Genomic DNA, 144,179 nt, shown 5'->3' with positions numbered 1-144,179 from the left:
AAAATAGAACTACTATATGATCCAGAAATGCCACTTTTGGGTATACCCAAAAGAACTGAAAGCAGAAACTCAGAGATGTGTACACCCACGTTCACAGCAGCATTACCCACACAGCCAGAAGATGGAAACAACACAAATGTCCATTGACAGAAAAATGGATAAGCAAAATGTGGTGTATTCATACAACAGAATATTATTCAGCCTTTTAAAATTTTTATTTAATTATTTATTTTAGAGACAGAGAAAGAGAGTAAGCAGGGAGAGTAGGGAGGCAGAGAAGGGGAGGGGCAGAGGGAAAGAATCTCGAGGAGACACCCTGCTAAGCAGGGAGCCTGGAGAGAGGCTCAATCTTAGGACCCTGAGATCATGACCTTAACTGACTGAGCCACCCAGGTGCCCCCAGAATATAATTCAGCTTTTAAAAGGAAAGAAATTCTGACACAGGCTACCACACGATGAGCCTTGAGGATATTATGCTGGGTGAAGTAACCAGTCACAAAAAAAAAAAACAAAAAACAAAAAACACAAATACTGTACAATTCCACTTAGGTGAAGTACCTAGAGTAGCCAATAATCAAATTCACAGAGAGAAAGTAGAATGATGGTTGCCAGGAGCTGGGGAGTATCTAATGGGTACAGAGTTTCAGTGTGGGAAGATGAAAACAATTCTGGAGCTGGATGGTGGGAACAGTGTCACAACAATGTAGGTATACTTCATGCTCCTAAACCACACTTAAAAGTGGTTAAAATACTAAGTTTTGTGTTATTTGAATTTTAGCACCAAAAAACCCCCACCCGCGAACACAGAAAAGCAAAGAAAGTTATAGCCCTACACAGTATCTCCCTGTTCCTACCAAGTATAATACTCCGGAGTAGTAAATGGGAGAATACAAGATGTAATTCAATTTGTGCTTGAGGCAGTATAGAAAGAAGGATGGATTTCAGCAGGACAAAATCAAAGGCAGCTCCCTGGTTAGGCGGTGATAGCAAAAAGCCAAAAGATGAGATAAGCTTAGACTAGGGCAGTGCTAGTTCATTGCTAAAAAGAACATACACATTAGAAATATATTTAGGACCTAAAATGAGCAAGACTTGGTGAGTGACCAATGGTGAGGATGGAAGAAATGAACCCAGGTACCCAGCTTTAGAAGTCCAGTGAGTAGTGCACCATTACTTGAGACTAGATACATTGGAGATGCACAGAGAGACAGAAAACATAAATTGGAAATTTTAAGTAATTTAATCAAAATTTAAAATCATTCAATTAAAAAGTTAATAGTTGGGAATGTGATTGCGGTGGTTTCTTAATGTGTTGATTTGGTTAAAATGACTATTTCCCAGAACCCTCCTCTTCGTATGTTTCTGGTTAGGGTGGACCAAAGAGACATTTTATGTGAGCTTCGGAAAGTGGAAGGGAAGAAGCAACCATGTTTTCACGCGCATAAAGTTGGTGCAGAAGCAGGAGGCATGGATGGACCTCATGCTCATCATCAATGATCTACCGGCTCATCTCCTTGGTGTGGGGCCGCAGCCCATCCTGCAGCTGCTCCACGTCCTCCTGGGTCTTCCTTCAACTTTTCTGACTCCTGGGACAAGTGAGTATTTAGCTCCATAGCAAAGTAGGTCAGCTCCTCCTGTCGAAGCTGGAGGTGATGAGAAACCAATGCAGGCTCCAGTCCTTCTTCATGGGCCTCCAGCTCAAGGCTCTGGGTTCCAGCCGGTTCCTGCTCTTCCTCCCCCACTTTACCTCCTCCTTCTCTTCCTGACTTTCCGCCCTGCAAACTTCGCGCTCTGCACCAGGCACAGAGAACACGACCTCACGGAGATCATGTAACCACATCTCACAATGGTGTGAGGTCTAATCTCAAGGGGTTTTGCTTCTCGGATTGAAAATTCTCTGACAGAGAATTTAGTGCTGGACAGGATTCTAGGGTCTAGGGCCCAAAGGATGAGTTCTCTGAATAGGTTCTGGGTTATATGGAATTCATTGTCTGATTTTGTTAGACTTAAAGGTGGTACTAATGGCCCCGGTTTCCAGTGGTAAAGAAGACACTAGTACTATGTGGCATGAAGTGACAAAAACAGTTACACAAATTGTCATACCTTGCCACCTTTAATCAAATGCTTATAGAACAGGGTTGGCAAACTTTTTCTGGAAAGGGACTGATAGTAAATATTTTAGGCTTTGTGAGCCACAGCCACTCAACTCTGTGGTTGTAGCTCAAAAGCAGCCATTAGACCATAAGTATATGAATGGGCGTGGCTGTGTTCTGATCAAACTTTATTTACAAAAACAGAGAGCAAGCCAGATTTTGGTCCGGGAAGCTACTTTGCCAACTTCTGCCATAAAAGGTAAAGCTTTGGGTGAACAAGTGTCTGCTGCAATAGGATATTTTAGTGACAATACGAGCTATAATAGGATTGATTGGTTGCTTCTAAGTGTGCTGAAGAACTTAGAGAAGGAAATGATGAACTCAGAGCTTTCCATTCTTATTCTTAGCTCAAGGTCCATATAGGGGATCTGAAATCATCTATGAGCACCCTAACAGAATCCTGACTGGTACAGTGATGAGAAAACTGAAATCAGTAGGTAAGTTGCGGGGAAACTGAAAAAGGAGGGATAAATGTGTAGGCAAGGCAATTTGGGACATGCCAAGTTTGGGGTGCCTATGGGATCTCCAAGTAGTGATGCTTAGCAGGCATCCACATGTACATGATGGTTATAATCACATAAAGAAATGAGATAACCAGGAGGGGGAAACAGAGAGAAAAGCAAGGAGCTAAGGCAGAACCCTGAGGGACCCAACCTCAAGGGACGGGCAGGGGAAGAGGGACCCGTAAAAGAGTCTGAGAATCTAAGACCCCTTGAAGAGAGGAGCCTCACGGAAGCCACAGAAGTGGAGAGTCTCAAGAAGCTGTGAGGGACAGCAATAAAACTGGGTCTGGTTGAGGCTGAGAAATTTGGTGAGTCAAGATTGAAAGAGACAGGAAAATGGCTCCTGCCTTCAGAAGAAACAACTGGAGAGGAGAAGCAAGAGGCGAATTTTAATGTAAGAGGTTTATGTTCCCGCTAGCATCTCCTTCTTTAAATAGCCATTGAACTGGGGGATGATGCACAGAGGTCAGACAAAGGAGAAGTGGCTGTGTGGCTCCCTTCCACGTGGGCAGAAGGACTGTAGGAGCTGCAGGAAGCTGCCTGGCGGCCTCCATTCTTTTGATGCAGTAGCAGGCGCCATTCGAGAGACAAGTGGAGGGCTATGTGGAGAGTTTGAAGAGAGAAGTGAAGTTTAGGAACAGTCACCTAAGGGTGGGGAAATCTGATTTACAGCAGTGCAGACATCATACCACACAGCCACACAGATGCCCTTGGTCTTCAACGTAGGCCGTGAAGGGAGCATTTCTCTTACGCACGTACTTATAATACCAGACGTGTTTGTCCTAGACCAGACCAGTTCTTAGACTTGAAATTTGTAATGTGTATTTCTATTGGTAACCATGGAGAGATGAAAATATAAAATAAAAATTTTTCTGGTTTTTAGCAGCTCCAAGAGCATCCTTTTAAATTCTTAATTCTCTAGGGAAATTGTCTGACCACTCATACAGATGAGCTAACCAACCTGCATAAATACAACAGTATTGACTCCCACAATATCTTACCAAAGTATTACTTGCAGATTTCTGTTTATTTCACCATGAAACTTCTTGGGATTTGTTCTTGGAGAACTGCAACCAGCCTTCTGAAATGCCAGGTGAGTAACTGTGTAGCTGTATGTCTACCCCTTCACAAACTCAGTTTTCTCCTGATAAAAGAAAACATAAAAACCAGAATTTGGAATGCAATGGGAAACTGAAATCAAAAGTCTATTGGTAGGTTCCCCCACGAGGTTATAATATCTAGAACGGCTCTAAAGAAATTTTACTAACCATACGCATAGCAGAGGTATAAGTTATTTGGTAACCCAACTGTTAAGTGCAGTTTTTAATGGGTACTTTTTACTGATGAACAAGAAAGAAAGAGAGAGAGAGAAGAGAAGAGAAGAGAAGAGAAGAGAAGAGAAGAGAAGAGAAGAGAAGAGGAAGAGAAGAGAAGAGAAGAGAAAGAGAAAGAGAGAGAGAAAGAAAGAAACTAAAGTTCTGTGTGAACTCAGGTGTACATACATTATTTGGGGAAGGGGGAGGGGCAGAGGGAGAGGGAGAGAGAGAATCTTAAGCAGGCTCCACATTCAGCACAGAGCCCAACTTGGGGCTCAATCTCACAACCTTGAGATCATGACCTGAGCTGGAATCAGGAGCTGGATGCTTAACCAACTGAGCCACCCAGGCACCCCTGTACCAGTTTTAAATTATACAATGTAGTAACTTTCTGTATATGCCCCATGTTGTACAACCATCACCACTATCTCATTCCAGAACATTTCTATCTACCTAAAAAGAAACCCCGTACTTCTCAATTCCCTCCTCCCCCCATTCCCTAGCAACTATTAATCTACATTCTGATTCTATGGATTTGACTATTTCTATAAATGGAATAATAGAATATGTGACCTTTTGTATCTGAATTCTTTCACTTAACACAATGTTTTTAAGATTCATCCATATTATAGCATGTATCAGTACTTCCTTTTTATGGCTGAATAATAGTCCATTATATGGCTATATCACATTTGGTTGTTCACACTGTTTACAACCATTTTCACTATCCATCTCCAGAATTATTTTCATCTTCTAAAACTGAAACTCATAACCACTGAACAATAACTCCTTTCCTCTCTATGAACAGCCCTGGCAACCACCATGCTACTTTCTGTGTCCATGAATTTGACTACCCTAGGTACCTCATGTAAGTGGAATCATAGAGATTTGTCCTTCTGTAGCCAGCTTATTTCATTCAGCACAATGTTCCAAAAGTTCATCCATGTTGTAAGTTGTGTTGGAATTCCCTTCCTTTTTAAGACTGAAAAATATTCCATTGCATGTATATACCACATCTCTCTTATCCACCCGGTGATGGACACCTGAGTTGCTTTGGGTTATTGTAAATGGTGCTGTTGTGAACATGTGTGTACAAATGTCTGTTTTGAGTTCCTACTTTCAGTTCTTTGGGGTATATATCCAGAAGTGAAATTGCTAGATCATATGGTAATTCTGTTTTTAATTTTTAAAGAGTCACTATACTGTTTTCCACAGCCTGCACCATTTTACGTTCCCACCAATGGTGCACAAGTGTTTCAATGTCTCCACATCCTCACCAACACTTGTTATTTTGTGTTGTTTTCCTGGGCTTTGGCTTTCTTTTTGGTACTAGCCATACTAGTGGGTTTGAAGTGGAATAATGCCTTCTTAACAATAATCTATCCTTAAGTATTTCATTCTTTTTGATGGTATTGTAAATGGAATTTTTTTTTATTTCAGTTTTGGATTGCTCATTGCTAGTGTACAGAAATACAACTGATTTTTTATATATTGATCTTGTATCCTTCAACTTTGCTGAACTGAACTGTTCTACGTATGTGTCTATGTGTATCCCATTAATAAAAGTACCTATTGCTATGAGGATTAAATATGTTAACTAACGCTTGTCAAGTGATAAGTACTGGGCCTGGCACATAATAAACACTAAAAAATTGTTAGACACTAAATATTTATTAGACAGTAAATATTTATTAAAGGCCTATTACACACTTATCTGTAGGACCTGTACAGTGAACAAGACTGACAACAGGTGTCTTGGTCAATGTGGACTGCTTTAACAAATTACCACAGACTGGGTGGCTTAAATAACAAACATTTATCTCTCACAGTTCTGAAGGCTGGGAAGCCCAAGATCAAGGTGCCAGCAGATCCAGTGTCCGTTGAGGACTATCTTCTTGCTTTGCACATGTCCTCCTTCTGTATCCTCACACGGCAGAGAGATATCATCATCATCTTAGAAGTTCACGAATTCCATCAGTGAGGGCTCTACCTTTATGACCTAATTACCTCCCAAAGGCCCTTCCTCCAAATACCATCCCACTGGGGATTAGAGCTTCAACATAGGATTTTGGGGGGAGGGGACACTAACATTCAGCCAATAGCAACAGGTAAGATCTCAGATTTCATAGAGCTTACATGAAATATCCCAAAGACTTCATACTTGAATTGTTATTTTTCAGATTACTTCTGCTGGGAAACTATTTTTCATGGGTTTCTCATGTTGCTTCCCCTGTTGCAAGCAGAGGCACAGATGGCTCTATTTTCAGACTGTCTCCCTCTAGAGCAGAGAATACGTTTGTGTACTGTCTAGTTTAATACAGATAATATTCCCCTCCAGGCAAAAGTCAGGCAGAGGTTCTTGCAGACCACTACAAAAGATTTGAGTTTCTCAGGCCTGGGGTTCCTCAGCTGTGATAGTAAACCAGGGAGTATACAGCATTCACTCTGCATCTCCTCTGTGGGACCCAAGGAGCAAGGAGAATGGATGCGAAACTGAAACTCACACTGCTTGTTGTACCACAAATAATAAAGTCCTTTGTCTCTGACTCAGGAGTCTTGCATCTTCTGCCAACATCCTCGCAAGGGGCTAACTTTGTTGATTGCGGGCAGGGTAAAATGTCAGACCCTTCACAGTTTTTGATAACTTCCATCCAGTATGCTGTTACAAAGGTATCTTCCTGAAACCTAATTTCTACCTAGTACATCTAAATTTCTTTATCTGGCTTTTAGGCTCCTCCATACCTCTCCAACTGAATTGTCCATCTCTTCCTGAAGAAGACCTACTTTATGGGCCAGGATTTTCAAACGTATAGTATCATGCTCATTTCTACTTCTTACATTGGGTTCCTATCTCCCTCACTTTGGAATTTCTCTGTCATTCCCTTTTCTCTTACTTAGTCAGTTCAAATCCATTTCTCAAGACCTGTTTCAAGTCTAAAACCATCAGGAAAAGTCCTTGTTGATCATCCTTTCTGTGAACATCTATAGTACTTAAAAATGTGCACATGTAACATAGAGTTTGAGTACATATTATTGTCTAATATTATTTTCTAGAGGTTCCATGTGGGTATGCATTGTCTCCTCATTCTGATTGTAGGCAGGAAGCTGGGCACAAAGCAGAAACTGAATGTGATTGATTGAAGTGGGTAAATCAATGTGCACTGAAGCCAGAGATCCTAGAGGCAAATATCTACTACTTAATGGCTTTGCGACATTGGGCATATTATTTAACTTTTTTATGCCTCTGTTTCTTCATCTTTAAAGTGGCAATAATGATTGGGGCACCTGGGTGGCTCAGTCATTGGGTGTCTACTCTTGATTTCAGCTCAGGTCCTAGTCTCAGGGTCGTGGGATGGAGCCCTGTGTCAGGCTCCAAGCTGGGTGTGGAGCCTGCTTGAGATTCTCTCTCTCCCTTTTCCTCTGCTCCTCCTCCCCACTCTTTCTCTCAAAAAAAAAAGGGGGGCGAGGGAACAATGACCATGATAATACCTATCTCAAAGATTTGAGAATTAGCATAATATACATAAAACATAAATCAAAGATCAAGTTAGAAACATCACAGAATTTAGTGCTGTGGAAACCCATGGAAGTATATAGTGTTACAGAGGATTTCACATCTGAGCAACCGTTCTGCTATAAACCACCAGGTAAAATTTAACAAGCCTTCTGTTTCACAAGAAAATGAAGAAGATTTTCAAAGGTCAAAGATGAAACCATAGCCCAAACTCAAAGAGGAGGGTGAATGTTAAAGCAAGGGGCTGTTCTAGAGCATTTGCTGATACACAGTAATCTAGAGCATTTGTTTTAATGGCCACTTGGAGGAAGCACAAAAAGTCTGGAGTCCAAGTGAGCTCAAGAGTAAGATTAGAGACCCTAACATTTCTCTGAGAGTTGCAAAGGATTACACATTCAGTGAATAGTTAAAGAGACACACACATACCTCCCAAAAGAATATAGTAAATAATAATAATATCCATTGAGGTATTTCATGAATTTTTAACCACGCGTGAGACCCCAGATAAGTTTGGGGCCTGAGTTCAAATTTCCTCCATGTTCCAAAAACAAACAAGTCAAAAATTTAGTCAAAGTGGTCCAAGATTGGTAGTACCCAAGCATCTGGCGAAAGCAACCACAAATTCTCTCCACTCAGGCCTCTAAGAACTCCCACAAAGTTCCAAAGAATGTTAGCTCACAATCACAAATCACAAAATACATGAGGACACCAAATCCCCTGAGAGACACAGAAACAACATATAGGGGGAAAATTACCTTCCAAGACTTTAAGTATAGGTAGCAATGGTTATAGAATATTAAGTAAGTTTGTATAGTATGTTTACAAAATAGGAGAATTAACTAAAAGTATAAGAATAAGAGACTAAAAAATGACCAGACATGTGTAGAAAAGAACTAAATAGATCTTCCAAAATGAAACAAATGTAATAATTGAATTTAAAACTCAGTGGACAGATTAAATAGTAGACTGATCCAGAAGAAGAATTTGTAAATTGAAAAACAAAGCTGAAGATAGTATACAGAATTAATGTCACAAAGATAATGGAGACAAAGAAAGATTAAGGAACATGAAGGACAAAAGAAACAAACCAAAAAAACCCCATAAAGGACAAAGTAAGAAAGCCAAATCTGTGTCTACTCAGTTTTCCAAAAGAGAGACTAGAAAGGAAGGAGAAGAGGCAATATTTCATGAAATAATGATCTTTTCAACAAATGGTGTTGGGCAAACTGGATTATTTCACATGCAAAAAAATGAAGTTGGGCTCTTACCTTATACCCATACACAAAAATTAGCTCAGAGTGGATCAAATCTCTAAATGGAAGAGCTAAAAGTATAAAACTCTTAGAAGAAAACATAAGGGAAAAACATTCAATTTGGCAGTGATATCTTGGATATAACACCAAAAGCAGGCAACAAAAGAAAAAACAAATAAATTGGACTATATCAAAACTTTAAACTTTCCTGTATCAAAGGATACCATCAACAGAGTAAAAAGGCAACACATGGAATGGGCTATCCCATTCCTAATCCTGTATTTATATCCTATATCAAATAGGAATTAATATCTAGAATAGATAAGGAAGTCCTACTCAGCAACAAAAAAACAACCCACTATTAAAAAATGGACAAAGAACTTGAATAGACATTTGTCCAAAGATACACAAATTGCCAATAAGCATATGAAAAGATGGTCAATATCATTAATCCTTTGGAAAACGCAAATCAAAACCATAATGAGATACCACATCATACCCATTAGGATGGCTATTTTCAAAAAAAGAAAACCAAACCAACCAATCACAAGTGTTGATGAGGATGTGGAAAAATTGGATTCTTCGTTCATTGCTGGTAGGAATGTAATATGGGGCAGCCAATATGGGAAATAGTATAGTAGTTCCTCAAAAAATTAAAAACGGAGGAGCGCCTGGGTGACTTATTCGGTTAAGCATCTGCCTTCGGCTCAGGTCATGATCCCAGGGTCCTGAGATGGAGTCCTGCATCAGGCTCCTCCCTGCTCAGCAAGGAGTCTGCTTCTCCCTCTCCCTCTGCCCTTTGCTTGCTCTCTCTCTCTCTCTCAAATAATTAATAAAAATCTTTTTTAAAAAAATCAAAAACAGAATTATATGATCCAGCAATTCCATTTCTGGGTCTATACCCAAAAGAATTGAAAGCAGGGACTCAAATAGATGTTTGTACACCCATGTTCATAGAGGCTTTATTCACAGTAGCCCAAAGACGGAAATACAATCCAAGTACCCATCAATGGATGGATGGATAAACAAAATGTGGTATATACAGACAATGGAGTATTGTATTATTCAGCCTTACAAATGAAGGAAATTCTGACACCTGCTATAATATGAAGGAAACTTGAGGACATTATGCTAAGTGAAATAAGGCAGTCCTAAAAGGACAAATACTGTATGAGTCCACTTCTGTGAGGTACCTAGAGTAGTCACATTTAAAGGGACAGAAAATAGAATTGTGATTGTCAGGGGCTGGGGGAAGGAAGAGTGAGGGTTAAATGGGTACAGAATTTCAGTTTTAGAAGATAAAAAACATTCTGGAGCTGGATGGTGGTGATGGTTGCACAACGATGGGAATATACTTAGTGCTGCTGAATTACACACTTAAAAATGGTTAAAATGGTAAATTTTGTTAGGTATATTTTACCACAATTTTTTTAAACTTGAAAAAATGATAAGGGTAGATCATTTTACAGAACTTATAAAGACACAAATGTTCAACTTAAGGGATCGCAATGAATCCCTTATAAAACCGCAGATTAACAGAGAGAAAATAGTAAGACTAGTCAAAGCGAAGAGGTATCACCTCCAGAGGAATGATATTTACACTGATGACTGATTTCTCAACACCATGATGAAAGGCAAAATAGAGAAGCTCCAAAGACTGACAGGAAAACTAATTCTGCCTAATGTATGCCTTATTTAAAAAATCTTACAAAGATAGGAAAAATATTCCCCATGTCATTCTGAACGTAACTGCAAAAATATCACATTTAGCATTTCAGTATAGTTGGTTATGTATATGACTCCTGCACCAGAACGTAAGGTCAAGAATAGTATCTCAGGGGCGCCTGGGTGGCTCAGTTGGTTGAGCATCCAACTCTTGATTTTGGTTCACGTCATGATCTCAGGATCGTTAGATCAAGCCCCAGGTCAGTCTCTGTGCTCAGCAAGGAGTCTGCTTAAGATTCTCTCCCTCTCCCTCTGCACCTCTCTACCCCTTCCCCACGCTTGCACACACTCTCTCACTCAAAAAAAAAAAAAAAAAAGAACCGTGTCTCATCCTTGATTTGTACAATGTGGCACAGAGCTCAGTAGTTTAAGAACTGTTGCTTGTGTGCATAAATTAAGCAAATAAGAAAAAAATAAAATGCTAATCATTTTCGGTGATGTACCATAAGACATCTGCCTTTATGTGCATTAAATTCTTTGAACAAAATCAAGACACATGGTCTGAAAATGCGGCAGAGGCTTTTAAATTGCGGAATAGCCTCAAAACTATGCTGCCTCAGGATGCCTGGGTGGCTTAGTCGGTTAAATGGCTGACTCTTGGTTTCAGCTCAGATCATGATCTTGGGGTCCTGGGATTGAACACACAGATGGGCTCCACACTCAGCAGGGAGACTGCTTTAGGATTCGCTCTCTCCTCCTGCCCCTCCCCCTGCACTCTCTCTCTCTCTAAATAAATCTAAAAAATATATTAACAAATAAAATTTAAAAAACTACGTTGCCTCATGTTCATGTTCCACAACCATCCCACCAGCCAAACCTGTCAGGACTAATATCACCAATCTCCCCTTCCTCTACCCAAACCTACTGCCATATTTCAAGTGAAATTTATCAGTTGACAACCCAAGAAAAGAAATTGCTTTTATATTACCGTGTAAGTTTCTGCCTGGGTCAGGAAGCCATACCCTTTCTGTTCCTATTGATAGGCTGGGAATTTACAGCCAAAAGTAGCCTTGAGTTACTGTTTGCTTCCTTTGCTTTACTTCCAGTTCTCAATCAAGCATTTTGCCAAAACCCATTCTAGCACCTAGTGTTGAGCTAGCAGCTATTGTTCAGAAGGTACAATTGATTGGTCCCTTACCGTGTACTAGGTACTGGGTTAGGAACTTTAGATGCATATGTCTTAATTCTCACTACACTTCACAAATGACATCGCAATGTCAATATCCTGGATGAGAAGATTAATGCTTAAAGAGATTGCATAATCTACCCAAAGCCCTACACAGCAAGTAAGTAGCAAAGCCAAGATTTAAACCCAGGACTGAATGACTCTGAAGTCTATGCTCTTAATAACAAGCAGCTTACAGTATATCTGGGGAGATAACAAATTCACATATGAAACCATTGGAAAACAGTATTTGTTGAAAGGCCAAATACAGCTCCTTAAGTCACAGATTATGGTGGTTCTTCAAGGCTAGATCAAATTTGCTTTTCTGAACCGTGAGGGACATTCAAGAGGAAAGGCTCTGAGTTTGATAACAAAATAAAAGTTTATGAGACCCCTGAGCTGTATACAATCAATAAACTCAATCATTGCATGTGTAGGGTGGACAGACAAGAGAACCCATGGGAAAATGCCCATGGTGCTAATAACTGGTATTTCTCAGAGATGTAAACAGCTTACAGAGCACTTTCGCAGATATCATGGCACATCATCTTCACAACAACCCTGGGAGATGCAAATTACCTCCATTGCACAAATGAGGACAAAGTGCTGAGTGAGTGGCCTATCCCACGTCACTGTGTCATGTTCCAGAGTGTTCTCTATGCAGACCGAGACCTAGATCTTTGCCTCCAGCCCTTACATTTTCTGCTTGGCCTCACTGCCACTCAGGACAGGGCAGCACAACATCCAGTCTGAATGCTTTTCCCAGAAGCTTCCCTACCTGTCTTTCTATGCTGTGCATCCTGCTGGATCCCTTCCATCAGTCCAACTGGTGGTCTCCTTTACCAACTGCCGTGGAAGATTCCAACAACCACATTCCACCCATCTAACCCTTCTGCCTTTGGAGGATCAGGGGTCCCTCGGTTCTGGGGGCAGAGAATCAAACATACTCATGAAGCCTCAATCTCCTAAAACTGATGATTATCCTTTATCTCCTACAGCAACTTTGACACCCCATAAACCAAGGAAAAGCTGGTTGTTGCTAAACTTTCCAAGGGACCTTTTGAAACTTGAAGTGGGAGAAATACTGAAATTTCTGGAACTCTGCTTCTGAGTGCCTTGTTATCTTTTCTCTTTGCCTAAGTTCCCCCGTGATCGACAGTCTAACCTTCTTGCAGGCCATGAGTATTTATTGAGCTCCTGTGGGATGCCAGGGACTGTTCTAGGTTCTGGAAATACATCACTGAGCAATATAGGAAAGTACATGCTCTCATGAAACTTGCACTCTAGTCAACAGCATGTCAGGTGGTGATGGGCACTGTCATGAACAGCAAAGTTCGGGGGTTAGGAAATGACTGGCAGAATGGGGCCTATTTTTGAAAGTATGGCCAGAAAAAGCAGCTTCAATGAGGTGTTTGAATGCTCCGAGGTAGCAAGTGAAGTTCATTGGCTCTACGGGGGAAAGGCTGTCCAGGCTCAGGGACCATAGCACTGAGGGCCTGAGGTTAGCACATCTGCAGGGCCTCCAGGAATGGCAAAGAGCCGGGGTGATTGCAGTGGAGTGAACAAGGGGAGGGTGGTAGGAGGTGAGGCCCAAGAGCAGGTCACTGACCAGATTTTATAGAGCTTTGAAGGCCCAGAGAAGGTTGTGGCCGTTCAGGCATCCAATCTCGTTCGAACAAACACACTGAGCAGCTATTTGAGGCCAGGGGTGCTGGGTGCTGAAAATACAAAGATGAATAAGACAAAGTCCCAACTGTCAAGAGGTGTAGAGTCTAAAGGAAAACAGAGACAAGTAAGCAGGCAATTCTATCACAGTGCAATAGGTACTATGATGGGGTTAAGCACAAAATCCTGTAGCAACATGGGGAGGGCACCCAGCGCAAGCTGGTCATGCCAGAGAAACTGACGTCCACATTGCACTAACACACTGGCCACTCACCACACGAGATTATGAAGCTCTTGAAGTGTGACCAGCATGACTGAGGAAATGGACTTTTAACTTTATTTAATTTAACTAATTTTCATGAACTTAAATGTAAAAACTGAAGCAATGTGAAATGTTTTCCCATTAAACACAACTCTACTGTGTTAACAGGACCACATTCTACATTTGCTGTTATGTCATGTACGCTATTACCAGGCTGTAGTGCTCGCATACTTTCAGTGTTTTAAAGATGTGGCTACTTGAAAATGTACAATTCAGTAAACATGTGGCTCATGTAGTATTTGTATTGGAGAGCACAAATCTAAACTGAAAGAGGGAGAGATGAGTCAGGGCAAAGCAGAAGCGGAAGCCTCCAGGCAGAGGGCTAATGTGTGCCAAAGCCCAGATGGTAGGGAGAGTTGGGCACCTTCAAGGAATTACGAGTAACTCATTGTGATGAGCCCTGAGATGCCAGCGAAAAGTGGGGGTGACAGGAAGGGAAGGTGAACAGCAGTCAGGTCCCAAGGGCTTGGGATACAGGACCACAGAATCTGGGCTTCATCTTGAGGGTCGCAGGGAGCTACCGAGGGATTTGGGCATGGGAGCTACACGACCAGCTTGGAACTGTGGAAAAGGTCCCTCTGGCTACCATGGGAGGGATGAATTGAAGGGGACAAGAACGGAAGGAGGAAGAGCAGTTAGCGCCAGTCGCAATAATCAGGCAGGAGACCCAGACAGTAGAGGCAAAGACAGAAGTGGACTAATGTGGGACACTAATGAGAGGTCAGGCTGGCTAGCCTCTCAATTGAGCACGCATGGGGAGCAAATGACTACTGCCCTCAAAGCTGAGTGTCCAGGCAAATGACTGAGCCTCTCAAGGAACGCCAGGTGTGAACCATCTGGCAGTGCTGCCCCTCTCGACCACGATGATGAGTAATAGTTGGTGGGAAGAAAACTCTCTGGAATTGCACTCAGGGTGTCTGATTTTGCCTTTAATTAATAGGATTTTTGGAAGTCCGTGTATTTCATGCTTCCAGCCACACAGTTCAAGTATTTTCATTTGATCAAAAGATGGCTGAGTGACAAGACTCTATTTCTCAAAAATAGTCTTGGAAAGAGACCCGTATTGTGAGGTACGTCCCTCCCTTCCAGTGGCCAACAGGGAAGGGAAAAAATATTCAATATAGCAGAGAGCCAAACCTCACCTTAGCAACCCAGGGACACACCCAGGTTTTGGGGAGCCCAAAATTCATGTAGATTTTCTTTTCTTTAAAGAAAAGAATACTCGGGCACCTGGGTGGCTCAGTTGTTTAAGCGACTGCCTTCGGCTCAGGTCATGATCCTGGAGTCCCGGGATCGAGTCCCGCATCGGGCTCCCTACTCAGCGGGGAGTCTGCTTCTCCCTCTGACTCTCCCCCTCTCATGTGCTCTCTCTATCACTCTCTCTCTCAATAAATAAAGAAAAATATTTAAAAAAAAAGATTTAAAGAAAATACTCAATTGTGACTTCAAAACTGCCAGGTAGGTCCTCCTGCAACTGAGGGGCCCTGATGCTTAAGCTTCCTTAGCTCCATGGTATATCTGCCTCAGTATCAACAGCTTTCGGATGCCATTTTGTTCACCCATCAGTCGTTTATCAAATAACTAATGTGTTATGGGCATTGAGTAGGGCACTGGGAATATAAACAGAATGAGACACAGGCCCTGCCCTCAAGAAATCCGCCCTTTGGTGGGGGAGAAAGTTAAACAAGTCATCAGAGCAGTGTATCAGGAACACAAGGATAGAAAGTCTATCCACTGGGTAGCATGGGTACAGAGAAAAGAGGCCCCTGACTCACCTGAGGGAAGGGTGGTCTGGGTTTCTTCCTGAGGGGTGAGATTTTGTGTTTCATGAAGCTGCAAAATTCGTCATCCAAAAGTAGAAGGGTCTCGAACGGCAAACTCAGTTCTTGCTAAAAGACTCATCACTGCCAAGATGAATGGTTTACTAAGAACTTGAGATCCTTCCCCCAGGATAAAATAATAACCCTGTTATGAACTAAACTGGGTCCGCCTGAAATTCATGTATGAAGCCCTAAGCCTCAATTGTGACTACACTTGGAGATAGGGCCTTTAAGGAGGTAATTAAGGTTTCATGAGGTCAAAAGCCACGGGGCCTTGATGTGCTAGGACTGATATTCTTATAAGGAAGAGACACTATCAAAAGGAAAAAAGAGAAATAAAGAAATTGTTTAAAAAAGAAAAAGAACAGCAAAAAAAGTAAAAATTAAAAAAAGAAAGATTAAAATTAATTCATTTTAAAAGTTTTAAAAACAGAGATCCCAGATCCATGTCTCTCTGTCTCTCTCTGTCTCTTCCCCCACTACCTCGTTTCTTCTTTCTTTCCTTCCTTCCCTGGCAAGCCAGGAAGAGAGGCCTCATCAGAATCTGAATTTTCCTGTACCTTGTTCTTGGACATGTGGCCTCCATACCTGGGAGAAGATAAGTTTCTGGGGTTAAAGCCGCCCGGTCTGTGGTACTTTTGTGGCAGCCTGAGCAGAGAAGACAGACCTCTAGAGCCATGTGGTCAGTTTCTCACTACGCCAGGTCCCTGGACAAGAGAACCAGGAGCAGCTAGCCTTGCTATGCCTCCCTCCATATTCCCAGGGGAAATGCAAGAACTGTGGCTCGTGTCCCCTCACCCCCATGGGCTCTACTCCTTCTTCCTGACACCTTAACCCCTCTAGGGTTTTAGGATCATCCCCCAAGGGTCATGTTCATAGCTAGCAAATTATTCTCTGCTCACGGATTAAATGAGGTAGCCTAATATTGCCTAGTGTTACTTAGCAATAGGCCACGTTGGCCGCTGTCTAGGGTATGGGACCCCAGGCAAATGAAGTTTTGACTCTGAACTGTAAAATGAGGGGTGGGCTAAGTCATCCCTAAGCTCCCAGATTTTAGGCTGTATTTTTCTAGGTTTCACTTCCAAGGGACTCTGTCACCTGAAATGTCTCCAGGTCCCACAGAAAGGAAGCATGCTCTAAGATAGGGAGGTACTTCTGGCCAAGAGGCAGTCTTCAAATCAGCCTTGGATGCAGAGGTGACAGTACTACCTACTCAAAAGTCTTGGAGTCCACTGCTTTTTGTCACTTTTGGAGCCATGAATGTATTTTGGGAGGTGGGAATTCTGAGGTCTCTCTGGAAGTTTCTGATTAATGAGAAATACTGGAGTCTTTTCCCAGTTAGAGAAGGAGCCTCTGTGATGTTCCTTCCACTTGGAAAAAAAAATAAAAACCAAGAATAAAATGTCAGGGAGGAAACTGCTGAGTGCTGTGTCCTGAGCTTGTGATGTGGGGAAACGTCTTAATTTCCCAGAGGACACGCAAATGTTTGCCAACCTCACCTTCATTTTGGCACAGAGACCCAAATGCTCTATGAGCAAACAATGGCTAGCCCCCAGCTCTTGCACCATTGCAGTGTTGTGGCTGTTCAGTGCGGCAGGCTCTTTGGAGGCAGGGCTGCAAAACCAAGGGCCGTGTGGAGGGAGGAGCCATCTCTTGCCCCTTGCTCTTCTCTTCTACACCTATAGTCATGCACCTTAGAATATACATAAATTGAAACCCTATTGAAGTTAAAAGGGACTCCAAGGTCAAATGAAGACCCGATGAGTTACAGCAGTTTACTCATTGAGCACTTATCCAAATGGTTTTGAATTGCACATTTTTTCATGTGCACCTGAACCCCAAATTGATTGTGAACTTGAATGACCACCTATTACTTTTGTGTCTCCTTTGTGCTTTAGTATGTTCATTGCTGAGTAATGTTTCCTGGCACCAAATCAAATGTGTGGGAGTTTTCCCATAATGCTCCATTTCTTCAGCACCATCCAACTGGGTGTCCATCGATTCAGTTCTGACACTCACTGCTGGAGTTAGCATCAGACCCCCTAGATTAAGGGTACAGCTGCCTCCACTTCAGAGGCCAACCACAAACGGGGTGCTCAGGCTACCCACACTTGTGCTTAGTGAGCTACAAGTTCAGGGGTTCCCATACCACCCCCCGCACTGGTTCCATAATTGGCTAGAACAACTCATAGAGTTCAGGAAAGCACTCTGCTTAGATACATCAGTTTATTATGAAAGATATGACTCAGGAACAGCCAAATGGAAGAGACACATATGGCAACGTATGAGGGAGTGGGGGTGGGGGTGAACTTCCTGCCCTCTCTGGGCACACCACCCTCCCAACACATCAGCGTGTCCACCAACCTGGAAGACCCTGGATCCTTGTCTCCAGCCCTGTTCTCTCTCTGGTGGTCAGGAAGTAGGGCATAAAATTTGGTGTTCCTGGGGACCAACCTTTACCCCAAAGCTACCTAGAGGTCCCACCATGCATAGACTCATTAGCGAAATCACAGGTATGGTCCAAAGGCGTTCTTTAGGAATAACAAAAGACATTCCTATCCCTCAGGAAATTCCAAAGGTTTTAGGAATCTGGGACAAAGACTAAACATATTTTTTATTATACCACAATTGCACTTAGTAGGCTCTTAGTTAAACATGTATCAATTAATTCCTTGACTAACGTGGAACACAAGGAACATAATTAGGGACTAAACATGGCTAAGGAATCCCCTTTCCCTGAAATCAGAAAGATAATAGGAGACCCTTGTTTTTGTGACAGTCCCAATTTTTTCTGCCAATCCCAATTCCATTTATAACCTTGAGTTTGGTGAGAGAATAGATAAAAATAGCATTCATTTTGGCGATTTTTTTGTTGTTATTTAGGGGTTTCCATACATGTAACTAATTATGAGGCTCCCCGAACTAGTCCTTACTCCCTGACGCCTTCAGTGAAGACTTGAGCACGAACAGAATGACAAAAAGCAGAGGCCGGAGTACCGAGCACTCAGCACCCCTGCAACAGAGAGGCCTGCGGGTGCCATTTTGCAGGAGCTTGCCAGATGTCACATCTAAATGAGCCGCAAAGAGACAGTGATCCAGAGAGGCACCAGCACCAGGGAAATAGCAGAGCAAGTCAGCAGGGCTGTGCTGAGGCAATCGATTATGCAGTAGGGTTTGGCTGCCTTTCAGAAGCTCCTTCCCCCACATTCCAAGGGCTCCCGCGTTTAGACAGGGCAGTGCTCCCCATTCTCCCCAAGAAGGCCGACTCAAGAGAGGGTGTCCTGGGCAACCGCAGCTCCCCACTGGTAGATTTGCACATGTGCTGTTAACCGAAACGCCAAGGAGGAGCAGCGGGATACTTGGAACTTGGGGATTCGTAAGTCCTCCGCTGAGGAATCTCAAGAAATTATTTTGTTAATTCACAGAGCTCCTGCTTACGTCGAGAATAGCCATGCTGAGATGTTCCCTGTATCCCCTGGGTCAGTCTCCATCAGAGGAGGCAGGAGGCTGCCCCAGATTATCTCTACTTCAGCAGTAGGGAGCCGTCCCGGGTGAAGCTGAAGCTTCATTGGCCCATCGGTCCTTCTTGATTTGGAAATTGGGTTCCATCATGTGATGTCTCCTCCTTCCTCATCCTCTGTCCCAGCAGGGCACAAGTCGGGGAATAGTAGGGTGACCAATGATAATGGTTTTCCCGAGACGGAAGAGGTTCCCAGGGAGGGACACTAACTAAGATGAGCTGGTCATCGTAGGAAATGGCCAGGACTGACCTGAAACAATTATAGTCCCAGATAGGTGATGATGAGGCTAGATTCAGAGCCCAATTTTGTTTGGAAGGTTGCTGTATTATTCACTTGAATTTGATGATAAATAATGGTGTGAAGCTACACAAAAATGGATCTCTACGGTAGCAGAAGGGAGAAGTACATAAACTCTAGAATAGAAAATAATCCACAAAAATGTAGTTTATGAGACCAAAACCCATGATTTCTGTATCCTTATCACATACTACATTGCATGGCACATAGTAGATATCTAGTAAATATTTGCTAAACAAATGAGTAAACAAACTCATGAGTAAACAAACAATTTCCTTTCTGGATCTATCATTACTGTGTGACATCTATCAGTTAATGAACTGTTTAAGCCTCTGTTTCTTCATCAGTAAAATGGGGATGATGATAATTAGCCACTTTATAGTCATTATGATCTGAACTGTGTCCTGCCAAAACTTATACGAAGTCCTAAACCCTAGTACCTCAGACTGTAACCATATTTGGAGATAAGCCCTTTAAAGAGGTAATTAAGTTAAAATGAAGCCATCGGGGATGCCTGGGTGGCTCAGTTGGTTAAGCGCCTGCCTTCTGCTCGGGTCATGATCCCAGGGTCCTGGGATCAAGCCCCACATCAGGCTCCCTGCTCAGCAAGGGAGCCTGCTTCTCCCTCTGCCTGCCGCTCCGCCTGCTTGTGCTCTCTCTCTCTCTCTCACACAAATAAATAAATAAAATCTCAAGAAAAAAAAAATGAAGCCATCAGGATGGACCCTAATCTAATCTGAATTCTAAGAAGAGGAAATTCGAACACACAGAGAGAGACACGGGACATGGGCACACACAGAGGAAAGACCACATGAAGACACAATAAATCTCTACAAGCCAAGGAGAGAAGTCTCAGAAGAAACAAAATCTGCTGACCCCTACATCTTGGACTTCTAGCTTCCAGAACTGTGAGAAAATAAATTTCTGTTTTACCAGCCACCCAGTCTGTGGGACTTTGTTACGGCAGCCTGATCAAACTAATACAATCATAATTAAACGCAATAGCACATGTAGATCACCTAGCACATGAATGCTCAGTAAATAGTTCTTGTTCTTATTGCTGTTTACTACTAATAAAAATATCTGTGCAGGGCTCTGGAGAAGTATATAATAAGTGCAAAAATATTAAAAAAAGGATAAGTAGAGTTATTGTCCACGTAAGGGGATCTTGGGGGGACAGAGAAAACGGACCCGGTCCTGTATACTGACTGACCACCAAGCTGGGACCATGGGAGGGTCTGTGTCTGTAAGCAACACAGTAGCCCAGAGCTTCTCAAACCTTAAGGTGCTCATGAATCACCTGAGATCTTGTCAAAATGCAGATTCTGATGGTGGGTCTGGGTGGGACCCACGAGTGTGCGTTTCTAACAAGCTCCAAGCTAATTCTCACGCTCCTGATCAGAGGACCCCACCAAGCAACACTGAAGAAATACATTGCTTGGTCCCAAGGGGAGCTATAAACTATTCAGATGCACAAGACGCAAAACAAAATGTATCAAGTGGCTAGAAAACCCTCGCTCAACTGTATCCTGTATCTATATCTGATGCTTAGAATTCACAGTACCATTTAAGGAGACGTGTAATTCAGGGCCATAGGGGTAAGGTGCTCAAGCAGGGGATGTTATTTGGAGAATTCCCAGAGGGAGACAAGAAGGCACTTGATTCAGCAGGGGAAATGAAAGCCTTCTCTGTAGGAGAACCTCTCTGGGCTAAAGCAACCTTTACTAGTCCAAGGGAGGTTGTCTTCAGGTCTTTATTTCCCCCATCCAAATAAGGACAGAAGTGGCATTTTGCGTCTTCTTTGAAGGGGTGAGGAGAGGAAGGCGTGGGTGTGTTTATGGCACTGTTTGCTACCAACCAGCTAATGTTTGGTTTCCTTATCTTTGGAGAGTATAATGGAAGCTGGTGCCGGCTTGGAGGGCACCTGATCTCAATCAGACACTACAGTCATTAACAAAGCGACCAGGAGGTAGGCTTCCCCATGGACCGGCAGCCAGAACTCTGGAAAGAGGGCGTGTGTAGGGGGGAGAGCAGACTAGGCTTGGGTGGCTAGGTAACCTGAGAGGAACCTCTCCGATAGATAGATGCCCATCAGGACCTGCTGGTCCCATTATGCCCCAAGCACTCCCTTCCAGGTAACTACCACACCCAGGGCAGATTCTCCTTGTCTCTGGAGTTCCACAGGTTTCCCTGGGGCAAGTAGATGTGGAGCCAGCAACTCAGGGAAGCTTGTGTTTTAGTGCTTTTCTAGAGTTGGCTGTGCGAAGGTGAGTTGAGGAGTAGCAGAAAACTCAGCCCGTGAAAATTTGGAGTGACCAGGTAACATCAGGGTGTGTTTCTGCAGGAATCCAGGTTTGCGGCAAGGTTAAGTGGTCGAGATGACCCCAATGGAAATTTCTCCCTGAAGAGATTTTGGAGGACTTCATTCAACCATAGGATCAAATACGTTACCGTGTTTAGATTAGGAGCTTGGATTTTGGAAGCTTACTAGCTGTTTGGTCAGGTCACTTGACCTCATTAAAGTCTCAATTTGTCCTAATTGCGACATAATGGTACATATTTCCAAGTAAATCATGCATTAAGTGAGAGATAAAGCATATACGGTGTTTAGCTGTTATAATTTCTTCTTTGCTCACCGCACTTGATGACGCTCATCTCCATGATACAATTGCAAGCCTCATACCCCCCTCCCTCCCCTCATCCTAAAGTTCACTGCAGCACTTCTCAGATAAAACTGAAATGAGCTTCTCCTGTTTGCCAAATAAAAGACACAGTGCTTGCCCTTAAGGAATACACAGTCCCTTAGAAGGGGACAGATGAACCAAAAAAAGAAGTATAATCAAATATCTGAGCTGCCCTAACAAATGTCTAAAATGGGCAAAGAGTGACAAAGCAGAGCATGTTTACTTGTTTGGAAGAGCTAAGAAAGAGTTTGGGAGCTTCTGGGTTGATGAACACAAAATTTGGGGTGAGTGGTGCCTATGCATCTCTTCCATCGGGCTGCTAATAAACCAGTAGTCTACATTACTGGTTCTCTATCCTCTACAAGGGCCCTACCAGCCCCCAAAGTCTTGCCCGTGCATGAGGCCGGGCTCCAGTGGAAGCCAGACCCAGACCAACTGATCTGGGCCAAATAAATAATGTATGTTCACTGCATAAACCACCACAACCACACTGCGTCTGTGGATCCATTGTACTTTTTGTCATCAACCTGCACCGAAATCAAACTGGTCTGGCCTCTCGGGGACAAGCTCGTGCACCAGTATTTACTGTAGCCCTATGGATAGGAGGCTCTGAAGGCCAATCCTCTCTTTAACAATGGTAAAGGAAGGTATTGGAGTGTCCAACCGGCACGTCAGAACTCCTAGAGAGGTTGACTGAGTGGAACTCAACAAGCATTCATTTGAACTACAATCACAGGCCAGAAGGCACAGAACCACTGTTAAAGTTAAAAACTAGAAACAATCCCATCTAGTAGGCAAAATGATTCCAGTACACAGATAAAATAAAGCTAAGAAGGGTGCATGCTTTAAAAATAAATAAATAAAAACGTTCAGAGTGGATGTGTTTGAACTGCGCTTTGAGAAACAAGAATTGTCCAGGTGTCCCAGAGTGTGCGTCTGACTGTGGACTTGAATATCGAGACAGGATGGGAAGGAAGGGTGCAGGGCATGAGTCAGTCACCAAGCAGAGGGAGAATCCTATGCAGAGACAGGTAACAGCCTGGCTGGTTCAGGGATCTGGAAGAGGTTTGGAGTGGCCCGCGTGTGTCGTGTTGGGGGAGGTGGTAGATGCTGAGATAAGGTTACATAACTAGATCAAGGCTAAATCACAGAGGACCTTGTAAGCCATGCTAAGAGGTTTGGACCCGACCATGAGGGCAACAAACAGCCAGTAGAGAGGAGTAGGTATGATCAGGTATGCCTGTAAGAGTGTTTAAGGAAGACTTTTTTCTTTAGTTGCAAAAATAATTTCAACGGGGAAAAAAAAATTAGAGAACACAAGAAAAAAATCACCTATAATCTCACTATGCATACCCAACTCTTAATGATCTGGAGTGTGTCTTCTAGAAGAACATATCAGGAAAAGGGAACTAAGATGTACTGAGCACCTATGACACGCAAGGTGCTCTATGGAGGTTCTGTCATTTAATGTAATACTAAGTGTGATTGTTCCACGTGGGCAGCAGCCGGAAGGTTCTGGAAAGGGCCTGGGCGGGACAGGAACTGACTCAGCCTTGCATGACTGGGTCACCTAAGAGGAACATCTTTACAACAGGGCCCAGCATCTGCATCACCAGGGCCTAACGCTCACACTGTGCTCCACGGGGCAGATGAGATGGGGCATGGGAAGACAGGAAAAGAAGCAACTCTGGGATGAGGAGATGAAGATACCAAGTTCTCTTTGAGATCTTTATGAGACACACAAGTGGGTATATAGGTTTGGGACTCAGGAGAGAGAGCTGACCTGAAACTAAACACTTCGGAGTCAGTGTTCTATCTTAAAACGAAAGCCTTTTTTTTCTTTAAGATTTTATTTATTTGAGAGAGAGATAGTGAGAGAGAACACGGGGTGGTGGGGGGATGGGGAGAGGAAGAAGCAGGCTCCGCGCTGAGCAGGGAGCCCAACATGGTGCTCGATCCCAGGACCCTGAGATCATGACCTGAGCCGAAGGCAGATGCTTAACCGATTGAGACATCCAGAAATCCTTAAAAGGAAAGCCTTAAGAGAGAAGAGAGAAGACCAAGAACAGAGTCCTGGGGAATGACAGACCTTAAGGGGCAGAGCAAGGGAGACCCCACTAGGGTTAATGACAGAGAGTCAAAAAAGAAGCAGGAAAGAAAGACCTGCTGAAATGTATGGAGTGTCAGACATCAAAGAGGCCAAGCAAGATGAGAGCCGTGGAAAGAGAACGCAGGGTTAGCCTTCTCTCAGCGGAAGCACGGCCAGAGCTGTTCATGAAGTGAGGTGAGGGGAGCTTGGGTGCAGCAGGTGGAAGATCACAGGCAAAGGGACAATGAAAGCAGGCTCTGCTTTTGGAGAGTTTGACTGTGAAAGGAAAGCGTTTGGGGCTGGATTCATTTGTTTTGTTTTGGGAGACTGGAGAAAATACATTTTTATGAGAAAAAGGTGCCAGGAGAGGCTGAATACAGAGCCAAGAGAGGGGGAAATCAGCAAGAAAGCAGAGCTCTAGAGCAGTTCTTCTCAACCAAGGGCAGTCAGTGTCTGGAGACATCGTGGGTTGTCACATCTGGGTTGGGGGAGTTGTTAGCAGCTTGTAGTGGGTCGGGGCCGGGGATGCTTCTCAACACCCTCCGATGCACGGGGTGCCCCCCACTTGCCGCAACAAAGAATGATGGGCCCAATGTCGATAGTGTCAAAGAAACACTATTCTAAAGGAAAAGAAAACATATCAAGAACACAAGTGAGGGGCGCCTGGGTGGCTCAATCGGTTAAGCGTCTGCCTTCAGCTCAGGTCATGATCCCAGGGTCCTGAGATCGAGTCCCACATCGGGCTCCCTGCTCAGCAGGAAGCCTGCTTCTCCCTCTCCCCCTGCTCATGCTGTCTCTCTCTCAAATAAATAAAATCTTAAAAAAAAACCACACAAGTGATAGGATTAGCTGCCATCTGATACCATTAAATAAATACTGGTTGAATAAATAAATGAATTAAAACTCCATCTGGGAACCCTATAATTTAAGCATGTCATGAAGAATTTGAATACTATGTAGATGCTACAGACTGAGAGATAAGACACGGACATAATCTTAGTTTTTGAATAAAATGATGCTACCTGGAGAATTAAGGAATGCATGGCAAGTGGGCATGGCAGAAGGAAATTGATATTTATTGAGTGTCTACTGTATGCCAAGCACTGTCTATAGTTGTGTGAATTAATATTCACTACAGTCCAGTGAGCAAGGTATTAGCTCCATTAACTGTAGAGGAAAGAGACTCACAAAGGTAAAGTCAACTTGTCTAAGGTCACCCATCTAGTGAAAAAAATGGTACTAAGATTTAAACCCAGATACATCTTACTCTGAAGTCCGAGTTCTCTCCACTATGCTATGCTGTCTACCCGCTGTGACCAAACTGAGTGATGTCTTGGCCTTGAAGGATGAGCAATAATTTGCCAAAGAGGGGAGAGGAGGGGAATAGGGCCATTCTAGGTATCACAGAGCACGTATAAAGGCCCTGTGGTGTGTAACAGTCTAGTTGGTGACGCTGTGTGCGAAACAAATGGGATGCAGCCAGGGCAGTGGCGGGGGGGTGGGACCTGGCTAGCACAAGGGGTAGATGAGTAGTGTGGCCGCCATATAGCTAGGTCTTTTCTAGAAGTCAGCAGTTCTTAATTTTAGCCTTTCCTGAAGCTAGTCAGCCAACTAGAGCCACCTCATCCTCTGTTCCACATGGTTTGCCTTTTACCCAGTGTTAAAATTTCCATATTCCAGGCACAGAGGTATCTAAACATTGGTTTAGGGTTTAGTAAATCTTTTCCTCTTCTAGGACAGCAAACATGAGCTATGTAACTTACAACTCCCTTGACCGAGCGAGACACTCGTTTTACAAGGCAAGATGAGTTATGGATGAATTTGGGAATATTTAAGCACCTGTTAAACAGCAGTGGGCACACAATTGCCCAGAACATAAAACTGTCGGGGAGCAGCATTAGCTTGTTAACTGTAATGCCAGTTAAATGTCATCCTTTGCTCAGGCTTTTTAATAGTTTCTTAAAAAATAAAAATAAGAAGTACTCAGTTGTACTTCCTAAGGCATTTCCTGTTTACAGGGTGTGTATTCTGACAGCTATGTTAGAAAGTGTGACCTAAGGACTTTTGGATCAAACTGTCCTTTGAAGCTACTGGGTGCCAAGCGAGGGGATTACTCCCACCCAGGCCAGAGCTGGGTCTCCTGGCCCTGATCCTGGCTGTTCTGGGTTCCCAACTCCTACATCCCTATGGTCCCGTCATGACTACAAGGGGAGGAAGGGTGCATGGAGTTCTGGCGTCCACTCTGCTTCCATGGAATGGATCATTTCATTGGAAAAGCAGGACAGAATGATTTTCACAAAGGATTTTGCAGAGATTCCTGTTCTTCTTGGTCACAGAACAGAGGTTGCCAGGCCCAGATCACTGCTGATTTTCTCCACTCTCCCCTCCAACCTACCCCCAACGTATTTCCCTGTTCTGGAAAAGTGCAAAAGGGCAGAACATGTTCCAGGCTGCTGGACACATGCCCAATTATTCTCTGGGACAAGGGATCCACCCCCGATGGTGATAAGGAAATGTTCAGGCTTATTAAAAAAAAAAATTCTTTTTAAATACAGTCAACTTAAACACAATTTAGCACTTTTAGGCCACTAATGCACTAATTAACGTTTCAGTATATTAAGAAATACCCAGCCAACCTGAAAGAGGTGACTATCATTTCACACAGAAAAAGATGAATGCAGAAAGATGTTCATCACAGCATTATCTACAATAACAAAATCTTAAAAACACACTAACTCTATAATCACCAAATTTTAAAAGTGTGATATATTCACAGTGAGATATTATGCAAATATTTATACTTAAGAGAGTTAGTAACAGGAGCACCTGGCTGGCTCAGTCAGTTAAGCGTCGGACTCTTGATCTCAGCTCAGGTCTTGATCTCAGATCGTGAGTTCAAGCCCTGCACTGGGCTCCACTCTGGGTGTGGAGCCTTCTTAAAACAAAGCAAAACAACAACAAAAAAATGAGTGTCATAAGAGAATGCTTACATAATACTGCTGAATAAGCAAAACAAGCTACGTGATTATATATACGATGGATACTTTAACTGTGAAGAGCATGTACAGACAAAGGATCGGCAAGCCCGGTGCTGTGCTTTGGATCCATTTCCATTGGTTCTTACAGCTGCTTTCCAAGAAGTCTTGAGCAGGGCAGGAGATATACTCACAGCTGTAGGCTTCTCAGCGTGGACTTCTCAGCCCTGCAAAATGAGCAAGCCTTTCTTTCATTGTCTCTGAAAAGTAGTCCAGTGTTGCATTCCTTAAAGTTGAAGTAGATATGGATGACCATCAGGATGTTACTTCAGAGTATCAAGTCCATGCATACCAACCTTCCAGTGTTTTAAAAGGGGACAAGAGATGGGTGAATTTTCTGGAGCTAATTCGGAAAAACTTGAAGCCACCATTAATGGATTAATCTGATCATGTTTCCTGAAGACATAACCAGCCATCAGCTGTTTAAAGTTCATAACTGGAGCTCCTGGGTGGCTCAGTCGTTAAGCGTCTGCCTTCAGCTCAGGTGATGATCTCAGGGTCCCGGGATCAAGCCCCGCATCGGGCTCCCTGCTCAGCGTGGAGCCTGCTTCTCCCTCAGCCACTCCCCCTGCTTGTGTTCCCTCTATCGCTGTGTCTCTCTCTGTCAAATAAATAAATAAACTCTTAAAAAAAATAAAGTTCATAATTGTTTTATTGACAAAAAAAAGAAAGATAAGAAGGTTGTGTATAACAAGATACACCATGGATCAATTTTACTATCAGAAAAGGACAAACCTCTCTTATGTTGGAAACCCTTAGAGGTAAAAGGAGCCTCAAAGAAGAGAGGAAAGAGGAATAAGGTCTCTCAGAGTGATTTTACATTCTTCTAATGACTTTAGAGCAATTTATTTATATTTAAAGATTTTATTTATTTGTTTGTCGGAGAGAGAGCACATAAGCAGGGGGATCGGCAGGCAGAGGGAGAAGCAGGATCCCCACTGAGCAATGAGCCCGATGCAGGATTCGATCCCAGGGTTCTGGGATCATGACCTGAGCCAAAGGCAGACGCTTAACCAAGGCGTTTCAGAGCAATTTATTTATAAATAGGAAATAATTTATAACTGATTAGTGTGGATAGTGACCAGAATGCCATTACTTAGTAAGAGTAGAAACAGTAGCAGCTAGTATAACCAAAATTAAAAAAAAAAAAAATTTGAGTCTTACTCAGTTAAGATACTGGACCTAAGAAGATGAGCTGCTCACCATAAAATTCTCACCACGGGAGTCTGCAGCTTTCCACTGCAAACTAGACAATGAAGTATCTTTCATCTTTATGTTCACACTCTGCTGTTAGTTGCTCACCCGCATTAGGAGCTGCGGACAGTAAGCAAAGAGATTGCCCCTATGGTAGCGTGAGCCACCGCTCTCTAGTTACCCCACCACTGTTCTCGATTTAATCCCCCCTTTCAAGCTGGGACACCTGCTTTCCTTAACGATCCCAGCCGTAGGGGAGGACTAACAGTGAAGCAATGTCGAGTCTTCGGTATTGAAAAAATAGTAATCACATCAAATAATAGATTGCTGTCTATATCTATTTTTAAAACTACCTTGTGTGTCTTGAAAACTCATTGAGAGAAATAAAAAGGACCCTGAAAGTGTATGCTCTATGAAGCATTGAAACTATAAAGCCAGCATGGTTCATGATTAAGAAGGTGAAATAGATATCGATGGTGGGCATAAATCAGAAGCATGTTGTCAAAGATCAGTAGTTACTAAACCTATTTAGTGTCCTTCCAATAGGAAAAAAAAAAAAGCGATCGTAGGATTTTTAATGGCGGTCTGGGCCATTAAGCCATTATGTGATTTTTATCTTTTCTTGCTCCTTTCGCCAGAAGGCACAGCAATATCCTCTGCAGTAAATAAATTTCCTCTGCCTCCAACGTGCTGTGGGGTGCAATCCTGAGCCAGCCGCCTATCTCTTGGGACTCAGTTTCCTCATTTGGAAAGGAGGGAGTTGGTTCTTATGGGTCTGACATCTATGTTTCTCCAAAAGAAAATATTTAGAGAGTTTTAGGCCATGAATCATCATATATCATCCATTCTAAGCCACGTTTAATTGCAAGGCACACCATTATTTTATTTATCCCTAAGAGAGGGAAAAAAATCCTGCCAACTCAATTATGACACAATGACTTATCCATCACCCTGTGACCCAGGAATTAGTCACACCAGCCTCTCACAGTTTTAAAATATGGGACAATTCTCCTTGCCTTCAATTGCATTCCTCGGCTTTTCTTAGGCAATTACTTTGTGTATATAATAGTAACAAAACCTAATACAAATTTTTATTTGGGGGTGTTTCTTTTTTTGTAGGTCCCCTAAAACACTTGGTTCTTGGGGGTTTTTTTGCAAGTATATATGGAACTGTGGTGATTTCCTCAAAATAAATATCTGCTTCACTAATATCAGATTCATACACCACTATTTCCACGCCTTCTACAAGTGCAATAACTTTTCATTTCAATGCCAAATGATAGCGTTAAGTGTTGCAATTTCAACAGCAACAGAGCTCAACGTGTTATTACGAACGGTGTACTTAACTCCACTGAAGTCATGACCACATGAAGAGATATGATAACGTCTGAGCCCGGGCAGACCACAACTGCGTCGAGACTGCAGCCTGGCCGACCTCAGCGGAAACAAGCATCCCAACTGAGTTCAGAGACGTAAGACAATTGCGGGCTGGCGTGGGGCGCGCGTTCCAGAACTGCTGGGTGGCGATAGGCCTCGCTCCCCTCCAGCGCTGGGGGTCTGGTGCAGAGTGAACGTTCAGGAAGTACTTCCAGGTTGTGGAAGGACCGGAAGGGAAGGATAGGTGAAAGCGTGGATGCACAAAACAATGAGCAGCTAACTGGGAAGGCGGGGAGGGCAGCTGCCTGCCTTCTGTCAGGCTCTCCTGTCGGGTGGCAACCTAGCCTGTGGTCTTAGATCGCCAGAGCAGGCTGGAATCACGAGTCTCCCAGACTTCCATCGAGGATCTGGCGTCCGGTCTGCCTTCCTTTTTCCCTTTGCCCCCACCTCTTACACCTCTACCAAACAGTGAAACACCAGTGTCCACGTGGAAGACTCGTGTCCAATGGTCTTCTTGTCCCCTGATTCCTCCAGGCCAGGGGCCTGGCCCTCTTCCCTGCAGCGCCCCCTCCCCCACCACCCCCCACCAGCCCCCACCAGCCCCCTTCCTCCTGGCCCTTGTAATTCAACCACTCTGTAGCATTCCAGCTTTGACCTCTGACAGTCCTGCTTTTTGGGTTTGGGCCCCCAGGTGGCTACAAGCCATCTCCCAGGTTCACGTGCTCCAGGTGCAGGTGTCACTCAAGCTGTGCTGACCTGTTCTTTGGCCATTCTCAGCAGCCCTGCCACCCCTCCCCTGTTCCCTCCAACCCCCGACATCTCCACTTTCAGTAAAACCATCTTCCTTTCTACACAGCCAGGCAGTTGGAACCCCCTAGGCAACCTTCCCAGCACCTAAACACAGAAACCTCTGATTCCATCTTTCTCTCCTCCCCTGGTCCACGGTGACTTTTTCTCCAGGTCAAGGCTAATCCCTCCATCTGGCCTCTGCCTCCTCCTCAGGAAACTCTTGCTCTATTAATCATCCTCTCTACCTCCTTTATGCCGAGCTTCCCTCCACTTGATCTTTCCTGACAGCATATAAATATTTTCATCTCTACTCTCTTTAAAAACAGCCTCCACCCTTCCACAGCACACTCTCTTCTAGCAATAGCCCCATTCCCTCTCCTTTAAAGCCAAGTTTGTAAAGTCTACCCATTCCCGTTTTCTCTGCTTTCGGCTCCCATTCACCTGGAAGGTCTACTGCAATCTGGCAAACATCCTCAGCGGGCCAAGAAAATTTTTCTTCAAGGTCACTAGTGACTTCCATGTGGCCTGTCAGCATCTCCCCTTATCTCCCTATAGCACTTAATGCTGTAGAATCTCCCTCCTTGATATGGCTTCCCTTTTGGTTTCTGTGAGACCACTGTGACCTTTTTCACACCTTTCTCTGTATATTCTTTGACCAGTCAGAAGAAGGCTCTGTCTTCAGCCCTTGGCTCTCTTACTCTACATATGAACTCTCCTTGGTGGTCTTCAGTCAAACATCCAACTTCAGCTTCCACATATGACCTCGGTCCCAAATCTGTTCCAAATATGTTGAACTCAAACTTCTCTCCAGAGAGATGAGAACAGGTCTCCATCCAACCCACCATCTTCCCCCATAAACCCATTCCTCCTTCTGCCTCAGTGGCCAGCATCACCGTCTACACAATTGTCAAGCTGGAAATGTGACCATCCCCTTGTTCTTGTCCTTCTCCAGCCTGTGCCTCTAGTCAGTTACTTAGGCTTCTAGAGCCTTCTCCTACCCTCTCATGAATCCATTTTCACTGTTTTTAGTTTAGTGAGGCCTTCGTCATCCATCACCTGGATCATTATAGTGGACTGCTAGTTTCTTCTTCTCCAATCTACCTGCCACATTACTGCCAGAATGATCTTTCTAAAATGCAAATCAGATCATGTTATTTCCCTGCTTAAAATACTTTGATGGCTCCCTAGTAGCTTTCAAGATAAAATTAAAACCCCTTAAACACCTAATCCTTCATAATGTGCCCCTGCCTACATGTTTGGCCCTTATTCCACTAAGTACCCCAACACTTTCCTTTTTCTAATCGCATTTAACCATATGCACAGGATGTCTCATGCCCCTGGGTCCCCCGCCCCCGATGCTCTCCTCTCTCCTCATTGGTCCAGCTAACTAACCACTAAATATCCTCCTCGAACATCTCTTCCTCTAGGAAGCCTTCCTTAACTCCCTGATTCGCTGCCACTCCTCTGTTCTATGAGAACATCCTGTGCATACCTCTATCACCTCCATCATCATTGCTGGTGGATTCCTATGTCTGGTCCTAGAAAATATCCTCCAAGAAAGCAAAGATCATGTATTATTTGGTTTGAGCTGTTATAAATATTAGTAGAAGGAAATGAATGGACAAACGAGTCACTGAGACTTCGAGTCTAAAAACAAGTTCAAGTGAATAAAAATTTGTTTTATACTCAAGACGCGGGCAGAGTGTGGATAAATTAAGTAGTGACAACAGTGGAAGAAGTATGAAAAAAGCAATGCATTAAATTAGAGATCTTCATACACTGAACATCTTTCTCTAAAATGTACCATTCCCAGGACGCCCAGGTGGCTCAGTTGGTTAAGCATCTGCCTTCGGCTCAGGTCATGATCTCAGGGTCCTGGGATCGAGCCCCGTGTCAGGTTCCCCTCAGCAGAGAGTCTGCTTGTCCCTCTGCCGCTCCCCCTGCTTCTCTCTCTCTCTCAAAAAAATAAATAATCTTAAAAAATAAACAAAATGTATCATTCCCTTAAATATGTGTGTTAAAACAGTTAGTATTAATGTTTTGGTGTCTTACTGATACTCTCGTTTTTAAGTGAAAAAAACCTAATTCATTAGGAAAATACCGTCAACTGAACTCCCAAGGGAATAAATCCAAGCAAAGCCTAAGTACCCGGAGGACAAATCCAGGTACCACAAAGCGCCTCAGACAATTATAGTTTTCTTACCCGACACTTTAACTTGGATTTAGATATCTCCAGGATCTTATCCCAACCTATTTTTCACCACTCCTCTGTACTCAACCTATATTCTGGTCAAATTGCACTTCTAAATTTCAGTGCTCCACATTTTCCCAATGCTGTATTTCCCCTGCCTGGGCCTTAATTCCCTCCACCAAGAATCTCTTCGCTCCGTTTCCAACTATTTAAATATTAAGCGCAGCTTCAGGTGTGAGCACTTCTCTGATTCCTTTTGGAGAGATTAATTTCTCTTCTCTCAGGACTCTCATACCATTTTGTACCTGCTAGTATATCTGATTTAACTTTTTAAACTTTTGTATAGCAAAAATTATAATAAATCATCGTATGTGGTTTTATGTTGAAATTTTTGTTTATCTAACGTTTTTCGACCCTTTAAAGACAGTGTACACCCAGGCACCCCTTGTTTGTTTGTTTGTTTGAAGATTTTATTTATTTATTTGACAGAGAGAGAGAGAGAGAGAGAGAGCACGAGCAGGGGGAAGGGCAGAGGGAGAGGCAGGTTCCCCGCTGAGGAAGGAGCAGGACATTGGTGCAATGCGGGATGAACATACCACCCAGGCATCCGGGAATGGACAGTTAGATTACATGCATCTTCAACTCTACCCGTGCTTGCTCTCACCTCTCTGCAGCGCCAGCGCTCTTCTAGGCTTTGGGGAGCGGGAACAGAAGGAAGTCCCTGCTGTCTGGAGCTCACATTCTAGCAGGAGAGGGGGACACAAATGGCAAGCTGTGCGCTCCCACGTCCTCACCAGCATTCAGACTTTTTTTTCTTAATTTTATTCATCTGACAGGTTTAAAATGATACCTGGTTGTGTTAATTGATCTCTGATTACAAAACACTTGGCCATTCACCCTTATCTGTATTCACCAGTTTTAATGTTCCTTTCTGTATCTGTTCATATCTTTAGCCCATTTTCCTCCTGGTGAGTTGTCTTCTTCTCAATAATTTGTGGGATTTATCATTCATAATGCTAATTTTGGGGGGTCTATACATTGTAAATTTACATTGCTAGCTGCTGGCTTGACTTCTCACTTTGAGTCTTTTGGCGTAAAGAAGTTGTAATTTTAGTATAATGAAATATTAGTACATTTAGTAAAAATGTATCAATCTGGGCCTTTATGACTTGTGTTTTTTGTATCTTATTTTAAAAGTCATTTCCTTTCCCAAGATCATAAAAATATTCTCCCATATATTCTTCTTAAAATTTTAAAAGTTTGTCTTTGACGTTTAGGAATCTAATCCACTTAGAATTAATTTTTGTACATGGTATGTGGTAACTCTAATTTTATTTTATTTTTCTATGTGGACACTAACTGTCTTAGCCCCACATCTTAAGTGATATGTAACACCACCCACTTGTCATATGATAAATTTCCATACATGTTTGGTACAGTTTCTGGGCTTTCCATTCTGTTTCGTTGATTATTTGCCCACCCTTTGGTCAATGGCACAGTATCTTTTTTTCTTCTGTTAAAGCAAGACTGTCACTTATTTTTTATTTTTTTAACTTTGTTAGTTAACATACAGTGCAATATTAGTTTCTGGAGTAGAATTCAGTGACTCATCACGTACGTACAACACCCAGTGCTCATGACAAGTGCCCTCCTTAATCCCCATCCCTTGCCCACCTCCCTCCATCAACCCTCAGTTTGTTCTCTGTCAAGAGTCACTTATGGTGGGGGCGCCTGTGTGGCTTAGTCGGCTAAGAGTCTGACTTTTGATTTCGGCTCAGGTCATGATTTCAGGGTCGTGGGATTGAGCCCCACGTCGATCTCTGTGCTCAGCACGGAACCTGCTTGTCCCTCTCCCTCTGCTCCTCTCCCCACTCTCTCTCTAAAATAAATCAATAAAATCTTAAAAATAAAGAGTCACTTTTGGCTTTTTCCCTCTCTCCTTTTATATTTTCCCCCTTCCCATATGTTCATCTGTTTTCTTTCTTAAATTCCACATATGATTGGGATTATATGGTATTTGTCTTTCTCTGACTTATTTAACTTAGCATAATACACGCTAGCTCTATCCATGTCATTGCAAATGGTAAGATTTATTCTTTTTGATGGCTGAGTAATAGTCCAGTGTGTGTGTGTGTGTGTGTGTGTGTGTGTGTGTGTGTGTATCTACCACATCTTCTTTATTCATTCATCAGTCAATGGACATTTGGGCTCTTTCCTTAGCTTGGTTATTGTTGATAATGCTGCTATAAACAATGGGGTGCATGTAACCCCTTTGAATCTGTATTTTTGTATCCTTTGGGTAAATACCTAATAGTGCAATTGCTGGATCATAGGGTAGTTCTTTTTTTAACTTTTTGAGGAACCTCCATACTGTTTTCCAGAGTGGCTGCACCAGTTTGCATTCCCACCAACAGTGTAAGAGGCTTCCCCTTTCTCCACATCCTCGCCAACACCCGTTGTCTCCTGTGTTGTTAATTTTAGCCATTCTGACAGGTGTGAGGTGGTATCTCATTGTGGTTTTGATTTGTATTTCCCTGATAGTGAGTGATGTTGAGCATCTTTCCATGTGTCTGTTAGCCATTTGTATGTCTTCTTTGGAAAAGCGTCTATTCATGTCTTCTGCCCATTTCTTAACTGGATTATTTGTCTTTTGGGTGTTGAGTTTGGTGAGTTCTTTATAGATTTTGAATACTAACCCTTTATCAACTATGTCACTTGCAAATATCTTCTCCCATTCCGTAGGCTGCCTTTTAGTTTTGTTGATTGTTTCCTTTGCTATGCAGAAGCTTTTTGTCTTGATAAAGTCCCAATAGTTCATTTTTGCTTTTTTTCCCCTTGCCTCGGCGACAAATTAGAGAGATAACAGTATCTTGTATTGATTTATACTTGTATTGATTTATATTAACTTGATGCGCAGTAGGGCAAATGCTCCCAAACTTGTTTTTCTTCAAAATTGTGTTGCAGATTTATGGCCTTCTGAATTTAGATTGAGCTTGCCAAGTGCCATTCAAAAAACAAAACAAAACAAAACAAAACAAAACAACACTTGAGGATTTTGATTGGAATTACACTGAACTTATAAATTACCTTGTGAAGACGTGACATCTTTACTGTGTCTTCCTTTCACAAAATACAGCACCTCTCAGTAACTGTTGAGGTATTTGGTTCTATAGCTCTTTCCAGGATTGTCTTACACATCCTTTGGTTAGAGTCAATCCTTTTTTTTTTTTTTTAATTTTTTGCTGCTAGGAAACATCATTTTTAAATTATAGTTTCTAATAGTTTGTTTCTCCTACATAAGAATGCAGTTGATTTTTGCATTTTGATTTTGTTTCTATGGATTTTGCTGGATTCTCTTATTTTAATAGTTTGTAGATTATCTTGAATTTCCTATATAATTACATATATTGTGAATAACAATGGTCTGTTTCCTCTTTTCAAATCCTTACACATTTAATTTCTTTTTATCTTAGGGTTGCTTGCCAGGCCCTCCAGCACTCAATTTAATAGAAGTAGTGATGGTCGACATGCTTGTCTTATTCCTGACTTTATTTATTTATTTATTTATTTATTTTAAAAGATTTTTATTTATTTCTTCATGAGACAGAGAGAGAGAGAGAGAGGCAGAGGGAGAAGCAGGCTCCCAAGGAGCAGGGAGCTCGATGCGGGGCTCCATCCCAGGACCCTGGGATCATGACCTGAGCTGAAGGCAGATGCTTAACTGAGCCACCCAGGTGCCCCTATTAATAGCTTTTCTAATGTTCTAGTATTGTATTCTGGGATACACCCAAACAGATCATAAATGTTGATTCCAGCACATTGCTGAATTTAACTTTCTACTAAATAATTAGGATTTTTACATCTATACTTATGAGAGATGGGTTGATAATTTTCCTTTTCTATCCACCCTTCTCTGGTTTTGACATCAAAATTCTGTCAGCGTCATATAATGAGTTGTAGTCATCTTTTATTTTTCTGTTCTCTGAAACAGATTGCCTGGGATTATGTTTCTCTTTTTCTTAAGTGACAAATCTCTTTCAAATTTGCTTATAAACCACTCTAGCCCTTTTGTATTTTGTTTCACTTTTGTAGGTAGATTTTAAACTACCAATTCAACTTTTTAAAAATAGCTATAGCTCTCTAATTAGATTTTCTATTTTCTCTTGAGTCAGTTCTGGTAGATTTCATTTTTCTAGAGAGCTGGACATTTCATCTAAGTGTTCAAATTTAGTTGAATGAAGTTTTAACATTCTTTTATTTTTTAAAAGTTCTACTATATATGTACTGATTTTCCCTTTTAATCTGTCAATTTTATTAGTCTTCCAAAGCACTAGCTTTCTTTTTTAAGATTTATTTATTTTAGGGCGCCTGGGTCGCTCAGTTGGTTAAGCGACTGCCTTCGGCTCGGGTCATGATCCTGGAGTCCCAGGATCGAGTCCCGCATCCGGCTCCCTGCTCAGTGGGGAGTCTGCTTCTCCCTCTGACCCTCCCCCCTCTCATGCTCTCTCTCTCTCTCTCATTCTCTCTCTCAAATAAATAAATAAAATGTTTAAAAAAAAAAGATTTATTTATTTTAGAAAGAAAGAGAGAGAACGCAAGCATTGGGGGAGGGGCAGAGGGAGAGGGAGACATCTTAAGCAGACTCCTCACTGAGTGGGAAGCCCGATGAAGAGCTCATCTCATGACCCTGAGATCATGACCTGAGCCGAAACCAAGAGTCAGATGCTTAACTGACTGCACCACCCAGGTGCCCTTCAAAGCACTAGCTTTCTGGGGCACCTGGGTGGCTCAGTCATTAAGCGTCTGCCTTCTGTTCAGGTAATGATCCCAGGGTCCTGGGATTGAGCCCTGTATCGAGCTCCCTGCTCAGCAGGAAGTCTGCTTCTCCCTCTCCCACTCCCTCCCCCCAATGCTTGCATTCCCTCTTTCACTGTGTCTCTCTCTGTCAAATAAATAAATAAATAATCTTTAAAAAAAAAAGCACTAGCTTTCTGTTTTCTTAATCATTTCCATTGTAACTTTGTTTTCTATTTAATTTTTTTGAAAGATTTTATTTATTTATTTGAAAGACAATGAGAGAGCACAAGAGCGGGGAGGGTCAGAGGGAGAAGCAGACTCCCCACCGAGTGGGGAGCCTGATTCGGGGCTTGATCCCAGTACTCTGGGATCATGACCTGAGCCGAAGGCAGACACTCAACCAACTGAACCACCGAGGTGCCCCTGTTTACTATTTAATTAATTTCTCCTCCATACTATTTCTTTTTTTCTACTTCCTTTGTGGGTATGCCGTGTGTGCTGTTTTACCAGTGTCCTGAGTTGGACACATGGCTCATTAATTTCTAGACTTTTTTCTTTTCTAACAAAGCATTTTAAAGCTTTTGTAAGTTTCTCTCTGTAATTTTTCTGTAGCTTTTGCTGCATCAAACAAGTCTTAAAATATAGTTTCTGTATTATCTAATCTTGGTTATCTATAAGATTATGTAAATATAGTTATTTATTTCTTTGAACCATTAGTTATGATTTATTCCTAATGTTCTTTAAAAGTATTTTAAATTTTCCTAATTTATGGAAATCAAGGTTAGGGTTTTTAAAAAGTAACTTTTAAAGCAAGTTTTCTTGTAGTTCGGAGGATGTGATCTATATGATACTGATTTGTTGTCGTCTGGGCTGAGATAGATGGCTTCATGATGCCATCAGAGGCCTGCATCCTTCCATCTTTCTGTTTTGTCATCCTAATACAACGCTTCTGTCACATACCTTCTTTGTATTTCTCACTGTTTCCAGGAAGATGGTTTGCACGTAGCAGCTGAAGTACAATGTACCGTTGCAACGTACCATGCTGCATAAGAAGGAATCAACAGCCCAGACTGAATAATCATTAGATTTGTCATGAAATCCATGAAATAGTATCTCTCTCTCTTTTCATCAGCTTCTTCCTCCCAGATAGAGTTCAGAATCCTGTTCTGGAATTGCTCATCGGAAGCCTGGGCTCTATCTCATGCCCCAGCTCTGGACCTCAAGGCCTGCCTCCAACATTAAGCATTTAGGAAATATTTGTCAAAGTAAAGAATGCATAATTAAAAAAGAATGAATACTCTCAGCCTGCTAATCTTGCAAGCCCCAAACCAGAAACGGATGGTAAATGTCCCCAACAGCAATTCAATACTCTTACTAAAGCTATAGGAACTAGAACACGGGTGACTTACAGCACAAGCAGAAGCATCATGTACTGCGTAGTCTGGCACGGGGGCACAACTTCTAAATAACAACTTTCTGGAAGTCTCTCAAACATATACATTCATGAATCTTCCGGCCGACCTGTCCCACGTGATTTTTCCATTGTTCACAACGTAAGCAGAGTCTGTCTACTCAGGACAGCTGCAGCTCCACACCAGGTATTAGCCACAAAGCAAATCTAGATGATTGAGCCAAAGGCACATGGATGCTGGGGAGTGGGAGACGGAAGTTTAGGGCAGATGATTTGGATTGTATCTTGCAGGTGGTGTTTGGCTGTCCCCCGGCTGCACCCTTCCACCTTGCCTCGGCCAAGTCGACACAGTTTGGGTGTGGTTGCTCATAAATATTCCCAAAGAGCAATGACGATTCTTTTGGATTCCTGACCACACCATCTCTGTTGTGGGAGAACTATGGGGTGTGTGTGCCGGCCTCTCAATGAAGTTTTAATCAAAGCACTGTTTCCTTCCCGTTGTTGCTTTTGGAATGGCCTTGTTCTCTGAGTCCAAGCTTTGACCACGACGGCCCCTCCGCTGAATTTTTCCATAGCAGCTTTGGATTTCTGCCCCACCCCCTCCCATCTGCACGCCCCCATTTCCTCTCTCTCTGTTTTGGCTCCTTGTGGTTCTTGGTAAAGTGGTTGAGAAGTAACAAACCCAAAATACCTTAAGTAACAAATGAGTCACCATACTTCAACGGGCAGATCTCTGAATAGCAGAGGAGGTGACTGCCCAGAGAAGGAGAGAGGGAGAAAAATAGAAACAAAATGAACAAGTTGGCAGAGGAGGCTAACAGCAGCTGAGTGGGTGGAGGGGGCGGGGAACTTGGTTGGCTTGCAAAGGTGAGATCAGCACTGTGGCTTGTCACACCCTGGCTGACTCAGGCTAAGTGCGGGGCCCCTCGGGAACTGCTAATACTGGGTTGTCTAGTAAAACTCAGCTGGATAAGTCACCTGACTGCTCTCTTCTGTTTACAAGTTCTGGGTCCTGGGGCTTGGAATTCTTTGTTCAGGTTGCAGCAAGGCTGCTAATCAGGGACACAATGATGCTGCTCCAGGGCCATTCCCTTTCTGGTCACGTGGTATCTGGGTGACAGGAGTCAGGGTGTAACCCAAATGACTTCTTGGTACTTTTCAGTCAGTTGGGATTTTTTTAGAATGCATTATTTTCCTAAGACCTGATCTTGAAGTGTAATAGTGGTGCTGGATGCCAGCCCAAGGCTAAACTAAGGCTGCAGGCAGAACGGGGCCGGGGGGGGGGGGGGGGGCGGTTCTCAATGGCCAACTCAGGCGGTGGCTCTGCTGAGGAATCCAGGGACGCTGCCCCACCAGGACGGGCTTGGCTGAGAAGCCACCAGGGCGTGTGTCCTGCTTAGGACATGACTCCTACGGAGGCCGAGCCCTTGGAACATGTCTAATGGTGTGATTTCGTGGGGATCTGGCTGACCAGCCCACAGTCCTTCTCAAAGACTTTCAAACTGTCACAAGAAGCCGGAAAGAAAAACCACGTGCACAAGAAACAAGGGCCAAGAGGCACGCAGTACCACTAAAGTGAGATTCCGCGAGAATCTTTTGGAAGAAGACAAAAAAAAAAAATGTATAAAATGTCCCCTGAGATAGGCTGTCTCAGATCATGGGGATGACAGGATCTGCTCACAAGCTGGTTCTCGTTTTAGGACAAAACCAGGAAGTTTGGAGACTAGCTTAAAAACAGAGGAAAGAGAAATAAGTTGACTTGGGTTTTTTATGCCTGCAGCCAAGTTCCGCTTCAGTTGACCCTGCAGGGGGGCCGGCCTCAGCCTTGGGTTTCATCTCTCACAGCCCTCCCGCCCCTATCCCGCATAAGTGCACAACCAGATGCCATGACTTGGAAAGAGCAGAGCTTGATCTCAAGAGGAAGTGGGGAGACTTAAAGCTAACAAGGCTTGGCAGCCAGTTAGAAAACAACTACTGTCCCTGTAAAGAAAGACCAGAAGTCAAGACTTGATCAGAGCAAACTTTCTGACCCCCGTTAAGTTCCTAAAAAAGTGGTGCCTCTGCTCACTTTGACCCTCTCCCAGCAGAGCCAACCGGTGAATTACTGAATATCCTTCTTGGAAATGATACATGCAAATTGCCTCTGGGAAGTCCATATGCTTGGCCTCAGAAGTCTTCATTTCAAAATGCTTTTTTAAGATGCTATAAACAAAATATGCTTATTATGAAAATAAACATAGAAACAAAAAATCAGCCACAGTTCCAACACTCAAATGTTTAAGTGTTTCCTTCCAGTTTTTTTTTACAGGCATAGATTTATTTTAACACAGTCGCTCTCATTCCGTATATAGAATTTTGTACACTGCTTTCTGCTAAGTATATCTTACTGTTTTTTCCTATCATATGGAAAATTATATTATTATTAATTTTTATATATTATATATAATAACTCTGCTATATATGGAACTCTGTTATATATGTAATAATTCTGTTATTATTAAAATTATTAATTATGGTTACATAACTTCCCATTTTATATATATATATAATTAACCCATAGAGTTGACTTAATCACTCACTCCGTTTTGGACATTATATTTGTTTCCCGTTTTTAAAACTCTGAGTCTTTATTTAATTAATGTACACAATTTGGAGATTTTCCCATCAGCCCATCACTTAGCCAGGGGAGGTCCCTGTAGAACAAGACAGTCGGTGGGAGCTGCCCGTCAGACTCCATGGGGGAATCCCGCCCCCCTTGAGCTGTAAGATTCACGGATTTCTGGTACAGGGCTCTTGAAGGACATAGAAATTGCTTAAGGCATTATCATTAGCATCTAGCTGTGTATTTCTCTGCCAGATGTGGCCGCAAGTTCTAGCTCCAGCTCCATATTTTCCAGCATCCTGGAGATAAGAGAAAATACTTCCAGTGAGTGGAAAAAAACAGTAAAATGGAGGACGGGGGCTACACTTGGTGTGACAAAGGTGAGGATCTCATTTAAAAGAACATGAAGCATCTGTCTCTGATTCTGATTTCTTACTGGAGCATTCTGATTTCTTTGGGGCTTTCCTGGCAGGGCCACTTGCTGGAGAAGTATGGTTTGAGCAACAGAGTTGGGGCACCAGAAGCAGGAAGAGTTGGCAGCATTCAGGATGGGCAGAGTCAACTATGGGTACAATTTATCATTTACCAAATAGCTTGTGTATGGTTGTCATTAAATATTTCATGCAAATGCTGTATTCTTTCAGAGGCAAGATCTGTGTCATATAGAATATAGTTCCCAAGCATCATGGAGGAGAATGTGCTGCATACCAAGCACTTCTTAGTGATTATTTCATTTAAGAATGTGAACAATCCCAAGTTAAGTGCTATTTTCTCCATTTTGCATGAGGCGATTAAACCACAGAGAAGTGAAATAATCCTCCCAAAGGGAAATGGCTAATAAATGTTTGAGCCAAGATTAGAACCCGGGGCTTACTTCAAAGCCTGGGGTCTTTGTAATATATCACGCCACCTCTCTTGTTAAACCTAACAGATAAACATAAAAGATGAGTTAATACTCATTGATAAAAGGTGGGGCTTTCTCTGGGTTCCGGAAGTCATCATTATGGACAGGTAGGATCCTTCATAGCATTTTCCTGAGGCTCTAAGGACAACCCATGAAGACTAGAGGTCAGCCAAATCAACTGTGGAAATGGGGGTTGTCCATAAGGTGGCTTTATTCTTTTTAAAGATTTTATTTCTTTATTTGAGAGAGAGAGCCAGCACGAATGAGGGGTAGGGGCAGAGGGAGAGGGAGAAGCAGGCTCCCCGCTGAGGAGGATCCCAACGTGGGACTCCCATCTCAGGACCCTGAGATCATAACCTGAGCCGAAGGCAGATGCTTAACCCACTGAAACACCCAGGCCCCCCCATAAGATGGTTTTAATGACACCATGGAGGCTCTGACAACAGGAGCCCATAGGGAGCTTTCACCTCCCATTTTGTCCAAGGCCAGTCCTTGAGACATACTATGGTTGATAGAAATGAAAACAATTAGTTTACTGTGCTTTTTAATACCTGAATAACAGAATGATTAGATCATAACATAAGTATTTTCCCACTAGACTTGAGTTTTGTGAAGCCAAGGACCATACATGTCTTCTTCATTGCTATATTCTCACTCCTAAATCAGTGCTTCATCCACAGTAGATGCTCAATAAAATTTGTTAAATGAATGAATGAAAATAATATCTTACTAAGTCTGTGCCAAAGGTGTCTACTGGAGTTAGGGATGTTTCATGATCAACTCCCCAGGTATAGATGTGTTTCTCAGGATGTACCATCTGAATTGAGGTGGCCCAAAGCAGGATTGATCAGGGAGTGTGTGCAATCAGCTTCCATTTTTAAAATATTCATAATAAACTCTTGGTTGGGAAGCATGTAGCCATCTGACTTGGGAAGTGAAGAGTTTCCTTTTTCCCCTGCTCTTGCAGCACGGAGGGAAGATAAACATTCTCTTTTTCTCTTGCCCTTGATTCTTCAATCAAACTGGATTTATGCTAGGCTTAGGAAGAGAATCCCTCCTGCAGAGAGTGCCTACAGCATCCTGCTTATTCCCCAAAGGGAAAATTTGGGCTGAAAGTATACATTAAGCCCCATCATTAAGCAGTTAATAGTGTGCCCAAGAAACAAAAAGCAAGAGCATTACAAGTGGATTTTGTCATAATCCTACATCTCCCAAATGTGTAAACTCCAGGAAAGTCCAGATCCCCAGCAGGAACCCATCTGCTATATTTCTGGTGTGATACTCTTCTGTTTATATTTGCTCATTTCTCTCACCGAGTGCCAGGAAAGAAAAAGTGATATTTAAAAAATTCATCTGCTAGTATTTATGCAAACACATTTCTCTCCAAGTGTGGGTTGAGCAATGTGAGTGAAGCAGATGCAAATGCCTCCAAGGGACCACACTGTCACTCTAATAAAGAGAAAAGAGAAATATATATGCCTGGAACAGTTAAAGCAACTGTCCTCTGACCAGCCACACTCGATGGGGAGAAGGTGTGGGTCTTGAGCCCCAGATTTGGAGGCTCATTTGAATCTGTCAATGAATCTCTGGAGCTTCTCTGCGCTGGCCAGTTAGGAGATTATAAAAGCTTAAGATTCCTGGTTGAGGATGTAACAGTAAACAATTATAAGAGAACATGTCACTGACATGAGGAGAAAAGGGAAGAAACATTGGTTGATCCTCAGTTGTGTGCCAAACTTTTTGCTAAGTGTTTTATGCACTAAATTTCATTTAATTCTGACAGCTTTCTTACGATACGATCGTCCTCATTTTTCAGAACCAGTATCACAGTGGCCAAATAATTTGCTCAACATCGTATAACTTAGGCTATTTTGAAAATCCACGCTCTTTCTCTTACATCATACATAAGAAGCTTCTAAGGCTTAAAATCTAATGTTATTATGTGTTTGTCTTCTAAATACCTAGCATTTAGGGGCGCCTGGGTGGCTCAGTTGGTTGAGGGCCTGTCTTCGGCTCAGGTCATGATCCCAGGGTCCTGGGATCGAGTCTCGTATCGGGCTCCCCGCTCAGCGGGGAGTCTGCTTCTCCCTCTGCCTCTGCCTGCAGAGAGCCATCTTCTCCCCACCCCACGCCCCCGCTCATATGCGCATGTGCACTCTCTCTCTCAAATAAATGAAACCTTTTTTTCTTTAAGATTTTATTTATTTATTTGACAGAGAGAGAGAGAGAGCAGGAACACAAGCAGGGGGAGTGGGAGAGGGAGAAGCAGACTTCCAACTGAACAGGGAGCCCAACACGGGGCTTGATCCCATGACCCTAGGATCATGACCTGAGCCGAAGGCAGATGCTTAATGACTGGCCACCCAGGCGCCCCTCGAATAAATAAAATCTTAAAAAAAATAAATAAATTGCTAGCATGTGTGGAGTGCTTACTGTGAAATAGGCAAAAGTCAGAGTTCTTCATATATGTTAACTTTGTAATCATCTTATGAGGTAGATACTGCTATTATCTAATCCTCCATTTTAAAGATGGGGAACTGAATTTTCAAGCAAATAAACTTGTCCAAATCACAAGGAAATAGCAGAACTCAGTCTGGACCCCAAGTCCGTGCATTTAAGCACTGCACTACACTGCCTCTCCTTTGAGGAGTCCTTCTAAGCACATTCTAGAATCCTACTCTCCCCTTCAACCAACCCAAGCTTACACTGATATGCTATTCAGCAAACATAGCATTTCAATTCCTCTCTTACTCCCTCTATGGCTCACATCCCAGAGGCCTGCCTGGAGGCATCATGCCTCAGGCAGGTCAGGACTGTTACTACAAACTTGAAAAACCACCTGGGTAATCTACACTCTTTAGAAGTTCAAGAACCAAGCACTGTGATTTCAGAGTTTCCCCTTGGTACAAAGAGAGATTCCTCTGGTTGTGATAGAGCCTGGCAGGCCTCCTCTTCCAGCCCGATGCTAGGAGGAGGCTGGAAGAGGAGACCACATGCCAGGCCGGGAGCCCCCTTGCCCTCTCCTGGCCTCTCCTGTCCAGGTCTCTGCCTGAAGGAGAATGAAATAAATTAGAAGAATCAAAGCAGGACAGCTCTTTCCCATTCCCTGTGAAATCCCTTGTTAGCGCATGTTTCACGGAGCATAGCGGTGACCAGAGAGAGCCAGGGACCTGGTCTCAGAACCAGGAATACCACTTAGAGAGAAGCAGTACAGGATGGGAAGAAACCGAAAGACTGAGCCTTAACCCAAAGACACAGAGTTAGGCCTAAAGAAACTGCTTAAATCAGTGAATGACTAAATTTTCAAACCTATTGAACTAAAATTAGTTTTTTCCCTCTTGCTACCCGGCAGGTGCGGGCTCATAAGAGATATCAGAGTGATTCAGAGAGAAAAGAAACTATGTGTTCTTTACACAACGGAGTGGAGTGAGTAATTGTGAATCCTGGTTTACACATGAAAGGGTAAGCAGATGTGAGTTTCAGCAGTCAAAATCAAAAGCAGAGAGGCTCCTAGGGACAAGACCTTTCTTTGAAGACCTTGGTCTCTCCCCCAGTGAGGTCCACATACTTATATTTAGACAATAAAAGAACACGTTCAATGGGGTGCCAGGCTGTCTCAGTCGGTAGAGCATTCTACTCTTGACCACGGGGTCATGGGTTTGAGCCCCACGTTGGGTGTAGAGATTACTGAAAAAAAAAAAAAAAAAACACATTCACTAACCTCAACCACTGTGTTCAGTGTGGGTAAACTGCCTGTCTTTTTTCTGGTGAGGTCAGTTATGATGGTGGCATCCTCTAGGTCCAAGGGGTAGAATTGCAGCCACTTTCTACTGACCATGGGTGACCAGGACAATGACCACCACAGAGGGGTAACCCTCAGCTGAGAAGGAAGACCCAAGGTTCCAAGAGCCCCTCATTCCCATCACAAGAGGAAGGTGCTGAAGACCCCTGAGGAGAAGGAAAGAGACGAGCAAAGATGTCATGAGAGACTGAGGAGTTAGTCTCAGCAGGCTTCTAGAAGGTTAACACGTCTGGGGGTAAAGGGGCTTGGGGCTCTATGTGGCAGAAGGTTGCTGTTACTCTATACATGGAAAACGAGAAAAGAAGACTCTTCTTCTCCAAATACAGGAATGAGCCTTTCTATCTCTGTCCATCCTCCCTGATGATGGGCAGCACAAAGTATAGTTGACAGGCGCCCAGGTTGGGAAGTTCAAATCCCAGCTTTGTCACTTCCTTCCTGTGTAACTTTGGGCAAGTCACTTAACCTCTCTTAACACCTTGCATGGTACTTTCACCTGTAAAATGGGAGAAACTAATAGTACCTTCTTCATAGGATTGTTAGAGGAATAAAACAAATAAAGCCCAAAGAACAGTTCCTGGCATAGAATAGGCCCTCGATCAATTTGGCAATGATTACTTTTCTGACAAGGCTAGAATAGTATGATTTTGAAGGTTCTTCTAGTTTAAGGTATCCCTAAATTTATTGACAAGTGATTGAGGGTAAACTCTAGGAGGATTTTTCAACAAACAGGTCATAGACTATCTCCCTCCACAGGCCAATGACCTTCGCAGGGACCTGCAGCCCACACACTGGAAAAAAAGTGTTCATTCAGATCCTTCAGCGAAAGAGGGTTTCGAAATGAGTTTGACATCCTGACCCTTCGTGTCATTGGACAGTCTGATAACCCTGTTGTGTCAGAAGAGAGTATGGGGCTACTGTTTTTTTCCCCGCTGAAGGCTGAGTTCAGGATCAGGCCAGTCTTCATTCAGAATGGGCGCGTCAGCAAGTTAACAATACTCACGGAAGGAATGTGGAGTCAGTTTTAACTGTTAGGTTTTAAATGTTGGTTTCTTGGCTTCCTAACTACAAGAGCCGAAGAGAGGGGTCTTTAAAAATAGGGGGATGGCATTGGGGGATGGGGTAGCTGGGTGATGGGCATGAAGGAGGGCACTTGATGGAATGAGCACTGGGTATTATATGCAACTGATTAAACACTGAATTCTACCTCTGAAACTAATAATACACTATATGTTAATTAATTGAATTTAAATAAAAAAATTTTTTTAAATATTGGGCTAATAATATCTACATAGTAGGGTATGGTGCGGGAGAGTTAAATTATTTCTATAAAGTGGCCAGCATAGTGCTGGCACTCAGTGTCAGTTCCCACTTCCTCTTCCCCCATTTCCTGCTGAGATACAGAGTCAGCCTACTGCGTGGGGGGGGGGGGCAGTCATCAAATAATGTGTCAGTTTATTTCCCTCCCACTTTTCTGAGGCAAGAGATCATGAAGATGGGAGGAAACAAGCACCCATTGTTCTAATCTTTTCTACCTGGTAAAAATTGTCCGTCTTTCTCTTCCAGTACTTAAAAAAAAAAAAAAAAAAAAGATCCAAGTCCAGCTGATACCAAATTTATCTAGCTACTCTAAGATCATCTTGATTAACCTAGGTAAAAGTGTCCTGTGGCTCTCTATTGAGGGCGGAAACAAATAAGGCCTCAAGAAAATCTACCCCAATACGGCCCCTCCCAAGGTTTGCAGGATGTGTGCAAACCCAAGGGGGCAGGCAGGACAAGTGAGGCCAGGGGTCAGGCTCGGCCTGGGCACTGTGATGCTTCATTATCAAGGGAGGTCATACACGTCCTGCTAGCTTCTTACCAGAGTTTAAGGACAAAGCTGAGTCTGCAGCTAGTCCCCTCCAGCTGTATTAATTCACAATCACAGAGCCCTTTTTCCCCACTTGGATCCATTCAAGCACCCAACCATCAAATCCCCCAAGGCTTCACCCTACTTTCCCACCTGCTCCATTTTCCTCAGCCGCCAGAGAACTTTCCAGAGGTGGAGTGGAGGTCAACAACCTGGGGCCCCTTGGACGGGAGGAGTCACCATAGCTGCCGACACACACAGGAGCTGACTTGGAAAAGTACCTGCTGCCGAGTCCAGAAGCCATTTCCCAGAGAGGACAGAGGTACCCAATGCTGGGTTCCTGAACTACCACTGATTTGGCCCAGAACCTCAAAGCCTTCCACGCCTGTTTCCCAGCATGTGGGAAGGCTAATGAGAGCAAAGGAAAATTGCTACCTACTACCCCACCTGTCATGGCTCCAAGTGCGAATGACTTGACCAACTTGAGAATGCTGTGGAGATTAATGAGTATTTACTGTGTATTTTGAGATAAAAGGTGCCAAAATCACCTCGCAGGGCTGAGGCAAACAATAGGGTGTCAGCTGGGGTGCAGTGAAGATTTGACAGACTGTTCCTTGATCTGGTCAACAGAACTTCAAATTTTTGTCAAGGTAGAACTTTTTAGATAACAATTATCTTATTTTTTTTTCCTTTGTAAAGTACCTCAACCTCACTCCTTCCAAGCTGGAGGGTCATGAACAGCTGTGTTGGAATACAAAACCCGCTCCTCCCAGTTGAACAGTTCAGGACTGCAATTTAAAAACAGAGTGAGCATCTTTTTTATTCATCTTCACACCATGCCTACGAAGGGGATAGTATCTAGCTTCTTTCTTTTCTTTCCTTCTCTTTTTAACAAAACAAGTAAAATTTGCAGGGGCTGAGACTCTCCTCAGCTTTTGATCCTGTCCAGCTTTTGCCCTGGACATTGCCTTTGCTTTTCTTGGCTGGGCTTTATTTCACACTCATTTTGGAAATGGAGTTGTTTATTTGCTCAGGGGCTCCTTGGTTGCCTCTCTGCTCAAACTTCAAGGGCACAACAGAAAAGATGGCAATGATCATTTGCAATTGGCCCTGCCAAACCTCGGGTGTTGGTAAGGGAGGGCAAAGCAGGCTAGAGGAGGCCTTGGCTGCCACGCTTACAAGAGAAGCATGAGGAGGAGGAAGTGGGAAGAGGCCCGGTGCCTGCGGTGGAGACTATCAGCCAAGTCAGCACCTACAGGCTGGTGGAGGCAGCCAAGGAGCATGTGCCTGGTGGCCCACAGGGAAACTGCCATAGCAGTCAGTAACCGGGGGCTGGCGGGCCGAATTTCTGCACACTGTCTGCTCTCCTGGACGCAGTGACACAGACATCCTTTGGGGTTGGGATGCTGCTTCTCGTGGGCCTAAAGTCTCTGCCTTGTTCTCTTTTCCATCTTCTCCCTCAGCACCATGCTTGGATCCATAGTCTTCTTTGAGTCCCTGGTACATGCTGGTTCCCCTCGAAATCAATTCCCAGGGGCCAGGGTGTCCACGGTTTAGCTTTTACCCTTAAATCATTTTGATTTTTTGACCTGTTGACAGCACCACGGTTCCTGCCTACTTCCCATCTTGCGTTGTCATGTTGGTGGTATAGTGGTGAGCATAGCTGCCTTCCATCTTGCATTGTTGCTTGCTGTCTTTGGCATCCTTTTCTTTCTTCCTCCTTCTTGGGCCAACCCATTGACGGTCATTCCACAAAATGGTTGAGCAGTGAACTTCCTGTCTGATAAACTTAGCCCTAAAACAAGTTTAGTTGTAATCATCTTGGGCCCTATGTCAGAAGTGATGAGCAGCGTGCTTTTAAACATCCAGGCCCGTCACCTCTCTGAACAGACCTAGGGCCATGTTTATCTCGTTCTGTGACTCATCGACCTCTCTGACTCTGGTTTCCATGTTGTGAGATTACCTTGGAGTTAGTTGTGAGATGAAGACCTAGTGACAGAGGTTCAAGTTGGTAGTGATAATACTCTTAAACCGCAGACAGAAGGCTGACATGGTTTCTTACCCACCAGTAATCAGCAACCACAGGACTGAAGTGCTTTCCAAGAATTGGGATTTGCTGGGGGGGGGTCCCCATAGCTAGCAGCCCACAGGGGGAAGCGGACACCCAAAACGAGCTTATTCTGTGAAGGTGGTTTGCACATTTTTGTAGTTTGGCCATCATTTTGGCAGGACAGAAATCCCCAAGGGCCAATTTATCCCACCGGCAACCCCCTACAAATGCAAAAACAAACAAACTTAAGTTTGTTTATTGAGAAGAAAACCAAAGCTTTGGCAGAGGACAGGGACAATGTCTTCAGATCCCCAGGACCTCATGGTCTCAAAATATATTTATTGAGGTCCTTTGATTATTCTGAGGGTCAATCACACATGATTTCCCAATCCTTTCAATCTTGGCACTGTCCTTGGAGGATAAATCTCTGTCCTAGAGCACAGCCAGGTAACAGATCGTGGGCAGACTAAATTCTCGATTTTATAAAACACGGAAGGAGAGGGAAAAGACCAACAGGAGCCCGAGCCTCTCCAATGCTTAGAATTAATTGATCGATTCGTCCACTGATGATTTTTAAAGCTGTTTCCCTCTAAAAATGGGTGGAGAGACACGGGTGGGTACAAAGGGGTTGCCAAGATGGCCAGAAACCCAAATACTGTTACGGGCAAAACTCCTGGCATAAGAGCAAAGAAAACTGGGCCATGGGATTGGACTGTGTGTTTCTGAGGTCGTGTCAGCAGTCTCCTGGGCCACAGCTTTTGCTTGCTCAGAATGCAATTTGTTCAGGCAGTGCAGCTGGGGGCAGCAGGACTTTGGGGACAAAAGCCTTGGCTGGTGAGAGAAAATCAAAATAATCCCCATTAAGTTCCCATTATCTTAAAAATTAGAAACCCTAATGAGAAGCTTCCAGAGCAAGCGGAGCAGCAGGAGGGCCCCTCTGATGAACGCTGTCTCTGTGAGGATGTCACTGGCACGGTGGGCAGGCTGACTGCCCCAGCGCCTCAGAGTAGTTTCCCTGGAAGCAGCCAAGATGGATTGGGCGCCCCCGGACTCAGAAGCCATGAGCAGACAGAGAAGCAGCCCAGAAGCGAGGCCAACACCCCGAAGGAGACCCTGGGCCTGAGGGGTGATTGTCTTTAACCCTGCATATTGTTAACTGTTCCTCAGACGCTGAACCAATTTAACTAGGAAGATCCCAGATTCTAAGTGTGGTGCCACCTAAAGGCAGGTAAAATGCCAGGTAAAGTTTCTCAACCTGTGTTCCCCTCAGATTTCAGGTGGAGGAGCCTTTTACATACAAGAAGGTAGCTGGGGATGCTTCCTCCCCTGGCAGTGAGCTACTGTGGAAACACTCCTCTCACAGCCCTGGCAAATGGCCTCCAGGGTTTTCTGTCCAAACACTACATCTCCTCACCAGCTCTGCATCACATCTTGACGCTGCGTGGCCCAGTAGTATCACATCATGCGGTGGCACTGGGCCAGGAGTGTGCCCGGAGCGCTTAGCACCATACAGGGAGTCTGTGGGGCCTGCAGGCTCCCTTTCCTGCACTCCTACTGGAGCATAGGAGATTATCAGGCGGCAAGTCATGGTGTTGTTATTATTACCCTGATGTGTAATAAATCTACACGGTACAATAAATTAAGGCAAGTCTCTGTTCTCACTTTACACACTGCCAGTAGTTTTATTGTAACAGCTCGAAGATGTGAGTTTTCCTTTTTAGGCAGAGCAGAGGAAGCTGTGAAATGTGAAGAGAGAACAAAAGGAGATGAATGTAGTTTGCAAGACAGGTTTTGTACACCCGATGGCTCATCAGGACATCCAACACCTAACATTTTTGTGCTGAATGGTATCAGGGAACTGGGAGGCCTTACAATGCCCACAAGAATTCGTTTGAATTTATTTTCATATCAATGTATCTGCATTCTGCAGAGCCGACTTCTCTAACGAGACTTTCAGCGCTTTCTTTCAGGGGTGAACCTGAGCTGATTGTAAGATCACAAATGGGTTTGGGAACTCATTAAAGTCAGCAAATGAGCATTAGGGAGGTAGTTGCATAGGCTGAGATTGTGATAATCTGTTCATTTTGGCAATTACAGCTCAGGGGATGAAGAGAGGGGTGGCAGGACCCTACAGCTATACCCCCCACCCCCAGGAAGATTATGATTCATCTCAGAACCCTGTCCAGAGGGCGCCTGGGTGGCTCAGTTGGTTAAGCGACTGCCTTCGGCTCAGGTCATGATCCTGGAGTCCCGGGATCGAGTCCCGCATCGGGCTCCCTGCTGCTCAGTGGGGGGTCTGTTTCTCCCTCTGACCCTCCCCCCTCTCATGTGCGCTCTCTCTCTCTCTCTCTCTCTCTCATTCTCGCTCTCTCAAATAAATAAATAAATAAAATCTTTAAAAAAAAAAAAAAAAGAACCCTGTCCAGAGACGCACACGCTCTGGCTTTTCTTCCTTTACATCATTCACCTCAGTTCTACAGGATGCAAGGGAAGGCCTCGGGAAAGGCTTGCCCTCTATCCCTTGCCAAGTTCAAAGCCCAGGCAAGGCCTCCAATCATGTCCCCACCATACCTGACACTTAACGACACTTAATGCATTTTGTCAGGCATCCTGTTCCTTGGTAGCAAATTGTTAGTCATTCAAGATTTCTTAACCCTCTGGTGTGAGAGCCTTCCTTTTATCTTCTTCCTCTTCAGGTCTCACAGGTCTGTGCTTTACGTGTCATTGTAGCCCCTGAACGCTTATTATGCTGTTGAGCACATAGTTGATACGTAACATATAAGGACTGTTAACATAGGACTGTTGATAGGGCACCTGGGTGGCTCAGTCGGTTAAGCGTCTGCCTTCAGCTCAGGTCATGATCCCGGAGTCCCAGGATGGAGCCCAGCATTGGGTTCCCTACTCAGCGGGGAGTCTGCTTCTCCCTCTGCCCTTCACCCCACTTGTGCGCTTTCTCTCTCTCAAATAAATAAATAAAAATCTTTGAAAAAACTGAATGTTGATGAGTTGACTTTCAAAATAGTCATCTAGCTCATTCTACGACTACCAGCTCTGTCCCCCTGGTTTACCATCATCCCAGTATTGTCCTTAATGACCTTCCAGTCCAAAACAACTGACTCCCTTGGTACTCCCCTTGGCAAAACCCTAATGCTCACCCTTTTACTCCTCCTTAGAAAATCCCATACTTCTTCACTGTAGCAAATGCTAAGACAGGAAATTTCATTCTCTGAGCTTGGATGGTCTCATGAATTCTATTTTTCTCTTCTAGGTTTTTCCCCTAATACTTTCTACTTCTGGTTAGTCTGTAACAAGCTTAATCAGTACAAACTCTGGAAAAGCTGAGGTCATAACTTCTGAATCTGGTTTGAATTTGGGATTTGCTCCTGCAACTCAAAATTAATATTATAAATTTACTGGAAGTGTGTTTTCTACTTTCTGGCCTCAAACTAATATTCTTTACACACAAAGATTGGTATCTGGTTCAATTAAGTTATTAAATGAAAAAGAAATTTCCAACTCCTTCCCTGGCCTTTCCCTATCTCACCACTGCCCCGCCCCCCACCGGAGTTACTGGCGATGGGAAAGATGCAGTCCTTGCTTGAATTCCCCTTAGGTTGTATCATTGTTTGGAATTTATTGGTTCTCATCCAGAAGCAGACAGGGACAAAGCAAGGAGTTACTATTTTAGCTCAGCCATATAAGGTAGCACAGGGGCACCTGGGTGGCTCAGAAATCTGAGGGGAACACAGGACTACTCTTGATCTCAGCTCAGGTCTTCATCTCAGGGTCATGAGTTCAAGCCCACGTCCAGCGAATGTTAATGAATATTTACCAACAGAATATTTAACAACAGAAGTGTTGTTCCCAGGACCGTATTGTCCATTATATTATCTCATTTAACTTCATTCTTGCCCTTTCAGGTAGTATTGATGTTTTCATTTTATAAATGAGGAAGCAAATGTTTAAAAGTACTAACTAGGTGACTTGTGTTGAGTGGTAGAACGAGATTTTTGGATACTAGGTCTACTGTTCTTTTCATTTCATCATATTTCCTCTTGTCTGCTTCTTAACTGTATGCTAATAGAATCCTATATGCAAGAACTGGAACTCCGTACAAGATGGTGGCTCTTAAAGAACCTACAGAGCGTGAAATCCCGTTACAGCAAATATTATTCTGACACAACCCCATCCTAGAGCTGGCACTGGCTCCTGGGTTTCATCCAGTAAATACTCAAGTGATACTTCACGAGCGTTTGTACAAACTTCTCAGTGGAAATTTGGCATTTAGGACATCTTTAGGATTGGCTCTAAGTGTTAAGCAAAGAAACAGGAAGACTGATAGTAAGATGCTGGTTGTATGTTCCTTTATGCTATAGCTTCTAAAAGTTATCCTCATTTAATTGGTTGTAAACAAAATTGAAAGTACCATAAAAGTACCATGAAAATAGTACCTTTAAAAGGGCACCTGGAATCATAATGTCAATTCAAGAAAAAACTGGGGGGTAGTAAATAACCATTTCTGTGTCCTACAAAAGTATGTTTCTCAGCATTGACTCTGTGTCAGTTACCATTATGAATTTTTATGTATTATTTCATCTTCACAACAACTCAACGAGGTAAATGCTACTTACATTTTATACACAGAGAAATTCAGGCTCAGATAGGTTAAGTAATATGAGCAAGGTCACATAGCTGATGCGTGGCAGGACTAGAATTTGAACTCACTCACACAAGATGATTCCAGAGCCTACATGTTTAGTCACACTTAGAGTTGCCAGATAAAATACAGAATGTCCTGAATTTCAGATAAACAAACTCCAAATATTGTGTGGAGCATATTTATACTAAAAGCATATCTGTTGTTTATCTGAAATTCAAATTTAACTGGACATCTTGTCATTTTACTCATCAAATCTAGCAAACCTAAGCACACTATGTTGCCTTCTATAAATTCATAGATCTATCTATATTCAGGTTGCTTAATTCAGCGCTTTACATGTGCTTGAATTTTATTACAGAATAAATTACATTAACTTATATCCACAAAGCTGCAGCAAGCCCTCTTGGATTCCTTTTCCCTCCATTTATTGATGGCTGGGGACAGCCTTCTCCTTGATAGCACAGTTCAGTGCAAGCTTTTCTCTCCTGATAAGAACAAACTTTGCTTGCTGTTGGCGCATTCTGGCCTCCTGCCTACATTGGGCTTTCCCTTCAGTGGCCAGCAGTGTCCTCCCTGGTGCTCATCCTTATCCAACTTCCTTGCTGCAGAAATCCTTGATTCTTTCTAGGAGTTAGAGTGTCGAGTGGCTGCGTAGCTGCTTCCTTCCAGATGAGTGTTCCCAGGAGGTAATGGAAAAGAAGGAGTTGTCTACCGCTTAGCAGAAAGGGGCCCTGCATATAAAGTCTGTGGTATAAAACATATAAATAGGCAGTGCATACACCCCAAAACAAACAACTCTTGCTTATCTGTGTGTGCACTCTCCACTCCAATGTAGTTCCCCGCAATGCATGACGTGCACCTGACTGCCTCCTGTTACCACCCAAATGACCCGTGCTGCAGAAATAGAAACTGCTTTTAATGGCCACTTAGGAGACAATGGATTGCCCGCCAGATCACAAATGCATTAAAAAACAAATATAAAGGGCTTTGGAATTAGCTCCTGTTTATTATCTTTTAGTAATATGAATAATTGAAAAGTGACCACCTATTTACAAGCCTGGATAGTTGCAGAATCACCCTGATAGTCCAGATTTTTTAAATCTTTCAAATGGCATGGATTTTTATGAGCCCCGGATGAAATAATGATAGATAATATTTATTATAACATAAAGCAACATCTTGTCATTGTGTGACAGGCTCTGTGACAGCACTTTACATACCTGATCACATAATTTTTACCAAAACCCTGTGAAGTTCTATACTTTTATTATATCACAGGTAAGAACACAGAGGCTGCAAGAGGTTAAGCAATTTGCCCAAGTTTGCACAGTTGGTCAGTGGCAGAACTTGCATTTAAACCCATGTAGTCTCACTCCAGAGACCACATGCTTAATTATGAGCAATAATGCCTCCGTGGCATAAGATCAGTAGACATAGCTTCTGCAGTGAAAAAGCAGTTTTGGTTTTGTTTTTATTTTTTTAAAAGATTTTATTTATTTATTTGAGAGAGAGAATGAGAGAGAGAGAGAGAGAGCACATCAGAGGGGATAGGGTCAGAGGGAGAAGCAGACTCCCTGCCGAGCAGAAAGCCCGATGCGGGACTCGATCCTGAGACTCCAGGATCATGACCTGAGCCGAAGGCAGTCGCTTAACCAACTGAGCCACCCAGGCGCCCCGGTTTTGTTTTTAAATTCAAATTTGTCGTTAACTCTTTTATTCCGAACGTATGAGGTGTTCTCTTTCCGAAAAAGTAAGGGATATCCAGGAGGAGAAAAGGTGGGTGGCAAATAACCAAACTTGTTAGGATTAAATTAGATCGTTAAATCCCTAGAAACATACAACCTACTAAGACTGAATCATGAAGAAATAGAAAATCTGAGCAGACCAATTACTAGTAAGGAAACTGAATCAGTAATCAAAAACCTCCCAATGAACAAAAGTCCAGGACCAGATGCCTTCCCTGGTGAGCTCTACCAAACGTTCAGAGAAGAATTAATACCAATCCTTCTCAAATTCTTCCAAAAAAAATAGAAGAGGGGGGAGTACTTCCAAACTCATTTTATACGGCTGGCATTACCCTGATACCAAGACCAGACAAGGAAGCCACAGGAAAAGAAAATTACAGGCCAATATTCCCGATGAATATAGACGTAAAAATCCTCAACAAAACATCAGCAAACTGAATTCAACAACACATTAAAAGGATCGTATACCATGATCAAGTAGGATTTGTTCTAGGGATGCAAGGCTGGTTCAACATCTGCAAATCAGTCAGGGTAATACACCACATTGACAAAATCAATAGATGCAGAAAAAGTCTTTGACAGTATTCAACATCCATTTATGATAAAAACAAAGAGGGTATAGAGGGAGCAGACCTTAACATAAAGGCTACATAGGACAATCCCACAGTTAGTATCATACTCAATGGTGAAAATCTGAAAGCTCTTCCTCTAAAATCAGGAACAAGACAAAGATGCCCACTTTCATCACTTTTATTTAATACAGCTTGGAAGTCCTAGCCAGAGCAATTAGGCAAGAAAAGGAAAAAAAATAGTCATCCAAGTTGGAAAGGAAGAGGTAAAAGTGTCACTATTTGCAGATGACATGATATCATATATAGAAAACCCTAAAGTTTCCATCGAAAAACTATTAGGATAAACGAATTCAGTAATGTTGCAGAATACAAAATCAATACACATGCACAAAAATTTCTATACTAATAATAAACTATAAGAAAGAGAAATTAAGAAAATAATCCCCTTTACAATTGCACACACATCCCTCCCCCACCCATAGGAGAAAACTTAGAAGGTAAGCTCCTTCACATAGGTCTGGTGATGATTTTTCTAAATCTGACACCAAAGATAAGAGCACCAAAAGCAAAAATAAACAAGTGGGATTACATCAAACTAAAAAATTTCTGCCCAGAAAAGGAAACCATTGACAAAATAAGAAGGCAATCTACTTACTGGGAGAAAAGATTTGCAAATCCTATATCTGAAAGGGGTTATTATCCAGACTATACAAAGAACTCAAGCAACTCAATAGCCAACCCCCCCTCAAAAAACCAAAATCTGATTTTAAAATGGACAGAAGGTCTAAACAGACATTGTTCCAAAGAACAATGACAAGACATTGTTCTTACCAACAGGTACATGAAAGACGCTCAACATCGCTCATCATCAGGGAAATACAAGTCAGAACCACAATGAGCTATCACCTCACACCTGTCGGAATGGCTATTATAACAACAACAACAATAAGAGAAAACAAGTATTGATGAGGATGTGGAGAAAAGGGAACCCCGTGCACTGTTGGTAGAAATGCAAATTGGTGCAGCCACTATGGGAAACTTGTGGAGGTTCCTCAAAAATGAAAAACAGAACTCCCATGTGACCCAGTAATTCCAGTACTGGGTATTTATCCAAAGCCAATGAAAACCTAACTCAGAAGGACACCTGCAACCCCATGTTCACTGTAACACTAGTTACAATAGCCAAGATATGGAAACAAGCTAAGTGTCCATGGATGGATGAATGGGTAAAGAAATTTATATACACACACACAGACACACATGTATGTGAAATAAGTCAGAGAATACAAATATTATAAAATCTCTCTTTTATTTGGAATCTAAAAAACAAAACAAAACAAAACCCAAGCACACAGATACAGAGAACAAATTGGTGAGGTGAGGTGGGGGTGGGAGAGTAGGAAAAATAGGTGAAAAGGGTCAAAAGGTTAAAAAACAAACTGGACGCTGTATGACTAGTACCCAACTCATATCACATGTGACTCCCCACACGAGTCCGTCGGGCAACACCTGTACTGGTTTCTGCCCTGCTCAACTGGGCAAGTCTACTGATTGCTCGGTTGCATGTCACAGTGATCTCAAATTGCCACAAAGGATTCTAAGTGCGTACTCTTGTTTTCTGCACTTTATGTCAACTGGTGCTATGATCTGAATGTTTGTATCCCCCTACAATTCGTATGTTGAAATCCTAGCCCCCAGAGATGATGATGGTATTAGGAGGTGGTGACTTGGGAGGTGCTTAGGTCATACATAAGGGTAGAGGTCTCATGAATGGGATGGGTGCCCTCATAAAAAAGGTTGCCGAGGGATCTCTAGCCCCTTCCACCAGGTAAGGACACAGCAAAAAGGCACCACTGTAAACCAGAAAGCAAGCTCTAACCAGAATGTGACCTTGCTGACAATTTGATCTCAAGAATTTCAGCCTCCAGAACTTGAGAAAGAAATTTCTGTTGTTTGCAAACTATCCAGTCTGTGGTGTTTTGTGACAACAGCCCGAATGGACTAAGACAACTGATAATAAAAAAATTTTGTGGACCAGCACGTTTGTGAACCATACTTTGAATAGCACTAATAAAGAAAAGATCAGCTTAGCACGTAATTAATTAAAATATACAAATATGTTAACGTATTAAATGGTTGGCTTATATTCTCTCCCCAGCCCTCCCTCCACCACACACACACACACACACACACACACACACACCCATTCCTGAAATATTTATTGAGAACCTACAATACGCCTCCTTTATTCTAGGCTTTGAGAATACAGTAATGAGCCAAACAGATCAAGTCCGTGCCCTCTGGGAACTTATATTCTAATCCAACCAATGTTTTGACACCCAAAGGTCTGGGTTCCTGTTTGAGATCTTGCCAATTAACAGCTCTGTGTTTCTGGGCAATTCATTTAATCCCCTTGAGCAAGTTTTCCCTTCTGCAAAATGAGACTTATACCTACTTTAATGATATTGTTGGTAGGATTAAATTAGGTACTGTAGAGTCATTTTGGAAACTGTAAAATGGTATACCAATGCCAGGTCCTTTGTATTTTTTTGCAACAAGCATAAAGTAGCAAACACTCAGCTAAGATATGTTGACTAAATGTTTGTAAGGTCCTATATGTGTGAGGTGTATTTTTTGTGTAAAATATGCCTGATCTTCAAATCCTTAAAACCACTGCACCAACAAGAAAAGTGTATTAGGTATTGCAGGGCATAGTATATGTAATTCTACTCTTGGGCTACAGGTTTCCAAGAATCCTAGTCTAAAAACACATTTTCTAAACACTGATTGGATGGAAGCCTCTTTTTATTGATTTGTATCACAATCTGAATGCTTCTTTTTTTTTTAAGATTTTATTTATTTATTTGACAGAGAGAGAGAGAGAACAGGTAGGCAGAGAGGCAGGCAGAGGGAGAGGGAGAAGCAGGCTCCCCGCTGAGCAGGGAGCCGGATGTGGTGCTGGATCCCAGGACCCTGGGATCATGACCTGAGCCGAAGGCAGCATCTTAACCGACTGAACCACCCAGGTGCCCCAGTCTGAATGCTTTTTAAAGGCCCTTTCCATAATTGACCATCAAAGTAGCTAGCTGTGTTGGTCCTGCTAGTTCTAAGCATACCTGCACTCTCTAGGATTATGAGATAGAACGGAGTTGTAAAAGTGCCCTAAGTTGGGAAGCGTTTGGGAGAAATTCTCAGCGAACAGTAGCAAGAAAAGAAGTATAGTTAGTCTGTTTCTCTTCAAAAGTTTGAATCTCATGTTAGGAAATGTCATGGTTATGGTTTTGTTTTAATTTTAAGGTCAGTTCATTGAGTCCAATGATGAAAGCTAGCAAAAGAATATGCTCCTGAAAACGATTTTTTCTTAGAAAAAAAAGAAAGGCAAATCACCACCCTCTCAGCATGCCGTGGCAGTCAAGCTCTGCAGAGAGGAAGATCCATTTGCGAGTCCAGTCACTCTCTGGGTCAGCCGGATTGTAGGTGAGATCGTCCTCACGTGCAGCTCCCGGAACAAAGACTCATCTACTTCCACGTTGTTTCTAGCATCCTCCAAGAACTGGCTATTAGTTGTGTCACGATTATGATCTATTTCAAAAAGCTGTTTCCCACCTCATTTTTTTCCCCTGCTGGTTCTTCTTTCATTCATTGCTTAATTTCCAAGAGTGCTGCCCCAAACCTGGCATTCCAACTTAAGAAATTCTCAGTTGTAATAGGAGTGCCGTGAAATAATTGCCTTTTGGCTTCTGCTTCTTGTCCTTTTTTGTTTCTCCCCGGCTATAAGGACATTCTCTTTGAGGGTTAGTGATTGTACTCAGAGTCAGGGAGAGGCATAAATGCTCTTCAGATTCCACAAAAGTGTACAACTTGATTCAGTGGCTGGTTGAGGAGTACCTCATATATATAAGCTGCACGACTGACAAGGGGCACTAACGTAATTAAAACACGGTGATCTACAGAAGGGATATGTAGTAATGGGAATAAAATGACTGCATAAAACATATGACAAGGCAGCACGTCAGTGCCACAGGTGAGGTGAAAACAGAAACTGTGGGGCTTCAGAGGAGAGGAAAAATCAGAAAAGGTTCCGGGTAGCTACTGCAACATGAGACAGACCTCCAAGGATTTCAACAGATTCAGGGTCTGCAAAGAGGGGACAGGGGGCATTGCTCCAGGCAGAGACAATGTAGGCAAAGGGGTTGGCTCCTTTTTGAGAAGTCCGTAGGAATTACAGACAGTAGTTCAGGCTTGCTTGAGAACCAGCTCTTTCTAAATAAGGGTGTCCTGCAAGGTGAGGCCGGAAAAGTGGGATGGAGCCACGTTCCTGGGCAAATGCCAGTTGGAAACTGATGGAGAAATAGTGATAATTTTAAAAATAGGGTGGAGTCCTGATTTGGCCACTGCTTTAGAGAGGTGGTTCTGGCAAGAACACAGGATGGACGGAAGGGAAAGGAACTAAGCAGGAGACCAAAGAGGAGACTATAGGAAAAGTCTGGACTAGAGGTAATCAGTCATGGCAGTGGAAGGAGAGAGGAGCGGCTGGTAGAAGGGATGTTGTGTAGGAAGGACCTCTACCCGTCCGTCCCATACGGAAGCCCCCAGCCATATGGGCCCATTTAAGTCTAATTTAAATTCGTTAAAGTTAAATGAGATTGAAAATCCAGTTCCTCAGTCATGTTAGCCACATTTCAAGGGCTCGATAGCCACATGGGGCTACTGGACCAGACTATGTAGATAAAGAACATGGCAGAATGTTCCACTGGGCGGTGCAGATTGTTACACTTTGGGGACTGACGGGGCACAGGGATGGGGAAGATTACAGGCAGCTGAGGCTTGGTGGCTGAGTGTGAAAGATAGTGTCGTGAGTAGAAAAGGCGAAACCAGGAAAAGGATTTAGGAGGAAAGATGTCATTTAGTTTCTGTCAAACACCAGGTAGGATAAAGTGTGTACACAAATGCATGGGGGTCGTCAGTCAGTGGAGAAAAACAAAAAGGGCAGGTAAAATAAAGGCCCCAGTGGGCTCTCCCAGGGCTTAATAAAGAGGCCCTGGCAGAGTCCAGTTGGCTTATCCCCTGCTGTGCTCAGTTTCTCCCCAGCTTGCCTAGCTCCCTCAACCTCCCCCCAGACCAAGGGCTCAAGTATGCTGTGACAGGGCAAGGGCCCGAGGGCCCTGCTGGTTCCTCAGTTCCATGGCTCCTCCCTGAACCCATTTTTCTCACAGATGCCTTCGCTTCCTCTTTCCCAACCGCCTCACTCACCCTTCCCCATGCTTGATCCTTGGAAAGTCCCCTTTCCCCACTTACTCGACTGCTTCCTCCTGAACTATTCTTTCTCACAGGGACCACCAAACCATTGACCCCACCGCTTTTTTACTTGCCTCTCTTCCTTCCCAGCTGAGATTCCAAGGTCTGTTACTATAACCATTCTCTGGTGTACACTCCCTCGACCCCCTCATTGACTTTCATCAGCAAACCCAGCCCGGATCAAATCCAACCCTCCTGCAGTCTCCCAAGCAATGGCACGTGGCTGAAGAAAACCACACAACCTTGCTGAATGGTCTCACTTTCAATATAGGACTGCCAGCTCAAGAGGGCCCTCAGCGCTGTCCACACTATACTTCTCCAGTAACTTCCACCCTTCAGGGGAATTCTTGCTCACCTTCTTCTAGCTCCTTGAATAGCCAATAGCCCCTCCCCATTCACAGTTTTTCATTGCATAGGATGAAGGAAAGCACACAGCCCACATCTATCTCCTCAGACCCAGTAAGGTAGCCAGCGAGAATGTGCAAGGTGTGTGTGTGTGTGTGTGTGTGTGTGTGTGTGTGTGTGTAGGAGGATAGAGAGGATGGCTAAAAGGCACCACTCCTCCAGGTGGAGTAATTAGAAAAGGTGTCCCCCCCCCCCCCCGCCACTTCCTCCAGGCGGACATGGCCTCACAGCTGGGTTGGCAGAACAGGGGCTGGATTTTAGCTCCCACCTGTCGCCCTTCTGCTCTGCAGTGGCCTGAGCATGCCACCACCAAATGGACTACCTGACCTACCTGCATTTGCATCCATAGACTTTGCCTTCTCCCCCCAAATAGTGCGTGAACATACTGTCCTTGCTCCTATCCAAGGCCACACCTTAACTTCCACGCTAGGTCTCATTGCTTCGTATCTTCTTGAGGACAATCTTTCTGCACTTGTCTCCTCTTGCCTTCTGTTCCATCACATTTGCCTCTCTACAGGATCCGTCCAGCATACCAACAAAGGAAAACATCTCCCATCTTAAAATACTATCCCTTGATCCCAAATACTCCTGGGGCTACTACCCTTTTCTCAGTTACTCTTTATAGCAAAGCTCCTCAAGAGCTGTTTAGACTTGCTATAAACACTCTCTCTTCCTCACTTCCCAAGCTCTTGTTAACACACCCTAATCAGACTTTCTCCCCTACAACACCATTGAAACTGCTTTCATCAACGACGTTGGTAACCTTCATCCGGCCAAATCCAGTGTTCAAACTCTGTCCTCAGCTTACTTGTTTCAGCAGTTTTTGATAAGAGTGATGACTCCCACCTTCCAGAAACAATTCTCTTATCTTCCATCACTTACCCTTTCCTGGTATTTCTCTGATCTGACTGGTAGCTCCTCCTCCTCTTCTACTTAATCTCCAAGTGTTGGATTCCTCTTAGTCCTCTCCTCCAGCTACTCTCCCTAAGTGCTTTTATGTAGATTTCAGGCTTAAAAAGCATCTCTGTGCTGATGAATCCCAAATTTATATCCAACTGTTGTACTCAACGTTCCATGTGGGTATATAACAAGCACCTTATGTAACATGTACAAAACAGAACCCCTGATCTCCCCCATCCCCAAATTTCTCCTGTTTGAGTCTTCCCCGTCTTCCGAAATGGCCCCACCCTTAACCCATCCTTCAGGACCTGAACCTAAGAATCATCCATGATGTTTGTTCCTTCACACACTCTCTGTCAAATCCATTCCAATTCAAAATGTATCTGAATAACCTTCTCACTCCTTTGTTGCCATCCTATTCCAAGTTACCACCACCAACATCCTTAGTGGTCTTCTTGCGGACATTTGTGCTTCCCTATTGTGTATTTTACACATTAATATGTGTAAAGAATATGTGCATGAATAACTTTTTAAAATGTGAATCAGATGTGGTCATTCCTCTGCTCACGCTCCCATGGCTTTCAGTTGCTCTTACAACAGTCCACAAGGCTCCCCAGAATCTAATCCTTCCACACCTCTCTCCACACCTGCTCTCTGGCTAGCTGGTTCCATTCAGCCATACTGGCCTTTTGCTGTTCCTGCAACCTACCTGGTGTATTATTCTCACCTCTGAGTTTATGGCTGATTATCTTTCAGCTTGGAAAGGCTGTCCCTGCCAACCCCCTCCCCACCCCAAACACACACCCTAGGTATTTGCTAGGCTCATTCCTTCACATCATATGTATATAGGCGCTCAAAGGTGTCCTCTGCGGGGCAGTATCTGGCCAGCTATAAAGTCACTCCATTCCTGGCTTTATTTTTCTTACCTGACATTTTTCTTACCTTACATGACAAATGTCATTACCTGACATTTTTGTTTACTTGTTTGTTGTCTGTCTCCTCTCTCCCACCCCACTAGAATTCAAGCTTCCCGAGGGGCCTTTGCTTGCCCTATGGTGTTATCCCACCCTCCCCCGCCGCCCCGCCCGCGCCTAGAACAGCGCCTGGCACTTACTAGGTGCTCAATTAGTATTTGTTGAATGATTGCATTCCCTCCAAAATTCTATTCCTCCTGAATCTTCGGACCCTTCCTCATTTCGTTTCCCGCCTTACGCAGCCTCCCACCCAGCCCTCCGCAAGGCCCCAATACCCCGCTCCTCCCACACGGTTCTCAATTCCCACCACCCTCTCCTGCGCGGCTCCTTTAAGCGGACTCCGGAAAGCCGCGGGGAAGGCGGGGCCGAAGCCTCGCTGACGCGGACTCGGAGGGGAGGGGCGGAGCTGGGGGGCGGGGCCTGCGTGCTGCGTGCGTGCGCGTTCTGGAGGCGCCGCCGCCGCCGCCGCCGCTCTCGAGGCCGCCGCCGCCGCCGCCGCCGCCGCCGTCGCCGTGCGGAGCCCGAGCAGGAGCCACGGCCGAGAAGAGGGAGGAGGTGGAGGAGGAGGTGGAGGAGGCGCCGGACCGGGGGGGTGAGTGAGGGGCGGGGAGCCCGAGTCGGCCCCAGAGGGAGCCGGGGGCGCGGGTCGGCCGAGCCACGGCTGAGGCGGCTCATGTCGCCGGTCAGTCCCCTGGCTCCCCCTTCCTCCTCCGCGTTCCCTCGGTGTCCGGGGCGGCGGCCCGGGGGCCTGGCCGGCGGGAGGGGCCGGGGCTCCGGGAGGCCCTGCCACCGCCGCCAGGGCCAGAGCCAACCACGCCCGCGGACCGAGCCGGTCGACTGTGGCTAGGCCTGCGGGAGACGGACGGGAGGGGCCCGGGCCGGGTGTGGGAGAGAAAGAGGACATTGTGTCCCCCACCCTCCAACTGCCCGAGGTGTCATGGCACAAGCCCATTTCCCTCGCCATCTCCTCGGACACAGTGCCCTCGCCACTCACTGCCCGAGAGATGCAGAGGGTTGGACATCGTTGCCTTTTTTCTCTTCTTGCGTGTCCCCAGACTAGGGTCAGACCTTCCCTCAAACCCAGCTCTCCCCTTGGGGGTCACGCGAAGAGGGGTTGGAGGGTTGGGTGAATTTTCTACCCTCCTCCCTCTGCTGGAGAAGGTGCAGGTAGACGGGAGCGTTGCCCTCTCTGCGTGCACTTCTGTCAGGGTCAGGGTCTCCCTTTCCTTCCTTTATCCCCCCCAGTGCAGAGGGCTGACATCTCTACGTCCCACTCCACCTCCCAGCCCCTTTCCCGCCCTCTTTCCCCCACGTCTTCCGTAGCTTGCCATGTGTTCTCCTTTTCGGCGTTGCTCTTCTTGGGTCTGTGTTTCTTCCCTGAATTTTCTTAGGGAAGGGGTCACCGTGTGATTCTTGGCTTCCTTCAGACTGGGGCTGGTAGGAGTGTCGCTTGTCCCCTCAGGAAGTTAAGGACAGTGTCTTCCGCTGAATTGTGTAATTTACTGCTACAGGGAGAAGGTGAGGGGAAGACACTTGTGCCTGAAAAAATGGGATCTTCTCCGCAGGGCTAAGCACCAAGAGTTTGGGGGACCTTTTGACCTCTTGGAAAAAAGAACTTACGTTGAGTTATGTTACTCCTTTTTGGGAGGGAAGATGGTTTTGTCACTGCTTTGAAGGGAGGAGGTATAAGAAAAAAGGGAATAACAGGGCAGGAGGTTAATGGGCCACAGCCTTACAGGTGGCCACAGTTTTCTGCTTCCTGGGTGTGGGATGATGATTCTGTTTTTACCACAGTAAGAGTAAAGTGGCAGCTCTTAGTTTTAACGTGGGGCGCCTACCTTCAAAAGCATGCTGCAGGGCAGTCTCAGAAGGGATGCTGCTGGAAACAGGATTTGGAAACTTTCTTCTGGTTTCCTGTCAGTGTGTGGAGGCGGGCGTGTGTGTGTGTGTGTGTGTGTGTGTGTGTGTGTGTGTGTGTGTGTGTGTGTGTGTGTGTGTGTGTGTGTGTGTGTGTGTGTGTGGTTTTTCTTTCCTTTTGATGTAATTGATATCTGCAGTATTTTGACATAATAGATACTAAATCAGGCCCTGAGCTCCTTTCTGTCTTTATCATGATTTCTTAAAACACTTTCTGTTTTGAAGTTATATTTGCATTGGTTGAAATTATTTTTGCATTAGTTGAAATTATTTTTGCACTGGTTGAAATTATTTTTTAGTCTGGTGTTTAACTGAACCTTGTCTCCTTGGTATTTTCAATTATGTCCTGCAAAATATGATTAGGTGTAGGATATTGAGGATCACACAGTGCCTGGCACAAGGTAGGCACTCGGTATTTTGTGGATGAATCGAATGATTACAAAGAAGTGGCTAGATATCATATATCTTCTGTCCTTTTGAGAGGTGGCTTATATTAGAATATTGCATTTCCAGTATAAAATAGTAATTCTTAACCTTTTCTAGGCCACTGACACCTTTGAGATTATGATGAAATATATAGTCTCTCTCCCCAGGAAAAAAAAAAAAGTAATAGACTTTTATGCACGAAGTTTTGCGTTCAGTTTCAGGGTCGCTCTGAAGCCAAGCATAGATACCTGTCTCAGACTGGAATCCCTGTTATTCAGTTCCATATTAAAACTGTTTAAAAGCCTTTGTTCACTGTCTATGTGGCCTCAAGAATGACAGTGCCGATACTTACAGACTAAATTTTGGGTCTTTAGGAACAAGATTTAAGAATAATTGTTACTACAATTTTATGGGGAAAAGTTGTCACTAATAACTACTACCGGTTTTAAGCTAATACACTAATGGCTTCCAAGGAAGTAAGATTGTTGTAGTCACTTTTGGCAGCCTAAAATCATAATCACAACTGACTTAAAATTTTTATTATACAAACTCCTTAGTTATATGATCAGCACTTGAAAATGTTCACAAATCAAACTATTCATTTTTCCTGTTCTCTTCCGAGCTTGTTTATATGCATGATTTTTCATGTAGTTAAAATTGTATCAACATTTAATATTAATTCAACAAATGCTTTTTGAATGCATATTCTGTAAATAAAATCAAGTTCTTGTTGTCATAGAGCTTATATTGTAATCAGGAGAGATGGGCCATAACCAAATAAACGTAGAATATGTTAGATGATAAAGTAGGGTGAGGGGAAAGAGAGAAGCAGTGGCAGGGAAGTCATGAGACTGGAGCAGAGACCTGAAGGAAGTGAGTTAGGTGTGCTCTCTTGGGGAAGGTTATAGGCAGAGAGGACTGCAAGTTCAAAGATCCCCTCGGTGTACTTGGCCTTTTGAGAAGACAGTAAGCAAGACTGAGTGAGAGAGCTTTAGGTTAGAGAAGTAACTGAGCCTTGTAGGTCATGGTAAGAACTTTGAATTTTACTTTGAATGAGATGAGCAATCAACTATTGGAAGGTTTTAGGTAGAAGAGTTTGTGAAAATCCTTCTGGCTGCTGTGTGGAGATCAACTTGGTGGGGAGTTGAGGTGGGCAAGAGTGTAAGCAGGAAAACCAGTTAGGAGGCTAATCTTTATTTTAAGCCTTTTTCAGAGGTTGCAAAATAGTCCATCTACCTGTTGTTGGGCATATAGGTAGTTTCTGTTTCCCCTTACTAAAATTAAGATGAAATGAACACTTTTGTATATGCAGCATTTTCTTTCTTTTGGAGTATTTTCTTGGGATTGATTTCCAGAATAAGGACTGCTGAATCAAAGTATATGAATTTACTTGTCTTCTTGATGTATCCGTGAATTCCTTCAGAGTATATTGTACTAGTTAAAGTGATAGCCACAAGTTGTTGATCTAGTGTTATGGCAATGTCACTTGTGTTGAGTGTTATTTAATACTTGAAGAAATCATTTTGGTTATAAAAGAAAAATCTTCTCGATTGTTAGGTTGAATTTTCCAGTAGCTTGAATTTAGAGTTCGTATGTTAGTTCACCTCTCCAGCATTTAACAACGGAGTGCTAATTGTTGGGTATACAGAGATGAATTAGACAGGGTCTTTGTCCTCAGTAAGTTTTACATTCTGTCAGAATCTAATAGTTAAATAACTTAAAAGTCTTGCCCAAGTTTACTACCATCCATGAACTTTGTTATTATATGGTTGATGATCTTTTATATAAAATAGGCATTCTAATCAAGCATCTAATTTTTCATATTGATAATTTCTTTTTTTTGCAAAGGGATTTTTAAATGATATCTGCAATTTATTTAATTTCTGTTTTGTATGTCTTTAGAATCTTAAAACTGACAGCCCCGTGTTTTGTTCTTTGCAATAAATTATGCAGCTAGTACTTAGTTGAATTTTTAGATTGTTGTAATTCGTTATAGTTATTCAAAACACAGGGACTATTGTTAAATAAGGTTAGCTTTGCATCTTTGACATTTTATTTAGTTTATAAGGGAGAATGATACCAGCCTGTTTTGATAGGAATTATACCACTGTGAGGGCATTGCTCCGCATTTCTAGTTCTGAAATCTAGATGGCTTGATTTGGCATGAGCAGGGAACTCCACCATCTCTAAAAGTAAGTGAGTTGAGTAATTGAGTTACCTGCAAACACCTAGCACTGTGGCTGACACATGCTAGGGATCCAGCCGATGTTCACTGAACCTCAAATAACCTCTAAGTTTCTAGTTCTAAAATTCTCTTATTTTAGAAGTTCCGTCAAAAAATTTGTATAAAGCGTTTATATATTAATGTTGTGAATTTAAAATTGTGAACATCATCTTACTTCCTCCTGATGTTCCTTTTCAGATTAAACTCATTAATTTTAAAAAGAGTTATGGCGTATTTCCAAGTGTTTTCTGTTCATTCTGATGTCATATATTGCTGCATGACTTAATGCCAAATTCACATCTTATGGAAGTGATTAGTGTTAAACATAAATATGTTTAAGCTTTCTTATGTTACTGAGATGAAGCATTCACTTCCCCCCACCCCCTTTTTCTGTTCGTGAAATTTGGGCATTACAAATAGTAGTTTTTATGTGCTTTTCAGTCTTTCATGTACATGTACATGTATTGGCACATTCAGGTTATGGAATTTTTGTAATAGTGATTATGGACACTGAATGATTCACACACTCTTTACAGCCCCCCTTGTCACAGTTTTGAGATGAGTGGTTAAGAGGCCAGTTTGTTTCAAAGTTAAATGATCCAGAAGAGTATTGAACCTATAAGCTTAGCTTATTATGATGTACTGATCAGCAAAGCAGTTCAACAGAGAACTATGCCATGCTCTCGTTTGCACTTGAAAATAGGCCTTTTAGACGTAGAAGGTACATGCGTGCACCAATAAGAAAAGGAAATTGTGTGTGATGATTAAGGTGGAGTTGAAACAAAAAATAGTGTACTTTTATAAGTGGTCTAAAAATAATGGTTTTAATATGATCTTCAGAAATATATGATATACATAGGGAGGATTAAATGTGTTTTATGAAATTAACTTTAATCAGTAGACAAGTTAATGGCTTTTTTTTTTTAAAGGTACTGATGTCTTATTTATTTAGGCTAATTCCAGATAAATCTGGAAAAAACATTTCTTTGCCTACCCAGTTTTCTATTTCTGGCCTATGTATGTAGTTCACATTGCTACAGATTGGTTCAAAGTGTGGAATGATAAAGTTAACCGAATTTGGAATTAAATATGTGACCCTGTGTTTGGTTTTAGAATATATTTAGGTTAGTCCATATTTCATAAGAGTAGGAATATACTAAACTATACATTGTAACTGGTAAAAGATACTGTTGGATTAATCAAAGCTTGAAGTAAGTTACTTTGAGCTCATAAGTATATGTACCTGTAACATTCCATGGTTGTTTGCAGTGCTGTGTTATACACATTTATTCTGGTTGTAAGACATAACTTTGCTCAGGATAGAACTGTGGTTTCGTTATCAACCACAAAAGTGTAAAAGTAAGAGGCACAAAGAACTGGGTGCAGTTGTTTTTTTGGACAGATCCCAAATGCAGCTTGTAAGATTCTAAGTTAGTAATAGGAAATTATCTCCTACTGCAGACTGAACTTCTCAGATCAGTCCGATGTGTAATCTGAAGAGTAAATTCATTCACTATATTTTCAGTGATATTTAAAAATTCATTTGTAAACAGGATCATTCTGTTCTAGACAAGTTGGCTGTATTATAAAACATTAAGCAAGCCATAACCTAATTATTTTAGCAGTTGAAATTTAGACTAATCTTTGGAGTTTCTGTAGTTTTCAGTATCTAGCCCAAATCTTTGATGTCTTTTGATCTACCTTTTCCATTCCATTGAATGCATGTAAAAATGTTGCATGATTTTATTAATAGATTTCAGATTCAGTCATTGAACAGATGTTTGCATGACCCAATATTAGGTTCTTTGATGGAAACGGAGATGTGAGACTGTAGCTTCTATTATAAGGAATTTATAGTCTAGTAATTTATTTTGTTTGCCAGAACCTGACATATGTTTTATAAATAAATGTTGGATTTTCATGGTAGAGTGGAAATAGAATGATCCTTATTTTCTAAGTAAGATCAGTGTAATACTTTAAATTTTCTCCTAGTTGCTCAACAACTATTTCTGTGGTATTATTTTCTTTTTTTCCCCGTGGCTTTATTTTCTAACAGCTTTTTAGTATTACAAGTAAACCAGTTTTCCAGTTTAAAATACAGTAAAATAAGAATTTTTTGCTTAATGCCTGTTTTACCTCAAGACTTTTTGTGTTTTTGTTTTGGCAAATTGTTTTTCTGAATATATGCCAAATGGTAGGAATTTTTTTTCCTCCTGGTTCAGCTGGCAATTTTAATTCTGTGTTTAATGCAAGAAGGTTTTTTTGTTGTGCTTTTGTTTTTTTGTAGACCAGCTTAATCTTTTTTTTCTACACTGGTAAAAATCATCTTTTGCCACTAAAGTTAACTATGCCCTAGAACAGAAATGTGCATGTAGAAAAAAATGGCATCAGTGTGCATTTTTAATGAATGTTGGTAGCTTGCCAGCTTTATTTTCAAGTTCCTCGCCACTCCAGACTTAACTATGTTGGGCTTATAAGGCAACAGCGGTATACATAGTTAATTTGCAAAACAAGAATAGTTTTTCTGGTTTTTCCCTTTTGCATGTTTTGAGTTAGGATTAATTGGACATTTATTATTCTCAATAGACATGCAATAAAACAGTTCATTTAACTGGTGCTTTCTGTTGAAACATTGGCTGACTTTTAGATAGTGAGCCTTGTGCAAGTTCATGAATACTACTGAATTTTGGGTGACATTCTTTACACAGTCTAAAAGTAAGTGTGAGCTAAGAGAAGGTGGGAATGAAACAAGTTTGACACTTTCTTTGCACTAGGAAGTGTTTCTTTTCCAAGTAACATGCCTTTGTAGGTTCAGGATCATTTTCAGTGAGTATAGCTGCTTAAGTACTTTTTTTCTTGTTTAAAGTAATTCATGTTCCATTGTGGCAAATTTTGAAAAGAACATAAATGTAAAGAAGAAATTGAAAATCATCTATAAACCCATCACACAGAAATAATTACTGCTGACATTTTTATGTACACTTTTCTAGTTCTTTCCTTGCATGTATAGACTTTTTAATTTAAAAAAATGGAATTATACTTTTATATATACTGTTTTGTTCCTACGTTTTTCTCTGAACAGGATATTGGTCTCCTAGCTTGGAACTTTTAGGTTGATTCTTTATAATACTATTTTAAGTAACACTGGAGCAAACATTTTTGTACATTTATCTTTGATTGCATCTCTGTTTTTTTTTTCTTCCTTTAGGATAGATTCCCAGAAGTGGGATAACTGGATCAGAGGGTGGTTACCCTGTGTATAAGAGTGTGTGTCTCACTGCACCTTCAATGGCATTGAGTAGGTCAGTTTTTACAATCTTTGCCAATTTGATAGATATGTTACAATACGTGGGTGGTGATCGCAGAATCCTCTTATTTTTAATAATCTGTAAAACCATCATAGTGTATGATTGGTAATTTGCAGTCATCTTTGAAAAAGTTGGTTGGAATGAATTTCTTTGGAAATATTTTAGGTGAAAGTAATCTTTGTGACAAAAAAGGACATTCCTTAAAATTGCAATTTGAGCATTGTTCTTTTATTGGAAAGAAACAGCATTTTAATGTTCTCCCTTTACTAAACTGGCAAACATGAGAAAGCTTATTGCATAGTATATAGTAAGTGGAGATAATCATGTAAAACTAAATTATTTCAGATAGATGAGGGGGGTAGTCACATAGTTCAGACCAAAAAAAAAAAAAAAAGCCAACTGACTTAGGGTTTAGAGCAATGTTTCTGGACTTAGGCAGCCTGGGTTCAAATCCTTGCTTTGCCACTTAACTAAGTCTATGAGTTGTGGCAACTTACTGAGTATATAATGTGAGATAACTTACTAAATGTATGATTTGATGTTTCTGAACTTTGGCTTTCTCATCTTTACAAGGAGAATAATAATAATACCTACTTCATAAGTTTGTTGAGAGGATTAGAAATAATATGTAAAACTAACTGCTTGGCACATAGTAGGCATTTAATAAGAGCCAGCTGTTGTTAAATTTGGGTTTTTTTTTTTTTTTTGCCCGTTTGGGGGGTGTGGGGCAGGAGATATCATTTGTGTGTCCTTGTTTACATGAATAAATGCAGAGATGCAAAAGGGCCATGAGCAGTGGCAGCTGGAGGGGAGTGGTAGACATTCTTTATGGTAGGAATGGCATGAGCCAAGATAGAAAGTTCAGGACAAGTTGGAGGACAGGAGATTGATTTGACAGAAGCCTGAGCTTGTATAATTAGAAAATACGGTGATAAGGCTATAAAGATTTGTTGGGCTAGACTGTAGAAGTCATTGAATGCTAGATTGAGAAGTATAGGCTTTTATTTAGGAGCACAAGAAGTTTTGATATGAGGAAAATTACCCAATCAGAGCATTCATCTTTTAAAAGATGAATCTGGGTATAGAGTACAGAGTGAATCGAGGAAGAAAGGCACTGAGGGCAGGGAGGCTGGCTTGATAACAAAGGTAAGGCAAATCTGAGGGTTTAATGGAAAACAAGAGGGTAGGTTTTGGGGAGAGTTGCTGGGAGTCACTGTTGTGAAAGTCTCTGGGTCTTTAAGTGTACTCAGTTTGGAGATGAAATTCAAAAGAAATAGTCTGTGCCTAAGGGATTAGGTAAATGGAGTTAGGAACCACTGAAAGAAGATAGGACTCACCATGCTTTGGTTGTTGCTACTTTTTTTTTTTTTTTTTTAATCGAAGGGTAAAAGAATCCTATTCTTTCACCTGTGAAAAGCATATGCTTACACTCTTTGACAAATGGATAGTCTGCAGAAATGTTATTTATTTAGCATTTTTGAGTTCTTAGTTAACAAAGACTCCTCAGTATTAGACATTATATTTCTGGAGGTATTATCTTAAAATACTTCACTGTAAGGTTAAATTCTGCTGTCCATGCAACTGGGCTTCAGAAGCATCAGTTATGTGAGCAGAAGTGATGAAAAGTGAAATACAGGCTTCTCGTTAAGCAGCTTAGAATATTGCCAGTGAAATATGGAACAATGAAAAATAGGAAATCAACTATGTGATCTTTAGAGGAAATCCTACTTTTAGTACTTCTCTCCTCCCCTCTTTAATTTCTTAATTAAAAAAAAAAGTTTACACGTGCCGTTCTTAGTCATTTTGGTACCTGGCTCTAGCTCTATGCTAAATTGTACTTTCCACTTGGCTGAATAAGTAAGCAGGTTAGCCTACAGACTGATATTAATGTTTCTTTGTGACTGGTAAGTAAACTCACATGGGTTGTGGATTATCTACTTGCTGTCTTCCTTTAATACCACCAGTTGAAAAAAGAAGCAACACCCGATTTTTAAAAAATAAATATGGGCTTGGGATGCTTTCAAGGTGTTTGCATTTTTTAAAGCACTCAGTTGTTATATCTTTCTTAAATGTTTCTTTTAGTTTTCAGATATTTTCTAAACTCAGAAATAAAGTTTTTATTGTTAGTTATTTTCATTTAAATCTCTTTTAAAAGTATTCTTGAAAATATTTTTAAATTAGCAAGCAAATATAGCACATAGTATTGGGATTGTGTGTGTTACTTATTACAAATACTATGTTTTTCTTATGTGAAACTGCAAAAGCCCGTTATCTTGTCAACCGAATGATATTTCATTTGCTAAAGGGACCTCAGGTATTCAAAACAGTTATGTAATGTCGCAAACTATAAGATTCTAGTTGAGTCTCTCTTGATTTGGTTTGAAGATATTTCTGTTTGTTAACAGAAATCAGAACTACAATTATTCTCCTAGGTCTGATCACTCTATCCTTCCCTCCTTCCCAACACGTTATAGCTGAGAGCAAGATCTTCCCTGGTTTGGGCCATTCTGGCACGGTCACTGTTAGGGCAGCTATGGCCTTCCCAGTCTGTATGTTTTACATTCTTAGAAGCTGTCCTGCTTGCAGGAAAAATAAGTTATTAGATTGAGTGGCTGGTAGTTCATGGTATACGATTATAAGAAAATTCACAATTTTGTGCATTATAGCTCAGTAAAACTGAAATAAAAAAATTCATTTTCTTTTTACATGAGGTGACATGAAGTGTGTGAAACATGAATAGACTTTCATATTCTATCCAAAAGGATAGAAATAAAATAAAGCTCACTTGTTGAATAGAACGTTGTATACATTTTTCTTATTCTTTATAGTCAAAAAACATTTTTTTTAATTTCTTTTGGATCAGCAATTTTGAATGCTAAATATAAGTTGACTAAGAAATCAGTCTTTCCCCAAAACATTCTTAAACATTTTGGCTAGTGAGCTAACAAATAGTTATTGCACGATTATGGGGTGCCTCATACTATTCTAGGAACTAGAGATAGAGCAATGAATAAGACTTGCTGTCGTGGAACTCTTTATACAGTGGGGTTTGGTGGTGGTGGAGAGAAATAATAAGTGAACAAGATAATTTCAGAGGTCACAAATGCCATGAAGAAGCTTTAGATTGAGTGTTGAGGGAAAACTCTGAGATGATAATATTTAATTTGAGACCTGAATGACAAAAAGCTAGATGTAATGATCCGCAAGAAGAGTGAACCAGGCAGAGGGCCCAGTTAGTACAAAAGCCCTTAAGTGAGAAGCAGCAAGTTGTTTGAGAAGGCCATAGTGATAAGCTGAGAGGAGACCAGTAGATGGGCTTGTCAGGAGACAAATCACATAGGTCTTTGGTGAAGGGTTTGGATTTTGTCTTATAAATACAAAGGGAAGACACAGGATATCAGTACATACTTACCTCTATGGATAAATATGTGTAACTTTTGAATTTGAAGTTGGTGTTACTAATGATACTGGCTTAAATCTGTAGGGTAACCAGTAGTTTCTCTAGACATAGAAAATCATGAACATGGTACATAAATTATGTTTTTCTCGGGGTCTGCAGAGAAAGGAATGAGTTATTCTCAGTATTGTAAAAAGCCTAATGAAATTATATTTGTGCTCTCGATAGATTTAAACAGGTGAAATATTGTATATCTTTGCTTTGACCAAAATTATATTGACTCAAATCTTTGCGGCTAATTATCACAAATCATTATCATATATTGTGGTGATTTGCAAGCTGTTAATGAAATAAAACATCATGCTTGCACCTCAAGAACCTAACATTGAGTTTCATTAGTATTTATGTCTTTGACAGTTTGAGACATCTGATTAGTCATTACTTCTCTAGTTAATTAAATGTCAGTGCAATTGATAGACAAAAATCTGTAAAGATGTGGAATCTGGAGAAAAGAGATTTTTCATAGTAAGGTTGAGAACCACTGATCAATGTCCTAATCTGTAGAGGGCCCTACAGGGAGAAGGGAAGTAATATCTTTTTGAAGGTAAAATTACTACATCTCATTTAATCTGTACAACAAATCTGAAAAATAGATATTGTTCATTTTTTACAGATGATAAAACTCAGAGTAATTATATAATTTATAAAAATTAACAAACTAATTATGAAGGTTAATGCTGACAGCCGACTTCCAGAAGGGACTACCACATTACAAAGCACACAGTAGGTGGTCAGTAAATATTTGTATTTTGCTTATACGCAAACTTGAATGAATAAGTAGCTGAATCCCTGTATCCTTATAATCATTTCTTCAGTGTAACACATCATTTTTCTTCTAGATGAGTCTAGAAAATTACTCAGAAATAATTGGCTTCACTTTTTTTTCCCTGCAAAATTCTGCCCCCCCACCCCGCCACCACAAGGTGTAAGTTATTTAGATCAATCACAGAGTACAGGTCCTGAGGAGGGAAATAAAGACCACAAACTTGGAAAGTGTAATTTTCATTTAGATTTTAACTGACTAGTTTGTAATGTTTTTAGCTTTTAAAACATTAAAGATACCATCTTTTGTATTCACATTCAAGATACCATTTTTGGTTCTGTGCTCTTAATTTTTTTTTTAACTTAAAAATTTATTATAGTTTTCTGAATTGAGATGGTGGAAAAACAGTAGTCAAAATGTTTATGTAGCCAATATAAGTTGTCCACCTAATCTCTGACTGTTTCAGTGGTGTGGGAGGGGGTATACTTAGGCAGAATAGTAGTATGAGATCTCTGAACTGCTTATTTACAAAGCTTCTTCTAATCCTTCAAATGAATTACTATCCAAATAAATTTAAGTTTAGAGTTCTTTCAAATGAATACCTAATAGGAATGGATGCCTAAGTGATGAAAGCAAATGCAGGTGATCTAGAGAGTAAAAGAGACTATTTTAGTGGAAGGTCTCAAAAGGGGAAGGGATTATGATACAGGATTAACTGTAGGAGAATGGGTAATACATGGAAGTTGCTATGATAGACTGGAAAAGAAATTTATTTTCACAAAAACAAAAACGAAACTGATGAAACGTGGGCTATGAGATAAATTAATGTTGAACAAGTAAAAAGAACACCTAGGTTAGATATGGTGGCCTGCGGGGACCTTCAGAGAGGATATGATGAATCTTACCATGTGTGGCAGTATCATCATTTCACGGAGTATGGGATCTGTCTTGTTGGTTTGAGTTGGGAGTACAGTACAATAAAATGAATAGGGTTGTTTTTGTGAAGAAGGAACATATTTTAAAATATATTTCCAGTTGTCTGAGACTAAGGTTATACGATGACAGGTCCATAGAAGATAAGTTTGTATGATATTTTGGTTCTTGGTATCCTTGAAGTGCTCTTTTTGTTATTTTGGATTTTTTTGCTAGATTTCTATATGACAGCTTTTAGACTGCTTCTGCTGCTCTTTATTCTAATCATATAATCGGTTTAGTAATGGCATACATGACTCCTGGGATGAGATTTTCATGCTTCAGAAAATTGTTTTGCATATAAAGTACAAGTAACAATTAGCTCTATAGATGTGTATATCTAAAAATTGTGGGTGAAACGTTTAATTATTTGAGAATATCAGATTAAGAAAAACGATGGGCAGTTGAGCTTAGAAGGTGAATCTTATGTCTCAGACCCACCTTTGTTTAGATTTTCAGGTGGTAGGTTATTTTGATGATGTTTCTTTTACATTCAAATGGTAAGGCTGGAATTTAACTCAAAATTGGTCAAGTAGTATATACTCTTTTAAAAAAGTTTTTGTGTCTTTTGAATGGAATTTCACACTTAGGACAAACTCCATTGTAAAACATCCCTTTGAATTTTGAATAAATATTCAGTAACTTCTCATAGTACTCCAATGTCATAATTTTCACATTGGAATATGACAGCATATAATTCAAGAACCAACCAAAATCTGCAGTTGAAACCATGAGTAGAGGGGTTTTAGATGACGTAGTCATTCTGCTATTCCCATTATGCTTTAGACTTGGACTACTGTCATCAATAGAACAAGCTTGAGATTGTGTCACCACTCAGTACCATCTGCTTGCATGTGTATGTAAGCAATAGGCCTTCGACACTAGATAAAAAGAATCATCACTTTGTGGTGTTCTTAGCTGGCTCTGCTTGGGTTCCAGTGTACTGGGCTGAGCTTGTGTCTACAGTGAATTGTCACAGTTTTGATCTTTTGCAGCCATAACACTTCTGTAACCATGTTTTCGATGTGTTGCTGTGCTGAAGATGGACATGTGAAGTTTTTCAGTAATGAAAAGAAAATGCTTATTTAATCAGTGAAATTTAAAAATGATTTTTAAAAAATATTCAAATACTTGCAAGAGAGAGAACTCTTTCTATAAAGGACCAGCCATCTCCTCTCCACCTCGTGGTTAATTTTCGCAGTATAACAAACTACTTTTTAAGTCTAGTAAACCAAAGTATTTTGTAGAAAATCAATCATAATTTTATTTGTCTGCACTCTTTTTAAAAAGTGCTGTATTGTTAAGAGAAAAATAAACATTACCAATGTTTATATAATATCAGTTCTTAGTTTTACAAAATGCCTATTCATATATAGGCTAAAAGGAAATACCAAAAGACTAAAGTTGTTATCTTGAAATTGTGATTATTAGGTGGTCTTTATTTTTCTCTTTAAACCTTTTATTTTCTGAATTTTTATACATCATTCATATATTTTATAATTTAAAATGAGTTCATTATAGAATGTGAAATGAAATTTAATGACATTTTTAAAGATGAAGATTCTTAGGGGATAAAATGAATTTAAAGGCTTTACAAATGAATTAATATAACAGGATGCATTCCTGAGATGGAATATATAATGATAAAATCTGTACTTTAAAACAAAAGCAAAATTAAGTTGTCATTTTTTGGGTGTAAGGAGTGAGAAAAAACTGGAAAAGTTTTGTACTACTTGATATGATGACTTGGAAAATTTTTGTTCCATTTTTCTAACTCAGGTTTGCCTCAGTTACATTCATTTATTTGCTCTTTTATGGATAATTATTTTATTACAAGATTTAAATTTATTCATACAGATGATGTGCCAAATCTCACCGAATATTTGGTCATTTGTTAATAACATATTTGTGGCCAGCAGGCAAAACACTCAGTGAAAGCTTGCCGATAGCACCTACTAGCTGTTACTTCTTATTTCTCAGTCTTTTCATCTGTAAAATGGAAAAAAAGAACAGTACCTATTTCTTAGACGTGTTTGAGGATTAAATAAGTGTATGTGGCACACAAAAAGTACTTAAATATTATTGCTGCCACTATAAGGATTATCACCACCACCAAAAGGTGTGTAGATGTCTGTAAGGAATTGGAAAAGATTGCTATGGACTGGAGCGGTATCTTACACTTTGTATCCACTACTTTGACTAATCTCCTTGTATTCTTCTTTCCTTAAGTAGAACTATTAGCTATGTACTTAGATAGTTTCATTATATTTGTATGCAATAAATCTTGGCATTGGTGGCTTAATGTTTTAAACCCAGAGTATTTAACATGGAAGATGTTTAATTTGGTATAGGCAAAATGTTGAATTCTGCGTATTTCAAGGCTGACATGCTACTGAAGTTTTTTTTCGTTTGTTTTTGTTTTTTGCCACTGAAGTATATTAACTAGAGAATTGAGTTTAGTGGATTGCATCCTAGTTATTATTATCCAGCAGTGACTTTTTTTCCTTACTTGTTTAATTCGCATAAGATTAGAAACTGTGTTTCTGTGTGACTAATGGTGCCTTGAAAAAGCCAGTGGTTAATGCTGGTTTTTGCAGATTTAACTGAAGTGAGTTTATTTTAGTGGCAAAATTGACAAATATTGCTTTTTTCTTTTATATTCTTCACAATGCCTTGTCCAGTAGAGACCGGGAGTAATAGGGTGTGCTTGATAGTTTGTGAAGAAATTTGAATCTTCAGGTTCCTTAAAGGAAAAAGAGGAGTTTAGCAGGGATTCCTAGATTTCTGGGCTCTTAGTTTATTTTAATTTTATCATTTTAGTACATAATTTAAAAAGTATCTTAGACCAAATTAAAATATATCTGTATTACATATTTCTGTGGAGCAGTATGATGATGTAAGTGTGCCTCATTGAATAAAAGCCACTAGCCCCATGCATAGAAATTTTGATTTTATTAGGTCTGCAGTAAGGTTGACTACCTTTCAGTAAAGGTAGTTTACTTTATAGTTGATTTAGTTTACTGCAGAATCTGTAGTTCACTTCTCCAAGTGATTCCAGATGATTCTGATGCAGTACTTTCTCATTTTCTTTATATTTTCATTTTAGTATTATATTGAATAGTCTACATTGTATTTTTAAAGACTTAGAGGAGTATAGGAATAAATTTTATATTTAAAAATGAAAATTAATGCTATGTCTTAACTTCCATTGTATATCCCTTTGTAATTAGTCCAATGTGTATATATATTACTATCCGCACTCCTTGCTCAGGGGGTAGCCTACTTTTCCCTCTGCCAGCCATCCCCCCCCCCCCCCCCCCGCTTGTGCGCGCGCTCTCTTTCTGTCTCACAAATAAAGTCTTTAAAAAAAAAAACAAACTCAAGTAATATCAAGTTCATTGTAGAAAAATTGAGATTACCAGTGAAGCAGTGTTCGTCAACCTTTTTAGCATTATTACTTGCTCACCCTGCCCCAGTCTTTAGATATTTTTTTTCCTAACTGTACCCCCATGAAATTTTAATAGCACAGATATACTCTATGTTTATGTACTGTATGTTAATTTGTGTTTTATATGCTAAGAGTTTTACTTTTCATTTTTCTTTTCCTTTCTTTTTATTTTTGCCCCTCAATAGCCAATTTTCACCCCCTTGGGGGTGATATTGCCCCTGATGAGAATGTATTCAATAAGCTTAAAAAAAAAACCAAAAACCCTTAATTTTACCTCTTAGCTTATTAATATTTTGGTATACAACTTTCCCAATGGTTTTCAGTGCATATTTTTTTTAAAAAAATGAGATCAGATGCATAATATTTCATCTCCCTTTGAAAAAATATATTGTGAATTTTTTGTGAAAAACGAACATATTTTAATATCTAAGGATAAATATCAGTGCATTGTATTCCATTATATGAATTTGCCATCATTTCTTTGATTCCTTGTACTTCTCAGGTTTTTTCTATTATAAAAAACCCGATCTGAATATCTTTGCAGTTGAATTGTTCCATGCATTCTTAATTATTTCCTTAGGATAAATTCCAAGAAGTGGAATTATATTATTCTGTACATTTAAATATTTTTGGTATGTATAGCCTAGAGTGTGAAAGCCCTTTTCCCAAGGACAACCACCATTAATGACGTGCAGTAATTTATCCATTCTTCTATTGAAAGACCTTTTGTTTCCTGGTTTTTTTTGTTTTTTGTTGTGGGCATGCATCTTTGTTTGCTTGTGTTTTTCTGTATAATAAATTCCCATTTGTGTGAGAGTTGTTGGGTCATTTAAAAATTGGAAGTACTTTACATGCTTGAATTTTTTTTCTTTAGGCTCTCCTTATTTGCCTATTCTGATGTTGCTACTAGATTTTAGTTACTAATAACTTTGTAGTGTTGTGCTTTTATATCTGGAAATATAAAATGTTCCATTAAGTAAGCAAATGTGTTTGTATATTTTTCAGATTACAAGTTACAGTTAAGTTTGGCTAGCTTTTTGTTTTATTGTTTTTTAAAAACAAGTATATATATTTTAACTAGACTAGAATAATACAGATTTTTGAGGATTTACAGTTTTAGGCTTGAGAACTTTCAATGCCTAGCAGTGATTCAGAACTCTAAAAGCACCTCTCAGTTGCAAAGGAAAGAAAAAAACTACTGAGCTGTGAGCTTTATGGAATATTTGGAACTGCAACATTTTTTTTTAAAGATTTTATTTATTTGACACAGAGAGAGAGAGAGTGAGAGAGGAGACACAAGCGGGGGGCGGGGTGGGAGAAGGAGAAGCAGACTCCCCACTAAGCAGGGAGCCCGATGCGGGGCTCGATCCCAGGACCCCGGGATCATGACCTGAGCCGAAGGCAGACGCTTAACGACTGAGCCACCCAGGTGCCCCTGGAGCTGCAACATTTCTGTCAAATATGCCTTTTAATCTTTGGCTTATTGATGGAAGTATCTTGGACATATACTCTGTTTGCAATCCAACTTTTCTTCCTTTTAAAAGGAAATATATTCTCTTTCTCATTTTACGTTTCTGGTAAGCACTTATTTTAGGTATGCGCTGCCGTGCTGTTTCTGCTTATTTTTTATAGAATTCCTTTATATATTGTCTTCAGAGTTATTCGTACATTTTTCTGAGGTTTAGAGTCTCATAAAGTTCAAAATATATCAGAATAGTTATTACATTAGAATACTTGTGAATCAGCACCCGATTTTTACAGAATCTTAATCTAATTAGTGTTTTTTGCTAGATTGAAACAGGTTTCTTTATAGGAAACCATTAAACATTGCAAAAGAATTATACTTTGGTTTTAAAAGTAGAAATTTTTTTGTTTTTGAAAAATAGAGCTAATTTTGGGATGCCTGGGTGGCTCAGTCAGTTAAGCGTCTGCCTTCAGCTCAGGTCATGATCCCTGGGTCCTGGGATCGCCTCCAGCATCTGGCTCCTTGCTCAGCGGGAAGCCTGCTTCTCCCTCTGCCTCTGCTGTTCCTCCTGCTTGTGCTCTCTCTCTTTCTCTGACAAATAAATAAAATCTTAAAAAAAAAAATAGGGCTAATTTTTCTCAGGTAGTTTCATCTTTAAATTTGAATTTAATTTTTAAGTGCTCACACCATCACTAAAATCTTTAAATGTTGATTCTGACCCTACTGTAATTATATGAGCTAGTTTTTTTTTTAAGACACACTCTTGAGTGAGACTTTCAAATGCTCTAAGTGTTCTGGAAGAATTCATTGACCTTTGTAATGAAAAATCCCTCCCGAGGGTACTACACTCACCACTAGGATGAAAGCTAATTATAATAAATATAATAACCGATACTCTACCTCGGCAATTCAGACAGATCTGTTTTCTAGGAGTAGCCTCTCTTGGAGTTGAGTTGTCACCACAGCTAGCTTAGGCTCATTGCAGAGGTTCCCCATGCTTTGGATCACAGTTCTTTATTTAGTGAATTGAAAAACCATCTGTTTTCCCTCATAGTAGTAGTCTTTTTTTTTTTTTTTTTTTGCATGGTATGTTAAAAAATTAGCATCTCAAGTGTGATTTTGTCTATTGAAGCTTACCATTTAACCAGGTGGGAGATTTTATTCTGTGGTGCAGAATTTAACTTAAACACTTTATGAATGTACACAAAGCTGGGTCCTTTGCTCAGAATCACAGCAGCAAACAAATGACAGCATATGTTTGAGCATTAACTCATTATGACTTTAGACCTTTGGCCAAGCCTTATGATTGCTTGGGTACTGCCTTACCACCCGCATTGCCTACTTCTTTGTTTTCTGAATCCTGAAGCCAAATGAAAAACTTAGAATTCATTTAAATGTATAGTCCATATAACGAGGATATTTTATCTTAACTAAATGTTATGTGAGATTACTATAAATGATTGTAAAAATTAGAATGTGTGATAGACGTTTGTGTTTGTAAAACTTCAAAATATTTCCATTTTATGGGCGCCTGGGTGGCTCAGTTGGTTAAGCGACTGCCTTCGGCTCAGGTCATGATCCTGGAGTCCTGGGATCGAGTCCCACATCGGGCTTCCTGCTCAGCAGGGAGTCTGCTTCTCCCTCTGACCCTCTTCCCTCTCGTGCTTTCTATCTCTCATTCTCTCTCTCTCTCAAATAAATAAATAAAATCTTTAAAAAAAATTTCCATTTTATTCTTATTTAAAATATTTTCTCCTCACACTAAGTATTGTGATGAATTAGTACCAGTAAGACTTTAATTAGTAATAGCCATCTGGGGGTAAAGATTTGTTAATAGATTGTTAGGATATAGATCTCCCCTGTACAGAGAAGTAGGGAGTTTCTGTGTTTTGTGCTCTGACAGAAAGTAAACTTTCAGGACAGCATTAAGTAATTTTTACTAGTTTTTTATATAATTTTTCTATTCAAAATATAATTTAAGTAATCCTTGAATATCTTTTTAGTCACACTATTTTTAAAAAACTGATTGTTTTTAACTAAACAAGTAATACATTACAAAAAGAAATAACAGGTCACATAAAAATGTAGATCAAGTGAAAAATACAGATAAGGCAAAAGTAATAGTTACTAGTTTGCTGAAATTCCTGGTAAACATACGTACATGTACAAATATTGTTTTCATAGCTTTTTTTTTTAAGTTTTCAGATACGGAGGTGACACATGAAGACTAGAAATGTTCTTTGCTATCATGCTGTGGTACTAAATAAAAATTCCATTCTTTAAAGACAGGTTTTGTCAAGTTCCCCACCTCCGTCCTTGCTCTTCCCCTCACCTGGATTCTATTTTCATTATCACTTTTGTCCTTGACAGGAGAGAGGTATACTGATGTGATGCATCTCCATTCTGGCATGGCTGTACATAAGAATTAACTGAGGAGCTTTGAGAAATAACCACATCCTGGCTCCACTATCCAGAGATTCTTATTTAATTGGTCATGATGAGGCAAGACATGGGGGAGGAAAATGTGCTTTATCTTGGCCTGAATATGGAAGCTTGCTGGAGCTTCTGAGTTCCAGTATGGGATCCAGGAAAGCAATGATTAGTCCAAGGATCTTCTTCCTCAGTTTCCTGTCTTTAAGAAGGGTGATAGGCATAGATATTTATAATCCCTCAGGTTCTCAAAGGAATGCAGTGCTACAAACTTCTTCATTTATTCCAGTATTGGTTCATCTACAGAATTTGTAATACTTGAATTCTAAGGAAAATCAGCTCATTAATGCAGCACAGATTAGACAGAGAAGAAGGTCAGTGGTGAAGCAGTATAATGTTGTGGTTAACTGCACAGATGCTAGAGGCCGACTGCCTGGGTTTTAATCCCACTTCTGTAATTTATATCTGTTGAGCTTGGGCGAGTTTGTTTTCGCCTCTCTGAGTCATCAATAAAATGGCGATAATAGTCTCTACCTCATAGGGATGTTGTGAAGATTAGAAATACTAATGTATAAAGTGCACAAAGCAGCATTTTGTGTATGATAACTACTCAATAAATAGTACAATTAATGTGTTTCTTTTCTTGTATCTTCTTTTCTAACAATGTTACTCTTGCCCATTCCTCCTGGAGGTAAATTAATGCTTTCTTTGGTAAACTAGAGCAGGGATCAGCAAACTTTTTTCTGTAAAGGGCCAGATAAGAAATATTTTAGGTTTTCAGGGCCATATGGTCTCTGTTGCAATACTGTGGGGCAAAAGCAGCCAGAGACCATATGTAAACAAATGAGCATGGCTGTGTCTACTTTATTTATGGACACTGAAGTTTGCATCTCATACAATTTTCACATGTCATGAAGTACTGATTTTCTTTTGATTTAAAAAAAGACATTTAAGACTGTAAAAACCGTTCTTAGTTTATAGGCCACACAGAAATAGGCAGTGGGCCCTGTTTGGCCTGCAGGTCATAGTTTGCTGATTCCTGAACTAGAGTAAAGGAACCCACACATTCTGACTATTTTGGACACCCTTTCTTTCTTGAAGCATGCCTTCATTCTTTAACTTCCCTATACTTTGGAGGAATCTAGAAAATTATTTTTATTGCCATCAGGTTTAGAATTTAAAAATTCTACTTAGAGTTCTGATCTTAGCAATAAGCACATGTGTGAAACAGGAGCTCTGTGAACTCTCCTCTCCTCAGGGACGTATGTAATAGTACTGAGGGTTCTTCAGTTGCAAGCAACAGAAACAGACTTTGTCTTGTTCTCAGCACCAGTATAGTAGGTGTTTGTATTAGGGTTCTCCAAAGAAATGGATCGGTAGGATACATACACAAATACTATACATTTTGTGTGTATGTGTGTATAGTGAGAGATTTATTTCAAGAAATTGGCTTAAATTGTTTTGGGGCCTAGCAAGTCCAAAATCTATAGGGCAGGGCAGCTGGGAACTCTCTGGCAGCCTTGTGGTAGAATTTCTTCTTCGTGGAACCTCAATTTTGTCCTTAAAGGCCTTCAGCTGATTGGACAGAGCCTCCCCCACATTATTGATAATTTCCTTCACTTAAAGTCGACTGGTTATAGGTATTAACCACATTTACATAATACCTTCACAGCAACACCTAGATTTTGTGTGTGTGTGTGTGTGTGTGTGTGTTTTAAAGATGTTATTTATTTATTTGACAGAAAGAGACACAGCGAGAGCAGGAACACAAGCAGGGGGAGTGGGAGAGGGAGAAGCAGGCTTCCCGCCGAGCAGGGAGCCCGATGTGGGACTTGATCCCAGGACCCTGGGATCATGACCTGAGCTGAAGGCAGACGCTTAACAACTGAGCCACCCAGGTGCCGTTGTGTGTGTTTGAATAACTGGGTACTACTATATCCTAGCCAGGTGACACATACAACTAACCATCACATAGTTCAGTAAATATTTTTCCAATAAAAGGATGAACAAATGGCTAAAATGGTTAATGTAAGCAGAAAAAGACATGTAATTTGAAGGATGTTGAATAATAGAATTTAAGAAATAAGCGTTCAGACCTAAGGAAGCCCCAAGAAGCACTGGGACAGTTTGCAGGGTTTGAGACCTAGGTAGCAGGAATAAACAGTGTCTTTAGTGTAGCACAGTCAGAATGAATCTGCTCTAACCTTCTCCAGTCCTCACGTCATTCTGCTCAAGATTCAGCTTCTTAAGAGATTCTGCCTGATTGGCCTACCTTGAGTTTGGGTAAGAGAGCTCCTTTGCCCAGTAGAGGGTGGGACACCTTGATTGACATTTCCACCAAAACTACCGTGAGGGAGTGAGGTTATTTTCCAACAGAGTGTTTGGATGCTGTTACCAAAAGGAGGAGGAAGGGATACTAGACTAATGCAAAAATAACAGATGTCTGCTTCACCAATTCTTGATATCTGCCCACATAGAAAGACAGCTGGTGAGGCTGACATGGACAGGGGCCAGATCATGAACTTTATAGGCCCTGGTAATCAGCTTGGGCCTTAATCCTCTAGAAGAAGGAACTTTTTTGGAGTCATAGACTCCAGTGAGAATTTGAAATTTTTGAACCAAATTTTGGACCATCTTCCTTTCTTCAGAAAATTACACTTAGGCTTTAAAAAAGGTTTGTTTTTGGAGCGCCTGGGTGGCTCAGTCGGTTAAGGTCTGACTCTTGATTTCGGCTCAGATCTTGAATTCACAGTTAGGAGATGGAGCCCCACATTGGGCTCCGTGCTCGGCGTGGAACCTGCTTAAGACTTCCTCTCTCTCTGTCTCTCCCTCCTCCCCACTTGCTCATGTGTTCTCCCTCTCTAAGAAAAGGGGGGGGGGTTGTTTTTGTTTTTTGTTTTGCATAGGATTTCAAAAGATCCTCCTACCTTTTGAAGTACATCTGTGGTTGGTGGGAAGAAGGGCCAGTCTCTTAACCAGATGGTTAAGAACTCATAGGGAGACAGTGGTATATACTACGTAAGGATTTTAGGCATGGGAACCACAATATAGAGTTGCATTTTAAATAAATCATTCTGGCTTGAATTGGGGGGTGGATTCGAGGGGTCTGTAAGGCTGGATGGAGGCTGAAAAACAACCACAAAATTACATCTCTTCCCTCAGCTTCTGATAGTTGCAATTTTATGATTCTCTTTAATCTCTGATTGCTCGTGGAAAGATTTGGTTAAGGGATGACGAGGGCTTCAATTAACAAAGAAGAAATAGGAATGAAAAGGGAAACAACTTTAAGAACTATTTGGGAGATAAAGTTCACAGGACCTAGCTATTGATCATATTTGGGGAACAGATTGTCTATGGCCATGTATGTCTCTAGCTTGCATGACAGAAAATTGCTGAGGGAATTAGTAGAGAGCAGGTAGAGGGATTGACCTTAAAGGTGAGGAGGGACTTTATCCCCTGAATGGGACTTGAGGAAAAAAGATCATAGTGACTGGACTTGATAAGTTTACCAGTGAGGGGAGGGAATGAGGGAGGAAGTAAAGCAATGATTGGTAAAAGGATGATATGCGGTACTGAAGGTCCAAGTGAGATTTCAGACCAGGAATTTGTAGTAGTGACATGAGTTACATAATGCTGTTTTCTCCAGCAATGAAGAGAGATTTTTAAGATTCATTCATGGTTGGGGCACGTGGGTGGCTCAGTCGGTTAAGCATCCGACTCTTGATTTCATCTCAGGTCATGATCTCAGGGTCTGAGATTGAGCCCTGAGTCAGACTCCGCGCATAGCGGGGAGTCTGCTTCTCTTCCTCTCCCTCTGCCACTCCCCTCTGCTCTTGTGTGCCCATGTGTGCACTCTCTCCCTTTCTCTCTCTAAAATAAATAAATCTTAAAAAAAAAAGATTCATTTGTGGTTGTTACACTGGCTGATTTTGGGGGAAACACAGGAATATATAGAAGTGGCTGGGCAAACAGTAACTCAGACAAAGAGTGTGATAATGATAAAGAGGAAACACATATAGAGCCCTTACTCTGTGCTAGGCACATATATAAGTATGTTTTGAAGATACTAACTCATTAACTCAAAATAACCCTGTAAAGTAGGCACTGTTATCCCAATGATGAAACTGAGACACAGAGAGGTTAAGACATTGCCTAGGATTATAGAGCAAGTTATTAACAGCTGGACTTCGGACCCAAAATTTAGTTTCCAGAGTCTGTGCTTAGCTACTAAGCTACACTGATGATCACTCTTGGAATCCAGGTTTGGGAGAGAAGGAGAGGAGATGATAGGCTAGGAGATGGTAAAGGCATCAAAGTGTCTGAAACTTTAGTGCGGTGGAAAACCTGTGCTGTAGGATTTTCCTCAGATTACAGACATACACAAATACACACTGATTTATACCAGGCCAGGTATTGCAAAAAAGGAAATTAATTTAGACATTTACTAGTAATTCTTAATGATCAGGAGCCTTTTTCATGAATTATATTTGGACTTCACAGTTCTTTTGCTTCATTTTTGCGTGCTGACAGTAAGATATTCTTGTAAAAGTAAACCTCTGTGTTTCCTTTTGTATGCTTCATCACCCCAGTTTTGACAGAACCTTTAGTAAATGACCAGATTTTTTCTACTCTTTTTCTTTGCTCTCATAACATTAATGTGGCAGGCTTTTTCATTTTAGTGTGTTTGTATCCACTGCACTGCTGCTGTTTAGTAGGGGAGCCCTGCCAGTTAGAGCTAGAGATGTTTTGTTCTAATTTGGAGAGACAGCATGTGTTTAAGTTCTCCATCAGATTTCCTTTTCTTTCCTTTTTTTCCCCCCCCTCTTAATTTGGTGCCCAATTTGTAAATACATTTCTGCAAATGCAGACTAAGGAATAAAAAAATGAATGCATCCCTCAGGATGGAGCACCTTTTCAACATAGAACTAGTTTGCTTTTTCAAAAAATGTTTGGCTTTTTCCAATGGTGTTGTTACCTAAAGGCCATACAATTGATAAATTAATCAAACTAACACTTTGACAAAAGGCATTATAATATTTTTATTTTACTAAATTTTGACAACTGGTTTTATTTTCCTATATCTCTCATTGTCTTATATTCTTAGATCAACATAATGGGTTTTTGCAGTATTAGAGACCAGTGGAATGCTGTTGTTGTTTTTTTCTTTTCCCCCCTGTATTAATCTAGATACCAAGTTAGGTTTGATGTTTGCTGTGCTTGGTGTGCTTTACATATTGATTTGGGCTAATAATTTCAATTATTTGCTTCTAGCCAATGAAAGGCATTGTTAGAAACAGGACTCTAGATCTAGTTGTTGAGATTTTAGCCTCTAGAAAATTTAATAATATATGTTTAATTATAGTATCGGCCTTTGAACCCTGACCCTCAAGGCTTTAGTGATAAACTTTTTTCTGTAGTCAGGTGGCTTTCGATTTGACTATAAATACTTTTTCCCAGTTAACAAGCTTAGTTCAAATCTAGGCCTCAAAGTAAACTCTTTTTATGCTTAAGAGAATTTTAGTAGTTATTATTGATTGGTATATTTTATGTGAAATTATTTAAATTGGCAAATCATGATCAACAAAGTATTGTAATAATTCATTTTTGTAGAACTTTGAGGATTAGGTGAGTCCAAAAGTATTAGACTCAAGCACAGTTTTAATAGTTGGTAATTTTGTAATTTATTTGTATGTAGCGTTGTCCAAATTTCACAGTTTATATATGCCTTTGTTTGATACTTTCATACATACCAAAGGATTAAGATAACATTTAGATACTGAGAAATTTCTAATAAATGTGAATGTGTATGAATGTTGTAGATAACCTATCAGTCTTTTAATTTGTACTATATTGAGAATTCTCTTCATTGAAAATAGCTGATATACTTGTTGTCAAGAATTAATTCTACATAGAAATTCCTCTATAATCATATTTTCAGGTGTTTTATAACAAAGTCACTACTCAACTGTGCTATATAATTTCTGTTTGTTGTATTTTGTGTTTGTGGTTACTTGGAAATTTTATCATATATCATGGGAATAATTCTTTTATGACAATTTAAAGATTGTTCTCCTACCCCTACATTTTATTTTTGTAGTTTTAATTATTTTATTAAATGTTGGGGTTTTTTTTGGCAGTTCTTCTAATATCCTTAAATGTTTCCAGGCTTGTGACCCTTGGTCACTGTCTTTCAACATATTGATGTCAAATGCGAGATTTTGGGGTTATTTTCCCCTTATACAATGTTCTTTAGATAAAAGAATGATACAATTCATTCAGACATAACTTTATTTTTTTTATTTTTTTTTAAGATTTTATTTATTTATTAGAGAGAGAGCGAGCGAGAGAGGGAACACAAGCAGGGGCAGAGGGAAAGGGAGAAGCAGGCTTCTCGTGGAGCTGGGAGCCTGATGCGGGGACTCTGTCCTGAGCCGAAGGCAGACGCTTAACGACTGAGCCACCCAGGCGCCCCCAGACATAACTGTAAAAAATAGAATTAGATACTATTATTGAGCAGATATTTTGCAGGATTAATATTCTTTCTAGTTAGAATTTTCCTGGCAAAAATGTTGTAATTTTCAGAGTTTAAAGTATTTTAAAGCTTTGATCAGAATTTTCAAGGAGGTTGTTGTAATATATTGGTTTCTTAAAACATGCAGAGTCATTAGGTACCAGACCTTACATTGATGTATATACATAAGTAAAAATGGGAGTAGGGAAAGTGGAGGTGGGATTAGTTGGTTATGCTGATGGAATGTGGGTGGACCTGGATGATGACAAGTATTTCCTGGTGATCATTTCTGTCAACAAATAGGATTTCAAATATTATTCTCTGAGGCAAGTATTCTAGCACATTTCAACCACAGTGACTTAGACTTATAGTCAGTGGAATGGGTTTTCTTTAAAAGAAATGTAGCCACTGTGAGCAATGTAATCCACTGAAACAAGGCTTAATTTTGAATTAAAAAAATTAAAAGCTGATATTAAAATAAGTATATATAGGATATGTTATCTCAACCCTTCATTCATCACCCTATTTTGTTGTGTAGGCTTCTGGTCATTACTTTTTGTCAGTTTTGTAGTAATTGGACAAGGAAAGAAAATGAGATGAAATGCACATCTGGAAATTTTGCCTTTTTTTGGATTTTGTTCTTGTTTTGCTTTTACTATAGAAAATAAAATCTGATAAACAATTTAGGAAGAGGGCATAGAGTTAGGTTAAGAATGTGGGCACTAGAGTCATATTACCTGAATTCTGATCCCAGCTATGCAAATTACTATGTTCAGTCTTCAAAATACTTTTCTTAGCCTCACTTTCTTTAGCTATAATATGACAATTATAATTGTAACCCTGCTTTATGGTCATGAAAATCAAACAGTATGGTCCATATGAAGTACTTAGCATTGAATATTAAATATTACTGTTTTATTATCCCTTTTCTGTTGATCAAAACTTTACATGGATTCTGACTTCGTTTTTGAGGTTACTGTTTGGTTCCCATTGAATTTTTACCAGGCAGTTTAGTGTTTAAAGGAATATTTAATACATTTTTCCTTTTAACTGGAATAAGCTAAGGATGCAAAAGATTGAATGTTGTCTTAGATTCCTAAGACCTGGGGAACCGGTCTGAATACTTTTATGCACTTGGTTAACCTTTATGCCATTCAGAATGCGAGACCAGTTTGTGCTGATTTCCATTCCTCTGTTAGTCTTAAAAAATGAATCACCATTGTCTTCAATGATGTCATTAGGACCATTAGGAAAAATACCTGTTATAACTATGAAGATCCAGGGAACTCTTGTTTATACTTATTTTAATAGTGATAGCTTGGTTTTGGTTATTTCTTCTAACAATATATTAGTAATGTTACTAGTAGAGTGCTTTTTATAGACTTTTATAAACTTTGTCTCATTTGATCTTCACAATTTTGTGAAAAAGGTAGGACAAATGGAATTACTCCTACTTTTAAAGATGAGAAATCTGGGCTTCAAAAAGTTCAGTGACTTTCCCAGAGATAGTGATGTCTGCTGTCTCTTACACTAGTTTTCATTCTACCATATCAAAGAGTTTCTATGTAGAACCAATTCCTTCTATATGATCAACCTATAATTTCCAGAATGTAATACTCAAATTGTTGAAATTACTGGATTTTCACATTTGCCAGAAGTATGTACCTTTTGTTTTGTTTTGTTTTGTTTGGCTATATATCAAGTTAGAAGAATAAATAAAGTTCTGCCATAGTATATTAGTATAATTTTAATCTTATTTGTAGCTGTAGGATTTAGAGATACTTGACGTGGAAGTATATCCTTAAAATGCATTTGGTGCTAGAAAGTTATTTTAATAAGTTAATTAACTTTCAATATAATTTTGATTCAAAGGGCACTATGAAAGATTTTTTTTCTCTGATTCTTATGATATTCTTAGTCAAGTTGCCCAATTTCAAAAGAAAGGTGACTTTACTTTTAGCAGTCATTTTAAAAACTAGTATACTTTATATTGTGTAAATACCTATGGGAAGATGCATATTTCTTTTGATTGGGGACATTCTTTGTGTAAGAAGTTCAGATGAAGTATTTTTATATCCTCTGCTTTTGTATTCATGGGCTCTATGCACATCACTATGAAGGAATATGAAATAATCCTTGCCTTGCTTTCAACAAAGTTGAAGCATTGATAGAGAAGGTAAAGCTAATTATGACACAGAGTAGAGGCTGCCAAACTATAATCTAAGGCCTGATTTTATATGGCAATCAAGCTAAGATGGTATTTGCTTTTGTTGTTTAAAAAAACAAACAGGAGACTATGTAACATAGACCATGTGTGGTCTGCAAAGCAAAAAATATTAACTGTCTGGGTCTTTACAGAAAAGGTTTGCTGACTATGAATTAGAGGCATATGTATCACATAAGATATAAGGAATGCAAACCAAAACCACAATGAGATACCATTTCATACCCATTAGGATAGCTGTAATTAAAAAATGGACAGTAACAAGTGTTGACAAGGATGTGGAGAAATTGGAATTCTCATGCACTGCTGGTAGGAATGTAAAATGGTAAAGCCACTGTAGAAAACAGTCTGGCAGTTCCTCAAAAAAGTTAAACATTCTTACCACATGACCCAGCACTTCCATTGTAGATATAAGCCCAAGAGAATTAGGAACATATGTTCACGTAAAAACTTGTTCATATTATTAGTCACAATAGCCAATAAGTCCATCAGCTGATAAATGAATAACCAATATGTGGTACAGCCATACAGTGGAATATTATTCAGCCATAAAAAGAAATGAAGCACTGATACATGCTACAACCATAGATGAGCCTTGCATTATATGTGAAAGAAGCCAGACACAAAAGATCACAAGTTCTGTTATTCCATTTATAAAAATGTCTATCTAGAATAGGCAAGTCTATAGAGACAGTAAATTAGTGGTTGCCAGAGGCTGGAGAGGGGGAATTGGGAGTGACTAGTACTGGATGTAGGGTTTGTTTTAGGGCAATGAAAATGTTCTGGAATTAGTGGTGGTGATTGTACAGCCTTGTGAGTATAATTTAAACCACTGCTTATACACTTTAAAACGGTGAACTTTACGGAATGTGAATTATATCTCAAAAGAAAATGTAACTAAGTAGTTTTATAAAAGAAGTAATGAGAGATCAGATAAAGAAGACTGCAGGCGTGAATTGATTGATACAAACTTTGAAGTTTGGGCTTGAAATGCTTCTCAAAGGGCATGGAGAATTTGGATAGAAAAAGAGGAAGTAGGTGGGTATGGCATTACAGATCTTAGGAACAGGTACAAACTAAAATCTTCCTGTTTGACAGGAGAGGAAGAAGTGGCAAGACTAAGGAAGAAAGACAAGCTGAATTTGTTTCCATGAGATTTCTAAACTGTCATATTTAACTGAATTGCACTGCTAGGGATCATGCTTTGCACTATCATTTTTATGGAATAAATTGTGTATTCTTCTAGGCCAAAGCGGGAATTTTTTATTCCAGCCAGAAAGCAAGAGCCATGGTACTTTTAACAGGTTATTGTAAGGACTTCAATTCTCAGTATATGCTTTGAAGAATTTGCTACCATCTTTTTTTTTCTTCTTTTTCAAGTTTTTATTTGAATTCCAGTTAGTTAACATACAGTGTAATATTAGTTTCAGGAGTAGAATTCAGTGATTCATCACTTAAATATAACACCCAGTGCTCATCACAAGTGCCCTCCTTAATACCCATCACCCATTTAGCCCACCCCTCACTCATCTCCCCTCCAGCAGCCCTCAGTTTGTTCTCTGTTATTAAAACTCTGTTTTTTTGGTTTGCCCTCTTTGTTCTTTTTTTCCCTTATGTTTATCCTTTTTGTTTCTTAAATTCCACATATGAGTGAAATCATATGGTATTTGTCTTTTTTCTGGCTATTTCCCTTTACATAATACTCTAGCTCTATCCATGGCATTGCAAATGGCAAGATTTCATTCTTTTTGATGGCTGAGTAGTATTCCTGTGTGTGTGTGTGTATGTGTGTGTTCCACATCTTTTTAATCAAATTTAAGTCATACAAAGTATCTATCTGATTTTTTGTTATTTGGAACAAAAATCCTTAATAATATGGTTCATTATACTTGCTGCTTTACACTTGCAAAGTTCTTTCTTGTGTATTGCCTCATTAAATCCTCTCACCACACCCGTGAGATAGATGGTATCATTCCCATTTTTTTTTAAAGATGAAAGAGGCCATATGATAGAGTGATTTGGAGCTACAGTGGGGCCACTGGAGTCAAAATGCCTAGGTTGGAATCCTGGTTTTGCCATTTACTAATTGTGTGTGAGTTTTGAGTTATTCTAACCTCTCTAGGTTATATGTTTTCTCTTATGCAACATGGTGATTATAATATCATAGAGTTGTATTTATATAAGTTATAGAAGTAAAATTCTTAAGAATCATGCTTAATGCATAGTAAGCCCTCAGTGTTATGCTCTTATTTGTACATTATAAGAACTGAGTGAGATTAAGAAGTCCATAGTCTTCCAGCTAATAAGTGGTAGAGCCAGCACTTAATTACAGGTGTTCTGAATACAAGTCTTGTTTTTTTAGTTGCTTTTACCAGATTTTTATTATATACTTACTTATTGGCCATACGTTTACAAACTTTCTAAACTTTCCATTTACATGGAAACCAGACAATAAATCAGATATTGATAACACAGGGAGATTTTCTACCCTCTTTACAACAGAACTTTCATTCAAAATCCAGTCTTTTGCTTTAATCCACCGATACCCAGTTCTTAGCTGTTATAAACCCAATTATATATGGGTTTATGGGAACTATGGAGGGAAATTGACAAAGGAAAACATAGATTTAACATAGTTAACAAAAATCAACTTGAATATGATAAAAATGAACAATTAACAGCAAATAACACCTGGGGGGAAATCTGGAATAATCAAAAGGGTGGCTGTCCTTAATAAATAAGCAGAAAAGACTGATTGATAGGAAAAACAACTTTTTTCAAAGACGAATGCGAAAAGAATAGGCAGTTTGCAAAAGAGAAAAGATGTGACTGATAAATATCTGAAAAACAGTTTAACTTCACAAGTTAATCAAAGAAATTTAAGTTTAGGATAATACATTTTTGATGATACAGTTAAACCAAGAACATTTAAGTTAAAATTTAAAAATTTAAGTTGAAACTCTGTGCTGTTAGGGATATAGTGAAATTAGGATCCACATATTCCTGATGAGAATGTAAATTGATAAACCTAGTAGTCTCCATGAAAAACCTTAAGAATGTTCCTAATCTTAGACCTAGTAATGATCCAGCTGAGAATGTAACCCAGAGAAAAATGATAACTTTGGATAAAAATTTATGCACAAAGATTCATTGTAGCATTATCTATAATAAAGAACATTTGGACATATCTGGTGAAAAGATATTATTGTACATTTACTGCAGTATTATTTGTCAAACAGTTTTCATTAAAAATCTTAATGCCCTTGAGAAAAGATGATGAGAGAATGTTTGGACGGGGAGAAAAGCAAGATTCAAAATTACAGCACTAACCTCTGTGTCAAGTGGTAAACTGAAGTCTTGAGAATAAATAGTTCATCCTGGACAAACATATACTGAGTAGCTCTTAAATGTTTGATGTACTGAATGTCCACCCACTATAAAAATAGAATAAATAACACAAAATACCTCTTGAACCCAAAACCTCTTTCCTTGTAGTAGTGAACACTCATCTCTATTCTTTAAGCAAACTCCTCAAAAACTTTTCTACAATTCTGTTTCTAATTTCTCACCCTTTCCTGAATTCAGTCAGGCTTTTGTCCCTAGGTTAGTCCACTGAAATGAGCTCTTCAAGTCTCCAGTGACCCCCAGTGGTCAGTTCCCAGTCCTCCTCTTACTGGACTCATGAAAAGCATTTAGCAGTTGATCACTTCTTTCAGATGTTTTCTTCTTTGTCTTCCAAGAAGCCACACACATGGTTTTCTCCCTCCCTCACTGGCTGCTGCTTCTTGTCCTCCTTTGCTGACTGCTCTACTTATGATTTTTTTTAAGTTAATATGATGAATTACGTATTTTTAAAAATTGTAAAATACACATAAAATTTACCATTGTAATCATTTTTAAGTATACAGTTGAGTGGAATTAAGTCTTTTACATTTTTGTAAACTGTTCCCACCATACATGTCTAGAATTTGTTTCATCTTCCCAAACTGAAACTGTGTACCCATTAGACATTTAACTTCGCATTCCCCTCTCTGCCCAGGCCCTAACAACCACCCTTCTACTTCCTGTCTATGAATTTGACTATTATTGACTGTTCTAGGTGTTTCATGTACCTTGGAATCATACAGTATTTGCCTTTTTATGATTGGCTTATTTCAGTTAACATAATATTTTCAGGACTCATCCATGATGTAGCACGTGTCAGAATTTCCTTCCTTTTAAGGCTGAATATTCCATTGTATGTATATGCCACATTTTGTTTTATCTGTTCATCTGTTGATGGACACTTGGGTTGCTTCCACTTTTGACTACTGTGAATAATGCTGCTATAAACACACATGTACTACAAATACCTATTTGAGTCTCTGCTTTCCGTTCTCTTGAGTATATACCCAGAAGTAGAACTGCTGGATCATATGGTAATTCTGTATGTAATCTTTTGAGGAACTGCCATAGTGTTTTCCACATTCCCATTAGCAGTGCACAAGGGTTCTAATTTCTCCACATTCTTACCAATACTTGTTATTTTCTGGTTTCCTCATTTGTTTGTTTCGTTTGTTTTGGTAGTAGCCATCCTAATGGATGTGAAGTGGTATTTAATTGGGGTTTTGATTTGCATTTCCCTGATGATTAGTGATGTTGAGCATCTTTTCCATGTGCTTATTGACCATTTGCGATTTTCATACCTTCTTTGGAAAAATGTCTATTCTTAAAGTCCTTTGCCCATTTTTTAATTGTGTTGTTTTTTTGTTGTTGAGCTGTAGGAGTTCTTTATATATTCTGGATATTAACCCCTTGTCAGTTGTATGACTTGCAAATGTTTTCTCCCATTCTATCAGTTACCATTTTACACTATTGGTCATGTTCTTTGATTCACAGAAGTTTTAAATTTTGATGTAGTCTAATTTATCTCTTTTTGCCCTTTGATGCTTGTGCTTTTAGTGTCATATCCGGGAGATCATTGCCAAGTCTAATGTCATGAAGCTTTCCTTTATGTTTTCTTTTAAGAGTTTTATACTTCTGTTCTTACATTTAGGTCTTTGATTCATTTTGAATTAACTTTGTATAAACTGTAAGGTAAGGATCCAACTTAATTTGCATGTGAATACCCAATTCCCAACACCATTTGTTGAAAAGACTGTCCTTTCCTCATTGAATGGGTATTAGTACCCTTGTCAAGTCATTTGACCATTTATATAAGGGTTTATTTCTGGGCTCTCTATTCTACAAATTTTGATATGTTGTATTTTCATTTTCGTTCTATTCAAAATACTAATTTCCATTTTGGTTTCTTTGAATCATGGATTATTTAGACATATTATTTTGTTTCCAGATATTTGGGGATTTTCTTAATGTCCTTTTCTGATTTCTAGATTAATTCCACTGTGGTCAGAAAACATACTGTGTATGGCTTAAATTCCTTTAGATTTATTGAGACATATAGTCTAGATTCTAGTTTATCTTGGAAATGTTCCATGTGCACTTGAAAATGATGTGTATTTTGTTGTTGGATGAAGTGTTTTATAAATATGAGTTTGATCCAATTGATTGACGGTATTGTTTAGTTCAAATATGTCCTTACTGATTTTTGCCTGCTGGATCTGTCAATTACTGATAAAGGGGCGTTGAAGTCTCCATGAGTCTATAATAGTGGATTCATCTATTTCTCCTTGCTATTGTATTTTTTGTCTCATGTATTTTGATGCTCTGTTGTCAGGCACATACACATTAAGGATTGTTAGATCTTCCTGGAGAGTTGACTCCTTTATCATTATATAATGTCACTCTTTATCCCTGATAATTTTCCTTGCTCTGAAATCTGCTTTGTCTGAAATTATATAGCCACTCCAACTTTTTTTTTTTTTTATTAGTGTTAGCATGGTATATTTTGCTCCATTTACTTGCTCCTTTACTTTTAATCTATCTGTGTTCTTATATTCAAAGTGGGTTTCTTATGGACAGCATATAGTTGGATTTTGGGTTTTGGTCCACTTGGCAGTCTTTTATGGTATATTTAAACCATTGATGTTTAAAGTGATTTTTGATTTGTTGAATAAATAGCTACCATAGTTGTTGCTGTTTTCTGTTCATTGCCCTTGTTTTTTTTTTTTGTCATCTCTTTTTCTGCTGCCTTCTTGTCTTAATTGAACATTTTATATACTTTCATTTTTTTCCTCTCTTACCATATCAGTTATATCTTTTTTAGTAGTTGCCTTTGAATTTAAAATACACATTTACTGCTGATCCAAGTCCACTTTCATATAACACCATACCACTTCACAAGGTTGTACATGTACTTAATAACAGTATTCCCAGTTCCTCCCACCAATCTCTCTTACAACAGTGCTGTCATTCATTTCAGTTACCCATAAGCTATAGTCACCTAATGTATTATTATTATTCCAGATGAGATAAGGCACGTTCAGGGTGGTATGGCCGTAGACTGTTGTTATTATTACAAACAAACTGTTATCTGTTAGATCTACTGGTGATAAGAAAAATAAAAGTTTTTATTTTACCTTCATACATTCATATTTAGTTCCAAGTACCGGCCCTAAATCGTTTTCCTTCCTTCTAAAGAACTTCTAACATTCTTTGCAGGGTAGGTCTTCTGACAACAAATTCTGTGAATTTTTGTTTGAGAAAGTCTGTATTTATCTTTCATTTGAGAGATAATTTTGCTGAATATAGAAGTGTAGCTTGGTGGGTTTTTTCTTTCAACACCTTAAATATTTCACTTCCCTCTCTTTATGCTTGTGTTACTTCTGAAGAGAAATTGGACGTAATTCTCATCCTTACTCCTCTGTAAGTAGGGTGTTTTTTCCCCTCTGGCTTTTTTCAACATTTTCTTTTTGTTTTTGATTTTCTGCAGCTTGAATCTATGCCTACGTGTAGATTTTTTGGTATTTATTCTACTTGATGTTCTCTGAACATCATGGTTTTGTGGTTTGGTGCCTTCTTTTTATTATTATTATCTTGATTATTATTTATTAGTTACTAATTATTTTTTCCTTTCAACTCCTCATTCCTTTTGGCCCTGAATTCAGAGTATGTCTGGAAGATAACTAATTCTTACCACTCCACCACTACTACTTTCGTCCATGTTACCATCTTTTGAGTTGTTTCATTTGCTTTCACATAGTTCTCCTTACCTCTGCCCTTCACCTCCTCCTTCCTTTCACCACGTAACAACAGGATAGCTGTTTAAAATTTCAGTGGGAACCCGGCATCCTTTGCTCACAACTATCCAGTGACTTCCCATCTCATAGCAACTAAAAGCCAAAACTTTACCATGGCCTGTATTTAGCTGTCTCTTACCTTATCTGCGACTAATCACACTGTACTCCAGTTAGGATGCCCTCCTTTCTCCTTGGAAGTCGGCATACATCTCAGAGGTCTGCACAACTCTCTTGTCTAACTTCCCATTGCCTTTAGGTGCTCTTGAAATTCAAATACCAATTTTTCAGATTATAAACCTTCATGCCCCGTGAACTCCCTGTCTTCCTTTCCTGCCTAATTTTTTTCCAGAACACTTTCACCAGCTGACCTGTGTCTTTGGCAGGAGAGAAAATAGCACATTAGAGAAAATTAAAGAAAGCCAGTTGGCTGGAACATTGAGAATGAGAGGGAGCATATTGTAGGGTGAAGCTAGAGTAGGAGTTAGGGACCAAACTGTGGGGAACCTTGTAGACCATCTTAACATTTTTGATCTTTATTTAAAAGTAGTGCGAAAGCACTGAAGTATCTTTTTTTTTAATTTTTTTATTATGTTAATCACCATACATTACATCATTAGTTTTTGATGTAGTGTTCCATGGTTCATTGTTTGTGCATAACACCCAGTGCTCTACGGAGAATGTGCCCTCTTTAATGCCCATCACCAGGTTAACCCATCCCCCCACCCCCCTGCCCTCTAGAACCCTCAGTTTGTTTTTCAGGTCCATCGTCTCTCATGGTTTGTCTCCCCCTCCGACTTACTCCCCTTCATTCTTCCCCTCCTGCTATCTTCTTTTTTTTTCTTAACATATATTGCATTATTTGTTTCAGAAGTACAGATCTGTGATTCAACAGTCTTGCACAATTCACAGCGCTCACCATAGCACATAGCACTGAAGTATCTTAACTGGAGGGATTTGGGAGGATAACATGGGTCAATAACATGATTTGATAATGATCGTTCTGGCTTCATTGTGGAAAAAAAGATTGGAGGGGGAAAAATTGGGTGTGGGGAAACCAGATGAGAGGCTATCACAGTAATCCAGGTGTAAGCTGTTGGTAGCTTATCTGACCAGAGTTGATGGCCATATGGAAAAAATGTTTGGAACTGTTTGATTCTTATGAAGAAATCCACTTATAAGCATATATGGTCAGCAATTTATAACTCCTGATTGCCAGGTTAAGATCTCCCATTTGTGTGATCTCCATCGGATTCCATTATGAGAAAATAAAATTGTTCACCCAGTGTAACTCTTTAAAATAGAGCCTAGAAAATCAATAGTTTTATATCTTTTTATATATTTCTTTGTGGTAAGCACAAAAATCAAAGATCCCTAATTAAGTTATTCTTATTTTAATGGCCAATTTCTAGACCTGATCAAATTGATTTCTCTGTCATGAAAACAAGGCTTTAAGTAATTTTATCATATTTTTTCTGACCTCCTCTCCTCTCAAAATTTAAGAAGTTGATTAGGACTAAGATTGTTCTCATCGGGATTTTTAAAAGACAAAGATGTCTGCCTGTGGTATTTCTTGTCACAAAGCCAGTAACCTCTGTCAACAGGAACCTGGGTAGAACTTCAGAGTTTATGAGAATCAGAAACTGAAGACAAACTCTGGCCATGCTAAGATAGATTTAAAGATCTTAAAGCAAACAAACTAGTAAACTAGGATCCTAACAGTAGTTTTCTAATGTGGCAATATTTTCATCAAACCAAAATGTTGGTCCTATATTTGTTTGAGTTTTAAGAGGGAAAAAGCATTTAACTTCTCCCATGGGAGGCATTTTATTTTATATGTGCCTCAAATATATTGTTTAATTATCAGAACCAAGTCAAGTTATCTGAATCCAGCTTTGTTTTGTTAATAAGAAAATTGCATATTAATGAGGGCAAATAACTTGTCCAGGCTCGTGCAATTTATAGAGTTTGGTTTTGGATCCAGATATGCCAGCAGAAAGATCTTTCATTTCAGTCAGGGGTGTTAATTTGGGTTCCCTGGGCCCTACTTCCCCCTATGTGTTTATGGTTTTCAAAGAGCTGTGGGCCCTTCGATTCAGTAAGGTTCAGAATCAATAAATTTTGTTAATCTGCCTCCTGATTTGGGATTCCTAATCTGACAGTGCGGTCCACTCTTGGCTTATATTACCTTTTCACAATTCTTGTCAAAATACCAGTAACACTCTAGTTACAGTAGTAAAGCAGTGATGGTAGTTATTTTTTAGTGGATAATATTTGCCAGGCATTATACTAAGGGCTATATAAGCATTATCTTGTTCACAGCAACGTTGCTGAACTATGTCCTTTACTTTAAGATTAACCCTCCTTCTATCTCAAATCCCAGCCCCCATTCCTTGCTTTCCTAACTGATTTCCCTGCTCCAGCTTCTCATTCCTTTGTTCCAACCTACACAATTCTCATAGAGCTTTTTTTTTTTCTTAACTCAAATTATCTGCTCAAAAGCCTTAGGTGGCTTTCCCCCACTGTTAGGAAAGGTTCAGGTTCTTAGAATATCAAACAGGGCCTTTGGTAGCTTGCTAGCGTACTGTTAACGTCTGTATTCATTCCTTTCCCACTGCCTTTCACTGAAAATACTCAAACCACCTAGTCTACTTTCTAAATAGTTTTTTTCTGTTAGACTCATTTTCTTGAGTCTGCCTTTTTAAATGGAATTCCATGTCTACAATACTGCTTCTATCTCTACCCCCTTCCTCTGCCTCACCTTCAAGAAATATATGCAAGGCATACAATGAAAAATCTCCCTTTTTTCCATGTCCCCTCATTCCTCAGTTTCCTTCCAAAGGTAGTCTGTGCATTTACAAGTTTCCATGTACATATATGAGTATAGAAGGAAGTTAGCATGTTGGTTAAAGAATGTGAACTCTGGAACCAGGCTGCCTAAGGTTGAATCATGGCAGCTCTTCCTAGATGTGTGGTTTGGGCAAAGTACTAGTTCCTACTTCATAAGCTTTTTGTGAGGATTTCTTACAACAGTGCATGGCATGTGATAAGCTCTCAGTAAATGTATGCTATTGTTATTGTTGTGTTGTTTTATAACAGAGCATGATACATTGAAAAGAGAATGGCATTTAAAAACATCCTCTTAATCTTCCCTCTCGTGCTTTCTATCTCTCATTCTCTCTCTCTCTGAAATAAATAAATAAAATCTTTAAAAAATAAAATAAAATAAAAACAGCCTCTTAGTTATTTTGTGCCTGAGTCATTTAACCCAGGTTAAACCTTGTGTGGTTTCTTCATTTTCATAATTAGGATAATGATGTACAGTTTTGATTTTGATGAACTGAACAATAAAAGGAAAGAGCTTTGCAAATAATAAAATGCTATATGAAGTTTAGTTGCTGTTGGTCACATCATTTTGTTTTCTCTTCCAGGAAAGGTCACAATATTTCAGCTGATCATAAGAAGTGAAATGGTCTTTAAAGGATAAAGATATCACAAATTTAATGACAGTTCTGCTGTTTTGCTTTACTAATTCTAAATTCATACTTTTTCCTTAGCTGTGGCTTGCTTTCATATTAGTCTTACATTTTTAAATTATGATTATATAGTTTATGTGTCAGTGCCATTAAGGGAATAATGTTAAATACCTCTATTTGTGCAAATGTATCAATATTTCAGAATTGATATAATTAGCAATACTTAGCATAAATTAGTAAACCTAATTTGGTAAGCCTTATCTTTTAAGGAAAAAAATTTTTGTCAACCTAGAAAATATTAGTCACTGCCTGTAACATTTTTTCATGGTTTACAAATGTGTTATTTGCCTGTGATGATAACAGTTGCTGAAGAATATTCATTTTACTAAGTATGTGGTGATACATGTAAAAAGAGGTTCCCTTTGATGCATCTTTTGATGTTTATGCTGTTGTTAAAACAAGAGAGGCATTCACCTTTTTTTTTTTTTTTGATAACTCCTGGATTGCACAGTGCATATCAGTACCCAAAGACAAACAGAATGGCATATTTTTGAGTACTCTGATATTCTCCCTTTCTTAATGAGAGGCATTTCCAGTATCCAATGTTTAGGAGGAAAAATGTAGTCAAGTTAGTAGGTGGTAGAGCAGAATTCTAGCCAGGCAATATGGATGCTAAGTTCAGGCTTTAAACATTTCCCTGTATTGCTTATGAGAATGAGATCACAAAAAATTACCAGTAGACAAAGGGAGGGGGGATTTCTAGAAATAATATAAATTAAAAAGAATATAAGCTTAAGCTTCATGGATCACTTTAACAACAGATTAGTCTAGAGAATTGGTGAAGTGGAAGATGATCTGAAAAGTAAATTAACTAAAATAAAGAGGCAGGGATAGGACATGTAAGAGAAGAAAAGAAAAGTAGAAATTTCTAGTTTTCTTTAATTCCTGTCTCTCTCTAAGTAATGGATGTATTAGTTGGATGCTTTGCTGTCCCGCTACAGTTTCCCCTTTGCTGCCTTTCTGATAGTGAAGTTTGACTACATGACAGGGTTTGGGCAGTTGAGATGGAAGTGGAAGTTATGTGTGCGTAGGTTTTAATCTTATAGGTTATGCCTATCAAAGGAAAGAGATATGCCTTTTCCTTCCTGTGGACTGGAATGTGTACATGGTAGTGAACTATTTTTAGGTTGTGGAAGAGGGCAGTACTCCAAGGACAACAGAGCAACAAGATACAAGAACTTAGCTCTCTGACTGCTAAGCTGCCCCCTGGACTGTATCCACTCTGACTGTCATATGAGAGAGGGAAGAAATTTGAATTTTGTTTAAGCCCTCCTAGGGTCTCTTACTACAGTAGCCTAGTCAGTGTCCTAACTACTAGAAGAAGAGCATGAGAAAATCTAACAAATCTAAGCACAATCCAGATATGAAGAAAAATGAAGTAGAATATTTGAAGAGATTATGATTGAGAATTTCTAAAACTACAAAAAGACCCAAATTTAAGAAGTCAAATAAAGGATAAATAAAAATATAATTTGCATACAATGAGCGATCTTAAAAATAGCCAGAGGGAGAAGATAGATTATTTTTAAAAGATCTGCAATTTATTGAAAGGAAAATTGAAACCAAAAGACATGAGGATAATAACTACAGTGGGCTGCAAGTAAATAACCCTTAAGGCAAAAATTTCTTTAAGAGTATAGGTAATACAAAGTTTTCAGATAAATAAAAATTGAGAGATTTTACTACCAATAGAACATCTCTAAGACAACTTCAAAAAGACATACTCTAAGATGTGATCCCTGATGGAGGGTTTGAGATATTAATTAGAAAAGAAGAAAGGCTGAAAATTAAAGAGCCAGGCATCCAAACTAAATTAGAAAAAGAACAGAATAAAAAAGGGGATGAAGAAATAGACATAAAATCAGATATTAAAGAAATAAAAAACAAGCTTATAGTAAAGGATGAACAAAGCCAAAGTTGATTCCTAGAAAACGACAGACCTGGTAAGATCAATCAAAAAAACCCAGAGGATTAAGAATGAAAGAGGAGCTACAACCACAGATGCTATAGGATTTTATAAAAAAAGTATACCTAAGTAACTTTTTGTTTAAGGAATAATTTCAATGGTAGTTTATTGCATGTGTTGTCATAATAGTATATTAAGCTTTTCAAGACCACTTGTCAAATTTGCTTTCCTGAATAAGAGGGTTGGATTAAATATTTTAATCCTTCACTTGAATTTTTGGAGAATTTCAAGGGTGCAGTGAATGGGATGATTGTCTCAGTCAAACTTTACTTAAGTCATACAGTATTAAGATTTTGGTAAAGATTTACTTGGGCATAATTGACGGATGAGTTTCTTTTAAAACAGAATTTGTGTTCCTTTTTAATATATAAAAAAGTGAGGAAGTGTCATTCGGTAGGAAATGCAAGAATATAAGAAACTGTAGAAACCTTGTATTCTTAAAATTGTTTTTTTAAAACGTGTTACTGGGGTGCCTGGGTGGCTCAGTTGGTTAAGCCTCTGACTTATGATTTTGGCTCAGGTCATGATCTCATGGGTCCTGAGGTTGAGCCCCCATGGTGGGCTCCTCTCTCAATGAGGAGTCTGCTTGAGATTCTCTCCCTCTGCTGCACACTCCCCCCACCATCATGTGCTCTCTCTTTCTCTAAAAAAAAAAAAAAAAAATCTTTTTTTAAAGAAAAGAAATATGGAGAACATTCAAAGAAGCTAGAAGTTTGAAGTAGCTGTTGTAAGTTAAAGGGGATACAGTGACTGCTTTTTTTTTTATTTTAAGCTTTTTAGTAATGCCTGCTAATAGTACTAATTAGCACATAATACTTTTAAGAGAGAGTAAGAACTAAAACTTTTGCAGAGAAGACGAGAATGACTATAGAATTTGAAACTTTACCATTTGAAAAAGGAAATAGGATTGCTATTTGAAAAAGAGGATATTAGAGATGGGGGAAAATAACTGTCTTCAAATATTTGAGGGATATGGACTTATGAAGAGGAATTCTCTTTATTCTGTTTAGCATCAGAGGACAGACCCAGTAAATGGCCACTACAAGGAAATAGAATGGTGAACGGTGTAAAGAACATTATAACAATTAGGTTACCCAGAAATGGAATGGACTATTTTATGAAGGTAGAGTTCAAAGGGCTTAGATGACCATATCTAGAGATATTTTTAGACTGAATTTCCAGAAAAGAAACACCTACTATAATTCAGGCATGCTGTTGTTGAATACTGACTTCAGTATGTAAAACAAGAAAAGACAAAACCAGCTATTCATACAACATGTCATAAGATTTGCTACATGGAAGTTAAATGTATTGTTTAACAGGTCTTATATTTGTCATCCTAGACTTCATAAAATAAGGTTTTATCATTTGTGGTTTGTAAACTTAGGATTTAGGAGGACTTCTTTTTATTGTATCAGGACTACTGATCTCTTTTGTCTTATTCCTGTTATCTTTTGTTTACCTTTCTTTCCTGTTGTTTATTTTTCATTTTCTAACTTTTGGTTGAATTGGTCAGGTTTTCTTGCCCATTTTTCCTTTAGTGATTTTTAAATTATATATAATCTAGTTGTATTTTTCATCTGTCTAAATTTATATTTTTTCAATATATAGAGAGATTCAGTATCTTATTTTTTTTTCCCCAAGCAAGAGAAAAACTTCAACATGCCTTAACTTTCCTTCCTAACTCCTCTCTAACCAGTGTGGAGATAATCATGGAGTTTTATTTCCAAGTTTTTGTACATATTTTACAGCAATAATCTTGACTAGCCATAATTTTGACTGCTCTGCTTGCCATGATTTCTTATTCTTAATGCCTTTTTGTTTCTTGAATCGTTTTCCTTTTTTTGTTGGCATACCCATACCTGTAAGTTTTAATATGTATTTTTTATTGTCATTTAGTTCTAATTGCTTACTTTCCATTTTGATTTCTTCTTTGACCAATGTATTATTTAGAACTGTGTTGTTTAGCTTACAGACATTCTGTGATTATGTAGTTATATTTTTGTTGTATTGATTTCTAGTTTGATTGCATTATGGTTAGAATACTCTGTGATTTCAGTTCTTTGAAATTAGTTGAGCCCAGCATGTCCTTACTAGTAAGTGATCCAGGCACACCTCGCTGGCTCAGACTGTAGAATGTGTGACTCTTGATCTCAGGGTTATAAATTCAAGCCACACATTGGGTGTGGAGATTACTTAAAAATAAAATCTTAGGAAAATTAAAAATAAAAAGTATGGGGAGCCTGGGTGGCTCAGTTGGTTAAGCATCTGACTCTTGGTTTCAGCTCAGATCATGATCTCAGGGTCTTGGGATTGAGCCCTCCTTCTAGCTCAGCAGGGAGTCTGCTTGAGGATTCTCTCCCTCTCCTTCTGCCCCTCCTGCTGCTCACATGTGTGCACTCTCTATCTCTCTCTAAAAAAAATAAGTCTTAAAAAATTAAAAAATAATAAATGATCCATGTACACTTGAAAAAAAATGTGTCATTTGCAGTTGTTAGGTATGGTGTTCTATATATATATATATATATATAATATATATATGTATATATGACTATTGAGTTAAGTTGATTCATTATTTGGTCAAATCTTTGTTACTGATTTTATCTTCCTCTTCTGTCAGTTCCTGAGAATCATGTTAAAATCTAATCATGGCTGTGTATTTCTCTAGTTTTCCCTTTAGTTGTGTCAACTTTTACACTATGTATTTTGCCTTGTGTTTTAATTTTCTTTCCTATTGAATATTTATTAATGTAATTACTGATGTATTTGCATTGTTTGACATCTTTCCATTTCAGTTTGTCCGTCTGTTCTTTGTTCCTTTATATTTTCTTTTCTTCCTGCTATATTTAGTTATTAAACCATTCCAAACTGTAGTGGCTTAAAGCAGTAACCATGTATTCTCACCCATTAGTTTTTTAGAGTATGGAAATAGGGAGTGGTTCAGCTGGGTGGATCTGGCCTAAGGTTTTTCAAGGTGTTGCAGTCAAGATGGTGGCTGTCTGGGATCATCTTAAAATCTTCTTTATTCACAGATCTGTGGGTACTGAAACTTTGAGGGCTCCTCACGCAACTCTCTCTGTCCCGACGGTCTCTAAAGTGGTGGCTTCAGGGCATCCTGACAGCTCTGGGCCCGATGGCATGGCTCCCAAAAGAGAGATCCAGGAGGAGGCTCTGGCCACCCTTTCTAGCATCAGAAGTCAGACAGTATCACTTCTGCTGTATTTTATTTAATAAACCTGCCCCTGATGTCATGAGCACTGGGTGTTATATGCAACTGATGAATCACTGAACTCTTCCTCTGAAACTAATAATACAGTATATGTTAATTAATTGAATTTAAAATTTAAAAAATAAACCTGCCCATATTCAGAGGGAGGGGAATATATTTTTCCTCTCTAGAAGCTTTTTGGGATTTTGTCTTCACTTTTAGTGGTTTGAAATTTCAACTCCTGTATGTTCAGTTGTGAATATCTTGTTGTTATTTATTATGTTTGGCATTCATTGAGCACTTTAAATCTGAAGATGCCTAATTTTCTTAGTTTAGCTCGGGAAGTGTCTTTCTATTATTTCTTCAATTCTTCTGTTTCTAGACGTCCTGTCAGAGAGCTGGTGGAACTTTGAGATTTAGCCTTCTTACCTCTTTCTCGCATATATTCCATCTCTCTATCCTTTTGTTCTGCACTCTTTGGGTAGGTTCAGTATATTGCTTCACTGACTTGCTTTTCAGCTATATCCATTTTTCACTTCAGCTCATCTACTGAGTTCTTTTCTGATGGTCATATATTTTATTTCCTAAATCTCTGGTGTAACTTTTGCATAGACTTGATAACTTTCTGAGTTTCTTTAGGGATATTTATTTTACAGTGCTTTTTAGGTCCTCTTAACTGTTTTCTTTGGTTTTTGTTCTTCTCTTTGTTGAATTCATTGCCTCTGTCAAATTGTTTTCCTCGAATCTGTGATTGTCTCCTCTTCTTGAGAATCCCTGTTGGCCTCTTCTATTTATAAGAGCTTATCTCCTTTCATTATGGGAAGGGGTAGGAATGTTGTTGGGCTGAATGTGCCTGGTTTTAGACTGTGAAGACTAATTTATATACTTCATTTACAAATACGTGATGTCTGATCACTTTATATATATCCTACCCCCAAAGTGCTAATCTTGAGAAGAACAAGAAGAGAAAGTATCAAGGAAGAGATTCTTGCAATGAGATAATAATGTGATTTCATGTTACCAAAAAAGTTGAATTTCCATTATGATGTAATGTGAAGAACATTGTTCTTTATTTTAGGAGATTAAATCTTACCATGATTTCCATATTTACTTAACCATCACCCCCAGCATGTGTAGTCAGTTGTCAGTTTTAAAATATTCATGGCTTCTGGGGCGCCTGGATGGCTTAGTTGGTTGAGCTTCTGACTTTTGGTTTCAGCTCAGGTTGTGATCTTGGGGTCATGAGATAGAGCTCCGTTGGGCTCCAGGCTCAGCAGGGAGTCTGCTTCCCCTTTCCCTCTGCCTCTCCCCCCTCTCTAAAATGTGTAAATAAATCTTTAAAATAAAATAAAATAAAATATTCATGGCTTCTGTAAATATAATCAACAATATAACTGCTTGTTAAAAAACTACCTTCAGTGTTTCTTAATGTAAAACATTTTTTCTCTGAAATTTCTCATCACAACCAAATTTCCTTAAATGAACTTTGTTTTGTAGGTTCATTTGTGTAGGAGAAACTATTTCATCTTGTAATTAATTAGCTTACCTATTTAAAAACTGAAACAAAATTGGGATTGATTTGTGTTACAAAGACAGTCATGTTATTTTGTGAAATTTAAAGTTTTACTGAAGGAAGAATGAAAAAATTGTATTATAGCTTAGACTATAATGTTAGGAACTCAAGATTGACTTAAAATTTAAACATAGTGTAATGTTTATTCTTGTCCTCCTTATTTGTCAGAGAATCTTAACCAGAGTGAGAAATTTTCTGGTGCTGTGTTGGGAGTGCAGGGCACAAGAGATTTCCATAAAAAGGCATGGGATTTGCTTGGAAGAACATAGTGGTTTTCTAACTTGGCAGTAACGAGTTAGAACTAACCCCTTTCAAAAGAAAATATTAATCCACATTATTCCTTATTGGGTATTTGTGTGTGTTTTCTTATCTGAACTATATTATTTTTGTATTTGCATGTGTGTGTATGTGTATACATTCATGACCCATGGTATTTGTTAGGTGTAAAGAAAATAATTTTCTGTACATATAGTATATATGAAAAGTAACTTTGGGATTTGAATATCTTACTACTTGATTTGAGGAACAGGGGCCAAATATTTTGTTGTTGCAGAATACCCAAAATAATTTGGCCATGTCTGAGTGCTTTTCCCAAATTCTGTTGCCCTAGGAGGCAATTTGGGAAATATAAATGAGCCTTGCTATATTAGGATTCCCTCTTGAAAGATAACACATTTTTGGATTAGAGAGATGATGTATTTACATCTTGTTAAAATGACAGTGGTTCCCAGCTAAGAATCACCAGGGACCTGAGGAGGGTTATAGAAAATTGTAGATCTGCCTGGATATATATATGCTCTTGTGTTTAATAATCAAGGTGTTTGTTTTAATTTCGTTTTCACAGAAATAAGAGAACCAACCTGATACAGATAGAGGTATAGGATGCTCAGTGTCCGGCACAAACCTCTTCCAGCTCATGTTTTCGTCTGGTTTCCTGTACATCTACATTGTAAAATGTGGCCTTTTTTTCAGGGCTTAATTCTTAGCTTTCTTCTATTTTCACCGAATAAATTCTCCTTGGTTGATCTCATCTGCTGTGGTTTTAACTACTAACATTGCTTACAACAACTCCTAAGTCTGTACCCTCTAGCCCTTTGGTTTCTACGGAGCTTCCAGACTTAAGAGTTTTAAATACCACATATTACCTACTTTTCCCCATAGGAATTTCAAACTTAATTTTGGGCAGGAATATTAACTTTCTTTTTAAACCTCCTTTTGGCCACCTAATTTGCCCAAAGTAGATATTTAGGAGTTATCCTTGATTCCTCTACATTCCCATAAATAATAACCTATAACTAGCTATGGAGGCCTGTCGGTTTTACCTTCAGAAAACCACTGTCCCCTCATCAGCCCTGGTGCCACTATGCAGGCCTGTGTCATTTTCCACCCGAGCTATTTCAATAGCTTCCTGACTATTCTCCCTGCCTCTGGTGTCTCCTTCAGTCCATTTTATATACTGTTAGCAGTTGTCTTTCTGGAATATATATCTGACTGTATTACTTTAAAAAAAAAAAAAAACTTTTCTCCCCATTGCTTACTAGATAAATTGTAGACTCTTTTACATAAGTGCCTTTGCAAGCATAACCCAGTCTCCGTACCCTGCTCCATTTTCCATACCTTGCTTTTTTTTTTTTTTTAAAGGTTTTATTTATTTATTTGACCGAGAAAGACACAGCGAGAGAGGGAACGCAAGCAGGGGGAATGGGAGAGAGAGAAGCAGGCTTCCCGCTGAGCAGGGAGCCCGATGTGGGGCTCGATCCCAGGACCCTGGGATCATGACCTGAGCTGAAGGCAGACGCCCAACGACTGAGCCACCCAGGCGCCCCTCCATACCTTGCTTTTAAACAAGTTCTGTTCTGGCCACACCCAGCTGTGGGGTATTCCCTGGATCTTGTGTATTCAGTGATTTAGAGTATTTGCTCAAGCTGTTTCCTCTCCTTAGAATGCCCTTCCCTACTTACCTGGAACATTCCTATTCAGTTTTTTATTTAGTTGTTATGTAACCTCCGTTGAAAAACTAACTGCTCTCTCCTCTGTTTCTCCATCCTTCCCCAACCTTTTAATCTCTGTTCTGTAAAAGCAGAGAAACACACACACACACACAAATGTGTTCACATCATATTGTAGTTACTTATTTTTTCCTCCTCCGTGAGCTCTTTGAGGATGGGAAACATACTTTTCATTTTTGTGTCCCTTGCACCTAATACAGAACTGGTACCTGGGAGATACTTTGTAAATGTTTTTTGATTCAGAACAGCAATCATAACCTGCTGCCATGTCTGTTGCATAGTCTACTATAATTTATCCTTACTATGTTTCTTAGTAAGGGCTGCTGGAACAAATTAGCATAGACTAGGTGGCTTCAACAACAAATTTATTTCTCATAGTTCTAGAGGCTGGGAAGTCCAAGATTAAGCACTGGAAAATCAGGTGTTTGAGGAGGACCTGCTTCCTGACTTACAGGTGGCTGTCTGTTTCTTCACTTGGTGGAGAGTGAGAGAAGCAAGCTCTTGGGACTCTTATTAAGGGCACTAATCCAGTCATCTAATCTTCTTCTAATCCTAATTACTTCCCAAAGGCCCCACCTCTTAATATCATATTGGGGGGCGACACATTCAGTTTATAAAACTATATATATAACGTATTCTGAGAAATTTCCCTTTTTCCCCATTGGATTTTCTTAAATTAATTCTATTGAGCTACAGTTTACATGTAATAAAATGTCCCTGTTTTTTTTCCTTTTAAATTTTTAAAATTTTATTTATTTTTAAATTTTAATTCCAGTATAACATACAGTGCTATATTAGTTTCAGGTGTATAATACAGTGATTCAACAATTCTGTACATTACAGTGCTTATTGTGATAAGTGTACTCTTAATCTCCTTTCCCTATTTCCCCCGTCCTCCCACCCACCTCCCCTCTGGAAACATCAGTTGTCTATATTTAAGAGTCTGGTTTGTTTGTCTTTTTTCCTTTGTTCATTTATTTTGTTTCTTAAATTCCACATATGAGTGAAATCATATGGTATTTCTCTTTCTCTGACTTATTTCACTTAGCATTATACTCTGTAGATCCATTCATGTTGTTGGAAATGGCAAGATTTCATTCTTTTTTATGACTAATATTCCATTGTCTATATATACCACATCTTCTTTATCCATTCACCTATTGATGGACACTTTGATTGCTTCCATAATTTGGCTATTTGTAAATAATGCTGCAATAAACATAAGGGTACACATATCTTTTCGGATTAGTGTTTTCATATTCTTTGGGTAAATACCCGGTAATGGAATTACTGAATCATATGGTAATTCTGTTTTTAATTTTTTGAAGAACCTCCATACCGTTTTCTAAAGTGGCTGCACCAGTCTGCATTCCCATAGACAGTGCATGAGGGTTCCTAAAATGTACTTATTTTAAATATGCAATTCAAAAAGGGGGCACCTCGGAGACTTGGTCAGTTAAGCATCTGCCTCCAGCTCAGGTCATGATCTCACCCTCTTCCTCTGCCCCAGCTGCCGGCCCCCTGCCCCCCTCCCCTGCTTGTGCACGCTCTCTCTCAAATCTTTTTTAAAAAATGTACAATTCAGTAAGATTTGATAAATGGAAATACCTATGTAACCACCACCATTGTCAAAGTACAGATCATTTCCGTCACCCAGAAAAATTCCTTTATGCTCCTTTATAGTCATCACCCCTGCCCCACCACTGGCCTCAAGTAAATTTCTGGCACTATAACTTGGTTTTGTCTTTTCTAGAATTATATGAGTGGAATCATAAAGTAGTCACTCTTTTCTGTATTTTGCTGAGTGTTTTTTGAGATTTATCCATCTTGTTGAATCTGTCAGTAGTTTGTTCTTTTTTATTACTGAGTAGTATTCCATTGATTGGACATACCACAATTTATCCATTCACTTCTTGATGGATACTTGGGTTGTTTCTAGATTTTGGCTATTATGAAAAAGGTAAGAGTTGAAATTTATTTTTTTCCAGCTTGACTTGTTCAAAAGACTGTCTTTTACATACTGAATTACTTTTACCCCTATCTTAAACAATCTATTCCTATGTAACAGATTAACACAAATCTTACTGGGCTTAAAGCAACATTAATCATTTATTGTCAGTATCTGTGGATCAGGGGTTGGGAGTGGCTTGACTGTAAGGTTCTGGCTCATGGTCTCATAAGATTGCAATCCTCTAAATTAAGGCTTGACTAAAACTGCAAGATACACTTCTGAAGGGGGCTCACTCACATGTTTGGTAAAGTGTGCTGTTGGTAGGAGTCCTCAGTTCCTCTCCAGTTGGGCCTCTCTGAAGGGCTGCTGATTAAATGTCCTCATGACATGGTGAGTGGCTTCTCTTAGAGAGAATGATCCCAGAGACCAGGGTATAAGCTGCAGTGCCTTTTAAAGGAGGTCACATATGGTCACTTATTCTATTGGTCACACAACCAATCTTAGGAAGAAACTATACAAGGATATGAAAACTGAGAGTGAACAGTACAGGTTATGAATACCAGGAGGCCAGGATCCTTGGGGGGTTATCTTGAAGGATGGGTATGACAGTCCCTCGATCAAAAATGAACTGAAAATATATATGTGGTTTTATTTCTGGATTTAATTTGGTGCCACTGATCTGTTTGTCTTTATGACAGTAACAGTGTCTTTATTACTGTAGTTTTATATTATGTCTTAAAATCAGGTTAGTGTAACACTTTTTTTTCTTTTTCAGAACTGCTAACTATACTAAGTTACTTGCATTTTCAAAAAAAAATGTTAAAGTTATCTTGTCAATTTTAACAAAAAAGAAACCCGCTGACTGGGATTGCATTCAATCTGTAGACCCAGCTTGGAGAGAATTGACATCTTAACAATAATATGGACATATCTTAATAAAATATGGCACATCTCTCTAATTACTATGTCCTAAATTTCTCCGAGCCATGTTTTGTAGTTTCAATGTATAAGCCTTGCACATATTCTGTTAAATTCATCTTTTAAGTATTTTATTTCTTATTAGATACTATGGTAAATGGTATTTTTTAAATGACATTTTTCAGTTCTTTGAGAATATATACAAATATAATAGTTACTATTTTTTTTGTATCAATCTCTTATCCTGAAATCTTGCTAAATTCACCTGTAAGTCTGGTAGCTCTTTTTGTGCATTATGTACATATGGGATCATGTTATCTGTGAATAAAGACAATTTTACTTCTTTCTTTTGCATAGGCTAGACCCTACTATATCTAGCTTAGAACAATGTTGAATAGAAGTGGAAAGAGCAGACATATTAGTGGGAAGAAAAAGAAAAACTGCATAATACCAATAGATGCAGAAAAAGTATTTGGAAAAAATCCAACATCCATTCCTGAGAATCCATGTAAATGTAAACTCTTAAGACTATAAAAGTGTATAAAGAAGATGTGAAACCAAAAAGTTTGAGTTTGATTAGAGTAACCAAAATGTTAACTTCTTGGAGGAGGTAGGGATTCATAATCTAGGGTCCCCAACACTTGTATAGAAAAAAAAAAAATCTTTATTTTTCCTTAACCTCTAGTATTTGTTTCTATTTTGAGTGCAGGCAACAAACCACAGTAGTGATATTAGCAGCAACTGTTGCTTTGTCACCAACAAATACTACTTTTAACTTTCCTTGTATCTTTAAAGTTTGTTTCTTGAAGACAACATGGTTAGGTCTTGCTTTCTTATCTTGACTTTGAATTGGAATTTTGGAATATTGGAATAGATGATTTACATTTAATGTAATGGTGTGGTTGCCTTTTAATTCTGCTCTCCTGTTTGCTTTATATTTTTCACATCTTTTCTTTGTTCTTTTTTGCTTTTTTGTATTTTTTCTGTTTTTTGGATGAATCAGTTTGTTTTCATTGGCTGCTCTGGGTTTTACAGTATGTATCTTTAACATACGACAGTTTATCTTCAAATAATACTATACTACTACAAATACACTGTAAGAACCTTGAACAATATACTTCCAGTCCCCTTCCTTTTTTTGTGCTATTATTGTGGTATTATTGTACTATTACTTCTGTGTGTGTTGTAAAACCTTGTACTACATTGTTATTTAGTTTTGCTTTAAGTGGTCAAAAAGGTCTTGTAGATTTACTCTCATTCACCATTTTTGGTACTTTTTATTCCTTTTGTAATCTTCATTCCTTTATATAGATCCAAATTTCTGTCTGTTACCGTTTTCTTCTACCCAAAGAACTTCCTTTGCTTTTTTTTAAATGGTACTGGTAAAATTTTTTTCCCCAGCTTTTCCTTCTTCCTTTCCTCTTTCCTTCTTTTGTTTCCTTTCATTTCCTTTTCCTTCCTTCCTTCCTTCCTGAAAAAAAAAAACTATTTCACTTTCATTTTGGAAGGATAGATTCATTGTATTTAGCATTCTAGAGTAGCCATTTTTTTCTTTAAGCATTTTATTTTATTTTTTTAAAGATTTCATTTATTTGAGAGAGAGCACAGGGGGCGGGGGTGAGCAGAGGGAAAGGGAGAAGCAGACTCCACACTGAGCACGGAGCCTGACACAGGGCTCGATCTTAGGACCCTGAGATCATGACCTGAGCAGAAACCAGGAGTCTGATGCTTAACCGACTGAGCTACCCAGGCACCCCTTCTTGAAGCATTTTATTTTTATTTTATTTTTTTTAAACTTTTTTTTTTTTTTTATTCGTGAGAGACAGAGAGAGAGACAGAGAGGCAGAGAGAGAAGCAGGCTCCCAAGGAGCAGGGAGCCCAATGCAGGACTCGATCCCAGGACCCTGGGACCATGACCTGAGCCGAAGGCAGACACTTAACCATCTGAGCCACCCAGGCGCCCTTCTTGAAGCATTTTAAAGATATTCCTTTTTCTTCTGTCTTGCATATCTTCTCAAGAAGTCAATGAATCTTCTGGCATTTCAAGTGAATTGCCTGTTTTTCAACAAGGGGAACTTTCCTGACCAAAACTCCCAATATTTCTCAGCACCCTGGAATTGTTCAGCTTATAGATCCCTATTTATTCTTTGCCTTTACCTCATGGAGTTTCATCCTGCATGCTCTGCTTAATGTTTGGTCAGAGACTCAAGTGAAGGCCTGTGCAGATTTCTGGAATTTTCTGTGCTTAACTCCCTCTTCTCTGATACACATTCTGGTCTCTGCTTGAGTTCTTCCTCTGTGTACCACAGTCTGAAAAGTGCCTCCAAGCAGAAAGCCAAGGCAGGTGTAGGCCTCACTTCATTTTGTCACGTCACTCAGAGATCGTAATCCTATACTGCTTATTGTCACATGTCTGAAAACAGTTGTTTCACGTATTTTATCTGGCTTTGGTTTTTACTGTGGGATAGAAAGTCCATTCGTACTTATTCCATCATGGCCATTAGAAATTCTTTCCTGCCTTTTTACCTCTTAAGATAACTGGAGATAAAAAAAAAAAATAAAGTTTATATTTCTTTTTTTTTTATTCTTTCTAGCAATTTGGGCCTTATGGAGTATATTGCTAATACCTATGTATAGAGTTTTAACAATTTCATTAATACTATCCCTTTCGTATCCTAATAATTTTCAAGGTAACATTTTACATGGTTCAGCTATGATAGAATAATGATCAAAATAGTATATAATTACCATGATATTTTAAGCAAATAAAATAGCATATACTTTAATGCTAATGAGTGAATTTTTCAAAAAAGTGTGTTAGTCGTTTAAACAATAGCTTTATAAAGAATTAGGTTCGTGATTGTAGTTACAAGACAACTACTAGTTTTAATCACCTTATTTTCTGGTCAGTCACTTACAAGTAACAGTTACTTACAAGTAACATGAATAGGCTCTAATGGTGATTGATGCCTAGTCAAAGATGATCTTTAATGAATTAAAGTGCCTGGCAGTAGTCCTATAAACTTAGCTTAGAATCTGCACACATCTACTGTGTGCCTGTCTTCCTCTTAATAGTCTTAAAGGAAAAAGCAAACAAAAAACAAAATACCATATATTTCATGTAACAGTTGCACATTCTTGGCTATTCTTAGCATGTTTATTAATCTTTAGGTTTTTGTTTTTTTCCCCAGATTGTCAGTATTTAAACAGACCACATCATGCGTGAGTACAAGCTAGTGGTCCTTGGTTCAGGAGGCGTGGGGAAGTCTGCTCTGGTAAGTTAGCCACCTAACTAACTTAATTAGTATAGTACAAGAAGAACATTGATATTTGCTTGCCTTAGACATTTAGTCATCAGTGAGAAAAGGTGGCAGTATTTTTTATATGCTTAGTGTCTGGCCTACAGGGGACAGAGATTCATTCAGTAACCACACACGTGTACCGTGTGTACAATGGTGGCTCATTCATTCTTTCACTTAGCAAAATAGTTACTGGGTGCCTACCATGTTCTAAGCACTCTGTGATTGTGATTCAAAGAGGAATAAGATTGTTCTCATTTTTTAAGGAACTTACATTCCAGGTGAGGAGGACTGATTATTTCAGATACTAGTGGATAAGTCCTACCCTGCTCCCACCCCAGACTTAAGTGAAATGAAGTTAGTTTTTGTTTATTTAGTAAATATTTATTGAGCTTCTACACTGTCAACTCTAGGGTTACAGCAGTGAACAAAAACAGTCATAGTCCCTCAGAGCTTACCATATAGTGAAGGAGATACAATAATTATACAAAGTTAAATGAAGAACTACCTCATTATAATTGTGAGAGAGATACTTTGAAAGAAAAGTACAGACTGTTAAGAGAGACCCTTATGACAAATGAACCTCAATTAGCATTCGAACAACTGAGAACAGGTCACAATTGCCAAGGCAGGAGTGAACTGGAAGGAAAGTAGAAGGAATGAAGTGAGAGGCAGGGACCACGTCATGACTTGAAGACCATATAACAACTTGAAACTTACTCCTAATGACAGTGAGAAGCCATTGAAAGTGTTTTTTTGGGGGGTGGGAGGGGTGTTGACAGAATTGGATATATGTTTTAAACAGAATACCTTGTTCTGTGTGGAGTAATTTAGAAGAGAAGCCGAGTGGACATGGGAGACCAGTTGGGAGTTAACGCTGAACCTGATTGTTTGTGGAACCTTATACTGGGGCTGTGCCAGCGAAGAAGAGAAAAGTAGATGTTTTGAGAATTAAATAACTTGGTGCTGGAGTGATGTGAGGACTAGGAGAGAAGGAGCTGTTGAGGATGATTCCCAAATTTCTAGTTGTTGAGCTACTAATTTTATGGATGGATCATTTAAGTAAAAGGGAAACACTGGAGAATGAGTAGATCTGAGAGTAAAAATCAAGAGTCATGTCAAATTTGGTTATGTGAGATGTTAAAGTAAATACATCAAATAAGTAATTGGATCCTCAAGATAATAAGCTTGAGAGACTTGTGATATGATTTGGGGCGCCATGAATATATCAGCGGTATTTAATTTCATGAGAATTATGTTACTTTTAAATTAGTACCTGTAAATTAGTACCTCTGTGGTGAATGAGAATATCTGTCATTTTAGATGCATATATTCGGGGTACCTGGCTGGCTCAGTCAGAAGAGCATGCGACTCTTGATCTTGGGATCGTGAGTTGAGTCCCACATTGGGTATAAAGATTACTAAAAAAAAAAAAAAACTTTAAAAATAAATATAAATGCATATAACTTTCAATTCAGCAAGTCTCTTGAAATTTCACATATAAGTTCATATATACAAAATAACATGGTCAAGGATATCAATTGCAACATTCCATACAGTGGTAAGAGTTTGGAAACAACCTAAATGTCTACCAGTAAGGGCTGGTTAAAAGTAAGTTTTTCAGTATACATTTTGAGTAGAATAATATATAACTATTAAAAAGAATGTAACAGCTCTGTATATACTGATATATAGTGATATCTAAGATGTATTATTTAGGGGGAAAAAAGGTACCAAACAGTGTAGACTATCATTTGATAAGAAAAAAAAGGAGGCTAAGGGGGAAGATAGTATAAAATGTAGAGACTATCTCTGCAAGGTTAAATAAACTACAGATAACATACTGGTTACTTGGGGGTGGAATTGGATAATTGGGAACAAAGGTGATAGGTAGAGTTGGTTACCACTGCATACTCTTTTTTGTCTTTTGTATTTTGTCCTATGTCCATGGGATTACCTTTTCAAAAATAAATAAAATAATTGAAAATGAAAATCCATAGGAATAAGTGAGATTGTCTAGGAAGAGACTAGAGAAAGAAGAATTCAGGACTGAGCTCTGAGTACCTCTCAACCTTTAAAGAGTAGGTAGGATTGAAGAATCCAGCATAGAAGAGTATATCTTATACTTGAATGTAAGGAAAGCCGCTTTACTTGAAGTCAAGTAAAGGAGAGGTAAGAGATGATACAGAAACATGGAGGTAGCTGGACTTGGTAAAGGCAAGCTTCGGTAAGGTGATAGTGCCATAACCATGCTGGGGTGGGTTAAAGAGTAAATGAGTGCTGAAGAAACAGAACCATGATTGTAGACAGGTGAAGTTTGATTATGAGAGGGAACAGAGAGGGGAGGTGAAGCTGGAGGAGTTGTGGAGTTAAGGGAAATTTTTATTTCTGGGTGGGAGAGGGTAGAGCAAACGGTTTGTGTGCTGGAGGCAGTAATCCCATGGAAAGGACAATGATGACATAGGAGAGGAAGGGAATAATTGTTACAGGGGTCAAAAGTTCAAGAAATAACAGAAGTAAAATTAATGAATCATTGAAGTAGTAATTAGTTTATTGTGCACACACCAAAAAGACAGTTTGCAAACCGGGAACCTTCAAAACCAGAACAAGGAATGAGGCTCAGGGGTGTATTGTTATAAAGCAGCTTATAGAGTGAGAAAGCAGTGACTTTATTCTTCAGTGACTGGTTATAGTGTTAGAATTTTCTTTAAACGATAGAGAATTGATTAGTGGTTACCTCAAATCAACCTTGGGAAACTGTAAGTTTTGCTTTTGATTTCCAGAGGCATAAGCAAGAAATGACCACCAGGTCAATTTAGCTTTGCTAAATAAACTAAATTAAGCTTTGTTTACATGACTAAACTGGTTTTATCTGCTCAGGGAATTTTCAGGCTGGTCTCTGTTTTAGATTTTAACACAGAAAGGACAGTAGGTAAGGAAGGAAGAGGAGGCTCCAGCAGGAAAACTGAAGGTGTAAAAGTCGGTATGAATGAGTAAGATGTCCCTGAGAACTGAGGAGATGAGATTCAGAGAAATAATGAAAGCTTGCTTTAGGAAGAAGGAAGTGAAAAATGGGAGATTGTTTTTCATTTTTGCAAGTCTCTAACAACCGCTTAGAGAAAGCACTTGGGTTCTCATACCTGCTTCTGCGTCTAGTATCTAGCTGTAGCATGTTATATACCCTTTGGAAAACCCTGTACATTTATGAGAGAAAGCAAGTATGTCATGCTATTATGAGGACAATAGGTTTTTTCCTAAACATCTGCTCTGGACCACATTTTGAGAACCTCTGTTCTAGTATAAAGCATATTAGGAAGTTTTCCATGTTTGACTTCTATGTAGTGCTAAGAAGATGAGGTGATTAAATCCTTGATAAAAATAATGATTAAAGTTTTTGGTGTAATTATATCCTGAGTCTCCTTTGAAGAACAGGAGCTTAGAGGAAGAAAGGTGAAGTTTACTATATTCCAGCTAATGTGTTTAGCTCAAGCTTAAAATCGTGCATAATTTAAGTGTAGGTGACCTCGGGCCACATTCTTACCCTTCCTTGCTTTTAGGTGACAGTGTGCCAGACCTTGTTTCAAAGCTGTCCAGGCAATATTTCACAACCATCTTCCATACTTCTTTTTATTTACCAAATGATAAACTACCTAGTTTCAAGTCTGTATTTATAGAAATCTTAGAGAAAGAAGTACATAACCTGAAAAAGATGAGTAGGCATGAGTTTCCAATGAAAAAAGTAAGGCTTTGGAATCAGAAAGGTTATATATTTGAATATATATATATTTGAATATATATATATATTTGAATCTCAGCTGGCAAATGGGAAAAATAACTACTTCTAGGGAGAACATGAAACTTGAATGTGACTGTAAATTTAGTAAATTCGGGACTTTCTAATTTCCTTTTCTCTTTGCCCCCACAATTAGACTGTTTAAAGATTTTCAAAGATTTAGAACCTTTTGTTTATTCCTTTAAGAGCATGAAATAAAAGTTCCTATAGATGCGTAAAGAGGTATTTGGAGTTTCAATACTGATAAATTTTCATTTTTTCATTCATTTGGATCTGTGTCCTTATTTGTGTCTTCATTGTATTTTGAAACTTAAAAAAATATAGTAATTATTTCACAGGGGGAGTTGGCTGCAGCATTGTTGACAGCTTTTTAACATGACCGCCTCCTTTCTCAATGTGCTCTCTTAGTTGTGGGTGTATCCCTGTATTGAAAAATAACGAGACCGTACGTCTGCATGTTTACCCAAAATTTTCACATAATTTCATTTAGTCTTTATCACTTCTGAGGGTGTAAGTAGCATTCTAGAAGAGTTGATTTTTCTCTGAAGTTCTTAACTTTTCTCTGCTTTTTTTTTTTCTAGACAGTTCAGTTTGTTCAGGGAATTTTTGTTGAAAAATATGACCCAACGATAGAAGATTCGTACAGAAAGGTAAAATGTGAAACTTGTGTACACATGCTCACCAGTAGTTCCTTAGGACTTTAAAACTTGACCCATAGAATTGCTCTTTAAAAATACATTTTGAGACGTGATACAAATGTTTCATACCTGTTTTTACAAATTTCACGAGGACAGACTATTTCTCATTAAGTACTACTTAGCTACAGAGAGCCCTGTACTCTGTGACTGATTAGTAGTCTGTTCTTTAGTGTACACATTTTCCTGGCAGAGGGTTTTTTTTTTAATTTAGAAAAATTGCATATAAATAGGTACATTTTTGACAACTCTTTTTGTGAAGTAAAATTAAGATCGCTTTTATTCTCAAAGTTATCCTGTGACCAAAAGTTTTTATTTTTGTTTAGTTTTAGAATAACTTTAAGGGATTTCATCTTTAGACTGTAAGAAATTAGATACTGGATTCTGTATGATACTATAATGGTAGATACATGTCATTACACATTTTCCCAACCCATAGAGTGTACACCACCAAGAGTAAACCCGTAATGTACACTGCGGACTTTGCATGATAATGATGTCTCTACGTAGGTTCATCAGGTGTAACAAATGTGCCACTCCAGTGTGGAAGGCTGATGGTAGGAGAGGCTAGTGGGAAGCAGGAGAAGGGTATACGGAAACATTGTACTTTCTGCTCAATTTTATTGCGACCCTAATGCTAAAGTTCTGAAACATAAAGATTATTCAAAAGAAAAAATTTCAGTAGTTTTGACAAAATACTATTTTATTTCATTATAAGACTAACATTATGAGGAATTTTCATGATTTTATTTCCCAAGTACATTAAGAGGGGAGGAAGAGGATTAAACCTACCTTTCAACAAATAGGAAAGAATTACTTTGTTAAATGTTGTAGAATTTACCTTTAATAGTGTTACAAGTTTTGTTAAATTATGTAAGCTCATCCAGCCATACTGGCAGAGCAGTTTCGTTATCTGCAAATTGGAAATAAAGTTGTGTTCCAGGTACATTGAGAAACTACAGACCTAATTCATTATTCCCTGAGCATGCCCACTTACTGATTGTGCAGATTACTACAGCAGTCCTGTAAGTGGTGTGACAGTGAGTTTGTAGGTCCATCAGTGGTGCATCTCAGCAATCCCTGATCTGACGCAGAAGAATTTAAAATAGGCCTTATGTTTAATACACTTATTTTTAGAAGACAGTGTTGCCGTACTATAATTGCTCCCAAACAAGTTGCTGGCTAAAGCTGTAACTACAAACAGATCTGTACCTAGAATGTTGAAGATTGGACTTTTCTTAATCACTTCTTTATTAAAAATTTTCCACACAGTTGATAGTTGATACTTCTTTTAGGGCAACCTTCTCTTACTTTATAAAACACTGGGGAAATACAATTCAGTATATACAATTTCACCTTATGCACATAGCTTTTCCAAAGACATACCTTTTCCTTAAAGCCTTGAGGACTGTATGAGCTCAGTATTACTCATTTTAGCACCTCTGCTTTCCCCTTACCTCTTAAAATTTTCCTATATTAAATTTGGGGCATATTTTAGTAAAATTTTCTTTAAAATCTTGTCTGCATTTTGAGCTATTTAATAATTTTGTGCTTTGTTTCCTTTGAAGATAATACAGATATACATATTTTTATACATTTTTATTTCTGTTAGAACTATACCTGTTTGTTGCAGTTTTTCTTAAATTGGAGACTGTGACCATTACCTTCTAATAATAGCAAAAATCATTGCTCAGTTTATAGTGGTCAGAAAATATCTAAACTCAGCATTAACAGTCCTGGCCTCTGTAGTATTAATAGAACATGCTTGAGATCTCCTGTTCTTTATTATAGTACCAAGTTAAGTCTCAGCTAATATAGCAAACTCCTAGAGAAAAGGCTTTGTAGTTGTTAATAGGTATTTGGAGTGAAGAGGTGGCAGGAAGACAGACTGACATTTTGATTTTGATATTACTCTTTCATTTTTCCTCCCTTCCCCAACAGCAAGTTGAAGTAGATTGCCAACAGTGTATGCTCGAAATCCTGGACACAGCGGGAACGGTAAGGATGTTTTCTCTTTTTCTGATAGATTTTAGTTAGTGAACAGGTTTTGTCATCTGAATAATTCCTCTGAGTAAAATTAATTATTCTAATTAAGAACAAATTATCTAAATGTAGGGCTTCTTAAATTTTCTTATATGCTTCCAACAATCTATGATGTACTTCATGCCCACATACCACTCTTACGTTGTATGTCAAGTTCACCTACAGAATGTGTATGTTGGGTATCTTCTCCCTATATTGAGGTAAGGATTACCCTATTACTGCTTTTTTAAAAAAAGGTATTTTAAATCCAGAATTTTAGTTAAAATGGGTATTTCTCTGGGTTTATGTAAGACTTTGTCTCTTGGCACCATAGTCTTTAATTTTTATCAAAATTGTTTTTGCCCTTTATTAGTATTTTAACATATCAAGGGGCTGTTGACAAAAATCTTTAGGATTATTTTGAGCCTTATTTTTCTCATCTTTAAATGACTACTGTATGATGACATTAGTATATCATAGGGTGCTTGTAATGATCAAATGAGATAATGATTATAAATCACTTGGCATAATGCCTGTTTTATAGTATGAGCTCCAAGTATTTGCTTTTATTTTCATTGCCTTCATTTGTCATCTCCTTTATAATTTTGTTATTAATTTCTGATGATTTCCTGTTATACTGCCATAAATGCACACCTTAAGTGATTTTTCTTTTTTTCTCCGTACATATAGACTTTACTTATTAGGCATTTCTCAGCTTTAGAATGGATGGTATTCTTAAATGTTATAAGTTGTTTAAAATTTAGCACAAATTTACCACATAATTTTATAAATGATGAGAAAGTTTCATGTCATTGAGAAAAGCATATAAGTAGACTGGCACAATTGTAGTGCTAATGATACTATATTTTTCCATTCTTTTGTGGGAAAATGGATCTTGATTCCAGTAGGAAGCTTGGGATCATTAGAACTACATCTTTCTTATATCTGCTGGCTCAAAATATCTCCCTCTTTTGCCAATCCAACCTCCCCTAATTTCCTTAGCCTCTGAATCAGCAGTCATTCCCCTCTGTTCCCAGATACCCCAATAGTTAAAGAGCACTTTTCTACTTTTTTCTTTCATCACCTCCACAAGGGTGAAGGAGTTTTTTGTTCTTCCTCTTGTCCAAATTAAGGAAGTTCTTCCCTACTGTAGAGATCTTTCTTTTGTGCTCTTAAATATCTTGTCATTCTCCCATCCTAGTGCTCAGCGTACAGTGTCATAATTGCCTGTTTAGTTGTCTTTGTCCCCAGTGCCTTGCATAAAGCTTGGAAAGTAGTTGATGCTCATTAATCGTGTCCCAGATCACTCCTTACTCCTTGAAGAGTTTTGCTCACTCTCTTCATCACTGCTTCAGTCAGAATTCTTGGTGATTTTAGAATTCAAATAGAATCTATATGGATATTATAGATGATCCATTTCCTCGGCCTACCAGTTTATTGACCTCCATACTGCTTCAGCCATTCCCACCCATGGTCTTACCTAGACTATCTGATTACCAATAACTGTGATACCACCTTCATCTCATTTTCAAGCATGCTACTCTCTACCTCTTGTTTTTCCATCTCACTTCCTTTTATACCTTCAACTTCACTGGAACCTACAGTCCATTTATCCCACCATCTTTTGATTGTCCTCATATCCTAAACCTCTCTTCACATGGCTTCAAGTCCATGGCCTGTCATTCATGATCAGTCCTCTGCATGTATCCTCAACTCCCTTGGACTTTTCAGCAACCTCCAACTCGGTTGATCACTGTCCTCTGTAAAAATTTTATTCATTTGGCTTCCAGGAATCAACACTTGCTTGGTTTTCTCCCTCTCTCATTGGCTACTCCTAAGTCTCCTTTCCTGATTTGTCTTCATCTCCCCAATCCCTTAATGTTGGAGGGCCTCAGGATTCAGTACTCAGGCGTCTCTTTTCTAACAGCACTTTCTTGGAGGTCATCTTTAGTAGCATCAGAATAATTTAATTAGGATCTATATGTACAAAGGAATTATATACAGTTTTCTAAACCACACAGAAAGCATGATATTGCATGATAAGGTGGTTAAGATCTCCCTTCCTTTTTTTTTTTTTTTAGATTTTTATTTATTTGAGAGAGAATGAGAGATAGAAAGCACGAGAGGGAAGAGGGTCAGAGGGAGAAGCAGACTCCCTGCTGAGCAGGGAGCCCGATGCGGGACTCGATCCCGGGACTCCAGGATCATGACCTGAGCCGAAGGCAGTCGCTTAACCAACTGAGCCACCCAGGCGCATTGTCATTGCTTCTAGTTGTATAAGTAGGGAACAAGAACATTTACCTCAGAGTTTCTAGAAACTGTGTAATAGGTCTTATATTTCCTGTATGATCGCGTGGAAGAAAAAATTGAGTAGCTTACTTGTGATTATTCAGATGTAAATTGTTCCAGTATACATTCAAGAAATCATACTTATAATTGTACATTTTTTATTATAGGAGCAATTTACAGCGATGAGGGATTTGTATATGAAGAATGGCCAAGGGTTTGCACTAGTATATTCTATTACAGCTCAGTCCACGTTTAATGACTTACAGGACCTGAGGGAACAGATTTTACGGGTTAAGGACACAGAAGATGTAAGTATTTTTCTATTTGTTTTAAAGATTGTATTTATTTGAGAGAGAGAAAGAGACGGAGCACGAGCAGAGGGGGAGAGGCAGTGGGAGAGGGAAAAGCAGACGCCCTGCTGAGCAGGGAGTGGAGCTCGATCCCAGGACCCCGAGATCATGACCTGAGCTGAAGGCAGACGCTCAACTGACCGAGCCACCCAGGCGCCCCTGTTTTTCTCACTGTAAGACATACTGCTATCTCTCTGTGGCCAAAAAGTGTTTTTGTTTTTCTGTTAAGAGGATTTGGAGGGTATCTACCACAAACCTAAAGGTGTCTCTGTGATCAAAAAATTTTTACAACTTTCTGAATTTACCTACAAATTAATATGCTAAGATAGAGGGCATGTATGATAAAGTGCTCATTGTGCTGTGTGTTAATAAGTGCAGTAGGGAAGAGAGAGGAGTCAGAGTACTTGGGAGAAGTGGGGCTCGAATTGAGCTTTGAAAGGTGGTAGTTATGTCAGAAACAGTGTTCAAAGAACATGAGTAAGAACCATAATGGTATGTTCCATTTCTAAAATTCTCTTGGTATAGTTTGTACTGAACAGTTTTTTTGCTTTGAGTTATGTTGAAGATTTTAATTAACTGGGCTTTTGTATTTTTTTCATTTTATTTTTGTTGCAGAATTCTTATTTGATGAATAACATCATTGCTGTTGTGCCTTTTTGCAAAGATGAAATGTATATTTTACATGTTTACCTCAGTTTTGAACTACAGAGAGTTCCTTTTCAGTTGTATAAATTGGGATATTAAATTTCATTTGTACCTTTCTTTCTGTTTTTGTGTGTTCTCTCTCATTATTAATGGGAACATATGCATCTGCTCAGGACCTTAACTTTGGGTAATACTGTAGGCGGAAGGGATTTCTACCATATGACTCATGATCAGCGTAACCTAATGAATAGTTCTCTTGCTTCCCATGAGTAATTTATCTAAGAGACTTCTGTTTTCATAGGCAGTTATATACAAATCACTGAATTCTGGTGATGTTAATCTCTTTATCTCATGTCATAACTAAAAAAGATGGACTTGTAGATGTCTAGTATGTTTCATCTAACTTGTGATAATTGCTTATTTTAGGTACAAGATCCACCATGTCCCTTAAATCCTTTCTTGTGTGTAGTGTGCATCACCTCACAAATGACTTTGTTCTGTGGACACCTTTTATCTAAGGATGTTATATAGTTTGTTAGCAACTTGTTTTATTGCAAGTAGGGGCAGCGTTTCTGGTATGGAGAAAAAGGGAAGGCATGGTTGCTTTGTGGCTCTATTTTGTGGGTTGTTGTTAAGCTGTTATTCCTTCTTAACATCTCACCAAAACTGGTCTTCAGATCTAATGTCAAACATAGAAGTAGAACCTGTTACTGTGTTGGTCTTGCCAACTACTTTTGGAATTTGTTGGACCTGTGAGATGAAGCACTTAAACCACAGTTAGGCCCAGTGAGTACATTCTTCTCTGCATTGCAGAAGGTTCCTTTTCGTTCAGATTTTTGTACTTGGAATTCAGCTATTAGTAGTAGTCCACATGAGAATTATGCGATTATATCCTTAAAATAATTTAGCAAATGAACGTAGTAGGGTCTCTTCCATATTTTTTCTGTCGCTTCCCCCTCCGTCTACCTTCTTTCCCGCATTGTGCATACACAAAATTTTTTTAAGCACTTGGTGAAGCTTATAGTCCTAACTAATACATTTCAATTGGTGACAGACAGGTAGTTGCTTACTTAAAGGAGGCTAAGGAACAAATATGCTAGTGCTCATATTACGTTTTTTCCTTCCCACAGGTTCCAATGATTTTGGTTGGCAATAAATGTGACCTGGAAGATGAGAGAGTAGTTGGCAAAGAACAGGGTCAGAATTTAGCAAGACAGTGGTGTAACTGTGCCTTTTTAGAATCTTCTGCAAAGTCAAAGATCAACGTTAATGAGGTAACTACAGCTGCTAGGCAGCACAAACAAGTGCCTTTTTAGATACCTTTAAGTTAATAGCCAAAACCAAATTTTCTGAAGAAAAAATTTTGTTCTTCTAAGTCGTCTTGATTTTCAGTGTACAGAGAACAACACTAAGTAATTCCTAGAAATCATATTCCCTCACTTGCGTAAAATCACTTTGATGGCTGTGATGCAGACACTGATATTTACCTTATAGGCAAAGAGAAAGTTTAAGTTAAACAATGTGTTTCAAGTCCTGCTAAGCTTCTGAATGATATGCCAGAAGGTGGTGTGTGCACATGGTTCTGTCACCCTTGCATTGTAACAGTTACTATGCACATGTGTGTAAAGAGGTTGTAAAGTCAAGTAGGAAAATACAAAAATCAAAGTAGTTATTGAGCTTGTGAACCTGTGTTATACAGAAAGATAATACCTCATGGATACCACAGAATTTGGTGTTTTGAGTCATGCCTGCCTTTGGTTTCTGACTCAAATGGAGGAATCTGTGAGCATGGGCATGGAACTGGAATTCACCCGCTCTTTGAGGCCTGGTGCAGCAGGTGCCCAAGGCTTTTTTTGTCTGTGACTTAAGCCTTCCACTATCCTGAGAACGTAGCTGTGACAGGAAATGCTTAATAAGCATGCCTGCTGCCTGGGTGTCAATCCAATACCCTCCTGGATGCCTGAAAGATCCGTGTACTTCACCTGCCGCCACCAACCGACCAAAACCTCAAGAGGTTCTCTTTGCTTTTGTTTGTTTTAAAATATTTAACGTAAGCTTTAAAAAAAAAAAAAAAAAAACACCAACCAGCCAACCAGAGTAGGCTTCTTTCCTTTCCCCGTAATGCAGAAGTCTTCACTTGACAGTTTGCATGTCATTTGTGGCGTCACAGGTAATGAATCAGTTTAGCTCACTTATAACATAGGTGAGAGTTATGAGTGCCTTAGGTTATCAGCATCCTGTGTTTTTGTTTGCTATTCCTCTCTGGCCTTTGGGTCTGTAGGTCACTTTTCCTTGACTTAATATTATGGTTGTAGGTCACTTTTCCTTGACTTAATATTATGATCATGACTTTTAAAATGACTAAGTTACTTTAAACATCTGACAGGCAAAAAAAGTTAAGCTTGCTACAGATCCTCTGTTTTCAAATAACCAAGAATGTTAAAGCTTCTTTAGATAAAACCAATTTTTATAAGTACATAAAAGATTCATAAATTTCATTATTCAGCAAATATTTATTGCATGCCTGTGTGTCTAGTAGTGTCTGGCACTTTATTCAGCAAATATTTATGGTGTGCCTCTGTGTCTGGCAGTGTGTCAGGCACTGGGGTAACAGTGATCCAGACAGACACTATTCCTGTCCTAGAGAAGTTTGCATCCTAGTGGGGAACAGTCCTACTGAGATCTTCAACAGTCATTTCTTTTTCACTGCCAAGTAAATGAAAGGAAGTATGATACGCTTTTAGCTTCATCTTTCTCTGTTGTATAATTACAGTTTTCTAGATGTTATTTTGAAAAATGTGACTAATCATAAAATTTTAAGTTTTTTTTTTAAGATTTTATTTATTTGAGGGGTGCCTGGGTGGCTCAGTTGTTTGGTGTCTGCCTTTGGCTTAGGTCATGATCCCAGGGTTCTGGGATCAAGCCCCACATCGGGCTCCCTGCTCCACAGGAGGCCTGCTTCTCCCTCTCCCACTCCCCCCCCCCCCGCTTGTGTTCCCTTCCTCGCTGTCTCTCTCTCTGTCAAATAAATAAAATCTTAAAAAAAAGATTTTATTTATTTGAGAGAGAGAGAGAGTGTACAAGGTGGGGGGACAGCGGGAGAGGGAGAAGCAGACTCCCCTCTGAGCCGGGAGCCTGATATGGGGTTCCATCCCAGGACCCCAGGATCATGACCTGAGCTGAAGGCAGACGCTGAACCAACTGAGCCACCCAGGCGCCCCTAAAATTTTAAGTTTTACTATAGTCTTTTCTCAAAAAAAAAAAAAAAGAAACAGAAAACAGATAAAAAGCATGGTGGGGGGTGCTCGTACATCCTCGCATGCTCGCTGTCTTGTACATAAGTAAATCTTGGGGAAAAAAAGCATTAGGATTGATGCATGAGCTTGGTTAGGGAAACAGTAGTACAGGGTCACCATCTGCAGGATGATTGGCCTTAGGGATCTGGTTCTTTGCTGTCCCTATTCTCACCCTCACTGGTACCTGCCGGTACCCTCCCGCCAGGTTCATAGGACTTGGCTATGCTGGGGCTGGGTTGGGCCAGGGTCCAGTGAGCACCATGGCCTGGAGGTGTTCCTTACTTTTAAAAAGCATTACATGTTTGTGAGAACTCACCTGCTACTTGCTGAGCCTCCTGGGTTATAGTTTCCAGTGCCCCAGAGCCCCATTTTCACAGCAGTCTTGTTAAACTTTGATGTGAGGGTTTATTAAAAACAGAGAACAGTAAAACAAAATGGAGTACGTTAGCTATTTAAGGATCTTTACTCTTTTAAGGGACATACAGACTTTATGCTAGAGTATAATATTTGAGTTTCTTTTAATGTTTCTCTATTTATAGCTTGATAATCCAGCTACAGAGTTCCTTTGATAGTTAATAGTTCCTCAGATAGCTAATGCTTTGTAAATATACATGTGATTTCTGTTGGACTGAAATTTCAGATCACACAGGGACGTACTGCTTGGCTAAATAGCCCTCTAATTCCCGATACCTGTAGCAGAATATATATATTAAACTCTTATCCAAACCATTTTTGCTATGTTTTGAAAGTAGAACTGACAGTACCAGAATCACATCAGTCTTACTCAAGAATTAATTGTTCTTTGCTGAGGCTGGAATAATAATTGGAATCAAGACATCTCCATTGAGTAATGGCAAAGGGATTGAGAAACTATTCTGTGTTCCCTTTAGATTTTTCTGTAGTTCAGAGAGATGAGGAAGAACCTAGGCTGAGGCCTCTGAGCCTATCTAACCAAATACTATAGTTTGAACTTGCCTTCATCACTGAACCAGCTGCTGCTGTGAGGTGGGCAGCGTTTGCCAAAGAAGTCATTGAGGATATCACTACAAAATCAGTTAGTGTAGTACCAGAAACCCAAAACTGGCTGGCATGAAGAAATATGTGGTTTTGATCCTTGGACTATTTTTGTTTGTCCTTTATTTTTTCATCTTCTAGCTTATGCATTAAGGCTAGGGAACAAAAGAGAACTTGTTCGTGGCTTATGCATATTAAGTTCTTGAGAGAGTTTCAGAGTTGTGAAACTGCTGTTTTGTTCATAAATCCAGTGTTTTCAACTTTCTTAGAAATAAGATAATAGAGAAGTTAAATGGTTTGAAGAAGATGGCAGTGGGGAGGATGGAGCAGAAAGCACTTAAAGCTTTGGGATAAAGCTTTTCTTTTTAATAATTTAGCCTTGTAATCTTAGGACCATTTTAAAAAATAAATAGAAGTTGTTTTATCTGGGCACCATCCTCAAGAAATGATTTTAAAAATATTTTACTTTTTAAAACTTACTGAAAATATGTAAGAACAGTGGAATTTGTTCACTCTTCATCCAGATTCACCAGTTAATATTTTGTCAGTGTTTAAGTATCACACTCCTTTACTCCTAAATATTTAGTGTATGTATCCTTAGATCAAAGACATTTTCTTACACAACCACAATTATTAAAATCAAGAAAATTGTTATTTACACAGTCCCTGTTCAGTGCATATTCAGATTTTGTTGTTTGTCCCTATAATGCCCCTAAAAGCTAGGACCTTTTGATACACTTCTACAAAGCACTATTTATTACAGATGAGTGATAGTAAAGAAATTCTGCGATATTTGCTTCTCAGGTCATTAGTAAGTAAGTATTTGCATTTCATAGCAAAGAACCAAATTCAGCTGATCTGTTGTTCAATTGTTCCAATACTTGGACATACTTAGCACTATGAAACATATAAACATATCAGTATTAAAATAATCTGCTTCTGTGAAATAAGTACTATTGTATTTTTGTCTCTGATGCCTTGCATTTTTCATCCAAAACGAATCCAGAAGTTGTAGTAACAGAGATTGTTACTTAAAATTGGGGTCACACACTTTTTCTCTTTTTCAGTTTAGCCAAAATTAATATCACCAAAAGCAGCAAACAAAAATCATTTGCTTTTACATGTGGTATCTTGAGGGGAACACGGTTGTCCTAGTCCAGCCAAAAATATATAACATGAATCTACTCATGAGGAAACATCAGACAAACCCAAACTGAGGGAAATTCTATAAAGTTACTAGCCATCCATTTTCAGAAATGACAATGTCATGAAAGACAAAGACTAAAGAACCGTTCCAAATTTTAAAAGATTAAAGTGACAGAAAAGTAAATGCAGTATGTGATCCTAGATGGACCCTTTGGGGGGGCGGGGCAGGAATTCTATATAGGACATTATTGGGATAACTGATAAAATTGGGATCTGTGCTGTAGATGATACAAAGTAACGTATCAGTGCTTAGATGTACTCACTGTGTAACTGTCACATGGGTATGGAAGAATATCCTTGTTCTTAGGAGATACACACTCAACCATTAATGTATGCAGACTACTCTCAGATGGTTTAGAAAATAAGAGTGTATTTAGAGAGAAATGATAAAGTACATGTGGCAAAATGTTACTAATTGGTGAGTCTGGGTAAAGAATGTACACAAGTCCTTGGTATTCTTGCAACTTTTCTGTAAGTTTGAAGTTTTTATTTTTATTTATTTTCCTTTAAAGATTTATTTAAGAGGGAGAAAGCAAGTTCACACGAGAGCAGGGGAGGGCGGAAGGAGAGGGAGACAGAGACTCCCCGTTGAGCAGGGAGCCAGTCACGGGGCTTGATCCCAGGACCCTGAGATCATGACCTGAGCCGAAATCAAGAGTCGGACACTTAACCGACTGAGCCACCCGGGTGCCCAAGTTTGAAGTTTTTAAAAATAAAATAAATGTGAAGATTCAAGTTGAGCATTAACTATTCCCTTAATAATTATGTTTTGAAGCATAGACGAGTCCATGACGAATATAACGTCACTATCTTGTTTTTCACTACGAACTTTTTTTCTTAAGTTTATATTGAATATCTAAGAGCAAGTTATTTCCCTCACAGTAAATTGGTAAGTCCTGCTTTACCACCTGGGGCTTCTGAGAAACCTGCTGTTAGAATAAAGCAGCAAAATACAGATCCAAGAGCAGAATAACATTTAACAGAACCAAGATGGTTTTGTGGAGCAAGATCTCAAGTGTTTGTTGAATAAGACTTTTTTTCTTGTTTTTATTTAGATATTTTATGACCTGGTCAGACAGATAAATAGAAAAACACCAGTGGAAAAGAAGAAGCCTAAAAAGAAATCATGCCTTCTGCTTTAGACCCACAGTGAGCAGCAGCTCTGAGCCAGGTAAGGTCTGGAAAGCAGAACAAACGCCTTGCTCACGCTCTAATTTTGGGCTTTCCCCACCTCTAGCCACTTCCCATTCCACCTGTTAGGGTATTTCCAGGTTTCTTTGTCTTGTAAATGTGATACATGGCTTGTAGATGTGCTCATCTGTTGATAATTTATCTCTCTCCCCATGAGATGAGATTCTAAGCTGTCCAAGGGCAAGGACCATAGATGTTTTGTTCACCACCGTGTCCCCAGTGCTAGCTACAGAACGGGTATTCCAAAAATAGTGGTTGAATAGGTAGAATTCCTTCCAGGGTCACTCCTGAGTTCCTGCCAAATTAAAGCCAAACATGGGTCATCTGAAACAAAATGCTTAAGTGCACATTTGATGTGTTATTTCAAAGTGAACACACCTCTGTGTATCAATAATAGTCATTCCTCCCCCAGGGTAATCCCTGCCCTGATTCCTAACACCATAATTGGTTTTGCCTCTCTTTGAACTTAACATTTAACAAAAACAGATATTCTGTCTGGCGACTTTTACTCAAAAATATGTTTTCGAGAATTACCCTAATAAGGCTACTACTGCAGTAGCATATGGCAGCTCATTTGCATTGCGTGACTGTACTAGCAGTAGACTTACATGTTTTGCTACTGATGGACATTTGGGTTCTTTTCAAGAACTAATATGGATAATTCTGTGCATTCTTGCATGAGTCTATATGCACATATGCATCATTTCTACTTGGTATGTACCTAGGAATGAGATGGCCAGACTATACACTATATATATGGATAGCTTTTAGTAGATACTGCTAAAAAGTTTTTCAAGGTAATTGTACCGGTTTACACACCTGCTAGCAGTTTATGAGTTCCATGTCCTCCCCAAAGATGGTATCGTCAGTCTTTTTAACTCAAGCCATTCTGCTGGGTATCTGGTGCTATGTTTTGGTATTCATTTCCTCTCGGATCTAGGTTGACTTCTTTGAATTGTTTTGTCTATAGGCTTCTAAGTAGTTGACTTTAAGTACCACTTAAGTTTTCGTTAACGTGAACCTATTGGAGAGAAATTAGTGGCAGCATTGAAGCTACCTATCAAGTGAGAAACCAGGCCCTGTGGGACCGTTTGTTTCTTTTTATCTAATTGTGTATATGAAATCCTTGAACAATTTCTGCTTATCTTCACAAACACTATAAACTATGCCGTAAGAGAGTATTTTCATGAAGTTATTTTACGAGGTAATTTGGTGCTGGTCATGTGCATATTACTAATCTTGGTTTGGTCAGAGGAAAGGCTGCTGTTCCCACTTGAGAGTTGCTTACACTAAGTATGCAAGTCTCTTGTGGCCATCGAGCAGAGTACCTCTTCCAGAGCACCAAATCAACTAATATGTGCTCCCTAGGAGACTTGGGCAAATCTCTCTCTTCAGGGAAACAACTCAATAATTGTACCCCCCTTTTAAACGAAGGTCAAGGAAAATGGGCAGAAAGAAGGAAACAGCATGGGGTTGCCTCTGGTTGGATTTAAGAAAGACAGCTTCTGGTCAAATGTTTGCTTTAGGCTTTAAGTGAAATCTTGATTCAGTAACTATAAATCATTAGCTCCGTGAAGGTGATTATTTTAAAATTTCCTGGTGTGTTTGTTTAGGTAAAGGTGCAAAGGTAAGGAAAATAGTACTTCAGTTCCTGTTCTGAACTATTATCATTTAACTCTCCGAGTTAAGTCAGCTGTAGTTGACTGTCTCGTTGATGCCATTACCTTAGCTGAACCTAGTTTAATTTCCAATTCTCTAGAAAATGTTTAGCTTATGTTTAAAGGAAGAGGTGCCATCTTCTGGCCTGTTATGAAAATTCATTCATATACACCCTGCAGTGTATTGTGTTTTACCTGAGAGGAGAGAAATCTTGGCCTACATCTAGACATAAGACTTTCATCCTGGTTGTATAAATTCTTAGGCTCTGATATGTAAGTCAGCCTAACAATATATTTAATAAGTCACCTGAGATCTCTGTGGATGTTTGGAAATACCAAATAACGGGTCAATTAGCAGTCAGAATACTTGGCAAAGCAAAGAAATCACAGAGTGATTGTAGACTGGAAGTGCCATTTTGATCCCACTTGAAAAGTACCGAGATACGGGGTAAATTTAAGTAGCTATATATGTTTTTAGTAAGAGTACATGAACCTTGAGGGCAGTGTATCTGACCCTACCCTTTAAGTAAGATTGTATTGAAACATGTTAATCTCTTTCTAGTGTGTCCCACTTCTAAAGACTAGAAGAGAAATTCATCTTCAGGAAATTGTTCCTTTAACCTAATTCTTTTCTGCTGAGTAATACAACTAACGTGGATTCTTCTGCCCTTGCATATGGGGGTCAGCTCTTTCTGTGTCATCTTTTCTGGTCCTAACCTGTATTAGAAGTGGTAATCCTAGGGGCGCCTGCATGGCTCAGTTGGTTAAGCGTCTGACTCTTGGTTTCGGCTCAGGTCATGATCTCAGGGTCACGAGATCGAGCCCCCCAACGAGCCCTGTATCAGGCACTGTGCTCAGCTCGGAGTCTGCTTAAGAGATTCTCTCTTTCTCCCCTCCCCCTCCCCCCACTTGTGCGCTCTCTCTCTCTCTCTCTCTCTCAAGTAAATAAATAAAATCTTTCAAAAAGTGGTAATCCTAATATCCTATAGTCCTGAAATGGTTGGATAAAGAAATTTTACGCACAGGTATCATTTCCTTTTTGGAAAAATAAGATGATGATGAGATAGAAATAATTACTGTTTTCCTTTTTACAGACAGGACTGTCAGATTGTGAAACTAATAAAACTATTTTTTAAAAATTTTCAAAAGGAGTTTAAAATAGCCCTGTTACTGTAGCTGTTTAGTGTAATTTAGTTGTCTAGTAACACTCAGCCGATGTTTCTTTCTATATGATTGAGTATCTCCTTGTTCACTACCATCTTCTGACACCAAGAGATTAACCATATATGTGTGTGTGTGTGTATATATATATATATATATTTTATATCTATATATAAATATAAATATATATTCAATGTTCTAGATTACAGGAATGAAGAACTGTTGCCTAATTGGGAAGTGCCAGCATTCCAGACTTCAAAAATTAAATCTGAAGAGGCTTCTCCTGTTTTATATATTATGTGAAGAATTTAAATCTTATATTGGTTTGCACAAATTCCCTGGAGAAAAAAAAAAATTGCTCTGTGTATATCTCTTGGAAAATAAGACAATAGTATTTCTCCTTTGCAATAGCAGTTATAACAGATGTGAAAATAAATATACTTGACTCTAATATGATCATACAAAAGAGCATGGATGCATTTCAAATGTTAGGTATTGCTAGTATAATCAGATGATTTCATACTGACCTTTTTATCATGATTCCTCCCTGTCAAGAACTCAAAGTTGAACCATTATACTTTATATCTGTAATGATATAGATTATGAAATTTCCCCTCAAACTCATTGCAGCAGATAACTTTTTGAGTCATTGACTTCATTTTATATTTAAAAATTATGAAATATCATTCTGTCATTATATTCTAATTAAAATTGTGCATAATGCTTTGGAAAAATGGGTCTTTTATAGGAAAAAAACTGGGATAACTGATTTCTATGGCTTTCAAAGCTAAAATATATAATATACTAAACCAACTCTAATATTGCTTCTTGTGTTTTACTGTCAGATTAAATTACAGCTTTTATGGATGATTAAATTTTAGTACATTTTCATTTGGTTTGTGTGTTTTTGTTATTGTTTATAGATTTAAGACTTTTATTTTATAATGGCCACACTGTTTTAAGTGCAACAGTAGCTCCTTTCTGCCTGTACCTACAGAACACTTGGCTTTAAACCCCTAAGTCATTGGTAATTTCTCTAAGAACAGACCTCACACTTTCTGTTCTAGATGTATTTATTCCTACTATACAGCAAACTACATCGGACTACATAGATTAGTTTTGTATATTCTCTCTTGATCTTAAAGATTGTATCTTATTGAATAAAATATCCCACTGTGTATTATTTTTATATGTAAAAATAAGTTTAATACTGTATCAGGGGTTAACTTTACTATTTCAGATCTTCCACAGCTTGTAATTTCATCAAGGGAATCCTTTTGTCATTGTTAATAGGTTGGGTATAAGCCCACCAATGAAATGTTATGTAAAAATTTTCAAATTTGCTTTATAATAGATTGAAGAATTTGAGAGAAGTGGGGAAAAGTGAAAACGCATATGGAGAATGTGTCAGTTGCTTTTGCTTCGACTGTATATGAAGTAGTGTGGTCGTCAGAGAATGGAAAAGATCGCCAAGTTAAAATTTTAGCTGGCTATATAGTGGTGCTTTTCTTTACCTTCCCAGTTGTTTCTGTTTGTACGAAAATGACGCTTAATGAGGACATGGATCTAGGGTATCGATACGGCTTACGTGTTCTCCACAGAGGTAGAGCAAAACAGCTTGTCGGCCGGTTAAGTGCTGGCGAAGGCAAGAAACAAGCTGAGAAAACCCTGTGCCTTGTCCCCGAATACTGAGGAGGAGACTAGTCCTAGAAAGTCTACATCGCTGCTCAGGGATCTAGATACTGTCTCGTTGCAACTAGGTATGAAGTAGCGTTCATGCCTTGCTGAGACTTTCCAGGAATGTGGTCAGGCCATCGGTGACTAAATTGAGATTTAGGAATAAGATTTCAAATGTAAGCTCTGACCAACCTGAGAAAATGTTAAAATATTGTAAAAAAAAAAAAAAAATTGGAAATTGTATTCTTTTGAGTTTCTAATAAATGTAGTTAACTAATACTTTCCTTCAACTGATCCAGTTACACAGATGTCTGGGATTGAGGGGCCAAAAATCTAATAAATGCAATAAATTAAAAATAAATAAGTGAAGCATTAGGGCCAGTCTGTCCAGGTCAAGGTGGCATATTTTAAGGTCCTCTACAGCCATTCTGCTTGAAAACTCACCTCTCAGACATGCCTTTGGACTTAAAATTATAGACAAACATCTCACACGTAAGTAAAAATTGCTAAATATTGCCTGTTACATAGGTTGTATGGTTATTTGCCAGATAGATAAGAAATCATTAAGAGTAACTCCCATCTGCTGGACTAATAGCATCAGTTTGCCCTCCGTTTTAGAACATGGGAGAGAAAGATGACAGTGCTGGATTCCTTGGTCATATCTTACACAGTCCACTTGGGATCCAATAGGACTGTGAAGAGTCGTGCCCCGGTGCACACAGCAGCATGCAGAGCAGGACCCACTGAAGTCAGGGAGATGCATTACTATCCGCGAGGAAATCTGCCGTGCTGAGTGAGGCAGAAGGGTAGCCTGTCAGAAAGGAAGATAGGTGTGCTTTCATCTTGTCCCTGTGGACTCTGTAGTCTTGATTTCAGAGGGGAGGGTGCCCAAAAATAAGATGTATTTGATGTATTTTTTATAGCTGAAAAGTAAAAAAGCCCTCAAATATATTACATATGAATTTCATATGATAAATATCCAAGAACTGACCCCACGTTCATATTTGTGACTCTTTAAAGTAGAACGCCTTTGGCCAGATAAGTAACATACCATTTAAAGGAGGCTTGATATCATAGTTGATAATTTTTTCCCCATTAAAACACAAATGATTTTAATAGCTTACTAGTGCCCCCAAACAATCTAGTTTTAAAAATTAACAGTAGGGCGCCTGGGTGGCTCAGATGGTTAAGCGTCTGCCTTCGGCTCAGGTCATGATCCCAGGGTCCTGGGATCAAGTCCCGCATCGGGCTCCCTGCTCCTTGGGAGCCTGCTTCTCCCTCTGCCTCTCTCTCTCTCTCTGTCTCTCATGAATAGATAAATAAAATCTTTTAAAAAAATAAAAAATAAAAATAAACAGTAAATACATAATCTATCATTTTACCCTCCACCAGGGGGAGCTTCAGTATCAGTTAAATACTTCTACAAGCCTTGCATGAACAGTATGAATTCAGTCCATCTGTTCTTGTAAATAAACACTGCTTGCTTCACAAAGAGGCATAAAGGCCTTTCCTCAAGAATTTCCAATCTACCGGGCAGGAAAGATATGTAGGAAATTCATCAAAGATACGAAAATGCTGTAATTTATTAAACTGGTCACAGAGTTCTCAGGAATGTTTGGAGAAATATGGGTGTTGGTATGTTATTCTCTTTCCCCTACAGCTCTGAAGTAATCTCTCTTTGGCATCTTGATCTGCCATCATAACTGACCGCCTTTTACCCCTCAGTGAAACAGCCTGTTTCTTTGAAGTTAGAATGTACTTGGGAAAAATTAATCTTTGGGAAGGTACTGATCTCTGTTTTATTACCAGCATTATTAAGACAGGCTACTTGGTCTGGAGCTATTTTTCTCTATATAGGAACGTTCTCCGTTATCTGGACCTGCCCGAGTTCAAATATTTTGCCTCATTTTCCTCATTAGGTACACATATATTTGTCAGTTCATATATCTGATTTTTGTTTTTAGGACTGAGGGACAGAAAGAAAGATTACCTCAGTTTTTTCCTTGTTATGCAGTCACAGTAGACTGCTAGAAGACCTAAAATATGCTCTTAAAAATTATATGTGTGTAGTGAAACCAGCGTGTGAAGAAATTGGTATTTGGAGGAAGAAAATAGCTTGTAATAATAACCTTTTGTTTTATTTGGGTCTTGTACTTATTTAAGGTGCTACTTAAATGTGTATTGAAATAGCCCCTCTTGACTCAGCTCCAAACTTAAAAGGGTTGAGTGGTTTGGGTGCTTGTCCAGGACCTGGAAAAAGCCCATCTTGTGCAGGGAAGGAAATGAATGTGAGCTTTGAGGTAGTCCAGCCACCAAGCTTTTAGTATTTCTGTTCCCCAAAAATGTAAAAAATGCAAGTTATTCTTGAAAATGTAGTACAGATATTACATTGAATATGAAGTTTTTTTTTTAATTGTAGTTTCATCTTGGGTTTGCTGAATGCACAGTCCATTTATTTAATGCCATGTCTTACTAAAATTTGCTTGTTGAGAACAGCTGGAGACTTTGAACTGGATGCCTAGTTCTCTTTTCTGGGAAGGCGACATCGATTGTTTTGCAGACATTAAGAAGAGCTTTAAAAGGGAATTGGGGGATATAGCTCTGGCTTTTTAAGAAGAAGCCTGTGATTCTGGGCTCAAGGTGTGACATACATTTCCTGCTAATTGCTTCTCTTAAGAAGCATGGGCTTGGCTGTTCCTCTTGAGGAAAAACCTTAATAAACCTTCTCGTTTTAAGCAGTGATGTGACTCTTATTTTGAGCTGTTGTTTTCAGCGTATTTTTTTGGTAAAGTTTAACCATGTGCAAGTTCTTGTGCTTGCTTTTAAGTGTGTAAAAATTCTTCTAGGGCATATAAAGCAGATGATCCTTAGGGGCCTATCAGCAAATGGTTGCTTCTACTCTATGCCAGGTGCTGATCTGCATGTTGGGAATACAGCAGTGAATAATACAAAACAAAATCTTTTCCCTCGAGGAATCTTTGGCAGGAGGCAGAAAAATGTGTGTGTGTGTGTGTGTGTGTGTGTACGTATGCAGTGAGGAGTGCTGTGGAGAAGAGTTAAAAGGCTAGGAGTGCTGGGCGGAGAGAATGTGGTGGTGGGCTGAAGGTTTATATCCTTGCTGAAGTTGCTGTTTGTGTAAATGTTTGAAATGTGCAGCCATGCAACTGTGTCGGGGAAAGAAGGGCCTTCAGTGCATTGGGAAGGGTCTGCAGATGCCATGAGATGGACGTGTGCCTACATGTTCAAGTACAGTTCAAGCATTGGCTGCGTGGGGTCCACAGAAGGGACTTCAGCAAAGGCTGTAGAGAGCATGATCTAAAAGCCTCTCATCAGGACACTCTGGCTGCTGAGTTGAGAATAGCCTGTGGAGACCAGTTAGGAGAAAGTGGAGCTGGCAGGACCTCCTGACTCAAGTGCAGTGTGAGAGAAAGAGGAGTCAAGGATGACCCCCAAGATTTCTTACCAATAATCAAGATAGTGAAAATTGTGGCAGGAGCAGGTTTGGGAGTTCCATTTTGAACAAAGTGTTGGGAATGGGTCAGATTCTCGAGTTGCACTGTAGGCAGTTGGATAGGTGTCTGGCATTCAGACGAAGAGACCTGGCCAGGAGGTTCACAGTGAATGTTTAAGAACGTGGAGCTGAATAGGACCACTAGTGTTGATTGTAGATGGAGAAGTCAGGTGTGGACTGCTCTGTTAAGACGGTTGCCACAGCACATGTTGGTGCACTAATAGGAGTGGCCCACTGAGGAGCAAAACTGCGTAGGCTACATGGACGGAATCTAGCATACAAGTAAGGGGGCTGAGCCAGATAGGAGCGTGG

At 39.5% G+C, this 144,179-nt stretch overlaps 1 protein-coding gene across 4 annotated transcripts; it reads left to right on the top strand.

The window, feature by feature from the left end:
- Positions 1-65,102: 65,102 nt before the first annotated feature.
- RAP1A (RAP1A, member of RAS oncogene family) lies at positions 65,103-143,094 on the top strand. 4 transcript variants are annotated; one of them, XM_088022327.1, is made up of 8 exons: positions 65,103-65,171; positions 119,252-119,335; positions 123,734-123,802; positions 125,789-125,845; positions 128,326-128,466; positions 130,284-130,427; positions 135,725-135,840; positions 138,882-143,094. In XM_088022327.1, exons 2-7 carry the CDS (start codon positions 119,279-119,281, stop codon positions 135,809-135,811), a joined length of 555 nt encoding a protein of 184 aa, XP_087878453.1. In that variant the 5' UTR covers positions 65,103-65,171; positions 119,252-119,278; the 3' UTR covers positions 135,812-135,840; positions 138,882-143,094. The 4 variants fall into 4 exon arrangements, with proteins under 4 accessions (XP_087878453.1, XP_087878455.1, XP_087878454.1 ...); XM_088022328.1 differs by lacking the exon at positions 65,103-65,171 and adding an exon at positions 72,355-72,448 and having other exon boundaries at positions 119,252-119,282; XM_028101944.2 differs by lacking the exon at positions 65,103-65,171 and adding an exon at positions 72,367-72,448.
- The last annotated feature ends 1,085 nt before the right edge of the window (positions 143,095-144,179 follow it).

The sequence above is a fragment of the Eumetopias jubatus genome, unplaced genomic scaffold (assembly GCF_037043125.1).
Source record: "Eumetopias jubatus isolate StellerSeaLion01/CBP00866 unplaced genomic scaffold, mEumJub1_p1.0 scaffold_4, whole genome shotgun sequence".
NCBI classification, from domain to species: Eukaryota; Metazoa; Chordata; class Mammalia; order Carnivora; family Otariidae; genus Eumetopias; species Eumetopias jubatus.
This window is presented reverse-complemented; position numbering and strand designations above follow the sequence as displayed.

Excerpts from the sequence above, each read along its gene's own strand:
- RAP1A (XM_088022327.1), top strand. The coding sequence starts at position 119,279 with ATGCGTGAGTACAAGCTAGTGGTCCTTGGTTCAGGAGGCGTGGGGAAG. Across the intron at positions 119,336-123,733 it reads GCGTGGGGAAGTCTGCTCTG|ACAGTTCAGTTTGTTCAGGG; the intron begins GTAAGTTAGCCA and ends TTTTTTTTCTAG. Across the intron at positions 125,846-128,325 it reads TCCTGGACACAGCGGGAACG|GAGCAATTTACAGCGATGAG; the intron begins GTAAGGATGTTT and ends TTTTTATTATAG.